At 40.3% G+C, this 119887-nt stretch overlaps 12 protein-coding genes and 1 pseudogene across 18 annotated transcripts in view; 8 read left to right on the top strand and 5 right to left on the bottom strand.

The window, feature by feature from the left end:
- Positions 1–5594, top strand: part of LOC115748027 (pentatricopeptide repeat-containing protein At1g77360, mitochondrial-like) — a 7470-nt gene extending 1876 nt beyond the window's left edge. For 2 of the 3 annotated variants that reach the window (XM_030684392.2, XM_048276078.1), the window contains 2 exons: positions 1–207; positions 5081–5594. The exon at positions 1–207 is cut by the window's left edge. In XM_030684392.2, coding sequence (XP_030540252.1) covers positions 1–88 — 88 coding nt within the window. In that variant the 3' untranslated portion in view covers positions 89–207; positions 5081–5594. Of the gene's footprint in view, positions 208–3982; positions 3993–4277; positions 4430–5080 lie in introns of all 3 variants that reach the window. The other variant, XM_048276077.1, reaches the window with a different exon arrangement.
- Positions 5595–6592: 998 nt separating this feature from the next.
- On the top strand, positions 6593–7787 carry LOC115748028. Of its 2 annotated transcripts, none has more exons than XM_048276079.1 (2): positions 6593–7498; positions 7538–7787. In XM_048276079.1, exon 1 carries the CDS (start codon positions 6878–6880, stop codon positions 7481–7483), a length of 606 nt encoding a protein of 201 aa, XP_048132036.1. In that variant the 5' UTR covers positions 6593–6877; the 3' UTR covers positions 7484–7498; positions 7538–7787. The 2 variants fall into 2 exon arrangements, with proteins under 2 accessions (XP_048132036.1, XP_030540254.1); XM_030684394.2 differs by having other exon boundaries at positions 6594–7504; positions 7546–7787.
- A 23155-nt stretch (positions 7788–30942) lies between these two features.
- On the top strand, positions 30943–34236 carry LOC115748002 (annotated as a pseudogene).
- Positions 34237–41757: 7521 nt separating this feature from the next.
- On the top strand, positions 41758–49750 carry LOC115748033 (rop guanine nucleotide exchange factor 14). The gene is made up of 9 exons (XM_030684401.2): positions 41758–42193; positions 43392–43464; positions 43510–43617; positions 46661–47050; positions 47354–47508; positions 47591–47665; positions 47752–48021; positions 48425–48772; positions 49169–49750. Exons 3-9 carry the CDS (start codon positions 43542–43544, stop codon positions 49553–49555), a joined length of 1701 nt encoding a protein of 566 aa, XP_030540261.1. The 5' UTR covers positions 41758–42193; positions 43392–43464; positions 43510–43541; the 3' UTR covers positions 49556–49750.
- A 56-nt stretch (positions 49751–49806) lies between these two features.
- Positions 49807–50607, bottom strand: LOC115748034 (egg cell-secreted protein 1.4-like). Its single transcript, XM_030684403.2, has one exon. The coding sequence runs from the start codon at positions 50567–50569 to the stop codon at positions 50156–50158; it is 414 nt and encodes a 137-aa protein (XP_030540263.1). The 5' UTR covers positions 50570–50607; the 3' UTR covers positions 49807–50155.
- A 2180-nt stretch (positions 50608–52787) lies between these two features.
- On the top strand, positions 52788–56808 carry LOC115748005 (alkylated DNA repair protein ALKBH8 homolog). The gene is made up of 7 exons (XM_030684357.2): positions 52788–53161; positions 53617–53718; positions 53853–53939; positions 54670–54795; positions 55021–55308; positions 55962–56027; positions 56309–56808. The coding sequence occupies exons 1-7, from the start codon at positions 52856–52858 to the stop codon at positions 56372–56374; spliced, it is 1041 nt and encodes a 346-aa protein (XP_030540217.1). The 5' UTR covers positions 52788–52855; the 3' UTR covers positions 56375–56808.
- Positions 55734–61003, bottom strand: LOC115748003 (pectin acetylesterase 8-like). Of its 3 annotated transcripts, XM_048276972.1 has the most exons (15): positions 60709–61003; positions 59987–60129; positions 59795–59877; positions 59426–59555; positions 59260–59339; positions 59065–59151; positions 58838–58962; positions 58669–58729; positions 58476–58529; positions 58307–58384; positions 57922–58027; positions 57684–57829; positions 57463–57585; positions 56512–56670; positions 55734–56152 (listed from the first exon to the last, which is right to left on the bottom strand). In XM_048276972.1, the coding sequence occupies exons 2-14, from the start codon at positions 60105–60107 to the stop codon at positions 56533–56535; spliced, it is 1332 nt and encodes a 443-aa protein (XP_048132929.1). In that variant the 5' UTR covers positions 60108–60129; positions 60709–61003; the 3' UTR covers positions 55734–56152; positions 56512–56532. The 3 variants fall into 3 exon arrangements, with proteins under 3 accessions (XP_048132929.1, XP_030540213.2, XP_030540212.2); XM_030684353.2 differs by lacking the exons at positions 55734–56152; positions 56512–56670 and having other exon boundaries at positions 57242–57585; positions 60680–60992; XM_030684352.2 differs by lacking the exons at positions 55734–56152; positions 56512–56670 and having other exon boundaries at positions 57242–57585; positions 60709–60991.
- Positions 61004–71821: 10818 nt separating this feature from the next.
- Positions 71822–74623, top strand: LOC115732204 (coniferyl alcohol acyltransferase). The gene is made up of 2 exons (XM_030662863.2): positions 71822–72334; positions 73548–74623. The coding sequence occupies exons 1-2, from the start codon at positions 71897–71899 to the stop codon at positions 74472–74474; spliced, it is 1365 nt and encodes a 454-aa protein (XP_030518723.2). The 5' UTR covers positions 71822–71896; the 3' UTR covers positions 74475–74623.
- A 26-nt stretch (positions 74624–74649) lies between these two features.
- Positions 74650–76631, bottom strand: LOC115732203 (phosphatidylinositol N-acetylglucosaminyltransferase subunit A). The gene is given in 3 exon segments (XM_030662862.2): positions 74650–75315; positions 75317–75493; positions 75670–76631. Coding segments are annotated over 3 exon segments (1713 nt in total). The 5' UTR covers positions 76627–76631; the 3' UTR covers positions 74650–74736.
- Positions 76632–78568: 1937 nt separating this feature from the next.
- LOC115733730 (probable serine/threonine-protein kinase PBL15) lies at positions 78569–81176 on the bottom strand. Its single transcript, XM_048276970.1, has 5 exons — positions 80593–81176; positions 79961–80096; positions 79665–79801; positions 79454–79577; positions 78569–79343 (listed from the first exon to the last, which is right to left on the bottom strand). Exons 1-5 carry the CDS (start codon positions 81019–81021, stop codon positions 78895–78897), a joined length of 1275 nt encoding a protein of 424 aa, XP_048132927.1. The 5' UTR covers positions 81022–81176; the 3' UTR covers positions 78569–78894.
- Positions 81177–88534: 7358 nt separating this feature from the next.
- LOC115728992 lies at positions 88535–115692 on the top strand. Of its 2 annotated transcripts, XM_048276973.1 has the most exons (4): positions 88536–89564; positions 100038–100046; positions 105584–105593; positions 115682–115692. In XM_048276973.1, the coding sequence occupies exon 1, from the start codon at positions 88745–88747 to the stop codon at positions 89534–89536; it is 792 nt and encodes a 263-aa protein (XP_048132930.1). In that variant the 5' UTR covers positions 88536–88744; the 3' UTR covers positions 89537–89564; positions 100038–100046; positions 105584–105593; positions 115682–115692. The 2 variants fall into 2 exon arrangements, with proteins under 2 accessions (XP_030515263.2, XP_048132930.1); XM_030659403.2 differs by lacking the exons at positions 100038–100046; positions 105584–105593; positions 115682–115692 and adding exons at positions 98496–98502; positions 114117–114133 and having other exon boundaries at positions 88535–89555.
- LOC115728993 lies at positions 90710–91311 on the bottom strand. Its single transcript, XM_030659404.2, has one exon. It carries the CDS (start codon positions 91148–91150, stop codon positions 90836–90838), a length of 315 nt encoding a protein of 104 aa, XP_030515264.2. The 5' UTR covers positions 91151–91311; the 3' UTR covers positions 90710–90835.
- LOC115728989 (aspartic proteinase CDR1) lies at positions 95259–96888 on the top strand. Its single transcript, XM_030659394.2, has one exon. It carries the CDS (start codon positions 95470–95472, stop codon positions 96802–96804), a length of 1335 nt encoding a protein of 444 aa, XP_030515254.2. The 5' UTR covers positions 95259–95469; the 3' UTR covers positions 96805–96888.
- Positions 115693–119887: the final 4195 nt, after the last annotated feature.

Below are 119887 nucleotides of genomic sequence, written 5' to 3' on the forward strand. Positions count from 1 at the left end.
GGAAAAGTTGAAGGAGGCCTTGTATAGCGCGGGAAGGAGAAGTGCAAGGGACACATATGATTTTCTTTCAAGGAGATGGAGAGCTTGAAGATATCCCATGCTAGCTTCTCTTTCAGAACCTTCTCATGTTTCTATCTATTTTTTCTCTCTATTTTGGGGAATCTCCCAAAGAACTGGATTAGTTGCAGTCAATAAAAATTTCTTGATGTGAGCATCTCGCTCTCTCTCTCTCTCTCTCTGGCATTTTGTTGTTCACTTTTGCATTTTTTGGTCTGAGCTTCTGATACTCTTTGTGCAAATCTTGTTTTCATCCTTTACCTTGTGAAGGAAGCTTCGATGTTCCTATTTTCGAATATTTGGTTTATAGGAAATATTGTTACAGGGGAGTGCTGTCGTGCAAAAGAGCCATGGAGATGGCAGATCCTCTCCTGCTTCACTGGTAAGTTGTTTGGGACTTCTTGTTCCATTTCTCTTCAAATAGTCTTGCGCGGCTTATGCAGCGAAATCAATGGCTTTTTTGGGTTCCTAGAATGTGCGGAAGTTCATACAATTATAAGGAAATTTCAAACATGTCACAACTACACATCTTTTTTATCATTTGGTTGGAAAGGGATGCACAAGCTTGACCACAAAAGTAATTCTCTGATGTCAAGCCGAAGTGTATTCTGGCTTCTACCGGTCACTTGTCCCAGCTTTGATGTTTCCCCTTTGCCTGCAGTCCCTCCCCCTCTTACCATTGTCTCATTGTTCTTTTCCTCTCCTTTTCTTTGCCTTTTCTTCTCTCCATCTCATTTCAAAGTACATTGTGTACAAAATTCTGCTTAAATAGAAAGTCTCATAATTGTTTAATGCATTCTCCCCAACACCATGCTCTTTAGAGCCCTTCTTCATTAGATATAATTCTGGTCCTTTCCATCTTTTATGGACTTTTGGGTCTCTTGGGAACAAACATTTGGTTTTGTTTCTTGTTTCCTACATTTCTTTTCTGCGTACTCCTGGAGTCTAGACATTTCTTTTAAAGAAATTGACATTATTGCCTTGCTTGACCGCGCATGCGCCTTTTTTGGGACTCGAGATTGAATATATAACTACCATTTTCCTGGTTATTGTGTTTACTGCTTGGGTGAATGGCCAATGAAGTTATGGACTCTAAAGCTTGAACTGTTGATTGAGGGTTGCTCCTGAGAATCATTTTGCTAAAGTCCAGTTATGCTTTTCCATCTTCTCAGGCCATTGTGTTGGAAGTCATTTGTTATGTAGAGCTATGATCTGTAAACTACTGGTTGCTCTCATGATTAAGTTTCGTGTGTACAAAGTCAAGGGGGTGAAAGCCTGAACTGCTATCTAATGTCTTGCCCCTGCCTTTTGATGTTGGTAATTAACAGGGCCATAAAGAGATTCATTCATGTGTCCTATCACGGTAATTGGATGGCCATCCACCCTAACTTTAGCAACCTATTTGGTGGTGTGGCTGTGAGGGATATAACCAATAATTTCTTTGTGAACAACCAAAAATAATAAACTTTTAAGACTAAGTCCTTGCCACCGGGCATGGGTGTCTAATGATATGATCCAATATTTTATGTCTGATGTGACCATTTGGAACCCGCTTGTGGTAGTAGCCTGCTCTCCTTATGTGTGATGGGAGGTGAGGCTGTTCAAGGCAATGATAATTAGCCGGGCAGTCAAGCTTTCGTGGAGATGGCTTGGGAGAGGTTGATATTCTATTCTTTGCGATCATACCAGGGAAGTTGTTACGAAAGGAGGTTGAGCTTTCGAGGTCCTCATCCATATAAAGGCCAGGCAAACTGGCTTGTAGCTTGATAAAGGGTAGATGGAAGGATGGCTGGGAATCCCATATGTCTTATAAGGAAAAAGCCTTTCTCAGTATCTAACTGGCTTGTAGCTTGATAAAGGGTAGATGGAAGGATGGCTGGGAATCCCATATGTCTTATAAGGAAAAAGCCTTTCTCAGTATCTAACGAACCGAACGCTTTCTAACTTTGGTGAATGGATTCCGGTCGGTGAGCTTTGTCGAGGTGCGCGCCTACTTTGGACTGATGGTGACACATGGTGCTTAGACAATTATACTTCCATCTTAAATTCGAACTTATCCTGGTGGTTATGTGACTCTACAACACAAATAGGGAGTAGCTATGTAGGTTGCCCCTCCTCGCCCTCTCAGTTTCATTGAAAAAAAAGGGGTTTCTTAAGGTAGTTCCTTTTTGTAACAGTGTTCCAAATTTAGGACAGTTCAAGATTGTAGAAGTATTTCCTTTTTATATTTACTCCGTGTTATGGAAGGGTTTACCCAGGATCTCAGTAGTTCTGTCTGCATCCCATGCTCTAGACAATCTATATAACTCCAATAAAGTGTGAAACCTTGATACTGCCACTCCCTCCAATCATACGTGAGAAATGACTCCAATGAAATAGGGATGTGGTAGTTCCAGGTGAGCAGGATATCCGTCAGACTCCATTAAACATCAATTTTGAATTTTTAGGGCCTATTTGATAACGTTTTTGTTCCTCTGTTTATGATCTCCAGAACAAAAAAGAATCAGAAACATGTTTGGTAACGCAAATGATTCCGATTCCGATTCCGATTCTACTTCCGGGAACACTTTTGGACAAAAAATAAGAAACAAAAAATTATTATTTCTTCAAAAAAAGAACACTTTTGAGAATAAAAAAGGCAACGATAGTCTTCTTTCACTTTTGTTGGGTGCCCGCGAGGCGTGGGCCGGGTCAACCCGACCTAGTCCGGCTGGTTTTTTAAATAAAAATTTCGCAAATTAATCAAAAATTAAAAATAGAAAATAATTAAAAATTCATAAAAAAAATCTAAAAAAATTGGAAGAAATAAAAAAAAATTCCTAAAAAATATAAAAAATTAGGAGATGGGTCATTTCAACTGGCCAATTCTATCTTTGATGATTTTCCCTTTCGATTTTTCCTAAATGACGATTTTTCCTCTATGGGCAAATCGTTCCAAAAAAATCCCGAAAATTCCAAAAAACTCAAAAAATAGGAAATTGGTCCATTCAATTTGCCAATCTTGTTTTTGGTGATTTTGCTTTTCGATTTTTCCTAAGCGTTGCCTGATTTGTTGTCGGAGTACCATGTTGCATCCGTGACCATCCGCACGGTAGCCAAGAGTAAAAGTAAGCCACCTATGTGGCGGAAATGGATTTTATTCATTCTGAGCAGTAAAAGATAATCAAAGTCATGTCTTTCATTGTTGGCATATGCATAGCCTTAAGAGAACATGGAAAAACAATAATTTTAGTGTATTATCCTTCCAAGGAACAAATCTGAAGCATCCCTATTTTGGCAAAAAGATGTCATGATGCAAGAGGATCGCACTTGTGGAGTCTGAGGAAAGTCATCAAATGTGATTATATAATTATTTGCTTTAAATGACAAATTGGGAAGAGAAATTATTTCCCAGAACAGAAATTTTTGTGCGGTGACCAAACGCGTTTCTATTCCGAGAATAGAAATTTATTGCGATTACTAAATGCATTCTGATTCTCTAAAACTCATCTAGTGAACGGAATCAAAAAAATTGATTCTAATCAAAATCACTTCTTTGGAACAGAAACATTATCAAACAGGCCCTTATTTGTAGCCTATGCAAAACCTCTTGTAAGTTGGAACCATCCTGAAACAGTGGACAGCGGTTCAATGGGTTGTGGGAATCTTGCACTGTCTCAAACCTCTTTGGCAAGTATGAACCAAATGATGTCGTACTGCGCAATTTTGATGCATGCTTGATCTGCAATTGCTTTAAGGGATTGAAGGTGAATACAAATAGTACACAATAAAGCATCAAACATATGTGTCAAAAATGAAGAAATGTTCAACATCAATAATAATGTCAAGAGCATATTGACTACCTTGCATAGGTTGTAGCGATGTAGGGTACAAGATGTACCTGTTTGTTGTGATCCATACCTCGGAATCTATCCTATATTTTTAGGTTCTCAATTGTTTCGAAAGTGCAACTTATCCTATTACCTGGGAAACTATCCAATCATGTCAATTCTGTAGGATCACCCAGTTTCTCCTTCACGAATTGTTGTGCAGCCAGGAGCCTGACCAAAATAGCTGATTTCTTGCCCCTCCCCTGGCCAGAATCTGTCAATTGAGCAACTGAAAATTCATACAGATAGTAAAAGTTGTCATATTTCTGCCAGAAAGTTCTTAACTTGATCAATTTTGTTGTGATGAATTGTTATTAGCAAACTCAAGGGTAGTACTTAGTACTTAAGCAGGACACTCCCCCAAAAATGGAAAAAGAGACAATGATTGAAGAAAATGTGCACTATTTTCTTCTGGCTGAGTCTTTGGAATGTATTGTAACAGTGTATAGCCTTGAGGATACCCGGTAAATTGAATATTGTGCAGCAGAAAGCCATGTCGTCAGGTGATTTTGCATTGTGGCGTTAGTCTTAGTACGATTGACTGCACATCTGTTATCACTACTATCCTAGTCTCTTTTCAATGCGTCCATGGCGATCCCTCAGTTTTGTCTTCCAGATGTGATTTCTTAGGTTTTACTTACCGTAGGCACGATAGTAGGTAATATTCCTGTAACTCATATAATCATGCTTGAGCCAGTGCTTCTCATTAACTCTCTCCTGTTTCATTTCAGCAGACCATGGTTGCTCTAAATCCTCATCAGAATCCTTTCCTTGCTCTATGATTTGTTTCCGTTTCCGACGTTTCTGTCAGCTGCGTTCAGTTCTGAACTTGGATATATTTGGTCATGTTATGTGCTGATTTCCTGGTTCTGGACCTCGTCTATGTTAAAGTTGCTCGTGTCCGCCATCTGCCTTTTGTTTAAATACTGGAAACCCACAAAGCTGCTCCAGTTGAAATTATATTTATTTGTACTTGTCTATTGACGCTATCTTGTTCCATTGGTTCTTTTCATTGATTGAGCTTGATACTCCCTTAACATGTGGGCACAAACTAATCACCTGGTTCTATACGTTGCGTCCCTTTGTTTTCGATAATTCCCTCAGTATTATGGTCTTTGCATCTTTACTAACGCGGTAATCCACTTGTTGAAAAGGCCAAGCTCATGCCCCAAAGTCTCATTTGGAAGTAAACCAGAGTTGCCGAGATGGGTGTAATGGAGCTGAGTTGAGATTGACCCTCTTATTACTCGAGCTTGATTTGATTTGAGATTCAATGTTTTTCATTCGTTTAGAGCTTGAGCAAGCTCGACTTTTCAAGCACAAGTTCAATAGGAAATAAATGGGAATTCAACTACTTGACTGCGCTATCGGGCGCTTGAATTAAGTATTGCAACGGTCCAGCCAGAGGAGGTTTGATACTTGAGTTACCCGAGCTTGACAAGATTGAGTCATGTTAGAGTTGTTAGCAGTTGAGCTCAAGTAGATTGAAAGCTCGTTAAGATTGCATGGAGATGGCGGCAGATTGTGGTCATTCAGAGTAACAATAATGGTGGCGATATGTTGTGATGTGATCTCTAATTGATCGAAGTGTTGATTAATAGCTTCACGAGCTAAGAATACCCTGGCCATGATTAGTTTCCATCAGAAGAGCTTGGAAAGCCTTTTGTAGGTGTAACGTGGTGCTCGACACCAATGGTTTCAGGTGTGATTGTGCTCTCTTTTTTTGGGCTGATTCCGCAACAATAGCAGCAGGAATTCCTCGGGTGGAAATGTCTCCATCCATGTCTGTTAAGGCAACCGAGGAGATCACATGGGGAAAATCTGTCGTTCGTGCAGAAAACATGTCAAGGCTTGCTGTACATTTCATTCTGCTAAGTTCAATATGGATCTCAATATTTCTTGAAATTTCATTGGTTGGGTGCACAACAGAACGGGCATTGACGCTCATTTTCGCCGAATATCACCGAAGCAGCATGGGCAAGAATGCTCTGAAGGATCCTGTCTTGATGTAGCTCCAGTTCCTCCGGAAGAAGGTAAAGAACAGATCTCTACCTCAAGAATAAGGGGTGATGTTGGAGACAAAACTAAAGCATCATATATGCCCGGAATATTTGAGGAACTTAGGCCCTGTCCTTTGATTCTAACATTCTTGTATTGCCCAGTGATGATTATTAATTAAATATCTACCAGTATCAGAGATACCTTGAAGGCCAATCCACGGATGTTTGTTCGCCCATTCCTTAAAAAATACATTTTCAAGGATCCGTGTGTCCTAGAAAAAGGTATCTCTCGCCAGGGAAACCAAAGGCAACAACATGTCGGAAGCCTTTTCTTGTCCAAAACGTCTTTGCCAATGTTGGTGACTCCTCAATGAGCAGTTCGATGTCCGATCGGCGATCGGGTTTTTTTAATTTCGGCGACGACCCTCCTGGACCGTCACCTCGCAAAGACGAGGAGCTTGTTTAACTGAGCGTATTGATGTGGTTCTTTTTGCAAAAGACTGTCACTAGATGTTAATAGAATGGTAAGAAACAGAGTGAGTGTCTCTGTCTCTCTCTCATACTAGGTCTTTTTCAATAGGGAAAAGTAGGATTTTTGCCTCCAGATGCAACCCCCGAAGAAATGAATTTCCTTCCTTGTTAAGCACAAAGTGGGAAAGAAGCCACTGAATTGGGGATTAAGTAGTGGATGCAAGTTTGGTATTTTCCCTTCCCTTGTCCCCTCATAAAGCTTCCTACTCCTAGGAAGATTCCTAGATGCAGCAAAAACTTCTCATCCCACATCACAGAAAGATACCAACTTGAACTTCCCTCTTCCTTTCCCATCACCCTTCAAACACTTAGAAATTATCTTGGAAAAAAGAAGGGAAAAACACCCTCTTTGTGCTCGGCCCTCATGTTGTCTCTCTCGAGGCAAAAATCCAATCCACTCATCCTGTTATTCCCTCTAACATGAAGGGGCAAAAGAACTGGGTCCGAGAGAAGCATACCCACCCGCTCATCTGGTGCGCGGCCATCATCTGCGCCATCCTCTCGGTGGCCGTGATCATCGCAGGCATCGCCGTGTTCGTCGGCTACGTCATCGTCCACCCCCGGGTGCCCTTCATCAGCGTCGTCGGCGGGAACCTCGATGTCTTCCAGGTCGACCCGGCCGGGGTCCTGGTGTCCCAGGTGACCATCGACATCAAGGCCGAGAACGACAACGCCAGGGCCCATGCGAGCTTCCAGAATTTGGACTTGGTGCTCAGCTTCGGCGGGCAGGACGTGGCGGAGCTCCGCGCCGACCCGTTCGACGTGAGGAAGAACACCTCCACGATATTCCACTACGTCGTGCAGTCGTCCCCGATCCCGCTCGACCCGGGGCAGACAGATGCCGTCAGCGAGTCGCTGAGGCGGAACGAGGTCACGTTCAATCTGAAGGGCAGTGCCAGGGCTCGGTGGAGGGTGGGGTTCCTGGGCTCGCTCAAGTATTGGTGTCACCTAGACTGTCACCTCCAGTTCCACCCTCTAAACCAGACTTTGACAAACGCCAAACGTTGCAGTTCAAGAGGCAAATGAGAGGGAAAACATTCAGGCTCATCGGCTCCGTCCCACCGTGAGTCAGGTCAATTGCAATCACCGGCCGACAAGTCTCATGCGAACTTTAAATAACGTGATCAAGCGGCTCATCCGATGCCGATATTTACGAACCCGACCCATGCAAGTATGTCTCCATTTTCTGGACTTGTTACCCATGATATCTCTTGACTGATATACGCTCCACGCCTTTAATTCTAGGCTTAAGAGTGACAAAGCTGTAATTTTTCATTCCAGAGTAATAAAGCTGCTAGAGCTATAGGACCACTTCGTCTCTCTTTCTTAATAATAAAACCTTCTGAAGCAACTTCTGACGCTCTTTGCTTTTCCTTTGTAACAAAGGAAACGCCTTTGCTTCTCTACCTCTTTGAACAGCCCGCGAACAAATTAGACAAGTGGCAAAGCGAAACCGACTTTTGCTTCACGCTTTTCAAATTCTTGAGATTCAACTCGCTCTCGGTGCTTCTTTTACGTTCTAGCTCGTATCGTTTTGGCCAAAAAAGAAAAAAAAATGTTATTGAATCGGACCTGGACCGTGTAAGCCGGGAGCTCACGTCTGCCGTCGGATCAGATGGATCCACGAGGAATTCACCCGATCCAACGGTAGAATGAGGTGAAGCCGAGAGCTCACGTCCGCCGTCGGATGAGATGGGTCCACGAGGAATTCACCTGATCCGACGGTGCCCGTGAGTTCAACTCATTCAATCATTCGACATGAATGCTCGATCACACTTTATGATGACATAAGCTGCTGCACTGCAATTTCTTTTTTGGCTAGGGATGAACTTTTGGAACAATCAATCGAGTACTCCATCTCACCTCTTCTCTGTAAGAGTTGAAAATTTCATTTTTTTTGTCTCCCGTTTGAATGATAGAATCATTGAGAAGAACTTTTGGTGACAAACTAATTAGAGCGGAAGAACTGAGTTTCGCGATATCCGGAGCATATTAAAGTATAAAGGAGAAAAATTGCCAAAAAAGTCATAAACATATTATAATTATGACAATATAGTCCTAAACTTTTTTTTTAACCAATTCAATCCTAAATATTTTGCATTTGTGTCAATCAGTCCACTCGGCCAGCTGGTTTTAACGTGGCACCGCCGGCGCCGACGTGAATTTTTTAATTAATAATTTAATAGATTCCTAATTTTTTTATGATCTTTTTTTATTTTTTTCTTTTGATTTCTTTAGATTTCTTTTTCCTCTAACACTAGGGCCGGCAAGGGTTGCCTACCATAGGAGAGGGCGCACGGCCCCTCACCGGATGGCCGAGCAAGGGCGCCGAGGCCCTTGCCAAGGGCCAGCGAGGGTGTCACGGCTCTCGCCCAGCCCAGACGAGGGCCGCAACACCTACCCGATTTGGGTGAGCAAGGCCATCACGGCTGTTGCCTAGCCCAAGTGTCGACAACCCTAAGGATTTGAGAAGAAAAAAATTATAAATAGTCTCAAAAAAATATTAAATAGTATTTAAAAAAATTTACGTTATCGCCGGTAGTGTCACGTTAGCGTTGACCAGCCAAGTAGACCGAATTGTCATAAATGCAAAATGTTTAGGATTGAATTGGCAAAAAAAAAAAAGAGGTTTATAACTGGATTGATATGATTGCAATAGGTTTAAGACTTTTTTGATAATTCTTCCAGGTATAAAGTATAGCTAGGATCGGAGGAAAATATAGCCTAGGCAGAAAATAGCAAGCTTTATGCCCGAGACGGGTCTAATCAAAGGGAAATCCGGCCCCTTCAACTCAGGGGAAGTTCAATTTTTTTCTTTCCGCCTTAGCTATTCAATCCGCTACCGAATTTGCCTTCCTTGGACAATGGGTTAGCCTCGCGAAAACGAGCTGGGCCAGCCTTGCATTGCACTCGTCCTTCGTCGGTCGATTTATTTGGGAAACCAACTCACAATCCATCCATCCATCACTCTTTCTTTCATTTGAAAGCTGTCAAAATGGTATTGGTGTCTGTTGTCTGTAATATTATTGTTTTTTTTTACCTAGCCAAGATCGTATAAACTTGATGTAATACAAAGAAGATTTTCATTTTTTTATATTTTTTTCCAAATTTCGTCTCTCTCGAGTTATTAACGTTGGTAGCGTCATAATCTAAGTTTGGCTATTTTCTTGTTTCAATATGGTGCCGGTCGTAACTCTTGTTCAAAATCGCGATGACTAGAATTATCACGGTAGAGAAATTGAAAAAAAAAATGAAGGGAAAAGAAAATAAAGGAAGTGGAAGGGAAAAAAAAATTGGAATAGAAGGCTTCATTTGTTTCCCAAATAATGTGGCATTTTCGGAACGTTATTTTCTAGAAAAATGACAATATTTTTTAATGTTTGGCTGAAATAAAAACCATTAGACTAGGAAGGAAACTCTTTTTCTTTGCACTAGAGATGCAATTAGGCTCTTTACACTACCGTGGGAAATCAATTTCTTCCTAAAAGAGGCTCCATTATCCATTAGTCTATATGATCCGATCAAAAGAGAGGGAAAGCGTCTCTAAGGCGGAAGGAAATTCCGCATTCAAAGATGAAAAGAAACACCACTTCCCGCCCGACTTGCATGTCTTAAGTATGAGAAAGACTCGGAAAAATATTTTTCGATGTTTGGTATGAAAAACCGGATGTGATTTGCCTCTCTGTGCACTCTTTTGAATAGTTTTTTGTTTTTCCTTTTTAATTTTAATTTTAAAAAAACAAAATTATTAATTAGTTATCTTTTATTTTTTATATTTTATTTTTTTTCTCTTTTCCTTCCGGTTTCGGCTGGTCGACGGCCTTTGATGAGGTCAAGGCTTGGCCAGTCCCCGCGATCTCGGGCTTGCTCATGGTCGGCGAGTTCCTTCGTAATGGCCGATTGTTGGACCGCCAGTCGTCGCCAAGGTCCGCGGTTGGCGGAGGAAGAAGGAGAAAGTGGCCACGGGCAGAGGAAGGAGGAAGGAGGAAGAAAGAGGAAAAAAAAAGAAAAGAAAAAAGAAAAGAAGAAAGAAAAATTAAAAAATAGTATAAAGGAAAAATGAATGTAAAGGAATTGAGGTAGTAAAGATGAGCGAAAATAGTTTCTTCTTCTAAAAAAAAAAAAGGAAATATTTTTCTCATTTTTGAAGGAAAGTTTCAATGTGTGGAAAATGTTTTCCCGCACTAACTTATTTTCCGTGAATCAAATGCCTAGAAATCCGAAAAACGTTTTTTTGAAAATTATTTTTCGTGAAATAAACAGAGCTGAAATTTTTAGTTACCTTATATTGTTTGGAAGTGCACTTAAGGGAAATTATGTGGTGGGAAAAAAGTGCGTGAATTTACCTTAAATATTATTTATCTTGTCAATGAGGGGCAATAATAGAAAAAAAACAAAAAAAAAATGTTCATTTCCATTCGATTCTTTTCGACTTTGTTGTACAATGAAAGCGCAGATCCCGTTGAAGATACTTACCTCTAATATAAACCTAATCCCTTAACTTTTCTCGAACCACATGCAACTTAAAAAATCTCATACTCGCTACAAAATGGTCGATTTGAGCCATACAGACTCAACTAATTCATAAGTTTCGACAACGAGCCAATCACTGCAACTCCATCAGCATGCCAAATATCGAACTACTTGATATTGTGTCTGGCTCTTTAACCTGAAATTTGTGATCTCATGAAGGCCGGTGTGACCATTTACCGCAGGAACATGTTTGTTCTCGTTTGCCCCCACTCGGACAATGTTTTGACCGTACTTAACTATTTCACTACTGTCTTTTCCCTCCCGGCAAAAAGAAACTCTCTTTTTTCGATATTAGGCACGCTCATAACCCGATTACCCGGAAACAAAAACCGATTATGCACCCGTAACCTATTCGAAGGGTGCTCGAGATGCTCTAATCCGATTCTTGAGATCGACTTCGTGATTTCAATCGGTCCCTTCTTGTTCCAACATATAGCGAACCCACCCCAAAAATCGCTTTCTAGTGTAGATTAATAAGGCTCGGAGACTGGTGACGGATCACTGTAAAGTCTAAGTTCGATCAATCAAGTTAACGAAAAAGAATTCAATGAAGTGCAATTCGAGGCAATCTATTTAATTATCAAGACGACATTGCTTAGTTCAATTGAATTTGAAAAAAAAAAAAAAAACCGGAAGGGGACAAGATTGGGCCTCCTCCATTTGAAAGGGAATTGAAAGGTGCCCTCGGATGGATAAAAGAAATACAGTATTGAAATTCCACAAATGATGTACGACTATATATAATCCAAGAATAAAAAAGGATTATTTATCTATTGCGTGTAGGGTTGGTGGAGCCGTGGAGGAGTCTCTTGCAAAAAGAACGACGGGTCATGATGATGAAAGATGATACAAAATTAGGGCAATGGACAAAGCTTCCAAATTGAGCTCCATGTTCTGTAATGACCCACTTAAATTAGCTGCCTTCAATAGTTGTCGTGTTCTTTTCTAATCACAGCCGCTGATCTTCTTTGCATTCTAATCCTAACACGAATTTATGTGACTTCATCGTAAATAAAGGGGGGAGGGGTAAATGCAATTATAGAATTGCTAAATACTAGAGTACCCACTGATCTTTTTCCATACTATAGATTTCTGAAAATTGAGTGCCTGCAGACTGTTAGTGGCAAAGTTACCCATCATTTGATTTCCCGGTAATCGGGTGTAATTTATCAACACTTTTGTAAAATTTCCAACTTTTTTTTAACAATTGACAAATTATCGGTTCTATTTAATTTCTACTAACTTGTTAGTTTTCAATCCTACCGACGTTCTAGTTTTACCAACTTTTTATATAATTTCTAATCTCTATTTGAGTTGTTAAAATAACGTAATGTATTGGGAGAAATATATGTAACACTGTTTGTTGTAACAAAAAATAATAACACTGAGAAATTGATAACAACTTTAATAGTGACTAAGTCAAGAGTAAAAGAGAATGCTATTGCAAACCAAGTTTGAACTTGTACAATAATGCTATTGCAAATCAAATTTGAACTTGTACAATTTCTAGAAATTGTTATACAATTGCACATGAGATGAGGTACGGCTAATCGAATCTTCTCAAGGTGATTAATTCCTGCCACCGGTATTAAGTAGTTTCACGGACTATGCCTCCCAACATACAACACCTTGAACCCGTTTGAATAACCACTATGTAAACATGACTCTATCAGACACTTTTCGAAATCAGCACACTTTAAAAATATTTTAAATGAAAAAGATGAGATGTATTTCTTCTTCAAATCATGTTTGAATCTTCTTAAATGAAGAATAGATCAAATCAATTTATAAAATTTGAAAGTTCACGTACTTAAAAGATTCATGAATTCAAGAGATACATGAATTAAAGGGACATACTTCGTTTTGCTCACTTTCATTGATTCATTAACGCATTAATTACAACAATCCCCCACATTAATGGATCTTCCAAACATATTGACTTGAGGAATTCTAAATTTGCCTATGGAAGTACATTGCATCAAGATAAGTAGCTTTCGCTTTAAACTTTCTTTAGTGAAAGCCTATTAGACATACTTAACCAGTCGATGGACTAAGCCTTGAATCATCATTTGTTGGTGTAAACCCAAACAATGGACCTCACACACAATCACAGTATCTCCCAATCAAGATTGTTTCTCGGTTGTCTTCATTCTTTCGACCATGAACCTCTCGAGATTCATGTGTGCTTTGGAAAATCAAGCCTTTAAAGATTTTCATAAAGTTGATCAACTCTAAGCATATAGGTGCATTCCTATGAAGGTCTCCTACCATACGTCACCCGGACATTGAAATCCAAGTCATCAGAATCATAAAACACATAGCACACCCTTAAAATGTGGTAGGAAGTACTGTTGTCTTATAGGAGTGGGAGATAGTATGCACACTAGAGTTTTCAAAATGTCCGATTGAACTTAGTCCATAGGATCTCCAATTGCTAGGTTAGGTTTCCTCCTTGGAGCCTCTTTGTTGAGTTAAGGTTTTTAACCACATTCCACTCGATGCATAGTTTACTTGCTCTCTTGAAAAACTTTTATCAGCGGATTTGCAATGTTTTCCTTTAACTTCACAAAGTATAAAGTAATTATTCCATTTTAAAGTAACTTCGCCACGGTGTTGCGTCAACAAGGAATATGTTTAGACTTACCCTTGTAAATCACATTATGTGTCCTTGCAACCGCTGCTTGATTGTCACAGTGAATTCAAATTGCAGACATAGGTTTTGGCCACAACGAAACACCCTCTAAAAATTGTCGAAGAAACTCTGCTTCTTCAAAAGCTTTATTCAAAACAATAAACTCAAATTCTATAGTGGAGCGTGCTATTAAAGTTTGCTTTGAGGATTTTCACAATATTTTGGCACCCCCTACATGAACACATATTTGTTAGTCGATTTCGATTCATCAAAATTTGAAATCCAATTAGCATCATTATAGCCTTTGAAAATAGCTGGATATTTACCATATTATATAACATAGTATTTGGTACTTTTCATATAACCTAATACTCTCAACAAAGCATTTTAATGCTCGTGACTAGGATGACTTGTATATTTGCTTAGTTTTCATGCTGAGTATGCAATATCTGGTTTGGTGCAGTTCATGATGTACATGATATTGTTGATTACTTGAGAGTACTCCAGCTGCCCCATACTGTTTTCAAGATTCTTTCTTAAAGTTAAGTGTGGCAGAAAATGATTATTCGCATCTTTAATGCTGAACCTTTAAACTTTTCAATTACCAATGGGATTGCGTTAAACCTAGACTATCAAAATTTATTGGAATTTTGGTGCAGAATATAAGATCAATCCCTCGGGTAACTACTAATTTCTGCTGCCTCTTGATTTCCAATTATTGTCGAGGAAAACTAAGTAGTTTTTAAGCCCATAAAAAAAAGTAATCTGCCACGTACTTAAGACATTTGGCAATTTGAAAGAGAGATATACGGTGACGGTTGGAAAAACTGTTATATAGAATAGTCATATCACGTGATAATGATACTATGGTGGAAAAGAGGTGATGTTTTTAAAAAATTCCAACACAAACTTCGATTGAGATGTATGCCTTGCGAGTTGTGTGAATTGGCTTAACACTATTTAATCAAGCAGAATAGATGAATTTAGTCCATTTAAAAACTTACAGTGGAATTAAAAGTCGAAAATGAAAATGAAAAATCTATGTATTATGTTGAGTATGACTTACTTATTGCTTATGTAGTTTAAGCAATTTTGAGAAACAGAAAAAAAAAAAAAAAAAACTAATGGAAGTTAAGTAAGAGAAATTTAGTGAATTCGAAATAATAGTAAAACGAAAAGATCGAACAAAGCATTCACTTTGCCTAATTTATTTTGGGGATATAAGTTTGCTCAACTGAGTGGTGGGAGTGTTAAGGGCATTTGGTAACATTTCTGATTTTCTGTTTTTTTATTTCTAAAACAGAAAAAGAACAGAAATCCATTTAAAAAATGTAAATTGATTGCTTGTTCTACGAATAGAAACAAGAAAAGAAACAAGTAGCCTTTTTGTTCACTGAAACAAAAAGAGAAACAATAAAATTTTGTAAAACAAGCTCATTGTAACCTGCTTGTCTTTACAACCACGAGTTCGCCACCGCCGCAGCCTATAGGTCTCGGTCACCACCACCGCCGCCAGCCGCCGGTTCCCACCGCTGCTAGTCGCCGGTTCCCACCGCATTTATTGATATTTTTATAATTAAATAAAAAATAAAAAATAGAAATTTTTAGGGTCATACCAAACACATTTCTATTTTTATCTATTTCAAGAATAGTAATTTTATGTAGTTACCAAATGCATTATTCTTCTCCGAAACTGTTTCTCGGGAACAAAATTAGAAAAAATCATTTCTTCTCAGCAATTGTTGTTGAGAATAGAAACGTTGCCAAATGCACCCTAAATGAGCAAAAAAAAAAAAAAAAATTCCTAGGATCACTTGATAGAAGCATATGGATGACGTAACCTTTAATAACAATTCCAAAGATAAAAAAAAAATGGAAAAAGCCACCAAAAACCCTAAACTATGCCCACTTTAACACATTCACTCTAAACTTTTTTTTGTAAAATAAAAAAACTCCAAACTTATACTCATGTGACACATTTATCTAAAAAATTTTCTTGTGATATCAAAAACTCCCAAACTTATACCGATGTGACAAATGTGCCCTAATTTTTATTTTTTTGCAACACTAAAAATCACAAACTTGTAGGCATGTGACTCATTTACTTCAAATTTTGGGGTAAATATGCCACACAAATATAAGTGTAAGATTTTTGGTGTCACAAATTTTTTTTTTTTGGCAAATATGTCACACAGGTATAAATTTGGAGTAGAAGTGTCACATGCATATAAGTTTGAGGTTTTTGATGTCACAAAAAAAGTTTGAGGCAAATGTGTCACATTGGGTATAGTTTAGGTTTTTGATGGCTGTAATCTAAAATAAAAACATTATGAATTCCCCACATTTGTTTTGCATTGATAATATATATTCTTTCTAACCGCCAACTCTTATTGATTAATTCAAGATTATCCGCTCTCTTTTCTGGTTCATCACAAACTCTCATCCGTATTTAAGATTGTTCGAGCAAATTACCATTCTGATACTTATGTGACATCTTGAATTCTTGCCTAATTAATGAAAGGAAATAAATATATTAGAGCCAAATTACTTGACTTAGAATTGACTAATGTCATGCAATTATTAAAGGCTAGTAATACGAGCTTGATTTCTCGGGTGAAAAATAATAAGTAACCATCATACAAAGGAGAAACCCTGGAATGTTGCTTAGCTAATCAAGTACGACCATGGTATAAATTAGATGTTAATTGTTACTAAATCAATTATATTAAGAAGTCAATTAGAGGACTGTAGTGTAAGTTTAACTTCTAAAGTAAAATTGTCAAATGTATAGTATATGATATTAGAACTAATTTGGTATTCTAATAATTAGAGCACGTCACGCGATTAATTATATGATAATGAAGTTAATATTATATAGTGACCAAAAACGCTAAGTAATCATAGAGAAAATCATAGTCTAATTTAAGGTTTAATGTGCATAATGTACATAGTTAGGATAGCGAGGGCAAAATAGACATTTCGCCCCAACATGTATGGCCGGCCACCTATACGGACTTTTGCCCAAAATTTTAAAGTAAACTCATGATTTCACCCATATTGAAACGTCATTCATGCCATCCATTTAGGCCAATGGGATTTTATGAAAAAGAAGAAGCTTTCACTCAACAATTAATCCTCTTCCTCTTTATTTTCCCCCCTTGGCCGAAAATTGAAGCCTCTCACACTCTCTTGATCTCAAATTTTCATCTCACTCAAAGTTCTATTAAGAAGTTGCAAGAGATTGAAGTTGTTCTTGAGAATTAAGACAAGTACAACATCTTTTCATTACACTCATATGGTTTAATGTTGCCAGACCGTGAATTTTGTGGGGCATGCTATGGCAATGGTTCTACATGTGGTAGATTTGGTGACAATGTGGAAGAAAAATAGCTACGTGAGTAGGTTGTAGAAGCTGTCCCGATCTAAGTGTTTTTCGACCTTCGATTTTTACTATTTTCATACCATATTTTGTAAGCTTCAAATGACTGAGATCAAAACATGAAAGATGATTATAATATCCCAAGCTACAACATATATTAATTTGAGAAATTTTTGAAGTTCATTTGTGATAAATCTAAGATTATGCTAACCTTCAATTTTTACTATTTTCATACATCTTTTGTGAGCTTCAGGATACTGAGATCAAAACATTAAAGTCAATTTCAACATCCTAAACTACAACATATATTAAGTTGGGAATTTTCGGACCACATATGTTCAGCCTTTTTAATTTTACACTTTCACGGGCCCACATGTGTCAATTTGAGTCGGATCTGACCCTTGATATTATTTATTTTTGTATCTCTTTCTGTGGACTCCAACCACTTAAGCACAAAACATAAAGGTTGACGCTGACATCTAAAATTATAACATATATTAATTTAATTATTTTTGAAATATTTTAAGTTGGGGTTTCGACCATCCTCTTAGCCAACTTTGTTTTGTTTCTGAGGCTGAAATTTGGTATTATTCCCATGAATTACTATGGTTTATGCAAAAGGAACTAAACTTTGTACTTGCTACAAAGTTGTAGAGCAAGGTCTTACCTATAACATACTAAATTTTTTTAATTTTTAAATTAATTTACTTGGGTAAAAGTGAAAGCTTCGGTTAGTGTGCAAATCTGTCTCTAAGTAAGTCACGAAATTTGAATAAAACCCCCCGATCTGTGGGACTAATGCTCAAAAGTTTCAAACGAAAGTTGATCATCACTCTTTGGACTACCATTTTGTGAGATTCTGAAATTTTATGAATTTAATTGGTAATTTAACCAAGGTTTACAATCGAGTCTAAATCTGCCCCGATGTTAGTTTTGGGTTGAGTTAAACCTTTGTACGACATAATGTCTTATGTTCACATGTGAAATGTCTCTTTGATTGCCGGATAGTGATAACCTGATTAAATTGTATATAGCATGATCACGTGATATATCATATAATATCATGTGTGCATGAGAATGGATTTAAAAGACTTGAAAATTTGCCATCGGCTAGAGTGCCAATGGAGCCCCAAGTGTTTGGAACACCCCTTCGTGGATAAGGGAAGCCCTTGCTGTGTGATTGGAGAAGCCCTAGGAGTTGAGATGCCCAAGTGTGAAAATCTTGGTAGTGCCATTGTGTGGATGTCAGGAGGAGTCCGTGGGTACTGTGAAATATGAACTAAAATAAGGCTTAAAGATGAATTATCTACATATTCGTGAGTGCACACCATACTTCATGTGGTGTGAATTTCAATTCTGCGAATGCTTTCTTGGTATGTTGTAATCCTTCTGAATGGTAATTAAAAGAAAATGAAACTACGTGTCGGGTTAAATAAATAAAAAGAAAGAATGTTATTTGACACCGTCAATGCCTTGACGTGGTGGTGATATGGGAAATGAAAATGTTTGTAAACAACCAGGGTTTGAACCCCGAAAGTTGTTGTTGTAATATTAATAACAAAAACTTTGAACATTTTTTTAGTTATTAGTTGTGCCTCATTTGACACGACCCATTAGAAAAGCATGTCTTTCAATAAATTGGCATCGGGTAGCATTTGAATGATATGTTGTAATATCTAGATATTTTATTTGCTGGGCTATGGCTCATTCTTGTTGCTGGTCCAAGGGAGGTGGTTGAGGCCTAGAGAGTATAATTATATGTATGTATGTGTGTATGATTGGGAGTATGGTGTTCATATGTGTGGGACAAATTTTTTGAAGACCATTCTCTGTGTACCTCGAATAGTAGCTCATGTTACGGATATGGCTGAAGTATGAACTCGTTGTGCTTTGAAATCTTTTATTATTACGAAATTCTTTCGCTTGTGCTACTAAACCAAAGCCATATTATCATGGAGGTGTGATTTAGTACGATCAAACCGCCACAACTTACCTCTCATATAGCTATGTGAGCCTAATAATTGCGCGGTCGCACAACCGCGCATGAGTCTATTGGGTCTAGCTTACTTAATCCATTTCTTCATTTGAAAGGCTAGAACAACGTTTCACTCGTAAGGCGTCTAATACTTTCCTATCTTTTCTATGTGAGATAAGGAAAATGCACATATTGAGAAATAGTCCATTGCACGTGAAAAACCTCGATTATATAAAAAAAAAAACATCAATAGGCCCCGTCAGGATGCCGGATCTCATGATACGAATCCTCATCCACCATGACGAGCGAGCGCGCACAAGAGAGGGAGAGAGATATCTTGAGCACGACAAGGGGTGGCGCGTCCTCTCTTTGTACAAGAATTAAAGGAATGAAAGAAGGGGATATATATATATATATATATATATATATATATATATATATATTCAATGGAATTAACGACAATTTTAATTACTCCACCGACGGATAGAAATTTTCACCAGATTCTTTTTTGTTTTCTTTTGCAAAGAAAATTATCTGAATTACGATTGTAAAATAGTTGATCACTTAGAATTTAATGGGCTCATTTACCTGGACTTCTCTAAAATGTTGAAAAATAACTTTTTCTACCTTTCCGCTTTTCCGCCAATATTCAAAATATTGTCAAAACTCAACAAAATACGAGAAAATTATATGTAGGGATTTTGAGTATTTACATAAAAAAAAATGATCCATGAACTTTGGTTCAATTTACGACGTCTTTTCTAATTTTTAATTTATTTAATGTTTTCCTGGGCTTTTGATAAATATGCAATTTAGTCTTTAAACTATAGGTAAAAACCAAAACTTATTACCTTTCCATTAGATTCAAGTTAACGGAATTTGCTGATTTGGCTTCTCATCATATAAGCTTGAATGATGGACAAAAGAATAATGTTACACGTCTCAAATCAGTATATAACAATCCACTTCATCAAATGAATTGGATAATTATTTTTCTAAATTGAACGAATAAACAAGTTGAAAGAAAAATTGATCACTTTCAGTGAAGATTAGTACTTAAAGACTGGTCACAAGTCATTATAAGGCCTCCATTTGGAAGAAACTAAGCATTCCCATTTCTTGCCGTCTCCCAACTTTGCTGTCTACAGGCAAAAAGAAACTATTTTTTTTTTTTGCGGTGGTAGGTGCATAATCACTCGTATCACCTATAAAAATAAACGAATGAAAGTATTTTCATCGTCCACGAAATGTTTAGACATAAATTATTGGGAGTAATAAAAAAAAATTTTATTGATTAATTATTTTGAAAGATACAAGGAATCATTTTTAGGATTTTTTTAAAATCATCTATTTTTCGCGAAACAAACGGGGGTTAATATGATTTTTTTTGAAATGTTGTGAATTCAACGTAGTATTATGTGAACATTCGTATGTTCTAATTAAAATAAACCCAATAATCATCACACATCAAGCAGAAAAAAATGTAACTAAATAAATTGGAAAAAGTAGAATACTCGCTAATTTTTTTGGATCTGGACTAACCATATATATGACATAAACAAAAGGATCAAGGTTGACAACGCATAAGCTGGAACTCTAATAACTCATCTCAAGTATAAGACACTATTATATGACCCTACTCGACAGTAGCTAATTTAATATAACTTGGGATCTACCTTCCCTACTACCACCCTCCTTGTTGTCAAACACATCTTTTTCTTTTCTGTTGGTGGGAAATATCCTCTAATTGTTTTATGTCCAAGAGATCTCAAGATCCGGAAAAGGTCTTAGACGAAACAATTTTAGGTCCCGGACTAACCATATATGAGTTAAACAAAAGGGTTCGATATATTGCAATAAATGATCCATAAAATATTCGCCTCCTCACGTGACGTGCACGCTACATTACGGACACAATTATTTTCCCTCGTTTGAAGATGTCGATGCAAACGTGGTCTGAGCCCACGGAATTGAAACTTTTTCTTTGCCCCCGTTTCTAGCGACTACGCCGAAACCCTATCGCAATTCGGAGACGAGACAAGCATGACGAGACAAGCATGACATGGGGGTCCTGCGATCTTTTTGGCAGGATAATAATGTAAGTAGTAATTTTGTTCTAATATGCAATGTCGTTTTCGATCTTTTCAATAGTCTAATATGATCTCGGAACTCTAACTTGATGCACAACGCTGTCCCTAGCCTTTAATTATATCCAATATGGTCCCTATGAACTGTCGGTAAATGTTTAATATAATCCTTTCATTCGCGTCATTTACATAGTCTTGGAGACTAAATTGAACATCTACCAATACCTCGGGGACCAACTTGAATAATTAAGAATCCAGGGACAACGCTACAGATTGAGTCAAAGTTCAGGCACCATATTGAACAAATTAATAGTTCGGAGACAACTATTGCACATTGAATCAAAATTAATGGACTGTTCATGTCGCTTTTCCCTTCTTTTATTAGGTCCTCTTCTCTCATTTTCTTATATCATTTTTCGTTTTCATTTTCTTAAATGTGTTTGGAATGAGGTTTTGTTGAACTTTCAATTACGCCCCCTTTTTTCCAAGATAGATGAATATCATATAAGTAAGGAAAAATTTCAAAAAAAGGCCCCATGTCCCTTCATCTTATCAAATAAGGGCATGAAATTAACCTTGTTTCAAATAAGAGTCTAAACAAGGACTTGAAGCCCTTATTTGAAATTTAGCCTATAAGTAATTATAGTTCACTTTGACTGCGCAGGACGCTTTAAACAGGTGCTTAAGCAGCTTAATTATAGTCTCCTTAAATTATGACACATCATCCTAGAACAGATCAAATCTTGCATCCCACTCATGTCGCTTCTTATTGGAGTTCGCTATTATCATCAAGAACCATGCACGCCTAACTCGTGAAGGAAAAAGAAATGATATTGTAAAAAGGCCTCCTGCCGTTGGAGCCGATGCCAATACTACCCAAATCTAAATTGGTCGGTAATTACTGACGTGAATCTTGAGTCGTACAGCATTGGACGATATAGCACTCACGTGGAAGATTTTTTGCAGTTTTCTTAAAAAATTTCGAATTTCTTCTTCTTTTTTTTTTTCCCTTTTCCCTCTGCCATGACGAACCGGAGGCAATGAAAGATAGGTTAACCTTTAGATACCAATTGTAACTGCATCACAATGATATCATACGATTCCTAGCCTTTGAATCGAATCGATAGTTGCATCCATGTAGAGAAGGAAGAAAACAAAAAAAAAAGATAACCCCTACCATGAAGCTAACCTTGCAGTTTTCTTAAAAAATTTCGAATTTCTTCTTCTTTTTTTTTCCCTTTTCCCTCTGCCATGACGAACCGGAGGCAATGAAAGATAGGTTAACCTTTAGATACCAATTGTAACTGCATCACAATGATATCATACGATTCCTAGCCTTTGAATCGAATCGATAGTTGCATCCATGTAGAGAAGGAAGAAAAAAAAAAAAAAGATAACCCCTACCATGAAGCTAACCTTGCAGTTTTCTTAAAAAATTTCGAATTTCTTCTTTCTTTTTTTCCCTTTTCCCTCTGCCATGACGAACCGGGAGGCAATGAAAGATAGGTTAACCTTTAGATACCAATTGTAACTGCATCACAATGATATCATACGATTCCTAGCCTTTGAATCGAATCGATAGTTGCATCCATGTAGAGAAGGAAGAAAACAAAAAAAAAAAAAGATAACCCCTACCATGAAGCTAACCTTGCAGTTTTCTTAAAAAATTCCGAATTTCTTCTTTCTTTTTTTTCCCTTTTCCCTCTGCCATGACGAACCGGAGGCAATGAAAGATAGGTTAACCTTTAGATACCAATTGTAACTGCATCACAATGATATCATACGATCCCTAGCCTTTGAATTGAATCGATAGTTGCATCCATGTAGAGAAGGAAGAAAACAAAAAAAAAAATAACCCCTACCATGAAGCTAACCTTGCAGTTTTCTTAAAAAATTTCGAATTTCTTCTTTCTTTTTTTCCCCTTTTCCCTCTGCCATGACGAACCGGAGGCAATGAAAGATAGGTTAACCTTTAGATACCAATTGTAATTGCATCACAATGATATCATACGATTCCTAGACTTTGAATCGAATTGATAGTTGCATCCATGTAGAGAAGGAAGAAAAAAAAGAAAAAAGATAACCCCAACCATGAAGCTAACCTTGCCAATAATGCTAATGGCATCTTGACTTTGCTTTGTTTCCTTTTTCTTTTGGTCATGTTTTCGTGATTGCGAAGTGAAAGACAAGGACTTGGGCATGAGCCATGGTCAAAATGGCAAAATTTTTCAAGGACTGTCACCATTCATGAACAAAAAGTGCGCAGTTTTTTCCTTACCACAGCCATAATTGCATTGACACTTCAGCCATGCTCTTGACTCGACGTATCTTCCAATCGATTGATATGGGTGAAAAAGGAGATACGGATATTTCAAAGCTTAGCATGCACTGATTCCGACATGACGTGATAAATATTTCGGATTTTGGTAACTTAAATGAGAGTTAATATTCAGATACCAAGTGATAATTTAATTGGAAAGGAAACTGGCGAGTGTGCGCTAATCAGATTGATAATCTCTAGAAAGAATCGGCATATATAAATGGTTGCTAACCGAGATAAATAAAGTTCAACAACTTCATACAAAATTTTGTAAATTATAAAAAAAAAATCGAAGATTGGTAAACAACCCTAATGAGAGTTGGTAATCTAAATTTAGTAGGTAATTTATTCTTTAAAAAGTTGGTAAAAATCACTATAGTTTAAGTTAGTATATGTAACAATCAGTAAATTCGAAGCGTGGTAAGTTAACACAAAAACTGTTAATTTCTATACTATCAAAAGAAGATGATAATCTCATTGAAAAAAAAAAAAAAAACAAGATGCTGCTTCGGAAAAAATCGCCCATCGTTTTTTTTTCGAACAAAAATTTTCATACTTACCAATACTCATTAACATTTACGAACATAGAAAAAGAATCTGTATTTCTAGACACATAACAATAGTGTTAGGGCTGGTGTGCCCTGGTTTTTACCGGAACTAAAGGAATTTTTTTTTTTTTGGGTCGACGGAACCGGACGATTAAAAAGTGAAACTTTTGGACGAATAAACATGGAGTATGCTTGTTTTGTTTTGAAGTTATTTGGGATTTATCTTGATTTACAATTGAACTAGAATATTTCTCTCTTGTATTTCGATGGGCGAACGAAATTTTATTTTCTGACCACAAAAAAAAAAAAAATGGCAGTATGCTTAAATTTCGCCACCACCCTTTCCGAGCCAGCCGGGCGTTTTCGTAAATTCGCACCAAATCCGCGACCGATTTCCATGCGATACATTAGCCGATCGGTCCTTTAACCTTTTGAGCGGTAAACTTCCAGCCACTTGCCTCTCTCTCTCTCTATAACCGAGAGTCGACACCGCCACGTGTCACGATCGCGTTCGTCTGTTCTCCCTATAAAATAACTGCCGCTTCCGTTCAGCAAAAGCCCTCCTCAATAAGGTTCTGTTACTCTGCGACGCCCGCTTGCCACATCCCCCCCCTTCTTTTTTCTCCTGTCGCTCGTTCTGTCGCTTCGAATGGGGGAGAGAAGCACCGTACTCGCCGTCGTCCAAGCTGAGTGCTTTCAGTTACCGGCGGTCTCTAATTCGCTTGGTGCAGGTCGGGAACCGGTTCTCCGGGGGGCAGGAATCCCTCCCGCACGCGGGCCGACTGGCCGGCGGATTCGATTCCCGCTTTGCATCAACTGAATCGGAGACCGCGGTGAAGTTTGCAATTCGGATCTACCAGCTGAGCTGGGTGCTCCCTCTCCACGTACAGATCTGGAGCTCTCTCTCTCTCTCTCTCTCTCTCTCTCTCGCCCCTTCGTCTCTGGTACTTTCGCTCTCGCTCTAGCTCTTCGTGTTCGCACCATTGAAGACCGTATCGAACGATTCGCATGTGCGTCGTTCGAACCATGTGCGCTTTTCTGGCGACCGCGAGCTTGAGCAATCTTTTGATTTTGATCTTGATCAGAGAAACTCCCACCCACCTCTGTCTAAGTTTTTTCCATGACGCGAGGTCGTTGCTAGATGAATCTAGTAGTAGACACGGACACGTGATGTGGTCTGTTGATAACAAGGTGATTTTGCGGTATTGAAATCTCGTGTTGCTGATGTGATTAATGCATTGGATTTTGGGAGTTCATTCATTCTTGTCCTAATTACGTGAATCAGCTCGGATTTAGTACAGGGAGTCGAGTCGAGACATCCATCCGACAAAATTCTTACCACAACTGGAAAAGAAGTCTGCACGGGGAATCTACTGAAGTACGGAGGTATCTACTGCCTATACATACATCACTGATTTGTTATTGCTTATATTGCAGTAGACTCTGTGTCTATGCTTGTGATTATGTTATGGTGCCAGTGACGTGAAAGCTCAGCTTCTGTACTTCATTAGACAGGCACGCCTAAAAATCATAGATTGCACGTTTAGAGAGGTCCCAGTAGTTTCAACCACCATGGTTATTGTTGCCACACTGGAAGCTCAAGATTGAGAATCAAACCTTTATGTGATAGACTCAATGCCCTATGTTCTCCATTTACCTGTATAATATTGCAAAATCTGCTTCCACTCACCCATGTTAGGACAGACATCTTGTTTGGATTGGCAAGAAAAAAATTATATTTTTTCAAAAAAATTTCTGAAAAAATTTTGAAAAGCGGAAAGAGATGAATCCTAACGAATTGCCTAGGAATTTACTTGTTAACATTTGAAAACAGTCTTCACTCTCAAATTTTGTTGCGTGTGCGTGTTGGTGGGGCAGGTATTTTTTATCTTTGGGTCCTAGACTTCTAGTTTGCAGAATTTTGATGGCTGATAAGCAGGAGTTGCGAAGTAGCACAATCAGATTAGCCGATAATGGGCAGGATTTGTGTATGGTTCTGTGAAGAAGGTTTCCCCAGCCATTGCCGGTTCCTTTTAACATGATAACTGTGCCCTGCCAATTTAGTGTCGCATTTGCAAGAGGGAAGGAAGGCCTTTGGGCTGTCCAGGTGTTCTCGGCGAAAAGATGCTTCTCATTTCTTTTCGTTCTTTCTTTTTTTGTCTGAGCGGCATATGCGAAGCATCACATATGTGTGCAAGGATGTGCTTTAACCACAACGCTTGATTCTGTTCATAAGCTTCCCATCTCTGAAGTTATGTTCTCCTGCGGGTCTTTTCTTCTTCTTCTTGCGTGCGGAAGAACAACAAAGTAGACCGGCAAGAATGGGTGATGCTCGATAAAAACCCGAACTCAGTAGAAACTTGCATAAGTATGAATTTTATTCGAATTTTGGTTTTTAATGACAGCAATTTATTCTCCTGCCAAGAATCGTTTCGTCCGAGTACATGTACAAACTGTGTCCGATCTCAATGTTGGATCTACTTTGGAATGCTAGCAGCAGAGTCTGCTTTCCGTTTGGAGCTGCGAGTGCTGTCTGTCTCTCCTTACATGAATGCTTTTCTTTTCTCTGTGTCTGTGTCTGTCTCTGCCTCTTGCAAATGATGCTCGGAGCATCTTCTCTGGCAAAGTAGGCACCCACCATGGTTTCTCTGGTTAGATGCTCAAATGGGTTCGCAGTGATATAGCCATCATACTTCGTTATCTCTATCGTCATCTTCATAGTTGTCCTGTATATGATATCCAGATCCGTTGTTGACTAGTCCTGTTGAATAATTGAAGCTGCAGCTGGGGTCTCCAGCTCTGTTTTGGTTCTACTCGATCCGAAATGCTTGGATGTAAATAAATTCTTGTTGGTTCTGTGTACGGCTCACACGTTGAGATACCCAAAACATATATAGGATTCGAGCGATCAACCAATTTGTAAATCGATCTTGTGATTCAGTTCTTATGGGATGACATACTGAAATCGCTCTTCTGAATGACTGGTTTTTGCTCCATCATTGTTAGTTTGGCTATTCCCGAGAAGTTGAAGCCTAGTATTTGCTTTAGGAAAGCTTACTTTCCTCGTCTGACAATCCCAGCGAATTATTCTAAGTCAGTGTTTCTATCAACAAGGAACATCCCCCTAAACGTCAACGGTTAAAACCTCTTTTCCCCTCAAAACTCGCCTCGTCGGTGGCTCCAATGTCCACACGATTCTTCATGCTTTCGCCTTCTCGTCAAAAGTTGATTGAGACAGAAAGGTGGTCCCAGGTGGAGCCACCTCTTTGAAAATCGCTACGTACGAAAGTTTACCGTTTCCTCAATCTAGCTTCTTCTCGAGAAGCTGTCCAGTCATTTTTCTCCTTCAGTCTATGTGCCGTTGACGAGATAATTCAAAAACACGAGAAGCGTCGACTGCGCTAGTACTTGTGGTGGGTCTCATGATGGAAGGGCTCGCTGCGTGCATCTCGTGCTCGGAGTCATCTTTCCAGATTCCCGCTCGCGTCGACAAACCCGGGCCTACATTGATTGGGCCGGTGTATTTCATAACCTGCCGACCACGTTATGAAATGCCGTTGCTTGTCGCTCTTGTTGTATGACAACCTTTTAACTTAGCGTCGGCGTGGGGTAACCGTGACTATATTTTGACATGAAGCTTATTATGTGATGTGATCAATTTTATCGTTTCGAGTTATGCTAGGGGGTACATGACAATCATTCCACTTCTCTGTTTCTATTTCAAACATATTTTTGGAACGGGGTTTGGAACAGAAATTCGTTTGGTAACGTAATATATTTTTCTATTTTTGAAACCAAAATTTGTTCCAAAAATAGATTTGGAAGGGAAATTAGAAATAAAAAAATTTTTTACTTCTCGGAGAAACAGTAATGAGAAATAATAACTCATCACCTTTTCTCAAGTACCCACCGCCGCTGACCACTACCAATCGCCGCTCGCCGTTGCCCCTCGCCACACCTCCACTCGCCGCCACCCACCGCTAGCCGCCACCGACCACCTCCCGCCGCCAACCACCTCTCATCGCTACCCTCCGCCAACCGCCCGAACCATCGCCTACCGCCATCGTCCTTCACCGGCGGTCGAGAACCATCGCCGACTTCGACATCGCCAACCAATGCCCTCGGTCTACCATCGGCGGCCGCCGCCAACCTCCACCGGCCATCACCACCAACCACCATCGACCTTTGCCTCCGCCAACCACTGTCCTCGGTCGCTTGCCACCGCCGACCACCACCCGCCGTTGCCCGCCGTCACCCCTTGCCTCATCTCCGGCCGTCACCCCTTGCCTCATCGCCGGCCGTCACCCCTTGCCTCATCGGCGGCCGCCACCACCCGCCGACCACCCTATCGCTACCCTCGCCTAGTCACCGCAACCATCGCCGGCCGCCGCCTACCACCGCCAACCTCCACGGCAAGCCTCCGCCCACCACCGCCGGTCGCCGCAACCATCGGAGTAAAAAATAAATAATATTTTTTTTTATTTTTAAATAGTAAATCATGATTTTAAAAGGAGAAATTTTCAACTGTTGTCAAATGAACTTCTGTTCCGGGATTAGAAATTTTATGTGGTTATCAAACGCGTTTTTTGGCTCAAAAACTCATCCGTAAATAGAAATAAAAAAATCTATTTCTAGAACATAATGGTTGTCATGCACCCCCTAATTTTGTCATACCTTCTAAGCATATAAAAGACTTCTCTGGCTTCAACCTTTAATTTCAAAAGATGTACAAATTTGGAGCTGGCAAAACCCTCGTAGACACTCCCATAGTCCAGGAAATTTTGACTTTTCACCGGTTGTTCTCATGACTGCATAACTTTTCCTACCTCCCGCATATAACAGCTGGTTTGATCCTTCCTCCATATGTATTCTCATGTATGTACGTCTAAATTGGCATAAGATTGTTGGCAATTACTATTTTGTAAGTTGCTTGCGGTGCTTGTGTGGATTCCAGGCCCACGTCACTGGGAAAAACGTGACTGAGATGAATCCATGCACGTCCCCGTCCCTGAAAACCCTACTGTCAACAAGATTGGAAGTCAGAACATTGGATATCTTTCTTTCTTTCTTTCTCTTTTTGATCCAAAGGCACCCGCGTGAAGATCCAGCTACCCGAAGGCCAATAAAAACAGCCTGCAAAAGCCACGAGCCGGTTAAGTCCAGACCTTTGGCCTGTGCAGGTGGCCCTGGTCCAGAGGAGTTTGCATGCGAATTGTAGAATTCGAGTGGGTGACCTCTGGTTTTTGAGTCAGAAAATTCACAGCGCCCTAAGCGACTGCGCCAATCCTGGGGTTTACATATGCGTACGAGGAGAAAGCATGTGATCGTACGCGTACGAGGAGCTAGCGCATGGCAGCAAATAGATTACTTCGTGTGCGTGAGAGCGAGATAAAGCAGGACAAATCAATTAGTTGGAATTAGTTAGTCGATTATACTTATGTATACGGGTTAGGTCTTCATCTCATTCAAACAAGACAACCTTGTGCTCGTGCTTTCAATTCCATGTAAGGTGCACTTTGATAGTAATACTGACATATAAAAAGTGGTGCAATTGATATGCAATCCGTGATGTTGAAGGTAGCTTTTTCGAAATCTACATTAATCGCGTTCCGACGAAGAACAAATAGAAGAGATTTGCGGTCTTATGGTGTCGATTTTTTCTATCATTATCGTAAATTTTCAGAAAAGTAGAATTACTTTTCTGATTATGCAAAAAAAGCGAGGATTCTCTCCTTTCCAGATAATAAATTATCTTGATATTTATCTTTTGGTATAGTCAGTTTTATATAAATACAACCAAACGGTCTCTAGGTTGCACCAAAACTTGTTTTTTTCCATCAAATTCAAAGATTGAAGAAGATTTTACAGAAAACTTGAGAAGCCCATCGCGCGCCACACGACATGATAGATCCAAACGGATGCCCTCGTTCGGATGTATAGATAGAAGAGAATACCAATTAAGTCAAAAACAAAAATGAAAATAATAATTCAGACACCATGCATGGCTTATCTAATCGTCTCGCATGCATATAGGCATGCACAACAGACGAAGGTTGTTGGGCCATGGATGGCACGAAGCCCCGATAAGAAAAAAGTTTTGCTTAGGAAGCAGTGTTTTTTTACCTTCAGTCTCTTGCAAACAACTTGTGATTTTTAGGGTTTGACATTCTCCAATGGACCTTTGAACGGGCTTGGGACGATGACTCGCCCATGCCAGGACCAGGGGAAGTTTCCAAAGTCTCAACACAACTCGAAAGAGCTCATTCTAACCATGAACTTCGTCGAGAGTTGTCTACAACTTCAGGGCAACGTCCTTGTCCGACTATGGTTGGAGAGAGAGAGTATTCGGGCCAAATATGTCTGCACTAAACTGGTTTGTGGGGCTTGCAAAGTGTTTCATGGGCCTCCAGATAGTCGGGTCTCGACATCCTTACCCCTATAAAGAATGGTATGGTATGCTAACTTAGGTATTGTAAATACAACTTTCGGAAAATTTATTTCTCCGTTGGGAAACCTATTAAGGGAGTAGTCCGATTTCCATAAAATATCACTGCGATCAGGGAAGCTCCATTACTTTCAAGAGAATGGTAGAGCCATCGAAGTCGTCGTCGCATTACTCCTATGGATGATATCGGAATCATAGTTACTATTTCAACTGAATACCTCCAATGTCGATAAACCACATTCTTGAATTGCGTACGTATTCGTATACATCACATGTACACGTAGATGTGCATGTATTACGATTCCCAACCATGCGATCTTTACTCTCGCGAATCGCGTACCTACCGAATGGCGCGCGAGAGCGAGAGGAAGCATAGTTTAATTTCAGAATGCCCAAAGGAGGATCCCACGAAGTAATTATTTGGAATTAATTAGTTGACTATACTTTATTTTGTTACCACGTGGACATGTCTTAAAACGAAGTCCCAACGTTTCACTTATGTTTCCCACCATATAAACCCTAAACATCCCTTGTACACTGCCGTCTCCAACCTGCCATCAACAAAAATGGGCTCATCCCCACCTTCTCCTCCTCCTTCTCCAGGACAACTGACCGTGAACCGCGGTGAGCCGGAGCTGATCTCCCCGGCAGGAGAGACGCCGCACGAGCTCAAGCCCCTCTCGGACCTGGACTGCCAGGAGTGGCTTCGTTTTATGCTTCCCTTCCTTCTCTTTTTCAACCCAAACTGCCCCTCCATGAAAGGCCGAGAAGACCCGGAGACGGTCGTCAAGGAAGGGCCCACGAAGGCGCTCGTGTACTATTACCCGTTGGCGGGGCGGATACGGGAAGGGCCGAACCGTAAGCTAGCAGTGGACTGCGCCGGCGAGGGGATTCTGTTCGTGGAGGCTGACGCCGGCAACAGCCTCGTGGAGCTCGGCGACTCCATGCGGCCGCCATGCAGCTTCGTAGACGAGGTGTTGTGTGATGTGGCCGGCTTAGGGGACACCATTGGGTGCCCTCTGTTGTTAGTCCAGGTAACTACTGCGTAAACTAGTCGACCTACTCGTTAGAACTGTAAATTCAAGTTCTTCGCTTGGACAATATGGAACTCAGCTCAAGCTTGATTCTCTCTGAGTTCAAGTAGATCGAGTACTAGTGATGAGATCTATCAGGGGAAATGACATTAATAGTCACTAAATTTTGATCTAATGTATCATATTATCTTTAAATTTTTAATTCAGTCTAATATATAATGTCATTGTTAAACTCTTAACTCATTTAGTGTAATCCTTAAACTGTTCGTAACGTTTAATGTAGCTATTCTGTTTAATCAAACAATTATTTAATGAAATAAAATAATTAATATTGAGTTGAACTTTTCAATCTTTTATATGTATAGGCTTTTTTATTTTTATTTTGCCCTTTGTTGTTAAAGCTTAACGGATTGAAGGGTGTGTCAACAAATTTGAGAAAAGTACAAAAATAAGTCATAACTTTATTTTTGGTTAAAAAAGTATAAATTTATTGTACTCGTGTCAATTTAGTTCGACACCTTTCAATTATAACAATCGACTCCTAAATTTTTTTATGAGTTATCAATGTAATTCATTCGGTCAATTTTGTTGAAATCGCTAATATGGACGTCAACCACCTTACATGGCATGATTGACACAGACGTGGACAAATTATATATTTTTTTAATATTTTATGTACTTATAATGATTTTTATTTTTATTTTTTTCCATTGTGGCTGATGAGAGCAGTCCTTGCCCAGCCGCGAGGGTCAAACCGTCACGAAATTTGGCAAAAGCTACCCTCATTGGATATGCTGGATCTGGTAAGGGCTCGACACCGGTGGTCGGGCAAGGGCCACTCTCACCGGATTTGGCGAGGCTTGGCAGCCTTTGCATACGGTTAGTGACGTCCTAGGCAAGGGTTGTGACCCTCGCTCGCCCTGATGAAAAAAGTAATGTAAAAAAAAATTATAGATAATTTAGGAAAATATTATTGTCTATGTCGGCACCGGTTATGCCACGTAGGATGTGGATGGCATCCATCTTAGCGATTTCCGACAAAAATTGATAGGATAGATTACATTGAAAAATCGTCAAAATATTTAAGACTCAATTAATACAGTTAAAAGGTTTAATAATTGAATTGGCATAAATACAATAAGTTTATGACTGTTTTTATAATTTTCCTCGACAAATTCTGTTAATTCCAACTAGTGAAAGTCAAACCATGGAACGATCATATGTAATCCGACTAACCAATGAAAAAAAGAAGAAGCAAAGTTTCGAGATTCAAACAATAAAAACTGATTGGGAGGGATGATGTAATGTAATAAAACAAAAACATGCACGGATCTTTAATTCCGTGTAATAGCAATAGGCCTTCGCCTCAGCACGCCTCATAGCGGGAAGATCATTGCTCGATCATAATGTAGTCGTGTTGCAACAAAAGCATAACACTATTAATAAATGGATAAATACATTAGAAGTCCTAAATCATAAAAGTGTAATTTAGCTGTAAATTTTTTAAAAAGTGCAATGAAGTGTTAAAACTTCTTACAAAAATGCAATTGAATTCTAAAAATTTGTCAAGAAAATGAAATCGAGTCTTAAAACTTTCAAAAACTGCAATAAACGGAGGACTCAATCAGACAAATTTAATAAGTTTTATGACTTGATTGAACTTTTTAAAAAATTTAGGATTAAATTGCACTTTCATAATAAATTTTAGGATTATCAATGTACTTATATTATTAATAAAGATATCGTGTCTAGAGTTTGTAAATTGGTAGAATTTCAAGAGATTATATATATGTACGTATGTATATAGAGACATGCCCTCTTACTTTGATTATTCAACTCGCACCTTTTTTGGATTTCTTACGAGTTCCTTCTTCATGGTAGGTGACCCGCTTGAAATGTGAGGGTTTCATAATCGGATCGTTGTCCAAAATCGATGACAGAATTAGCCATACCCTCGGATTGAAACAGTTCCTAGAGGCAGCCATGGAACTCGCACGAGGCGCACGCGCACCGTCTCAGCCGCCCGTTTGGAAGAGAGAGATCCTCAACACCCCGAGACCCCGTCGCGACCGACGTGCACGCACCCCGAGTTCGAGGACATCATCCACGCCGGGAGCATGGTCACGAAGTCGGACCCCAAGAACATGGCACGTAGGTCATTCTTTTTTGGCCCGCGCGAAGTGGCGTCGATCAAGAAACACCTCCCTCCCCACCTAGTCTCGAAATCCTCCACCTACGAGTTGCTCGCGGCGTGCCTGTTGAAGTGCCGCAAGACGGCGCTTGAGATCGAGCAGGACGATGCCGCCAGCCTCTCGTCCGGGGTCAACCGGTGAGGCCAGCGAGGCATTGTCGTGCCTCCCGATTATTACTGGAGAACGTCGGTGATGGCAAAGGTACTTTCGAAGGGGGGCCATCTGTGTACTGGTCTGCTAGGGTATGCCGTCGAGCTAGTGAAGAAGGCGAAGGAGATGGTGAGTGAAGAATACGTGAGGTCCTCGATCGATGCGTCGGTACTCAAGGGACGGCCGAAGTGCACTGCTGCTTGGAACTACATGGTCGGCGACACGATGAAAGTTGGGTTCGAGGAGGTTGATTTCGGGTGGGGGGAAGCCGGCGAACGGCAGCATCGCCGGCTCATTTCCTTTGATGAGCATCTATGCGAAGTACAAAACGAGGAAGGGAGAGGAGGGGACTGTGATGCCAATTATGTTGCCGGAGAGAGCAATGCAAAGGTTTCGAGAAGAGCTGGAGAAAATGACCGGCCGAGAGACGGTGGGCGATGGTCATTATGCTGTGGATTCAAGTACGATTGGCTCGAAACTCTAGATGGATCGTCCAAAGAATGGTTACGTCGGCATGGCGATGTCAGACGGCCGGGTTTCCAGATGAACATTAACCATAAACTATATCTCAATTGAAAATATTATAAATTGTACCAATACCGATTTAATCTTAAACATTTCGATTTGACTAATTTAATCATAAAATTTTTAACAATTTACCAATTTAGTTCTTCCAGCAAATTTTTGCCGAAAATCACTTACGTGAACGCCGGCCATCCTATGTGGCACGATCAATGCTAATATGCACAATTTTTGCAATTTTTTTAAAAGTTTGAATCTTTCAATTTTTTAATTTTTTTTTTTTGTGGCATTTTGGCCGGCGTGAGTCGCAACCCTCGTGGGAGAAATCTAGCAAGGGCTAGGGCAAGGCCATCGTGGCCTCGTCAGCCGCAAGCGAGGTAGCCCTTGCCGATTACAATGAAAAAACAAAGAAAAAATAAAAGAGAAAAGATTTAAAAATTCATATTTTTAAAGAGTTGCAAAACACTCGGGATCAACATCAGTGATTTACCTATCAAAATTGGGCGAAAAGACTACGTTAGTAAATTATCAAAAAATTTATGATTAAATTGATCAAATTAAAAGATTGATGTTGTTACACTAAATTTTCGACTTGTTTGGTGACTGTCCCGTTTCTCAATCACACGTGACAATGCTTGAATTTTGAATGAAGTCTTTTCCTTTGGAATTTGTGTTCTAGTTATGCACTTTATAGTAAAGCGAATAAAGAAAGGATACGTGCGTTGTCTTTAGTTTTGAGCGTAAGTGAAGGTGTGTCCTCCCATCACGTGACACGTTTCCCCCCCTAATAAATTTATCACAAGTGCATTAATTTGAAATTTTTGATAAGAAAAAAAATTAATTTTGGATAAATTTATCACAAATATACCGGTTTGAGATTTATCGTGATGAAAAAAATAATTTATCCCAAATTTGTCAGGGGTAGGGCATACCAATTTGGGATTTTTTTGGTAAAAAAAATAGTTTATGATAAATTTGTCGCAAATATACCTATTTAGGGTTTTTCACGACCCTAAACGTAATTACCTTTCAAATTACGAAAAACAAAAGGTTTCCACTTTTATGATAACATATTATATTGATTTTTGTTTTTGAAAATATCTGATTGTATTTATAACCATTTATTGGATTTGAGTAAAATCCTTAAACCGCTTCGTCTAAATTCTGGGACGTAAAATTCGAGAGTATTTCCTGGAATGAATGGAAGAAAAATATTTTCTCTCGACTTAGAGGAATGATGGTAGGAAAAATAAATTCCACGTCATCTTCAAATGGCTACCGCCGAGGAGGATTGTATAATAGTGTCTTGCGCCTAGAGCGAATCATCGGAGATTCGGCTCTTACGTCGTTGACCTATGCTTCGCACAATATTTTTGAACCGACTTGTCGGCGACGTACCCTGGTTCAAAGACACTGTCGAATGGTGTTTTCATGTGAAAAATAGTTTTTTTTCTTTCAAAAACAAGAGAAATACATATTTATATAAGCATAACCAAACGGTCTCCAGGTTGCATTAAAATTCAATTTTCGTTAATTCAAAGCTTGAAGAAGGTTTAAGACGTTTAAAAAGGTCCATTCTGCGCCATGTGACATCACAGATCCAAACACTTGCCTCGAGCAGAGCTGGCAATTTGAGCTTTCCTGTCATATTCATGTCAACAGGGAAATAAAAAACATCAATATGATTACAAAATATTCATCAACACGGATAAAAACGTGCCAATATAAGATGAAGGCGTGGTTTAATATATTTTAATTATTCTATTACTCCTCTTCACGCTTAGTCCGGTCTTTTTATCTAGTACTAAACGTGGACACACTTAATTGGGAAGACAAATGGGGCCTGAAATGATTTGCATGCTCCGATACCATGTGAGTTTAGGTTTGTCTCGGAGAATTCATGTCGTGGTTGAGCCTGGGTCGGGAACTGCCCGGCTCTCGAATTGACTTCCAAATCACATATTGTCCGTATATTCCATGGTACATAATGCGGGAGCCTTGCTCAGATCTAGAAGACGATACCAATCTATACGAAAGTCATTATGTACGCGCATGCCTATCTTCTTGCATACATTTGGGCCTGTTCATACCTTCCCAGACAAACTTGTTGGGACATGGATGCATAAAGTGGCGAGAAGATAATGTCGCATGACATTGTCAAGCAACGCTATGCCTTCAAGCTTCGTTTATTTCGTGAAAAATAAATGATTTGAAAAATATTTTCCTAAAAAGGATCATTTGTAAAAATGAATGAACCAAAGATATTTTCGCTGTTAACGAAAATGTCTAAACATAAATTATTGACTGATTATCTCAAGCAATACAAACAATCATTTTTGAGAAATTATTTTTCAAATTACTCATTTTTCGCGAAATAAACGGAGCCTCAGCGGACAAGCATGTGATTTTAGGTTTTTGACAATCTCAAATGGACCTTTGAATGGGCTTGGAATGATTGCTGCATATGCCAGGACCACGGGAACTTTCCCAGGCTCAGTTGATCTCAAAGGAGGTCAATTTAAGAAAACAGTCGCAGGGCTATTAAGTCTTTCTACGGCTATGGTTGGAGGAAGCTCCCTCCAGCTTCGTCACTCATGGGGTGATTAAAACAAAATCACGATCAAAGCCTACCACGAGCTTAGTCTAGCCATACCGATGCCGTCATTCGCCCCTTCCCGCTACGCCGTCCACTATCAATGACGCCTCTACTCTCGCCAATCTCTCACGAGACGCGATTTGCTATGAGCCACTCTTGTCTTTGGTTGCCTCAACGACTACCGGGGACATTGTTTCCCTCTAGTTAGATTCGCATTACTCATTTTTCTCATTATTAATCTCATATATGAGAGAGAGAGAGAGAGAGAGGAATTGATTGAACTAGAGGCGACAGTTGAACTAGTGTGAACATGGCATTAGGAGTAGAATCAAGATACCTGTCATTAGTGTTGGCTCAATTTTCAAGTTCATACTTATGCTATTAGGCACATGAACCTAATCCATTATGCGCAAACAAAAAGTGCATCATATTCGGACTCGTAAGCAGTTTTTAAGAACATGGTATAGCATGTGCAAGCTGCAGATGCTCCGAATCGGGACCTACACAAGCTAAAGGGGTCCAGACTTAACCGGTTTACGGGGTTTGCAGAGTGTTTCATGAACCTCTAAATAGTCAGATCCCCACATCCTTATCCCCTAATTATCTCGGAAAAAAGAAATTCATAAAGTAGGCCATGAAAAGTGAGAGCCCTCACCAAGCTCAAGATTCAATAAGCACAAATGGGTCTCCACGAGCTCTCTCGGAAAAGGGTAACGAGGAAGAGCGACATCCTCGTCCGTGGTTTTCCGACTTTCCATTCCTCAAAACCTCCATGCATACAGAGACCAACAAGCATGGAAAGTGAATGGCCATTGCATCGGGGAGTGTTGATGGAAATTGTACGATCATATTCCGATGCCCACCACCGCAACATCATCGGTAGTCGCTAATGGGGACAAGACATGGTGGTGAGCTTCCTTTTTTTCTTTTTGTTTTTCTTATACTAGTTTTGTTCATCGGAAGGTCTCGTGCGACGCGTACCGAAAGGGGTCAGCCTCCCATCTGTTTTAGGGTCTGCATGGTAACTATTATCATTCTCTGATTCTCATTCTAATCTAGAAAAATCTTATTTTGGTTCAAATGAATTTTTTGATTCTCATTCTGAATGAGTTTTAGAGAATCAGAACGTGTTTGATAACTGCACAAAATATATATTTAAAAAAAAATGATTCTTTCCCTATTTTTTTCATTTAAGTCAAATAACTATGCGGTTAATTTATAAAATTTCATCCTAAATTAAAGACTAATTTTCAATGCACACTCAAATAATTTAAAATACATTATTTTTTAGCATGTCATGAATGAAATATAAATTTTAATACATGATGTTTAAAGTTCTTTAAATGTTGCGTTTTCTAAATACATAGAAACATCTTGTGACGCACGGCTACTAGTATGCATGTTGGATGCCCTCATTCTCTGCAATATTCTTTGTAGGAGAGTGAAATCTATAAAATTTATAAAATTTAGGCCCAACTTTATGAAAATAAGGTCAAACTAGCATAATCTAAGCTTTTTCTATTTTTTAGGATTTTCTAAATTTTTTGTTATTTTTTTTTTAATATTTTTATTTTTATTTTTATTTTTATTTTTATTTTATTAGGTGGATGGGAAAAAATAACGAGAAAATTACAAGGAAAAAGTGAGAGATGTGAGACTTCATTCCGTTTGTTATTTTCAAAAGTCATTCTTTTTCCGTAAACAACTTTTTTTTGCTTCTGGATTTTACTCTAAAAGCGATTCTGATTTTTCAAAACTGATTCGGGGAACGTAATCAGAATCAGAATTATTTACGTTATCAAACAACATTATCATTTTTTACTGTGCTGGGATGAGAATAAGATAATAAGAATAGTTACCATGCAAGTCCTTAGATATTCGAAATCGGTTTTTTTGACATAACTTAATTGAGACGTCGGAGGTGTCCATACTCTGTAGAACATCTAAACGTATTAAAGGATCAATCCTCTCGAAAATGATTAGCCGATTCACGCACCAGAAGATCGATTCGTCTCGCCCGATGGAGCGAGGGTTCGATTCCACTGGAAAAGAAGCATGAGGGTCCAATCGCACCATGTGCAACAGCCAGGAGACAAAAATGCGTACTCAAAACGTTAAAATTGACCATGTGCAAGGCGCGCAGTTTTTGAATGGAGACAAAACGGACACACGAAGAGCCGAAGAGCCGAAGACAGAGAGCAGCGGCAATTTTGGCCTCGTTTTTCGAGTTTAGTTAAGATTATTCTCCAATCGCATCTCGTATCCTAACATATCTTTAGAGGCGACACAACACTTAAAATAACCGTTTTATACTTTAGGGGCACGGCCATAAAAGGTCTGGTCACTCATGCCCCATTGAATCCGTTAAATTCGGACAGTTGAAGTGTTCTCGCCTTCGAGGCAATCACGGCTCAAGATAATTCGAGCGCAACCGATGAGATTTGAACGGGTTATCTTCGAATGCTGAATAATTTGCGGTACGATCCTTTTCGTGGCACATGGGTTCCCCGATTCGCGATGCTTGAGATGGCAAATGTTTGGAAATGATTTGAAATTTGAAGACCAATCGAGATACTTTTTTTTTTTTTTTTTTTGGTTTTCCTTTTTCTTTTTGCAATGAAAATTGCGCCTTGATATTGACTTTTGGTCCGAGAAGAAGGGGTCCCATTCTATTATTGCAAGTTTTCAAATGTAGTGGATGGGCTTTCGCTGTGATGTCTCGTGGGGATTATCCTTTATCAGTCTTACTAAAATTAGGTAAATCTTTCAATGAAGTGGACAAGATGGTATGAAGCCGTTACAAAGCTCCATATTTTGAGTTTCACCTTTTATGGATAACTTTTTTTTTATTATAATTTCTCCTTTTAAAGATTTAATTTCGTGACCAATCAAATCGATTATTAACACGTAAAGTTAATATATATATAATTTTTCATAACTTTTGGAAATTTCAGATAATATGTGAAATTTCGAAGGGAAGATAAAACGAGTACCTTTATTTATTTATTTTTTACTTTTGATTTAATGCCGAACAAACATGCGCTAAGAAGTCTAGCATGTTGGAGAGTTTCTTAGGTGTTCTGAGAGTCCGAGAAATTACCATAAAAGTCATATAATTATTGTAATTATGTTAATTCGGTCATAAGCCTTTTTTTTTGTCAATTGAATCGTAAGTCTTTTGCATTTGTGGCAATTCAATCCATCCAATCCATTTTGGCCGGAAATCGCTAATATAGAAGCCGACGTTCTACATGGAAGGCCGGTACTAATGTGGACAATTATTTTTTAGAATTTTTTAAATTTCATTTTCCATTTATTTTTTCTTTTCCTTCCTTCTGTTCTTTTTTTTTTTTTTCCTTCCTTGACCCACTGTGGCCTATGGTTGGTCATGGTCGCCCGAGATTGCTAGCCACTAGGCGAGGGCCACGAAACCCTCATCGCTAGCCGACCGGGCTCGCCCAAATGTGGGTGAGGCCATCGCGCCCAAGGGTAGAGCAAATATTGTGACTATTTCGGTAATTTTCCCTTTGAGAGTCCTATCTTTGTAGGTCCATGCAAATGGCTCAAAATATTATTGTTATTTCAAAAGAAAATTTATAAAACCCGACGCACAATAATAAACTGGAGTAGATGGATACATCGTACTCAAGAGCATAATAAAATTTCATCTGAGAATATGCCACATGAAATGAATATGAGAAAGATCGGAGAAGTTCTAACCTAGTGATAAATGTGCCTGACGACTCCCATATTGTCTTTTGCATAAATAAAGTCCGACACAAGTGATGCATGTCGACGGACTCAGATACATGACAGATGATGATTGATGTTATAGATCATAGCTTAATCATGCTCGATCTTATTTCACTCCCTCTAATAATCAATCTACCCCAAGAATGCAGCCTAGCAGATATACATGTCTAAAACGAACGGGAAATGGGTAGCGTCGTTGTTAGGAGATCCAACCTGAAATATGATCCGAAGATATGCAACGTGGCTCAAAAAAGGAAAAAAAAAATGACACGAATTGTCATTAAAATTTGGCTCAATGCGCAATGTGATTCCTGAACTTATATCTTATTCAATGCAATTCATAAATTTTTTATACATGTTAAATTTAATCCATGGATTGTATGAAGATGTTCATTATTGTCTCTGATATTAAATTAATAGAAGGACTACATTAAACATTTTCATATAGTTTAGGGACTATATTGACATATACAAAAAATTCAGTGATTACATTGAACAAAATTAAAATAACATTAGGCTAAAGTTCATAGATCACATTGAATAAACTTAAAATTGAGGGACTACATTGCATATTGAGTCAAAATTCTACAACCATTTGTGTCATTACTCCTAAAAAAAAAAAAAGGGAAAGGATCCACTTGAAATAAAAATGGATTTTTTTAATAGAATTGCATAGATTGTGTTATATAGCTGTCAATGTGTCCCATGTCAAAGCATCACATTTCATATCATTAACGTGATCATGATGTGTATAGTTTAATTTGTGAAACTTAATAACTTTCGCTACTTAGGAATTGGAATTTGATCAAATTCTCCTGATAAGTTCATTGATCTCAGAGTCTCGTATCAACATTCAAAGATCCATTTTCAAGACACATGAACCCGATCCCGTTAACATTTCTAGCAAATCTTTCCTTTTTGATCTCATAAGGCGAAGGGAGAGAAAAAAGAGCTCATATTCGAATTTTTGGTTTTTTTAATCAACGGATGAATTTACATGATATCATATTCGAATTTTTGCTGGAGATTTTTAAATGCCCGCCTAATCACTATTCACGATTAGGCTTTGCACCATGATTAGGCAGCTCCCCCCAATAGCTCCATAAAAAAGAGCTCTAGGCGACGCCCGTCGAGGGCACCAAACGTGGGCCGTCGGATGGTTATTGCTACGGACGGTTCCGATCGCGTCCTGGAACGCGCCCGGACACTGGGGGAGAGGAGCCTGACACGCCTTCCATAAACCTCCTCCTCCATCAGCTCCTCCTTCAATGCCCCCCAAATTCCTCTCCACTCTCTCTCTCTCTCTCTCCTCCTCCTCCTCCTCTTCTTCTTCTACTGCTGATGGATCGCACGCAATCAACGCCTGTGCAGTACGGGCTCCATCTTTGACCCTGCTCAGCTCCGCCTTCATTCGACGGCGGAGTCTCTGTCGTTGATACTGTGGCCGCCGCGACTGACGACCGACGACCTCCTGGTCGCGTCCTCCGAACGCAGCGTTGTTCCTGAGCTTGGAACCGAAGCGGAGAGGCGACCGAGTCGCCCGAGGCTCGCGGTTTCGGCTCCGAGTGAGGTACTGCTCTCTCTCTCTCTCTCTCTCTCTCGTGGTCCGAGTTCGACGCGGCGAATCTGCTTTGCGAAGCACCTCCGGCCTACTGTTTGGTGGTTTTTCTTTTTTAGCTTTTATCTGTTTCTGGTTTAAGTTCCCAAGCTTCCGTTGCTGTGGAACCATGATTTTAGCTCGTCGACTGTCTAGGGAAGAGAAGCTGTGTTGTGCGAAGAGAGACAATGGAAATGCGTCGCGCCAAAAGCGCTGATATATGATTTTTGCCATATTAAAGGCAATTATCGGAGAGATTTTGAGCTCCAGATGGTGTCTATGTCCATCTGGAGTTCCGAATCGAGGTTGCGATTTTAACTTTGCTGACGCCAATTGGAAAATGGTCGATTCTCTTCTCCCTTACCTAAATCTACGCTTTCAGGAGTAGGGACTGTGCTTTCTTTCCCCTTACTGTTCTTGCCTTCCCTGACCCCTCGCGGTTGACGACGAATGGCAGATATGTGTTTTCTTTCCATAAAGTTCGTCTGACAGAATCCAAAAAGTTCGCATCTCACTTTTCTCTTTTTTTGTCTAAATTGTTTGTTTCACTTTTAACTCGGCTCCCTCTTTTCGGGGCTAAAACAAAACCGTTTCTTTTGTTCTCTTCTTGAAAATGAACCCGGCGGAAGGCAAAGCGATGATGTAGCGCTTTCTCTGCGGAAATGTTCATATGCTTTGGCCTCAGGAGCTCGGTGGATGACACCCAACTCACGAGTCAAGAGAGTCACTCATTTCTCGTACTCGTACTCGCACTCTAGCTTTTCATCGCGGGTCTCACCTAATTTTGTGTTTAACTCCTTAAGTAATGCCTCCTTTAGTGTACTTTTTGTAAATTACATTTTACTTAGATGGGGTTTGGGACTTCATTGTCCACATTTACAAGTCTCTTTTTGATTTAAGAATGCGAGGCATGGAATTTAAGAATCAGCTGGTCCACTCACCGAAAAAGTTCTCCACTCGCTTTGTGTCTAGTACCCTCGTATCTTGATCCGCGGCTTATAAAGCAATGTCAGGCGACTCAGGCCTTTTCTCCACCAAAATGTTCATATTACCTTAAATCGCTTCATATATTTTTGTTATCACTGTTGTCCGTCTCACAGTTTATACCTTCCCTTCTGTTCAAATTAGTTTCACTTCAACAACGCCGGTTTTGACAAAATCAGTGTTGTAGGAGGTGGTCCTGCGCGTATCGTATTGATGGTCTGCTCAATCAGAAGCTGAGTTCTTGCTGTCGAATCCGATTGTTGTTTCGACCAAAGGAAGCAAACTGAAGAGTGCCAAGCTACTTAAAGGTCGAACCAAGGGGAAGGACAGAGTAAATATGATACTGATGAGGAGACGACTGGCTTGCTGCTCTCGAGACAGAGAAGTTAGCCTCGACTTCGATGAACAAGAGAGTAAGCTTCTAATTTTTTTTTTTAAAATAGTGCTACATCTGTTAATATGTCAATTTTGTGGATCAATTTTAGTGCTGGTGCATTTATATAAATCCTTCCTGATTATTTGCCGCGATTGTAGCGCAACAGTTACTTGCTCCTTTGTTTTTATTGCAAACCTACCACATGGGTGTGCTTGCGTGAAGAAATTGTAAGAGGTCAAGGATTATCAGACAAAAATGTAAATGATGGCCATTTTGTCAGGGCCTAATTCCTTAAAAAAAAATCCAACATTAAGGCTAGTCTCAATTCTGTCCCGAATTTTTTTATCCCAGAAAAAATCTTAAACTTTAGGTACAATCTCAAATCTGCCCGAAGTTTGTTTTGTCTAAAAAAAAATTACAAACTTCAATCTATTCTCAAATCTACCCTTATGAATTAGTCCCAACTTGACGTGACATTTTAATGTTGATAATGAAACCATGTCAGCAAGGTGACATGAAAAATTATCTCTAAAATGAATCTATTCTAGGATATGAAAATTAGAGATGATTAACAATAATTTTTGGATAGAGGTCTAGTGGAGGCATAGTTAGGACTAAAGTAAAATTGCTGATTTTTCTTTTAAGGCAAAGAAAAATTTGGGACAAATTTAGACTAAACGTAAAATTGAGATTTTTTAGGAAACTGAGCCACTTTATCTCCCCGGTTTTGTTAGGCAAAGATCTCCCCGGTTAACATTTCGTTTGTATTTTGCGGCCCATAACGTGGAAAAAGGATGAGAGAGAAATTCGGTGGGTCCAGGAAGGCTTTCCTGTTGTTATCGCGTGTAGGCTTATAGATTGCCATGCATTTACGGGACCTGCCAGGAAATTAATAGCGTAGTCAAGTCTTGCCCGTCCTCGCGGACAATCAGAGACCCAAAGCTTTTCTATAGTTTTAAAGTCCGCTGCCCCAAATGAATACAAGAGCTAGTCTCTGCCTTCGTGGTGGCCAATAGAAAATAGAGAAGTTTCCTCTTTCTTTTATTTGTCACACCAATGTGGAAACCCAAGAATCAAGCGCCAGTTTACATAAAGGTTATCTTATTTCTGCTGACTCGTTGAATTGAGGATTGCCTCTGCGGTGGTGGGAAGCTGTCAATTCATCAATGTGCCAACCATTATAGTCTTACCTCTGGCCAAGGAAAAAAAAAAAAAAACTATAATGGTCAACACAGTTCGGCAAACTTCTTGAGAAGAATTTCTTTTGGGGTTCATTCGCAATCGAGGTGATAATGTTATTTCCCGGTCTATCATGGATTTTCAGACCGTCCTTTTTGACTTCTTGCCTGAACGCGAACTGCTGGCAATTTCCTTTTTGTTCCAAAACCTCGGATTTTGAGTTTGTGACTGTAAAGTTCCTGTTGCCTCCTTCCCCCAACCGTCTGAATTTGAAGCGGCGATAGTCTTTTTCCTTCTGTTTTGTCCCGACTCCCCCTGTAAAAACGAGAGAAGACGACGTTACACGAGTCTCATGGGGCTTTTTTTATTTTTATTTTTTTGGCCCTCTTTTTAGCTTCTTTCAAGTATTTCTCTCGTAGTAAGCGACTTTTCTTTCTCGGACGCGGGAGAAATGTCGTGTTGCGGAATATCTCCGCTCCGTTCAAAACAAGGAGATAATAAAGTAATGATGGTGACTTGAGAGAACGACCCTTGCCGCAGAGCTCCCCGAAGTTGCATGATTACTTTGATTGAATAGTTGTGGTCCCTTCGGACAGTGAAGTAACTACGGGGTGGGGACACAGGCTTCATTGTCTTTAATGGGCTCTTCTTGGTTCTGGAAAGCACACTACACATTTCTCCATTTGTTGGATGGTGTCATTTGCTTTGTGCTGCCTTCTTTTTGGTTCCTTTTATTGTCGCATTCCACGGTCCCATTTCCCATAGCAAGCTATTGTTTGGAAGCAAGTACTGGCACACTATTTGAGTCCTTTTAAGTAGCTCATCTTTGTTGAAGAAACTTCATGTGCGATACATAGTCATTATTCAGTGGTCCTGAAGTGGGGGTTGGTGGGTTGTCTGCACTTTTAGGAAGTTTCCCTCCCGTGGCTTGAAAATTGTTTATTCCTTGACGAAACTGACAGATTTGATATTTTCCCTGATCTCGCAACATGTTTCATTTGCGCGTAAGAGCCATCTAGAAGGACCTTGTAAATAATACTAACTATGACGGGCATTGGGCACCGCTTATTGTCTGGTATGCTTGTTTATCCTAGAATTTTCTGTGGAAGAAAGGTTATAAAGCTCTATGATGGGCTCCCTGTATAAATTTTCCCTGGTTGACATGAAGATAATAGGACGTCAAAGTTTTTTCAAATTTCAGGTCTTGGGTCAAATTCATTTATGCGATGGTACCTTTTTTTTTTCGGTCGAATGTGATGGTACCTTTGGTGGCATCTTTTTTACGTACATCATCCGTTGGGAACTAGTGAAACTCCATTGCTTCCTTGATAACCGTACTCTACAATTATATACATGTCAAAAGTCGAAGAAGACATGGGAACATGTGAAAATACTGTCTTAATTTACATGCTGCTGATACATATCTAGGTCCCCATTGTTCCAATTGTAAAGTAATTATGCCTTCTCATGTGCATTTAAAATTTCAATCTTCTCCATAAGAACTGCTTTAGCACTGGGTGATTGTTTATTGGACTTGAGCCTTAACGACTAAACTCTAGAACAGAGTATGTATCTTTGTAGTGGAGAAAATCGTTATTCTTGGCTCGGACAACTCATGTTGGTGGATTTTACCAGTTGCCATCCATCACATAAAGGGGTCCTCCAATATTTACCCAAAATGTGAAGTAGAGCGGCCTTTTGGATAGATTTCAGCGTTAACTTATCTGGTTGAATTGCTTCTTGAACAGACTTGAGCATCAAATTCTCTCATGTTTTCGAGTCCACATCCGTGAACTTAACGCCCAACTTATGAAGCACTTTCATTGCTTCCTCCATTTTATGATGCTCCGAGACTTCTTGTGAAAACAACCAGAGAATAAATTATACTTGGCTAATTTCAGAGATAATGACCTACAATGGCCTCGAGAGTTGCATACTCAACAGTCACTCCTGTGAAAGCGAGAGCCGAACAAGCAGGGGAGATGGATGTCCAACTGACTCTTTGGATGAAGATGATTCAAGTTTTTCTTCCAGTAAAGATGGTTTTGGATCGTTCTCCTCAAAATGGTTATCAATGAAAAGGGACGATCAAGAAGTGGATGAATGGGCAGTCCCTGACCGTCCCCAGCACTTTCGTGTGAAGGAAAAGCCAGCTTATGCTATCCAGTTTTCCGATGTGGAGACAATGAAGGAAAAGTTTGCAAAGCTGTTACTGGGAGAAGATGTTACTGGAGGTCGCAATGGCCATAGCACAGCTCTTGCCTTGTCCAATGCAATCACAAATCTGGCAGGTGTGAAAGATTCCGCTCCTTGACCTTACCTTGTTTCCTCTTTGCGCATGAGGTTTTACTTCTATAGAGCTACTCCTGGAAGGAACCCAGTTTACCAAACAATAGAATTTTACTGAACCACAAGTTTATTTCCTGAAAAGCATTGCAAATTTGCAATTGGTCAAGGAACTTATGGAAGTAAGAATCAAAAGAAAACTTTCCAATCGTATAGTAAATTAAATGAATGAGTTAACTTATGAATTTTTGCATCATTTTATAAAATATTTTTCAGCATCATATATGTAACAGAAATTAAACTTGCAGCATCGATTTTTGGGGAGCTGTGGAAGCTGGAACCACTGTTGGAAGAAAGGAAGAGCAAATGGCGGAGAGAAATGGATTGGTTGGTGTCCCCTACTAACTATATGGTTGAGTTGGTCCCAGCCAAGCAAAATGGTGCCAATGGCCACACTTTGGAGGTACTTCTGCACTCCTCTTGGTTTAAGAGTGCAATACATGTTATGCAGTAATCTGAGGTCAAGTTTCCTCATAATGGAGCAGATAATGACCCCCAAAGCCCGTGCAGACATCCATGTCAATCTTCCAGCACTTCAAAAGTTGGACTCTATGCTTATTGTAGGTGATTTCATTGCTCACATCACAATTTGCTGAGCTTTTGTTCGTGACATCTCCTTCTGACTTATTAAATCTCATTTCTTCAGGAAACACTTGATTCCATGGTAAATACTGAGTTCTGGTATGTAGAAGGAGGTAGTCGAGCAGAAGGAAGGAACAAAAGTGAAAGGCAAAGCAAGAGATGGTGGCTTCCATCACCCCAGGTTCCAAGTACTGGTATTTCTGATAATGGAAGGAAGAAACTGATTTGTCAGGGGAGACTGGTGCATCAAGTGCTCAAGGCTGCAAAAGCCATCAACGAGAATGTTCTGTTTGAGATGCCAGTGTCGACCATCATCAGGGATGCACTTCCTAAGGTAAAACAAGTCATCTGTACATCAAATTTTCTCAATTATGTATAACTTTGCGGATCTTTTCCAACGAACTTACATGTTCATTTATGTGTTTCTAGTTAACGTCATATTAATAGCAAAGGGACCTATCTCATGGAACATTATCAGGATCCATGATACGGTTTACTAGCTTAAATTTATGAACTTATGGGGCCGAAAGAGTGACTTAAACTACAATATCTAGGGCGTGCGGAAGGGGCGATAGACAATTCATCTTTGGGCTTTGATATGTGGGGATAATTGGCCATATAAACAGACTCAATCTTGTGTTTATCCATAATTACCTGCATCGCAATTGAATTAAGTCCAGTTCAGTTTTCTACTTTGCTTTGAATTTTTAATTTCTATACTTGCAATCCTTCAACAGTCTGGAAAGGCTAGCCTGGGGGATGATCTATACAAGGTGTTATCAGCGGAGACAACCTCAACTGAGGACATCTTTAGATCCCTGAGTTTGAAATCAGAGCATGATGCTCTTGAGTGCATTAATAGATTGGAAGCTGCTGCACTCGCATGGAAAGAGAAGATTGCGGAACAAGTGAATGGCAAATCACCAACCAGAACATCATGGTCATTCATCAAGGACCCAATATCCGAGCTGGATAAGATCGAGTGGTCATTGGATCGGGCGGAGTCTTTGATTCAGGTTCTCAAGACTAAATATCCAAACCTTCCCAACACATTCCTGGAAGTCACCAAAATTCAATATGGCAAGGTGAGTTTGAACTTTTGGCATTTGAACTTTCCTTATTCGACCATTCGTGTGCCGGCGTGCTTGTATACATACATGGAGACACACTTCCATTTCATCAACTGGGATATTCACCAAGCCAGAAAAAAGTTTGTTTCTGGTGCGTGTTGCCTCCTGTAGCTGTACTGGGGAAATGGGAATCATTGCCTTGCTATATTCATCTATTTTTTGCCGTACTCCTGCCAGTATAATAGACCTTGAATGACTGAGCATATCTAACCAACATAGTTTACTTCTAACATATGTCAAATGCACTTGATAATATGCATACTTGAGGGAATCAATTGTTAGATGAGACCTCAGGATGTTGCACCATAGGGGGAAAGAAGCTGATACCTGCTTTATTTTTCGAACATTTAGGATGTCGGGCACTCGATATTGGAAGCATATTCTCGCGCTCTGAGAAACGTAGCTTTCAGCATTCTGTCCAGAATACAAGACATACTGCAAGAGGATTCCCTGAGCAACCCCAACTCGCCGGCCGTCTCTCCCTGCTTCTCGGGGCTGAACTTTGCTGGCGTTCCCGACAGTCCAGTAATCAGCCATCGGGTGAGGCACTCGCTGATCAATCAGATGAATACGGCTGAGGCACGACACAGCGACTCGTCCGCGGTCGGCACCTCCGACTTGGAGGCTTCGTTCAGTGAACGCAAGACGAGCTCCTTCACGGGGACGCCCGGTAGGAACCGTGTATGGTGCATCAGGAGAGAGGCTTGTAGCACCGTATCTCCAATGAGCTCCCCTTGACTGGCAACTGGCGGTTGGTTTTGTAAATCATAGTAATGTAAGATTTGTGGGAAATCGATTAATTTTGTTCTGCCCCTATCAATTGTCGAATTGGTCCTAATGGTGAAATTGCAGATGGTCACGCTCATTAGGGAGTTGTCGAGTCAGTAACGTATCAGCCAATTATACTAAATGGGAAGTCTCTGAGAGGATGCTCCAAACACTTGAGTTTTCGCTAGTTAGAGCTTCTTCAAGCCCGCGGCCATGGCCACTCGAGGTTTTGCATTGATGTTTGGATTTGCCATGTCGACTGTCACCGAACCGACTAGGGATGAACTATGACGCTTTTCAAAAAGTACAGGGACGATTTTGATGGAAAAGAAGAAGAAAGTAGATCAATAATTGTAATTTTTGGACTAAAGTATATACAGAGACCACTCGAGGTTTTGCGTTGTTGTGTATGACTGTTTCGGTCTCCTTGCGTACAATTCAACTGCATTTGTTGGGCATGTTTTGAATTGCTCCCTACAGATTATAACAAGACTCCAAAGTCCAACTTTATTTATCAACAGGCAGAATCATACTTTCTCCCTCTCTTAACATTATCAACCTCGTCCTAGTCTAAGCCACGCCCATGACAAAAGATGGAGTTGGCGAGGCAGCCGGAGCTCCCCCTGCCGCCGCGTCGCAATACCCGCGCAGTATATTCCCTTCCTCGGCCGTAAAGCCGAGCGAAGTGAGCATCGCGGGCCAGCAGTTGCGGGTGATGACGTCGATGGCCCCACAGCACCCCGGCCCCAAGCTGGTCTCCCCGTTGAGGAAGAAGAGGATGATCTCGTTGGTGCACGACTTGAGCTCCACCAGGGCGCTCCAGCACTCGACCAGCCCACCACTGGCTTCGACGGCCTCAAGCCGCGCCGCCAAGTCGAGGCCCGGCTCGTAGCGGCCGACGGGCGCTTTCACTTCGCCAGCTGCGGCTCTGTCGGCCGCTGTGTTGGCGAGGGCGAGCAAGAGGAGCAAGCATTTCAAGGCCATGATTGAAGCTAGGATAGGGTCTTACAAACTAAGGAAGGCTTAAGGCCACGAAAGAGGATGGAGAACTAGTGAAATCACGGCTTCATTTATAAGGATGATGGGAGGGGAACGAAAGGACTAGCATCGATTGCATGAATAAATATGATTTAATGTTGTAATAATAAGTCGATTTAGAAGAATTTAATGATTGTAATAATAAGTCGATCCAATGTCATGTCTGCTGTCGCTGGACTAACTAGGGACGAACTACGACGCTTTTTGAAAAAGTACGAGAACGATTTTTGTTTTTTAAAAAAAAAAGAAAAGAAAAGAAAAGAAGGCAGACCCACAATTTTAATTTTCTTACTGAAGAATAGAGACGCGGTGGCATTTCTCCACAATAAACACAAAAAATTCAGCCGCCGATTTTATCAAAGGTATATTGGTCATGCATTTTTCATGCCAGCTCAAATTTTTAGTATTTGTTATTAGACACGAGTTCGATTAAATGCAAATTTTCGGCTCGAGTTTGATTGATAATAATACCGAGACTTTGATCGCGAATCGCTTTAGTCATAGATGAACTTTGTCTGGAGTTTAGGCTTCTCTTTAATATTTTTGCTTTTATTTATTTTTATGCGATTTCAGCGATATCTCCATTAATTCTTTCTTAAATGAGTTAAATCGTAAGAGTTCGACCTAGATGAACTTTTTCTTGAGTTTAGACTTATTTTGAATGCTCTCTCTTGCAGCAAATTTCTGAGGGGCTCTCTCCCTCACCGCTCATCTTCTTCCTTTTCCTTTTGTTTTCTTTTTTTCTCGTATCCTCGACTTCCTCTTGCAATTTTTGTTAGCTGATTTCAGACAATCCCATCGACTTCTTTCTCGTGAAGAGTTCCATCCGATGAGCTCGGAAGGTACCAGCATGAGCGTTTTGGAAGTATCAATTATTCCATATCTGTTTGCTCGCTTTAGCTTTGGTGTTTGCTCTATATAGTCGAGTGTAGCTCCTCTTTACTAGAGGTGCGCAAATCGGACCGACCGGACCGGGACCGCCTGGACTGCACCGAGACCGGTGGTCCGGTTCTCGGTTCTAAGGAGGGGCGGTCTGGTTCTCGGTTTCTAAAATTGGAACCGGTGGCCGGGCGGTCCTGTTCCCGGTTCCAGGGACATAGGACCGGACCGGACCGGTCAAATTTTTTTTTTAAAAAAGTAACTCTAATCATTTGCAAGAGGAATGTGCAGTCTTGAGCCTTCCTCGGAAAATTAATGAGTTGTTGAGCTGCTTTACCAGATGTAACAGCAGCCACCTTTGCAGGACCAGCAAAGAGGAGATAACTACGATCGGCATCCTCTTTCTAATGATCCTACAGAAGTAACCTGTGCAACATCAATGCAGGACCACCGTACTTGAACAAATAAGGAGAAATTTGTGAAGTCTAAAATTCGCAGAAATTTGTCATGTCTGGTCCTTAGAACCGCTCGGGAACCGGACCGGACCGATGGTTCGGTCCGGTTCCCGGTCCCCGGGGTGGCTGGTCCGGTCCCCGGTTCCAAAAAATGGGAATCGGGACCACCGGTCGGGTTCCCGGTTCTTGAGGGGAACCGGGCCGGATCGGGAACCGATCACTCCTACTCTTTACTACTTCTACAGTCGATTTATCCGAAAGTAATTTTGTGATTAGCAAGTATTTTTTTTTTGCGGGTCCTTTTTTTCGATCTAGAGTTAGATTTAGATTTGAGTGCTCTTCTCTTTCGATTTAGAAATAGATTTGAAATTTACAAGGCGTTTTTTGTACTCTTTTAACCTGTTTGTGTTGTTATTATCTCTATTCGGTGATGATGTTGGGGACGCTAGACTTAGGTGCCTACAGCCTTTTGACAAATTTGTAAATGGAGAAGGTTTATCTTTAAACAATATACCTCTTTCGAGTGAAATGAAAATATTGCTTCGGACAATAAAAAAAAAAGACTTATTTTGAATATTTTTTCTTTTACTTATTTTTATGCAATTTCAGATTAAATGTTTCTAAAATCATAAGAGTTCTGACTAGGCTTGGAATCCTGCTCGGTTCAGTATTGAACGGTTCGATTTCGGCAATCAAACCGGATAAAATGATTAAGAAGTAAGAAGTAAGAACTAGAAGTCTAGAAGCCGGTGTTGACCGGCTTGGTTTTCGGTTTAATATGATGAACCGGTTTTTGCTTATTTTCATTTTAATTAGTAGAACGTTATGTCGCAGATCATTCACAGCTTCCTCCCCCTCCAAAAAAAAAAAAGAAGAAGAAGAAGAAGAAGAAGCTGACATGGGTTTGCCGAGATTTGGGCGTCCGAAGGGCGGCGGCGGCGGCCAACCGAGCCCTAATCTCTACGTCGCCAACTGTGGACCGGCCGTCGGGATTTCGTACGACGAAATCAGGTCGGTTTTCGGCGGGTTCGGACAGGTGAAAGGAGTGTACGCCGCCGACGAGAGCGGAGCCCGCGTCGTCGTTTGTTTCGACGGCGAGGTTTCCGCTCGAGCCGCTTTGGAAGCGCTGAATGGCCGGCCTTGTTCGGACCTCGGAGGCCGCTCTCTGCACGTTCGTTATTCCGTCGAGCGACCGGTTTGCCAGGTTTGTCTCTTGCAATCCCGTCGATCCAGGCGTAGTGCAAGCCCGACTCTTCTGACGTCTTAAAGTAATTTCACCTATGCATGGTCAAAGAGATTGGTTAGCTTATTGTGTTCGACTTTTTCGGTCAATTTATGTACAATTCGGTTTAGCTTGTTGTGTCCGACTGTTTCGGTCAGCTTGCGTACAATTCAACTGCATTTGCTGGGCATGTTTTGAATTGCTTAAGCATTTCTAGAGAGAATTGATTGGCCTTACGGTATGATGCTGAGAGCTTATCTTGGTGTGAGAACCTGTGCTTTAACTATGCTTATGTAGTTTGAGATTTGGTTCAAGCATCTGCGAATTTATGGTTATTGAACCCGAATTCAGTAGCATGGAACAATTTTGTTTTTAGGGTGATATGCTTTTGCAAGTTATTTGTCTTCTATGTTATTGACGCATGGCCTGCTATTTAGGCCAAAATGAATGATTCCCTTCCGGTGCATACATATGCTTCAGAGCTGAAAATTCCTGGCCTTTACTTGTTGCATGACTTTATCAGTCTGGGAGAAGAGAAGGTTAGTTGAGTTTCTATTATGGCAATATATAATCATGCTCTTTCTGTTCCTCAATTTTCAGGCTTTTGGCATCTTGCTGGCTTATTTATTGCATACACGCTTCAATGTAACCAAATTACTGGTGACTTTCCTAGGAATTACTTGGGGCAGTCGATGACAGGCCTTGGAACAGTCTTGTAAAAAGAAGAGTTCAGCATTATGGCTATGAATTTCGATATGACGTAAGTATGCTTTGCACTATCTAATGTACTCATATATTTCTCTTAATTTGTAAGACGACTATGTTGCTCATTTCTTGAACTCCCAAGTCTTTTGTAGTGAAACATATTTAGTACTTGTTGAATGCAAACAGAGGGCATCCATCTTATCCATGTAGTAAAAGTTGTTTTGTAGTCAAGTTGCAGGATTCTGTATTGAAGATGTTCCTTTCAGAATTGTGAGGAATTTGCATCTCGGAAATTGGGATTGTATGCATATCCATGGCTATTTAATCTCAGGTTGTCTTCACTGCAATGGGTACGATTTGTCCATTTGGCTGTGCAAGGGATTGACCGCCAAAATCAGCAATACGTGTTTTTTTTTTTGGGGGGGGAGGGGGAGGGTTGGGGATCATTTGTAGCGACTTTTTGACATTCTGTGGTTTTGTGATTAGTATTTTGGTTTTTCTTGAGCTTCCTTAGTGAGGTCACTATGATAAATGCATGATATGGAGTCCAACAAGGTACCCTCTATGTGACCCAAAAATGATGAAAACTGAAAAGCAAAAGCTATTATTGCGGGATAAATGTGAAAGGGACTATATTTTCTATTGCTATGTGCATAGACATGGTGTCTAGTCCTTGCCAATGATGGATGATTGCATCGATAATTTAATTGCTTTTATTTTTTTTTCAGATAATGATGGTATTCAGTTATACAGCTTGTTTATGATTTCTTCTCTAATTTGTGCAGACGAGAAATGTCGATGCAAATAGGCATTTGGGTGAACTTCCCTCATTTGTTTCTTTTATACTTGAAAGGATCTCATCCTTTCCAGGCCTTCCATGTGCTACAAATGCAAGTTTGGATCAACTGACGGTAATGATTTTCAATACTCTGTAGTACGCAATCATTATCTTTTATCGGATGGCAAAGATTATCCCTCATTTTTTTTTTTTTTTGAGTTAGATAAAATTTTAATTTTCAGCTGCATTCAAATGGGATCGCCTCTATGCTTTCTTGTTCCTACTTTTCTTCCTTTTTCTCCGAATGAAGGTTGTTTACCAGAATATGTGAAACTGGAGGTTGATTGTCGTGACACAGGTCAATGAGTACCCAGTTGGAGTGGGATTGTCCCCACACATAGACACCCATTCAGCATTTGAGGATCTTATTTTCAGCCTTTCATTAGCAGGTCCTTGCATTATGGAGTTCAGGAGATACTTAGAGGGTGGCTGGCTTCACAAAGATGTCTCTGGCTCAGATGGGAATGTGGATAGTCTGGAGAACACAAAATTCTTAAGGAAAGCCATTTGTCTTCCCCCTCGGTCAATGCTATTATTGTCTGCAGAGGCACGTTATGCTTGGCATCATTACATTCCGCACCATAAGGTATATGATTTGATGTTTACCTTTTTATTGAGGTTACACTTGAAAGTTAGATTTCCAAGGTTCAAGTTTATCGTATTAATCTAAGAATACAGCGATAACATGTAGAAGTTGATTAGCTCACATAAATTCAGAGCTGACCAGCTGAAAAATTAGCTGGTAATTCCTAGTTTCTTTCTATAGCACCGGAGCTTCTCTTATATAGAGTAGTTATCTACTGGAATTAAATACCGAGCAAACACCAATGCGTTGCGATATTCAGCAACCCAGCTCGTTGCCTTTAAGACTTGAAATTTAATAGTATGATCCAAACTGGCTTAAACATATTCCGTGCCTTAAGTTTAGTCACCATTGGGCCATCTCCATTTTCTTTATGGTATGTCTTCCAGTTTGTGGGTCCAGAAAAATGCTGAATGAATTTTGGAAACTTGCGAATTTTCTTTCCGTGGGACATTGATCTTTCACTATTATACATTTGGAGATTTCAATGGTAATAGAAGAGAGCGACGTTTAGAAACAACAATAAAGTTTAGAGTATCTGCAATTTCTATATATGGCGTGGGCATTTATAGACAAGGTGAATAGAGTATCCGTATGTCCCAGTAATGCATGAGAGCATGTCCGTGCTAATAGATATTGATCTTGTGGTTTTGCAGATTGACATAGTAATGGACAAGGTTATCAAAAGAAGTTCAAGAAGGGTGTCTTTCACATTTCGTAAGGTGTGTAATCTTGCTATTGATTGGGCTCTGCTGACCTTTAGAAGTCAATCTGAATTCTTTTTCGCTCCTCATGCACTTGAATTGTAGATCAGTGGGCTTGCTGTGTGACCCCTGGAACTTCTTCCCTGCCAGGCAGTTTCTGTTTGTTACTACTATGTTCTTGAGCTAAAACTACTTTGAGATTTGACTATAGTAACACATCATCATTCAATAGCATAATTCATTAAATTGTAATGTCATCAATGCTTGATTCATTGACAAGCAGTATTGACATCTTGCAGGTTAGAACAGGTCCTTGTAGATGTGAATTTCCCTCATATTGTGATTCTCAAAGTAAACATGCTTAATGGAAATATTGTGATCTAAGTCACGGTTGATGGACAATGGGTTGCTCTAATGTGTCATTGAGCCTAAGGACAAGTCCTGTGGGAGATGTTTAATGGGGAAGAAGCATGTCTCCAGTTTGAAGAAAGTCTTGACTTACCATTTTCAGATTGCGATAATTCTAGAGCAGTCTATTCATTCCGGAGTAGATGTTGAAAATTAAGAAAGTAACCGACCGAATCAGAAGTCGCATTTTTGGGCTTTTGTATGCTGGATTCGGGCTGCTGAGACTGGGTTCATGTGATTGAGGAGCAATGTTCTGGAGAGAGGAACAGAGAATTAGCTGAGAAAACACACTGGAATTGATTCTCAATGTTCCAATCCCATGCCAAAGCTGTAATTTGGTTAATGTGGTAAGTTGAAAGGTTATATTCAGTTGTCTATATTTGACATGCAACCCTTGTCTTAGATTTTTGTCGACTGTGGATCATGTCATGTTTGCTTTGGCCCTTGAAATGGAAAATTTTTTAGGTCACATGCCAAGTATTCAGGTGATGAGATAAAAGATTCGCTCATTTATTGGCAGATCTTAAAAAGTAAATAGTTGTCCTTTAATTGTCTTGCCAAATCGCTCCCACATTGAGAGGTCAAAATATGACATTTTTGGATGTCCAGATTTGACCCAAAATAGATCATGCAACATGTGCAAAAGCTACTTACCAGTGTGAGGTTTATGTTGGACATTGACATGCTGATATCTTTTAGCTGTACTAACTTGCTGAACAAATTCTACCTTATCCAAAACTCACTTTCACCTCACAATCTCTATTCTTTGTACCTCCCAAATTCAATCTCTTTGCACATTGTGTATCTAAACCCTTCCAACTCTGCCATACCCTTCAAAGTCTGCCTTTATTCATTACTATCAATACTCTGAATACATTAAGGAATTACACGGAATGACCAGCACCCTGTTTTGGTACCGTCACCACTGTGCTAATGCAATACTGAAATAGAATCATGCATCCCCTTCACTGTTCAAGCTCATTTGCCAATACCAATTGAAACTTTAAGAATAGATAAGAGGACTTTTAACAGAGGAAAGCTATACTTCAGGGTGTCCATTGGGATCGAAAATCCGGTTGTGGCAAGTGGGGTTGCAGGGATAAGCGCAATCGATCTTTTGGAACGGACTACGGTCGTAATACCAGTCTCCAACTGCCTTTGCGATCGACTACAAAATAAAAAATGAAAGAGAAGTGAGCAAACTTCAATACATGTTAATTTTTCAGCGACGATATCATGAAAAATAGCTGAAGAAGCGGTCATTACTGTCTTCGCCAGTGCTGGAGAGTCGTTCCTCAGCCATGTCTCTTGCATCTCGGATTGGCAGTGAGCATAGCAAGAATCAATGAACATTCCTCTCGATGGAGATTTTCCAACACCGTTCAGTGCGCTTAAGAACTGCAGCCTGAAATCTGAATACAAAAATACCAACCAAGTAAATTTTCCAGCTTGAAGCTTCCACATGATTGTTTCGTCATGGCTAAAAGCTCAACAATTTCTTCACCTTGCATGATTTCGAGTTGATTCGGCGAGCACTTATTGATATCGAGCTTGCAGCTATGCCAGGTTCCATGAGGATCGGCCACTCCAGGCGCCAAAATATTCTTAATCTGAAAGCAGCAATAATGCACGAGAGATCAGTGCCTTAATACAACAACACTCATGCCTAATACGATTTTGGGAAACAGAGGAGCTGAAACAGAGTTAAGTCAGAAGCCAAAACTAAAGAGCGAGTAATCATAGTCTGTTCTGACTGATCTGAAGCTTATTTTGTACATCTTCAAAAAAGTTCAAGAAACAATCTCGAAATTGCTTCGAAAGTGACAAACAACTCAAATTGTTTTATCGGCGAGGCATTATTTTCAATGTCGAGTTCGTCAAGTACTGACCTGCCACGAATCATAGGCGGCATTAATAAGGAAGAACGGGGTCTGAATTTGCTGAGCCACATTTTGAGGGAAGAAGCACTGCAATAATGTTTAGCAACATTGGTTTGCCATTTGGACACAATTAGAAGCAAAAGATGCAGAAATTAACGGCAGGATTAATGTCACCAACCAATCCCGGTCTCAGTTTGGATGTACAGGAAGTTGGTAGATTCTTGGCTGATCCCTGAACCATGTGACAGAGATTAACAAAGACATGCGTATTTCTGACACTTACATACACATAAAAATATATGGCGAGAGAGCAAGGGAGCAGCGGATGCACGCTAGAGAGAGAGAGAGAGAGAGAGAGAGAGAGAGAGTACATGTGTTGCAACCACTTCACTGTAGAAAGTTTCAATGTGTGGAGTCCCAGCAACATCCTTCCTGAATTAGATCCAGAAAAGAGTGCAATGTCATCCGAAGTTCTGGTAATAATCGCAACCCATGAGTCATCCTAGGCACAAATCCAAAAGGAGGGAATAACAAGCTTACGCGTTGATAAAATAGCCAGCATCTGCAAGGCATTTGACTTTGGCACTTGCAGGGACGAGAGCTCGGAATCTATCACAATGCAGTATTGAAGTCAATCCACCAGCTGAGCATCCAGAAAGAATAGCCTACATGAACAAATTTTCAATTTGCTTCCGATTATTAAGGCAAGAGAGGGAAAAAGGATAAAGGTATAAAAGGATTGGAGATCTCATCGAGTTGATTCATACATTTTGCGCCTTACTCATCCCTTTCGAAAGTAAATCCTCAATAATCGCTACAAAAGCCCTCGCTCCTCTAAAGTGAAGGTTAGTGGCCTGGTCCAAATGTGAAAATGATCAAGGAAAACAGTACAGAATGCTTGCAACAGATTCAGCTTTGCACAGCAATAAAAAGTATAGGGCTCGAGGCTTAAACAAACATACGGGGTCTACTGCTTCCACATCCCCAGTAAATGAAGCTCCATCGCAGTATCTGACCTTGATTCTGTTCCAGTTATAGAAGTCTAAACCACCACAAAAAGGAAGAAAGGAAGTTGAGACCTGATATTTTCTAAGAAGAGACCAAATTTAAAGAACCATAGAGCCGCACCTGGATTAAATTTTTGTTTGTTATGGAGTAAACCGGAGAAAACAACTTCCTTGACCATATGCTTTGATGAACCTAACCGCGTATCCCTTCGATCGAGGCAAGTGGTGACGTTGTTGCACCATCCTCCTCCCTGAGAGCACGAGATAGAGCTGTTCAATCACAGTGTCGAGCCAAATTATAGCTCATGATGTTCTAGAGAATGAACTTCCATCTGTGCTTACTGCACAAAAATCAGATTAGATGGATAATGTGAACCTCAGAAAACTTCTATTTCTCTGCAAAATTAGTCACCGTTCCTTTCTTTAACTTGTAGGTAATCAGATATAATCTCAAATTCCTCAATCTACGATAAACTACAGAAGTACAAACCTCAAAGTGAACGAGCCAATTGTTAGCGCCAGCTCCAAATCCCTTATCGAAGTGGTAAGCCGGAGGGCTACCATCCAAACAAACTGCGGAGCACGTCGAACGTCAACTGAGTCAACACTGATAAAACTCGAATGAAAGGGTAAAAATTGCAGGACATTTTGCAGTAAGCAATCAAATTCATCTCGGACTCACCACCTCCTTTCGCCACAGCATTTTGGACATACGTAATCCCAACATTAAAGGCATCAGACTTGAGCAAGATCTGTATGCTCAGTATAACACACAGCCATGTCCTAAATCTTGCATCAGCCATTTTGCTGCGCGATTAGCCCCCACCGGGAAAGCAATTTCAACCAAAATTGATATGCAGGTAAGCAGAGAAACAAGGCAAGGGAAGAATCAGAATATGGAAACAGATGAGTGACACGTTAATTAGTACCCTTTTGGAACAGAACATAGAAAAGCGCACAAACGAAGCAAACCCACTAGTAAAAGTGAGTATAGCAGATGCGAAAGTGTGACGAGTAAAAAAGAGACTTTTTTGCGAATCATAGAACGAGCGAGTCCATTTTCACATCAGGATGGATACCTTTTCCCAACATGGACAACCTCAAAACCTTTCTTGTTCTACTTACTCTTAGTCGTTAAGGAAAGAATTAGCAATAGCTACAGACAGGAGCCAAACGCATCTGAACCACAAAAATTCCCTTATGACACAGCATAAACAAAATCCAAGAACTAATATAGAACATAAAAACAAGGAGGGTCACTAAGGATTGAGTGAAAGAGATCCAAGTAAAGAAGGCTTAAAACTGAACTTGCACATTCATTTCATGATCACGTTCTAAGGAACGGGTGATGGCCAGAAAATCTAAGACAAATTACCCAGCAAGGAAAAGAACACGATGAAGCACCTGAGGGATGAGGAAATTGAAGAATGTAGCTGACACCCAAATCCAGAAAGGAGCTCAAATCTTCCAACAAGTTCTCTTCTTTCTCATCAAACGTACTTATCACTGCAGATTGACGGAACAGTGGATGGAGACGAGACCTTTGGACTTGGAGCTAAAGAGCCAAGGTGCCTTCTTGTTCATGGCCCTCTGTTTTATACGTGGGCGAAACAGCTCAGCTCACTTTCCACGTTTGAAGTAGTAGTCCACCGTGCCAAGCAAGGCAAAGCAAAGCCGAGACTAAAAGAACCGACACTCATTCGCTCCGGGAACAAAACCGAAAAATATTTTCAAATGGTAAAAGAAAGAACTTTGATTTTTTTTTTTTTTGGTCGGAACTTTGATTCTTGAAAAGTTTACTTTTTTCTATCTTTTTTTGTCTGTTACGCCGGCCGGAATGCTCAGGGTCTCGGGTAATATCCGACCCGAAACGGTGGGTGACAGGGACAGCCTGCGAATCATATCGCTTAACGCGCTCCGACATTAATGCGTGTCTTGACAGAGAGAGAGAGAGGCAGACAAACGTTCATTGGGAGGATGAGTCTATATTTTTCACTGAGGGCTATATATTATATGAATCAATTATTCGAGTGATAAATTATCTAATAAATATTTATTTTAAAAATAATTTTTTATATTATTTAAAATAACTAGTCAATAATAAATATTTTTGTGATAGATAATAATCTATTTCTAAATATTTTCGTGGATAGTGAAAATAGTTCTCGCTCATTCATTTTTTTAAGTGATTAAAGCAATTATTTTTTTTTGAATTTTTTTAGACAAAAGAGCCAGGCTCCGTTTGTTTAGCGAAAAAATTAATAATACTTTTTTAATAATGATCTTTTATATCGTTTGAAATAATTAGTCAACGAAAACTATTTTTATTGTAAATAATGATTTATACTCAAATTTTTTTGGTGAACGATGAAATTATTTTTATTTTATTTATTTTTATAAGTAATTATTTTTTATCATTTATCTTGCGTGAAGTAAATGGAGCGTGAGTAGAGTAATTTTATTTTTAGAAAGGGTATTGAAGAATTTACTGTAACTTTCAATGAAACGAAATCATTTCTTGCCTATTCAGTGCTTTACTTGATTAGGTAATTCGGGTCGTTAAAAAGTCAAATTTGGCGGGTCTTTGACTAGAGTTTTGCTTATTGACCATCTAATGAAAGGAAATTCAGCGGGCACAAATTTGAAGCAGTAGGGCCCACTACGAAGGTGGTGACCCAAAACTGGAGCGGGACCATGTGATTGACGGTGATCCGGCTAATGTGGGGCCCGCATCACGCGGTGGAAGGAGGACCCGTTCCGAATCACGTTGGTCATTCGGGGACCATGCTGTCGACCTTGACCATAAACGAGTCTTCCTGCAATGGATTTCGAGCTATGCTATCGTGATAAATTTACCCTAAACTTTTGGTAATTCGCGTGTGCCATGACACTTTGTATAGGAGTTGTAACGAGCTGCACGCCATTTGGATGATGGGTTGTGATCAAGCGAACGGTGTCCCGTCGGACCACGGAAGCTCCCCTTGCTTTTCAAATGTATGTCATGCATATCCCGTGTTGGGGTTGTCGATTGCGCAGCGCATCTGGTCGCTTCCATTCCGAGCTCGGGTCTCGAGTTCGATTACTCCGGCAAGTGTCTTATCGGCTTGTTTGAGATTATCAACGATGGCATGTGTGCATACATTTTGAGATTGAAAATGCCCTTGTTAAGAGGGCGATCGGGGGTTTTCGAAATAAACCCTTCTTTGAAAAATAAATTTTGAAGGGATTTTTTTTTTTTTAAGTTCTATTCAATTGAATATGTAAAAAATCTTTCTAGGGCGTAGTTATTAACTAGTTTCAGACTCAGCAACCGACGAAGAGTTGTGGCTTCGAGAGCTCATGTTTTTCTATCCTCTCAACACCTCTGGTGCGTCACTGAGTTCATTCCAAACAAAGTGACCCCTTCTTAGATGGAACGAAGATGCTAGTGACGAAGTTCACGTTGGTATCAATCGATCAATTCAATCTTCGGATCTGCCCGGAAAGTAATTGAAGCGATAATGACACATGAACGACGAGACGATATGATACGAGATGAGATTAGTTGACCACATTGGGCACTTAACTCTTTCTCGAGCAAATGGATGCATTCGATCGTTGATAATGCTCTAGCCGAAAGAGCAATGCGATGGCAACATTAGAATTATTTCGGACACTTAAATGACCCGAAAATCGACGTCGTAACGACCTTATAGTCCACAAAAATAACGACAACTGAGGTCGAATTATTATTTCAGGAAAGCCCTAGCGAATGGCCCCCATTTGCCTAATGAAATAATGCAATCTATTATTGGGACTCCACCTTTTCAAGATAAGGCGAATCTGTGGATCCTTTCGTTTTATTTGTCAACTGAATACAGCTTCTCCAATCGTGTCTAACATTCTTCGACACTTCAACACTCTCCGACATGTGACCGACTTGTAGTTAGCACTCTAGACATGTCAATGACACACGAGTCCAGCATTCCGATAAGCCATTTTGACATGCATGATTAGTTTCGAGCATTTTAAATAAATTAGTATATATATATATATATATATAGAGAGAGAGAGAGAGAGAGAGAGAGAGAGAGAGACAAAATTAATATACTTGGCCAGCAAAAAAAAAAAAATAATCATGATATAACAGAAGAAGAAGAAGAAGAAGAAGAAACTCGCCGCCGATATAATTTATCATGTATATATAAAAATATACGTTCAATATATAACGTATTCCAATGTATTGAAATTCTCTTTATTTTGAGAATGATGTATCGACGTGTTGTATCGTGTTGTGTCGCGCATGCCGCATGTCGGTATCGGTGCTATTTAGGTTGAGATACACGTGTGACTTGTGTGAGAGAAGTGCCGCATCAAAAAATTGATGTAGTATTGAGTAGTTAATATATTCAAGTTGGTCCATAACTCATTGGCTTAAGTTTTTGAGTGAAGGTGAGTCTAATTAGATATGTTGACGGGCTTTTACTTTGACTTTCCCTTAATAATCTCTTCGGGTGAAAGTATCGGACTTTAAACCGCGATTCTCTAAGTCCGATGATTCACTCGGCTTGTCGCGACCATCATTGGGTTGAGTGGCCTTAGCTCCCGATTAATTTTGCATATGGGAAGCCAACCTTGCCTTTAAAGATATTTTAAGGTGATAATTATTGGGGTATGGTTCATATTCTCAATCGACAAAATAGCACGAGGAGTCTCGCTCTTCGATAAGTGATAGGGGGTTTTGGGGAGCCACCTCCGCGGGGGTTTCAAGAGGGCAGCGTCTCCTTAGATATCATATGGCTTTTTATAGTTTAAGCTCATATTTTTTCATTGATAGTGTGGTCTTTGGCCCATGAATAGCTATTGCTATACAAATACATCTTTTTGCTTGTAATTGAGTTATGTAACAAGATCTGTGATGTGCTAATTATAATGGAACCTTATGCTAGACGTAGCCCTAGTTTAAGGGTAATCAGGATAAAATATTTTGTCTTGCTTTTTCTTTCTTGCTTTTACGCTTTACTTTGTTGTTACAGTGCGCTGAATCCTAACAATAATCATCATATCTCGGAATTCATAACATACTTAGACGCCACTCCCACGAACCGGTTCTACTAATCCTTCTGTGTCTCTCACACTTTACCCCGATGCTACAAAGCACCACTTTTCAGTCCACATGGATATGGGATAGATTGGAACACGAGAAAAGACCGATGCTATCAATCACGTAAAATATTTGCTATCAAGAACATTATTAGGGATGTTGACACCCCAAATTGACCCACGCCGACGCTATAGAATATGATGTGACAACGATGGGTAATTGGCAGAAAATAAAGGCGTTCTCTATCGGTTGGAAGAATATAACTGGGAGATGTTGAACATGGTATGTTTAGTTAAATTCTACTATCAATTTTTGATAATGTGAGACCCGTCGGGAACGTAGTGTTGCCTCCCCCAGGGGTAGTGACCCCCAATGAATTTACTGAATATCGGCCACCGAATCAAGGATACGTGCCTTACCGTGTGCATATACCGATGGATAACTTACCGAGGCCGCAATTCCCACCTAGGGGACAAGCTGGTAAAGTCTTCCTTGTGCAAGAGCTCCGGCGGAACCAGCGTATCGTAGAGAAAACAACAAGATTGCTAATGCAATAGGTAGATCTAGAAGGGGAAACTCCTAGGCCCATATATCGCACAACTTTCCCCGATTGGCTAGATATGATCCGATATTCAAGAGGCCTTGGAATCCTCGAATTTGCCATTTTTGCTAGCGAAGATGAACAATCAACTATTGAACATATTTGTCAATTTATAAACCAATGCGGAGAAGCAAAGACAAACAAGATTTTAAGACTTAAGTTGTTTCCTTTGTCTTTGTCGAAAACTTCTTTTACATGGTATGCCGACTTACCACCTAATTCGGTGTGTAATTGGGTAGAGATGGAGAAACAATTCCATTCTCAATTTTATCGAACAAAAACGAGTCCGCCAATCAATTGTGGCACGATTCAAAAAGGCTAAAAATAAATGCCTTACTTCATTCTAAGAGATAGAATCCATGAATTTGGCTTTCAATGGATTGAAATTCAATCTAAAATAAAAATTTGAAGGCCAAAACTTTGCCAATATATTTGAAATGACAGCGAGAGTCTCCAATTACAAGAAACTGCTTAAAAACGGAGATACAGAGCCACATGAATATTTTTCACAAAACGTGGCTTTCGTGAAAAAAATGTGCGAGGTAATGAATCTGCCAAACATAATATTCGGTAAAAGAAAAAGAAAATTGACTTTGCCGATGACAAGAGGATACATGTTGACATCCGGTTATCTAGTTAAAAGAATCAAATGATCCATAAATCATTCAATTCTTTTAAAGGAGGGCATATGTTGGCACCCAAAATTGACCCACACCAAAGCTATAGAATACGGCATGACGACGACGACGATGGGTAGTTGACAGAAAATAAAGGCGTTCTCTGTCGTCGGTCGGAAGAACGTAAATGGGAGATGCCGAACAGGGCTATCGGGGTGCAAATCAGGATTGGCGTTGGCAACATCAATCACTTACGGATAAGATAATTCGGCTATTCAACGTGGAGAAAACCTAGAAAAATAGGGGCCATGGCCATGTTTACACATAGGATAATGCGCTTACTCGAAAGTGGACAAAGACATAACCGCTTGTGATGGTTCATTTGTTGTATACCTACAAAAGGCATGAGCCACAACGTTGTAAAGGATCGGCAAATCATCAACCGTCATTCCTCTACTTTATTGTCGTTCTTTTTAGCATTCTATTTGCCTGCGGTTTATCTTTTCCGCTATTTTACATTCCCGCATCTTTCAATTCTCGTACTGTGGTTGTGGTTTCGAATACTCCGTCGTCGATTAAATTCCGACGTTGTATCTATCTTTCTATCATCTTACTTTCTTGTCGACTAAATTTCAGCAAAGTGTTTTGTGCCTCGTCGTCGATTAAATCCCGACGAAGCATATCCGTTCCTTGTGATCCATTAATGTCGGGTTCCTAGTCTCTAGTCAAGTGGGTGGGATCCCTTGAATACATCTCCAATGGATGAGTTGATCGGGTATTAATGCACACGATGGAGCTGCTTAAAATGGAGGTTTCAACTACTCATTGTGACACTGCTTTTCTTTTCAGTGAAGACGCTTCATTGCTCATAATTAGAGGTAGGTGCAACAATTTATTTATGCTATTGAGCTCATTCATTTTTGGTGTGTTTGTTTCGCGAAAAATTTAATCGTCATTTCACAAAAATATTTTTCTAAAATTATGGTAACATTTAGGGGTGAGCATGGGCCGAGTGGGTAGGGTCCGGACCTAGACCCCGAAATCGACTTTGTATAACTGGTTTTCAATTTTTGGAATCGAAAATTGACCTTATTTATCCTAGAACCTATTTTGGAACCCATTCTATTTTTCGATCCGGCTCCAGGGTCTACCCGAGAACCTGTTTTCTTTTTTTTTTTTTTTTTTTTTTTCAGATTTCATTTTTTTCCATCAAAATAATATGAGTATCGATGAAATGATTCAAATTAAAAGGTAAATAATAAAACTCATTATTCGCCAAAAGCAAAAATCCCCGATATGAGCAATAAAAATGACAATCCATTAAAAGCAACAATCCAAAATATAATAATAAAAGTTATAATCCACCAAAAGCAGTAATAATCCTACAAAACGCTAAATTAACAAGTGCAATTCTTCCTACGCACTAACACCAAAATTTGCTAATAATATCTCACTTTTGGTCTTGCAAGTCAAAAGGCACAAAGCCCACTTTGAAACTTGCAAGGTTAGCAAGGTTGGCAAAAGAAGCGAGATAGGATTTTTTTTTTTTTAAAATAGTAACTAAAACCGGTCTGGGTGGGTCTTCACCTAGAACGCGGGATCGGACCTGTTTCCACTGGTTCCCAAAAATTGGAACTGGTTCCCGGACCGGTTTGAGTAGGAACCGATTCCTGACCTTGTTTTTCGGGTCATCCGATCCGGGTTCTGTATAATCCCGGTCCGGTTGCACACCCCTAGTAACATTTGCAACTTCTAGTTTGATCTATCGAACTATGTTTCAGAGAGTTTGCTATTTGTCCTTGACCCACTTAAGCTCCCGAGCCCAATATGTAAGTGGGCTTTAAGTTAGATTCTTGGGCTCTCTCTCTCTCTGTGTTCCCACAGAGCATTACCCAAAATTGCACTTCTCCTTTTTCCCAATAATAGACCGTGGGCTGCATCTGGTCTCACTTTCATATAGTGGGTGGAAGCCTGAACTTAGAGCAAGAACATCATGATTTATATAGCACCAAGTAAATTCTCTATCTCCACACACAGAATTGCTCCCTTATTCTAATTTGACTATGAGCCTGAAGGTGTAACTCGGTTCACTGAACTCGTCCATCGGAATAGGGGACCATGTCGGATGGGCAAGCTTGATATATTCCTCGGACGAACACGGAGGCTGAGATCGTCTAGGGTTTCGCCAATGACATTGGACGAGGGCGAAGTTCCGTGATGTTACATACCATTACAGCTACAACTAGTAAAGTGGACCTCCATGAGTGGTGTGTACCTCCAATGTTTGGTTGGAAAGTTGAAGACAAGAAGAAGAAAGGTGCTTTACTTTATTGTGGACCTCCATGAAAATATCACCCTCAAAGGTTCTCGTCCTTGTGATCTTTCTTTGGACGGACCCAATGCCTCCAATTATTATCTGTTGGTACTGCAAAAATGTTACACAAGTCTGTATTTTTCGACCAAAAGAACCTGTCCTTTGGCCCAAAAAGACATAACACAAGGCAAAGAAGCTGTCCTGTGGGAGCCAACAACAAAGAAAGAAGCTGTGGGTGCTGATAAAGGTTTTGTTCAAATTTAAAGTACTAGACCCAAAACCCAATACGTAGTCCCAAGGAAAACAATCAAACTTATCCATGGCTTTTAATCAATCTCCTTGAACCTATCAGTGATGATGGTGCTTATTAGTTGTTAAGACAGATCCAAACCATTCAATCAAAATCGAATTCAACCATCTGTGCACGGTTTGATTCGGTTTAATCCAACTGACCTGTCTCAAACAACCCCCCCCAAAAAAAAAAAAAAAAAGGAATACTTCACAAATTAGAGAAATTACGTTTGCTTCCACCCATCTAACTGCACTAGAAATGGCATCAATGTCGGGTTCCTGTCTCTAGTCATTGCAAAAATGGAGATGGCTTTTGTCTTTTCTTTCTTGCTTGCAAACCTAAGCAAATACTATCTTACAGTGACGCCCACTAGCATGAAGAACAGACAGCCAATGTGCTAACCCATGGTGCCTCCACACCGACTACCACTTTGTTTTTCGACCGTCAAATTCTTAGTCCCGCTTTTGCAAAGGACCTTATCACAAGGGTCATGATTAGTGCATTCCATACAAAGGCAACTAAGACCTAAAGTTCAATCTCCATCTTCATCATGCAATAATCACCTTTTTTTCTTTGAAGTCTCTCCACCACGTTCAGCGGTGGGATCTTCACTAGGCGAAGATCAATTCTCAGCGCAGCCAGCGTTTATACATATAGATGTAGAGACGTCTGTTTTGGGAAGTGAGAGTAAGGATCTAGGGTTAGCGCCAATTAATAAGTTGGCTGCGTGAAAGTAAGATGCTCTATATTCTGGGATTCAATAAAAAGCGAGCTAGAAGGAACGGTTATTCGCATCCTCCAGGGGAGAAAAACAATCATCTAACCATGTAGCGACTTGATTTATGTTGACACGATCAAACGAGCCAATAGTAAGCAGATGAGAGTGTAGTACGACGTGGATAACTGTCCAAAAAATCCTAAACCTATCTTACAACGACCAATTTAGTTATAAACCTATTAATTGTACCAATGCAATTCTAAATCTTTTGATAATTTACCAATTTAGTCTTAAACTTTTCGATTGCGCCGATTTAGTCCTAAATATTTTGACCATTTGCCTATTTAGTCCTAAACCTTTTGATAATTTATCAATATAATCCTTTCGCCAATAAAGGTTCGAGACTAAATTATCAAATCGTCAAAATATGCAGGATTAAATTGGTACAATTAAAAAGTTCATGACTAAATTCCACCATATAATAGGTTTTGGACATTCTAAACAACTTTCCCCGATACGATATATGCCCTCTTTCTCTTTGTAAAAGCTGTTCCATGATCTGTAAAATGTAACACCGTCAAAGTAATAGAGTATACGAAGATGCAGATGCAGGTTCCTGACAAATGGAAAAGAAAAGAAATGGCAATTGCCACACTCTAGGGTTTCTTTCTAGCCAAAAGGAGGGAGGAAAAGAGCAGGATCACTTAGAAAGAGCGTCCATTCCCAACCGTGATTCCAAGATTCCAGAGCTTTTTTCGCATGCCATCACCTTCCAAACAAATGGCCATCGCTTTCACTTCGCACTCACCATGCCAAGCCAAACTTCGATTCTTGCGTAACTTCTTGAAAGGTTGGTCGAGGAATTAAGCGTTGGACTCGGACGTAACATATTTCACTTACTTAATCGCGTGCCATTTTTTTTTAACTATAACTTTGAGGATCGAGGCTACTATTGTATTGATAGGGATAATTGTTTTCAAAGTCCTACATCTGTTGTATAGAGACCGACTTAATCGTGAACATTTTAATTGTGTCAATTTAGTCCTAAACCTTTTGATGATTTGTCAATTTAGTCATAAACCTTTTAATTGTGTCAATTTAGTTCTAACCCTCTTTAAGATTTTTCAATTTAGTCTTTAACCTATTATTTGGATATTTGGCCGGAAGGACTATATTAGCAAATTGTCAAAAGGTTTAGGGCAAAATTGATAAATCATCAAAAGAATTAGGATTAAATTGGCATATTCGAAAGGTTTAGGACTAAATAAGTATAATAAATTTAAGACTTTTTTGGACAATTTTCGCATTGTGTATATTTAGAATTTTATGTGGTTTATATGGACCAAGTTACGTGCATCCATGTAGGTTAATTACGTCAAAAATTAAGATGCCTTGTTTCATCTACTAAAGGAACTTGCGCGCGCCTAAGGTATTTGAACTCCATCAATCGAAACACTTACATTTAGTAAGTTTTAAGATGGATGTTTAACAAGGCTCTTAAGACGAAGATTTTGCTAAGTAGTTAAGTATATTTGGAAGATCAAATCACAATATTGGATCAATAATGAGAAGGCCTAATGACACAAATGGTACCTAAATTTTGGCCTATGTGCAATACGGTCCCTTAATTTTGAATTGGTTCAATGTGGTCAATGTTATCCTTGAGCTTTTAATTCGTTCCATGTAATCCTTGGACTTTTGGTACATATTCTATTCGGTCTCTGGCCCGTACGAAGATGTTCAATGTAGTCCTTCCATTAACTCAAGTTTAGGACAACGTTGAAAAATTTCATATAGTCCATGGACTAAATCAAATATGTACCACAAGTCCAGGGGCTATATTAAACAAATTAAAAGTTTAGGGACGACATATTAGGTTAAAGTTTAGAGATCACATTAAATAAATTTAAAATTCAGGGACCACATTGCTCATTAGGCCAAATAAGGACCATTCCTGTCATTTACCCATGATAAAAAAAACGTCATGAAAATTTTAAATTATAGAACTACATATCCGTGTTAACTTAGCTAATTATATTTTTTGTAAAACCAAAACCTCAAAAGGAACACTTTGTTCTCGCTATACCAAAATCTGGAAATCTCATATACTTTTGTTGAATAGAAGAATATGTATATACAATTCTCAAGTCTAGTCTATAAATATATGAGATCACTAGGATTATAACAAACATGTGATTCTATCAACAAATTGAATGACAACGCTTTGGAGATCATCATAACAAGTTATGTTCCTACTTAAAATTCGAACTGTTTTCTCGTGTTTGAATCATGACTCGTGAATCTTACATTCCATATTGACATTTTAACCACAATAATAAAATGGACTCATATGCATCGAGCGCATTCACCAACTTAGCCATGCAATTGATTTCTTTTCCTTTTGCGAAATGACCTAAATCTAGATCAAATATATCTCACATATATTTCCCCACCAAATTCTCACAAACGTTCCGAACAAAGCCAATGTTATGTACGCCTGAGCGAAAATAAATGAACACGAACATAAAACGGACAAAATAAATAAAGTCACATCTCATAAATTCTTTGTAAATTCCGTATTTAAATGCATCCTCATATGATGTGCCCGTTTATAGTGTTAAAAAAGAAGTTTTTTTTTTTCTCAAAAACATTATTCTAATTTTTGTATGGTATTATCAATTTAATTCGTTGATGGCCAACCCCAACTAATTTGGGATAAATGTGATGTTGATGTTGATTATCAATTTAATGCATGGATGAGTGTGTTGTGATTTAAGACTGTGCACGAGATGTTTTCCACATAGGGTAATTTTAGTGAAAAAAATGTAACTTTAGCACAAGTGAGGCCACATCAAATCACATCAACGTGCCACACTACAAAAGCACATCTAATGCATGTAATAGAGGAAAAACCTGAATCTCTGTAATTCCGCCAAAATCGCTCAAAGGAAGGCCTCATCTCAATCCATGGACGTTGAAGCTTCAGTCCAAGGAGGTCTCATGGTGAACATATCCAAGAAAAGTATCGTGAAATCCATCGCTCCATCGGAAGATCCTCCTCAGGTCCTCACTCTCTCCAACCTCGACCTTCTCTCCGGGCGGTTTCCGGTGAGCTACTTCTACTTTTACCGGAAACCGGCGAGTGATGACGGTGACTTCGCCTTCATTGTGGAAGCCCTCAAGAGCTCTTTAGCAGCTACTCTAGCTCACTTCTACCCGTTCGCTGGTCGGATTGTCCCGAACCCGAACACTGGCGAACCAGAAATCGTCTGTGATAACACAGGAGCATTGGTTCTTGAAGCTGATGCGAGCAGAGATTTGAATCGGTTGGATTTCCACAATCTCAATCAGTTCATGCAAGGGAAGCTCGTTGACATTCAACCCGACTTCCCGGTTCAAGTTCAGGTACTTTCTTTAATGTGTTGAGAGCAACCATGGCTTTGACTTTCACTTCTTTGAATATCTGAAATCTTGACTCTACTTCATGATAGTAAATTAAGACTTCCAATGGTAAAAAAATCTCTCTCTCTCTCTCTCTCTCTCTGATGTGCATATTGAGTTGGGGTAACTTTATGCTCATATAAGAAGTGCAGGTTCTTATATAAGTTCGATATACGTATTCTGAATCCCTTTGAATCGTCAAATTTGACTAATACCATGCTAATATGGAATTCACCGTATCTATTTGTCTAACCACTAAGTGTCACTCAAAATAGAGAAGGCACTAAACCAAAGGAACCACCAGTCTTGTTGAAACCTTAGCAGCCAAACCATGCAAGTATCTCGTTACAAAGTCAAATTTACTTCTTAAATTGTCAGCATTTAGCATATATATGTAATCAAGATTTCAAATAGGAGATCCATTTTAAGGATTCCTTTTGATGGAACAATCTGGCGGGAAATTTACCAAAAAACAAGTCTTAAATCTACTGCACTTGTGCCAATTTAATCATAAACTTTTTTTTGAGCTAATTGAGTCATAAACCTTCTATATTTGCGCCAATTCGGTCTATCCGGCAATTTTGGTCGGAAATCGATGGCATAGACGTCAGTCATCCTATATAGCATATCCAAGGCTGACGTTGACATATTCTAATAAATTTTAATAATTTTGGTATTTTTTTTTGTTTTTTCTTTTCTTTCTCTTTACATTTTTTTTCGGGAAAGGGCCGGTGATCATGCCGGTTCTCACTGTGGGAGGCAAGGGTTGGCGAGCCACCCTGGTCGGTCCTTAGCCCAAAAAATGATTTTTTTTCCATTTACTCATGGGCTATATTTTTCCCAATGAAATTCGCTAACCCGATAGTACTATCATTATTTCTGACTCCACGATATTCCAATTAATGAGTACTTTATGCAAAACACGCGATCATGGTATATGGATCTATGGTAATAAATAACTAATAAGATCGTCAGACCGTCAAGGAAGTATTCCGCTTTCCCAATCCTTACTTGGCGGAAACTTCCTACAGTTGTGTTTTTAATTTGTGTGAAAATGACGGGAATCAACTCAAATGTCCAATTAAGTGGACACCTTTGAATCAAGAACGTCATCCCCTTCTACACTCTTTATCTTTCTCAATTCTTTTCGACTGATTCGGGTTTGAAAACATGGCAGGTAACGAAGTACAGCTGCGGAAGCATTTCGTTGACGTTCAGCTTCGACCACGCCCTCGGCGACGCGAGCGCATTCGGCAAGTTTCTTCTCTCGTGGTCCGAAATTTCGAGGAACATACCGATTTCATGCAGACCGAATCATAGTCGCAACCTCCGCCCACGTATCCCTCCGACATACCACTCGTCACTAGACCAAGCTTTTCTGAAGTGCACCTTGGAAGACATACTAAACATCCCGACGCCCAATACTTTGCTCAAGCGGCTTTATCACGTGGAGTACGAAAGCATTAGTAACTTGCAGAAGCTCGCCTCGTCGGATGGTCGGAGCCGGACGAAGATCGAGGCCTTCTCGGCTTATCTATGGAAGATGATGGTCCGCGCAATCAATGTCGAGTTACATGCGAATTGCAAGATGGGTTGGTTAGTCGATGGAAGAGGAAGGATGGGCGACGGAGATTCTGACCCGTCGCCGGATTACATAGGAAATGTGTTGTCTTTGGCTGTCGGAGAGGCAAGTATTGAAGACTTGAAGAACGGGACTATAGCAGATGTTTCAAGCAAGGTTCACGAGGCAATTTCTGAGGTCACAACTCGAAGTCATTTCTTGGATTTGATAGATTGGATCGAATGCCATAGGCCCGGGCTGATGCTGTCTAGGGTTGTCCTTGGTCAAGGAGGGCCCACGCTCGTCGTCTCTTCCGGTCGGAGATTCCCGGTGGCGGAATTGGATTTTGGGTTCGGAAACCCTGTGCTAGGGACGGTTTGTTCCACCATAGAAAAGATCGGCCTCAGCTACGTGAATCAGAGATCGAGTGCTAGAGGCGACGGCTCGTGGACCGTGTCGGCTATCCTGAGGCCGGAGCTGGCGGCCGCATTCGAATCGGATCCCATTCTTCAACCCATGTCTACTAGACATCTTCAACTGTAGTGTTCGTGTATATTGTGATTTACATTAGCCTGAGCTACTGTACCTACTATTGGTTAGGAAAAGCCTTTCATGTGCCAACGTGTATAATTACTATAGAATTGATATTTAGAAATTGTGGTAGGATATCAAAAATGGAAAAATCATCTTGAATTTCGTCTTGTATTATAATGTTGAAATTGTATTGTATTTGATCTCCCTAAAGAAGGGAAAGAAATTCCGAAAATTTGAATTGTGTATTGTATACGGAAACGCGCCATGAAAGCTAAGGATACTTACAAAATGTCTCGTTCTTTATACATAAAAATAATCTCTCGTACGCCAAAGCCATCTTCCTCGCCGTGAACATTGACATTGCGTATTGTCTACAAGCCCTACCTCTCTCGGCCAGCCTCTTCGGACCTTCCGTGATCACCGTCTCCATCGCCTCCACAAGCGACTCCACGTTCGGCGAGAACAAAAACCCTAACTCATCGTCCACGACGATCGTCCCTTTGATGCTTGGGAACCTTGACGCCATCACCGGCTTCCCGCTCATCATCGCCTCCATCAGCGTCAGGTCCAGCCCTTGCGGCCTTAGCGTCGGATTCAGGAAGACGTCGATCGAATTGTAGAAACGGCCCAACTGAGACGGGCTCATCGAGCCCTGGACCAAGACCCTAGGGCCCAATTCCTTGTAGCGACCGGCCCATGGGCCGGAGCCCGCGATGACTAGGTACACGTTCGGGTGCCGTTTGGTGATTATGGAGAATGCTCGATGGAGGAGGGGGTGGCCTTTGTCCTTGACGAGCCTGCCGGCGACACCCAGCACGACGGTCGCGTTCCCAGGGACGCCCATTTGGGAACCGGAATTCACGGCCCGACTCAGGATTCTGCCCGAAGTCGGCCTCGTCGACTCCATTGAGGATGACGTGGACTCTCTTGGTCGGGATTTGGTACACGTCGCGCAACATCTCACCGCAGCTATCGCTGATCGCCACGTGGTGGGCATATTTGTGGAAGAACCTGATTTCGTTAAGCACCTGATTCAAAAGCACATCTATGTAAGAATCCCCTGCCCATGTTGAGATCAGAAAATAACTTTTTCACTAGGATATGACTAATTAATTGATTGATTAGATTGAATTGCTCTAGCAAATTATAGATACTAGATTAAGGAAGGCGAGAAAAGAGAGGCTTAACGACTTCTGTAACGTACCTTCGGAATCACGCCTTGCATGTTCTTGTTAACGTCCGGCGGGATGGGCTCGCCATCCGGCCTCAGCGCCAGGTCCTGGTAAATGTCCGACTGCAGGCTCTCGAGCGCGATCCCATGCCACGACACGGCGAGGTTTGGCACGTCTCGGGCCACCCAGTGAGGGAGCGCCACGCTCTCCGAGTGCACGACGTCGAACGCCTCCCGCCCGTTCTCCTCCACAAACATCTCCCACGCCTTGTTGTACCTCCACCTCCCTGGCTCGCCCTCGTGGAAATGCAACCGTGGCGGAGGAGTCGGCACACCCCCCGTGTTGTCCTTGATGTCGGCGGCGCCCTCGATGGGGGACGTGAACACGTGGACTTGGTGGCCACGGGCTGCGAGGGCGGTGTGGAGGGTGTAGGCGTGGCGCTCCATGCCGCCTGGGGTCGTGCCGACCGGCCACTTCCGGGAGAACACAGCAATCCGGAGCACCGGCAGCGGGCGTCGGGCATCCCTCGGGCCGTCGAAGGAGAGGCGGTTCCACGCGAAGCGGGCGTCGCGGAGATCGCCGAGGAAGGGCTTCGGGCCGTGGGCAGCGGCCTTGGCTGCGGCATTGGGGAAGAGGGCGGCGCAGGCGGAGGAGGTGGTGGTGGTGGTGGCGCGGAGGAGGAAGAGGGCGGGGATGGTGAAGAGGACGATGAAGAAGAGGGTGATACACAGGTTGGATTGGGACGGAGTCACCACTTTCTTGGGCTTGTTGGCGGCGGCGGCCGCGGCAGCGAAGGCCATGTTGGGATGAATGCCAAACGAACAAACGGAGGTGAAGGAAGGGATCGGTTCTATGGCTTTGGAGCGTGAATGGGATGGATTGCTTTGGAGGGATCTGGGGAGGTAGGCACGCAGTAGAGCAAGGGCTGTTCTTGGAGTGGTGCGTTTCTCACGCCTTTGGTTGAAAAAGAGGGAAAGAGGAACCTTCATTTGGATGCTTGTGACTTCCCTTCATCTCTTCCTCTTTACACTTATTTGACCTTTTTGAATCGTCATTCCATCTTTTGAAAGCAATAACATAACCAAGACTCATGAAAAAGATGAGTTTAGTCGTAACTTGCTCCCCGTAAAGTTAGTTTGGAACCCTTCTCGTTTCGCCCCCCATTTCTAGCACCAATGCAAAACGATATTTGCCATCGTCTAGTATATCAATAGATGCTATCGAAATCTTTGACACGACCCTTTAAAGATTCTGAAAAACAAAGGTGGATTGATGGGGTGATTAGAGGTCGATTTTGGCAGTCAATAATCGTGGGTTTAACACAATGACATCAATGGTAATTTTCCCGAGAAGCAATCGATTTGGGGTACAATTGAGCACAAGATCTCAAACTTCAACGCCTAATCCTTTGCAACAGTTCCTTCCCCGGCGAGATTCAACGAAAGTAATGTCTTCGATTCCAATGGACTGTGGAACGTCCCACTCGGCCAAAGTTAGGCAAATCGAATCAACGGATTTGAAACTTGGACGGTCGAAAAAAAAGGTCAACCCCAAGTTTGGGTTGTTTGGAATGGAAGGCAGTTTGCATGTTAGGACTTGGCCAAATTCAAAGCCGCCTCAGCGCCACGAGGCAGGTTTTTGGGTTTTTTGCGATTGAAGAGTTTGATTTCCGCATACACGGACTTTGGTGGTACTCGTCCATAAGCATAAAATAAAGTAAATTGAAGTCAACAAAACCGAGCTCGCTTCGTCAACCATGTGATTTGGGCATTGGAAGTGCTCCCACTTTGCTTGGTGGGAAAGCACTATTGGCTCTCTGTCTACTTTGCTTCGGTCTTGAGCATGTTTAATCCAGCTGCTAACACTTGGTGAGCTCACATGGAGGGGGGGCCTTCTTCACCAAGCAATGGGGAGGTTGTGAAATTGGCGTTGCTTTGCTTGGGTTTTGATCCATCTCTTTCCAAATCTCAAGCCTATGAACGTGGTAAGCTACGAAGTAGACTTAAAGTTTTTGGGGGGTTGAGCTAGTTCTAGGAAAGCCCTTTGAATCTGAAGATGTTCATCACTGGCACTTCCATTGATGCATTGCTTGCCCCTTCAACAATGGTTGATTGTTTGCTAGTCAACTAGCACGGGGCGCAGGTGGTGCTTTTTCAAGTACGATCGGTCTTGAAACCGGAACCTGAGACAGACCTTGTTGGTCTCGATTTCATGAAATTGGAACCGGGAAGCTAGGTTGCTTTGGAAGCGGCCTACAATCGAGTCTACCAATGCCCGGTTCTATCCAAAAATCGGTTTGGAAAAATAGAAATATTTTTAGGATAACCGAGACGGAACATAATAAGTGACGTACATCTTAAGAATAGGGGACCGAACCAACTGAAGATTGGTTCTTATTTTTTGAAATGCAGAACCAAATCGACTCTTCCTTGAACCAGCTGGATTGGTTTGGTTCCAATAGGTTCCTAAGCTGAGCTAGACATAGCGCAAATCCCTATTTTCTTATTATGGTTCAAGCCTTCTTAGGTAATTAAACCCACATGAAAAATTCCTTAGCATGAACTATATCACACGTGAACTAAACCCAAGTGGATGGTTCGGATATAAGATTATTTGCACTTAATGATGTGAAATCGGTCTTATGTTGAACAATTGATCCAGGCATATATATTTCACTAATTTTTTTTTCATGACGAAAAAGCCCTTACATATCAATCTTATTAAGTAAGTGAACCTCAATTCTGTGATAAATTTTCACTAACCTCACGAACTAAGTAAAAAATGAGCACCAATAAGCATAGGGCCCTGCTGATAAAGGGGTTGGAGAGAGTGGAGACACTAGTATCATAGGGATGCAGGGTTCGACTCCCGTGTTTTGCAAAGAGACATAACAAAAGTCGGAAATTCTTAAAAAACGAGCCAAAAGTGCCCCTCGCTTTGTGAGGGATCGAACCGACAAGAAATAAGGGTATACTCGATAGTCCAACATAAATGCCATATGTGCCATCACCATTCCCTAAGTACATCCTTATTATATTTTAGAAGATTCCAATGACTACACTCCCTTCATTTTTTCTTCTTGTTGCCCATCTATTATCCTTATGTGTGATACATATACATATATATACACCGGCGACTAAATCGCTGTATATCATTTTACAAGGTATTATAAGAACTCCTGAGAGGAGAACCTTCACACATTCTACTTTACACTTAGACAAAAGAAACCTCCCACCTTCCCATCCTTTTGTTTCCCCTCATGTTTTCCTAACAGGAGTGACAGGATAAGACTTTCTGTAATTCCCATTCTTGGCTTCCACATTCCTTCCCTTGGCATGAACTCCATTTCTTGCATTGGTCTTGCTGGACGGCCACTGACCAGAATTCACAGCCATGTCCTTCAAGTTCTGGAGGCATTCAAGGGCCTCAATGATGGCAGGCATTCTCGGCCTGTCCTTGGGCTGCAAGCTGATGCATTGCAGAGCTAAGAGGGCCATCTCTTTGGCCCCTTTTACTGAGTACTGCCCCCCGAGCCTTGGGTCCATGATGCACCTCAGCTTCCTGCTGCTTGTCAGATAGGGCTTGGTCCAATCCACCAGGTTCTGCTCGGTCTTCGGCCGGAGCTTGTCGACGGCCCGCCTCCCAGTGAGCAGCTCCAGGAGGACCACCCCAAAGCTGTACACATCGCTCTTCGTCGTCAGGTGCCCTGAAAGCAAATCATTATTAGTTGATTGGGTATATATATTTCCAGTCAATTGTTACTTGTTGGTAATTGATCAGTCGATGTTGTTTTTCGGTTCGGGTATAAGGCATTACCGGTTGAGACGTACTCTGGTGCAGCGTAACCGTATGTACCCATCACTCGAGTCGTAACATGGGATTTCGATCCTTCCGGCCCCATTTTGGCGAGTCCAAAGTCGGATAATTTGGCGGTGAAATCCTGGAATTACTCGAAAAAATGGAACTTATATTGTAATTTTCCAGTAATGTTTTGTGCTCAGTATACTGTAGTGTCCAAGAAACTCACAGAATCAAGCAAGATATTGGAAGTTTTGAAGTCCCTGTAGATCACCGGCTTCTCAGCACCATGCAAGAAGGCAAGGCCTTTGGCTGCTCCTATTGCAATTTTGAGCCTTGTGGCCCATGGCAATGATATTGATATCCCTGAAAATCGGCAAATTACTAGTAGTTAATTTTTAAACCATTCTTAATGACAATTATATTTATCAGACATCTTCATGATGCGAAATTTAGTTATTCCTTAGTGAAAATGCCAATCCGACTTAGACGAAAAAAATTAAATTAAATGGGTAGTGAACTTACTCTTGAATAAGTGGTTCTCTAAGCTACCTCGAGGCATAAACTCGTATACGAGGAGTCGTTCTTCGTCCTCACAACAGTAGCCGATCAATCGAACCAAGTTCGGGTGCCTAAGTTGCCCCAGAAATATCACTTCCGCCTGAAACATCAGGAGCAAAAAAAAACTTTCAAATTCAAATTCGACTAATTAATGTTATTATGATCACTTGTTTTTTTAATTATTTCTTTACCTAATCCTAAGCAAAGAAAATTCACATAATAAGCATGCAGATGTGACTAAGAACATGATGTTACATATAATCAAGATTATTAGTCTTTTATTTTTAAAGAAATTTTGGGCACCTTAGGGTCCTAGAATAATTAATTGACTGTATCTTGACGCATCAGAACCCAATCTATTTCTCAAACTTTTAGCCGGTCCCGGTTTTCAACCTTGGTTCCTGGCCTGTAGCAATAATTGATGGATGTACGTCACAGTATGAAGTCAACTGACAGCCGTGGTTGGCTGTTGTTTTTGACTTTTCTTTGACAATAAAGTTTAATTTAATGTCGATTAGACTTATGAACTGTTCTATTGAAGGGGAAGTCCCTTTGATCTTCCGTATGCAGATGGTGCTAAAAGCTTATGTACTCACCAGCCATTCACGGTGTCCTTGAAGGCCTTCAATGTCCAGGAGCTTCACGGCGACGGCCTGCGCCTTCAAGCCCTGCCTCATGCTGTCGTCTAGGTATCCCTTGTGGACCGTCCCGAACCCACCCTCGCCGAGCAAGAAGTGGCTCGAGAAGTTCTGCGTGATTGCCTTCAGCTCGACCAGCTGGAAGTCGTACAGGTCGGGCCCGAAGGACTGCGCGAGGTCCTCGTTGATGCGCATCGAGGACGACCGGCTGAGGTCGGAGAAGGAGAGCCTCCGGAATGACGGCATCGGCGCAAGGTTCTTGGAGTACTCCGACCGCGAGGGGCGGCACCGGCTGAAGTTGCTGAAGACGGTCTGGTCCTCGGCCGAGCAGCAGTTGGCGGTCAAGGCCGGCCTCCATGGCTTCGAATTCGACTCCTTTTCCTTCATGTCGTTCTTGTTAATGCTCGATGGAAGAAGAGGAAGAAGAAGAGGAGGAGATATTCTTGGTGCCAACAAATCATGGCTTTAACTCTCATGAGAATCGAGGGGGTATAAAGAGAGGGAGAGAGACAGGAAACAGGAAGACATTCTTTCTTCAACTGCCCTAACCACTCTACTAAAATTGGGGAGAGTGTATTTGTTTTTCTCATTAAACTAACATCTTGTCTTTTATGACATTATCTTAAATTTTTATTGTCGCGTGTTTTGTCACATACTATGGTGTCTTCATGCAGAAATTGCCCGTGCATCACAAATTATTTTTAGGAAGGATTTTGGATATGGATCATATACTTTTACTTTTGGGGAGATTTTGGGTGGGAATTGCTAATATCAGCCAATTGCCAGAGTTCAACAACTCCTATGTTACTAGCCAATCGTGTCTATGTCTTCACCTCACCAACTCGTCGAGCTTAGTCGGCAGGAATAATGCAAACGGTATGATATATACTACATATAGCTTCTGACAAATATAAAAAAATAGGACAGCGAAAGAATTAGAAAGGTCATTGTATGTGTTAAAATACGACAAAAAGATATTAAAAGTGCCAAAACTTGTACATGACATTTACTTTAGAGTCAAAACTTTTCGCCGACTTACTTACGTGCTAAATCGGAGAAAAAACAATCACTTAAAAAATAAAACTGAGAAATTCCAGTCAAATTGGTTATATAATATTCATAATTAAAATTTTAATATGATGCGGCTTATTTTTTTTACAAAAATAAAATCAATCACGTAGAGTTATTAAAGATAAAGACAAACTCAAGATATTAAAAAGCTTAAAATCAAAAGAAAATCAAGCAAAAAAAAAAAAAAAAGAACAACCCCTCACTTGGCCTAGCCATCGCTCATGACTACTGTCACAATCGTCGGGAAAGGATGTTGGAGTTCGCTTGGGCCTTCTTGAAGCCCGACGACCTTCGCTAGCCCCGGCCGAGGGCTTGCTCGCCCAAACCGGAGCCGGGTGCAACCCTCGCCTAGGGTTGCTCAATGTGGTGAGACCCCGTGCGAGAGCCATCGACCCTCACTCGGATCATGGGCGAGCAAGCCCTCACCGGGGGCCGTCAAGGCCTTGCCCCGGGCTAGCGAGGGTCACCGGGTTTCGAGAAGGCCCCGACGACCTCCACCGGCCCTTCACAGCGGTTGTGGTGGCAGACACTTGCGAGGGCTTGTCCATAGTCAGCCGTGAGTGTTTTTTTTTTTTTTGAAAATTTTGGCTTTTTTGTTTTTTTTAAATATTTTCATTTTTAACTTACGTTGCTGATAAGACCTTCGGTGAGCCACGTCAACTTGCTCTAGGGTGTCACTAGCCAAAAACGCGTAAATTTATCTAGCACTTCATTATTTCCTTTCAAATGTTACTTGCTCCAACCGAATGATGATGTAGTTCTCAATGAGAAAGCAAACGATGCAAATGGACTTATGTGCAGAATTCAATTTCTTGACCTAGGGTTTTTAGCTAAACTTTTTTGTTCCTTTCTTAGCAAAAATCAAAATACCTGAACTTGTAAGTAACGTGACCCAATTGGATCTAGATATATACTTTTTGGCAAAGGTATGGAGGCACGATATGTATGGGCAGAGGAGTGATGAGAGCAGCAAATTTGGGTGCGCATTAGAAGATATCCGGAGGAGCAGTTGAAAGTGATGCCATACGTGAGGCTCATAATGATAATTATCTACCAAAACATAAACTTCTTTTTCCTGCTCCACTCGCATATAAACCAATTTGAATTTCAGAACTTTAGTGAAAAAGTAATCTTATTTCAGTATGAGCTTTAGTGGAACCCTAAGCTCCCAAATGCGTGATGAGAATAATGGCATTCAAGAGCATACAATACTGCTTGGGGTATGATTGGGAACACATTCCCAAAGTCCTTTGAGACTCTAACTTAGGACAAATGCTAAACTGCTTGATAAATAATTTGGGGAGTGCACCGGAAAAGTGCAATGCATTTCCAAAGGCCTTTAGTTCGAGGCCACTACTCATAAGGATTGGGGTATTTTCAGAATGTTGGAGCTCATGATTAATGACATTTTCAACTCCAATTTTGCCGTCTTCATCAATTTTTCGTATTCTTCTTTCACCCTTGAAATTGGCATTATTCACCTCTTTCCTCTGCTTGTCGTGTCTCTCTGAACGAGGGCTGTATGAATCGAGGGATGGTCGTCGAGGGACAGTTGCCGTGGAATGATCTTTGAGGGTCGAGTATTGTCGAGGGTCGAAGGTTGTGGGTCGTTAAGGCCAAATCTATAGGGTCGGTACGAGATCTGATGAGTGGAGGGTCATGAGGCTTGCGTGATGCCGGCTGAGGGGTCGCACCATGTTTGTGTTCAATTTTGAGCCCTAATCGACGAAGTCAAGGGTCGCCAATTGAGTGTGGCCGAATTCAAGATTCGAGACTCGTCGTATTCGTCAAATGTGGCTTGTCTGAGGTCATGTGACCTTGCAGCCCTCATTAGGTATGCGCGAAGCTCGTAGGCCCAGATTTGGGTCACCTAAGGTTGCGCAACCTCGGCGTTACATTGCCTAGGGTTGCACAGGATGATCACCTAAGGTTGCGTGCCTTCAGTGACGCCTAAATTGGGGTTGCGCAACCTCATCAACCGTTGTGGTGGGACTGCCAATTGATTTGGAGTTGAGATTTATTGCAATTTTTTTCCCCTTCTTTTACCAAAGCCCTTTATGCAAATAGTATCAACCAAACACTATTTGCTTTTTGTGAAAGGCCTTTAGCCTAAAAGCAAAGTGTTTATTTACATTTCAACAAAAACCCCTTTAATCCAAATTCCTTTGCATTTATGCAAATGCATTTCTAAAAACTCTCCCAAATGCACCACTCGACAAAGTTGAACTATTAAGAAACAAATTTATTTGTAACATTAAACAAATGAACTAGGAAGTGTCTCGAGACACACTAGTTTTGGCACAATTCATAAGATGAAGATTTGTTGTCCCCTATTCTAAATCTTGTTCGGTGTTTTCACTATGAAGTTGCGATATATGTCAACTAACTCAGTTAAACCTTTTGTTCCCACCAGACCTTGTACGAATGCGCAGCGTCCTAACACCCTCCTCCTCCTCCTCCTCCCCTTCCCTCCATGTCTCCTTAGAAACCGGCATCTCCCCCTTGCCAAGGAGTTCCACGGCCATGTAGGAGTTCCCGCCCCCCAGATTTGAAGACCGCCGCCTCATTGGCCGATAGGAAGGTCAAATTGGTGTTATACTCCATCACAAGCAGCAAGTTCTAAATTGGCATCGAACACAGAGAGAGAGAGAGAGAGAGAGAGAGAGAGCGATTTGAGTACTTAGGATTCTTATAGATTGAATGAGCCTTGGTTAGGAGATTTTCAAAGCACGAAAAGACTTTTTTTTTTTCACGAAAAGACATTTCAATATATAGAAAATTATCAAAAAAGTCATAGACCTATTATAATTATACAAATTCAGTCTTAGTTTTTTTTTTTTTTCAATCGAATTCTAAACATTTTGCATTTGTGTCAATTTGGATCCATCCGGCTAGGCCGGCAAGCATTGATGTGCAATTTTAAATTAATATTTTAATATATATTTTTTTAAATTTTCATTTATTTTTATCTTTTCTTTCTTTCTTTTTTCTCCTTCTTCCTCTCGTCGGTCGCTAATCTAGCAATCGGCCGGAGGTGAGGGTTGGGCCGAGGTTAGCCAATGACGATGAGGTTGATCCTCACCATGGCTAGGGGGAGGTCGGGGCTCGTCGTCGCTTTGGCAACCGACTAAAGGAAGAAGGAGAAGAGAAAAGAGAGGAAAAATATAAAAAAAAAAAACAAAAATTTGAAAAAATATATAAAAATTTATTAAAAATTACCACGTCGTTGTTGGCCAACCTCTATGTTAGCTTTGGTTGGCCAAAGTTGGCCGGATGGATTGAATTGATACAAATGCAAAAGATTATGACTCAATGGGCAAAAAAAAAAAAAAAATCGAACTGAATTTGAACAATTGCAATAGGTTTAAGACATTTTTGGTAATTTTTCCTTTCAACAAGTGTTTACTTTCCCAGTTGCAATTTTCTACTCTGAGCATCTAATCTACACGAATGGTCCTTAATACTAGCATACAAAATTTGTTAAGAAGTACATTTTGCCCCTCATTTAAGGTGAAAAGCGTACCAGCCATTATATGTTATGTTTTGGTTTTCTTTTAAACTCGTTGTCTCATATCAGAACCATGCAAATTATTTAGACTACTAACCTTGTATGAAACTATAGACCATGTGTCCTCTATTAAATTTTGCCACCTACATAAACTTGATGCAACATGATTCTGGCCGACCTATCCTCACTAAAATTCATCCCAAGAGGAAAAGGGGGATAGGTTTCATTTGGAGAGAGTTCTTTTTCCACTTTAGCATCGAATCCAGATGGTTTGGACCTATTACTTAATCTAATTAAATCTCTAAGAGTTAGGAAAAGGACTATTATATCCTTGCATTTTGATTGGCACGAACCTAGTACGTGGATTGATTATAATTGATGATTGTAGGGATATTTTTATTCAAATGGAAATAGTCCTCCAACATTTGTCTTTCTTTCTTTCTTCTGCTTTTTGAAAGGGCTTCACCATGATGGCCATTAGACATGACCAAATGGAACCGGGGCGGTGGAATAAGCCATGAAAGTGGAACCAGCCGAACCGGGTAAGAAAGCTCCCAATGTTGACCTTAAAGTTTGGTTTTTAGGGGGTTCCTGACTAATAAATTGATGCAACAACATGATTCGGGCAGACCTATCCTCACTTTCGTCTGGGAAAAGTAGTTTCATTTGGAGGAGTTCTTTTGCACAGCGAACAGATGTCGGAACTATTACTTAATCTAATTAAATCTCTAAGAGTTAGAGACCTTCTAATTTGATTTTGAGGCAAACCTAGTACTTTTTATTATATTGTTAATTTTATAAAATCTCGTTTTTTGGGTTCACGGGTCATGTAAATGACTTGGTAATGATGGTACAATAGTCGATTTCCTTTCGCACTTTCTCTCTCCCCTTTATACCCTTCACAGCTTGCAACCTTTGATGTTATTAAAAAAAAAAAACTTGCACCCTTTGAAATCCCTATAGAAAACCCCCTCTTCATGCACGTATCGGTTTATTTCATTATCCATGATATGTATAATCAAGAGCAACCTTTCACTTTTTACTTGTTGATCCAGCGATCTTCATTTCCATGGGAAAAATGCCAAAAAAGTCATAATCCTCACATTGATATCAATTCAATCATAACTTTTTAATTGGACCACTCTATTTCTAAACTTCTTCATATTAGTACCAATTTAGTTTATCCAGCTAATTTAGATAGGAAATCGCTGGCTTGGATACCGGCCGTCCTACATGGCACCGTCAGCAAGATCTGACGTAGACATTATTTAATAATATTTAAATAATTGTTCGAATTTTTTTCTTTTTTCCTTTCTTTCTCTTGCATGGCTGGCACAAGCCATGGCTGATGAGGGCTGGCTTTGCTTGGGCGAGGGTGGCCCTTGTCACCACAAGCGAGGCCGGGCTCGCCAAATTTGGCAAGGGTAGCCTTGCGGCACTTGCCCACACCCGTGAGAGGGTGATCCTCACCGAGGCGAGGCCAACCCTTGCCAGCCATGGCATGTGTTGGGCGGCACAGGCCTTGAGCGACACATGCCATGGAAGAGAAAGAAAGGAAAAATAAAAAATAATTTATTAATAGAAAAATATTAATAAATTATGAAAAATTATTCACGTCTACGTCGATCGTACAACGTAAGATGGCCGGCACCTAAGTCAATAATTTTCGGCTATTGACTGAGGACTTGTTTTGTGCTTTTCTTTGTTTCCCTAACTACTAACTATTGACATTTTCTGACAATGGAAAATTAATCAGGCTGTAATTTTCAATTTTGTCTCTCGAGGGAGCAAAAATGAGTCTTTGGGGGCTTTTATTTCACTGAAACTTCACGATAAATGAAGATATTTTTCATGAAAACCATTTTCAAAGAAAATGATTTTAGATTTAATTTATTCGGTGGCTTAGGCAAAGTAATTTCAATGTTTTTTTACTAGAAGAGTAAGTTGTTTTTCCTCAACTTAAACTTGTTATTTTCAGTCTAGGGAAATCGTTTTCCATAGATTGATTAGTTCTTGGTCTCCCAAACACCGGAAAGTCGAAAAATAATTTTTTCTTTAAACAAATGGATCCTTCGTTGGGAAACTATCATTGATTATAGACTCTAATTAATAGGGTTTGTCCATGATCATGATGAAACTTGACGGAAACAAATGAGAATCTGAATCATGTGATGTTAAGAATCGCGAACGAGTTATCTTTTAAAGGAAAAAATAGGTCTAGGCAATCGACACAAGTCTCTTATTACTTCCATGTTGAAGCCACCCTTGCATACATAACCCTGACATTATTTCAATCGCATTGTTTGGCAACACTTCATGTTGCCAAACAAATGCGTGAACTAAGGAAAAGGTTCTTCACGTAGTGGTTATAAAAAAAGAGGCAAGAACAACTCCATGGGCTTTGCGGCCCTATTTGGTTTAGATTCTAAAGGAGCTTTGGGGCCCAAAGTCCCATTGGCCGAAATGCAATTACATGTCCAAAGAAAGTGTTTTTGAATACAAATTTGGACCAAAAAAATAAATAAATACGATTACACTTTTTTTAAAAAATTTTACCCTCATTATACTTTCATAATTACAGAAAAGTCCTCGAAAGCCCTAACCTTTCCGGTGAAGGCCTCAACCACCAGCGAGCCATCGCGAGCCTTGCGTGAGGTCGCTCACTTGAGTTAGTGCGATCGGCTTAGCGTCGGCCGTGGTCACCTTAAATGCACGACCCAAGCCTCACTCGAGGTTGTGCGACCTCGGGCCACCTTGCTTGAGATCGGGCAACCTTAGGCGAGGCCGCGACAACACATTTGGCTTTTCGATAGCCAGATTTGGTCTCGCCGGACGCCCTCGAGCCACTTATCCTCAATTGGTTTTCAGATTTTTTTTAATTTAAAAATAAAATAAAATAAAAGGCCTTTGTAAAGTATACTTTTTCCAAAAATCATTTAAATCAAAGTTGCATCGCAATGTGTTTTTAAAGTATAATTTACAAAATACCATTTGCATTTAAGAAAATCCTTTAAACTCAAAAACCTGTACATCTTTCTATAAGACATTCCGTCAAAGTTAGAACCAAACGGGTCCTTCGGCCTTTTGAAAGCTGACTTTCACCTAACGATGTTTTTGAAATTTTTTTCCAAACACCTAGTTTATCTATTCAAAGGACCAAAGCCGGAAGGATGAAGCCCAAGCCTCCTCCATGGTTGGCTAGGCTTTGAGTTTGCAAAGGGGAGAAGAGGACGGCTCGCTTTGGACTGTTTTTATCATAGCCTTCACTCGCCATCGCTGACCATGGAGGTCGAACTGGGCCCCTTCGACCTGTTGACATAGAAGTAGCCGTTGCGTAGAGAAGAGCATCCCCGAAGCAGAGCACGCTCCGTCTGAACAGAGCAAAAACAGGGTCAGTGGTGAGTAGAAACTGTGCAAAGAAACCCCGACAAAATCATCACAACCAGAGTGGCAAATTCAGAAATCACGAGGAAGACATCACATACCCAGAAGAAGAAGACGAAGGAGGAGGAGGAGGAGGAGGAGGAAGGCATGGCCGATTTCTCCTGCCTTTCCGACACCGACGACTCCGCCGTGGAAGACCTCATTTCTCAGACCAAGGACCTGTGCGTGCTCGAGCAGATCGCCGCCATCAACTGCTCCTCCTTCTCTGCCAACGACTCCCTCTTGCCCTCCGACCTCGAGTCCCGCTTCCGCAAGCTCAAATCCTTCCCTCTCTCCAAACCCCAAACCACGCTCCAGAGCTCGAGCAATCGCAAGACGGAGCTGACGCTCGATGGACAGACTCGGCCGAAACCGGACGCGAAGCCGGAGGATCTGCTGGGAAATGGGCGCGATTCTTTGGGTTCCGATTCGGGGAATTCGACCGCGGAGGACGCAATTTTCTCGCCGCTGAAGGGGAACCCTGAAGAGAAATCGCCTCGGGAGTCCACAACGAAGCACGATCCAGTCTACTCACCGACATATCATTACGATCGGTGGAAGAAGTCGAAGTCGAAGTCGAAGTCACCATCGCCATCGCCCCCGAGAAAGGTCGGCTGCTTCTGGTGCTCGCCAAAGAAGCCCACGCCCAGGAAGAGGGACGAATCTAGGGCTATCGAGAAGGGGATGAGCAGGAGCTTTAAATGGATGGAGGAGGACGAGGTATTGTCGGATTTGGGGGTTTTCTCCACGAAAGAGCAGAAGAAATTGTTGAAGAAGGCAATGAAGGAGGAGGAGAGGATAAGCCGCGAGGCAGAGAAAATCGCAAGGATGGCGAGGCAAGCCTCGGCGAGGATGATGAACGCTTCAAGAACCGGCGGCAATTCGAGCGACGACGATTGAATGGAAATCTTGTGTGGTTATGGGCGATGTGTGTAATACACTGCTGCGCCAGACAGTGTTTTCCATTCTTTGCTTGTAAATTCTGCTTGATTTCTGCTTGTGAAAGTGCTAATGCAATACAAAGATAAGTTTTTTGTTTGTTAAAAACTTGTGAAGAATCCTCTTTTCTCATTACAGACTCCCACAAATTTCCTCTGAAATTTTTGTGTTGCTTGTTGCAACTTAAATGCCATCTCTTGGGAAGAGCTTGAGATGTTGTTGGATTGGTGAAAATGTGGGCATTTTGATCACCAGCAGACCAAGCACAAAGAGATTGCTGAGTTGGATGGAATGATGAAGAGGAGAGGCCATCTTCATTGTGATTCTTCACTTGGCTAATGATCTTGTCTTGATAATTTTGTGGGTAATTCAATCTCTGCTGGGTTTCAGGGGAGATGGTGAATTCTATTTTCTGCCTTGGTGCATTCTAATGTGCTTCTGCTCTCGGGCTTTTGGTAAAGCATTACCGGGAAGTCTGGACTGCACTTCTTTGGTCTTTGCTCGCAATATGCGCATGGACTGAATTACAGTCGATGCAACACATGTTGAATTACAGTCGATGCGGCACATCTATTGTGGTATGCCGAGCGAAGTTCCTTCCTTCTGGAAACAGATCATTGCACAATTTGAAATGTCACTATGGATACAGAGAACAGCCCCGATTCTTGAGGAACACATCGTTTTCTCCTGCCTTTAATGTCGTCTCAGAACCAGAAAATAGGAATGCTAACAGGTATATCAAGGAAGTCGTGGTTCGCCATTCACAGTAGCTTCTGATAGCTGAATCTGCAACAATGCGCGTCTATTGCAGGTATGGGATTCATTAGAGAATATCAAATGCTGATATGGATGTGATTCTTAAGAACAAGTGCATGTTTGTTTGTCATACGAAGGATATCCACACGAAGAACAAATCAGAATCAGCTTAGCTTCGCTCTTTCCAAAAGACAGCACTTCTCAATTAACTCAGTCAAAACAAACCACCAAGATTCTTAAATGCAGAGTAGGCATCTGAGCTGAAAATGATATTGATTAAATAGTACTAGTGCCTGTGCTCTGCTTAAGGCACCCGGCTTCAACCTATGACTTTGCATTCCTTTTGATGATTTTTGTCTTGTAAGTTAAGATCCATTGATTTCCTCAAACAAAGCACAATATAATTCAAGAACCCGATAGAATTGATACGCAAAAATGAAATAATTTGTTTGAATATATGAACAGATTGATGTATGATTAGCTAGCTACATAACCATAAGACCATTAATCCTCGGCATCATTTTCGTCCCGGATCGAAACCTTCATCCGCGCTGACTCCTGCCTCACCCACATATCCACCTTGTTGGCCTCCCTCCTCGCTCTCTCCTCCTCTTCCCGCGCGATCTTCAGCCTCCTCTCCTGTTCCTTCACTGAGAACGTGCTCATATCCGACAGCATGTCCTCGTCCTTTCCCCAGTTCGGGTCTTCCATGTCAGACCTCGAAAACCCTTTCCCGGCTTTCTTCCTTCGGCCGTCCTTCGCCGGCGCGAATGAGAAGCAGCAAATCAGCCTCGGCGGCGGCGGCGACGCCGGCTCCATAAGATGAGAGTCAAGAACAGAGGTAAAGCACTAAACCAGGCTCACAATTTACGGTCTTGCATCAAGTTCGGTCAATGAATTGCCTTGTTCAATTGGAGAAAGTTAAGCAGATCATGGAATATTTGCAATCTGAAGGGGACAATTTATTCCTCTGAAGAAGACGTTATGGAATTGTGCTCCTACATGATTGCTTGCTTGACGACACTGATGATGAGCTCAAGGGGCCCCACTGAGCACTAAGTCAATGTGATCCATCCATCGTCTTCTACAAAGTCTGATGAGGATTTGGCCAATGAAATTGGCATTATGAGGGTTGGTTGGTGACCAGCTCACATCCGTCTCTCATTAACAATTTAATCTTGCTCAGAAACAAATTAACAAATGTATATAAAAAAAAATTTTTTTTGACAACTCATGTGCGAAATAGGATTCATTACCAGCATACAATTTATCCTAGTCTATATAGATATATCGTTGCAAATTCTCCACAATAGTTAGAGATACATTCTCCTCATTGCAAGAATTGTTTTTGTTGGAAGTAGGCCGCCACCTAGGCGCCACCTTGGCAATTAGAAAAATTTCGAGTGTTTTCAATCAAAAGGAGAATTAATTCCGTAACTCATACCCCTTTTGAATTATTTCACTCAATGGTGAGTGACGCCGGTATCACAGATGCGATTTGGAAAAGTAATGAGATTGGGGAGGAAGAGACGCTAGTATAGCAAGTACAGGGTTTGACTCTTGCACTCTGTAAAGAGGAAGAATAAAAGTAAAAAAAAAAAGGAGAGTTAGATATACGACGTACAAAAAAAAAAACAAGTTTATCTAAAACATCTGAGTTAGCATTCAGGCAAGAAATTTTCTGGCAAATTATTTCCTCAGATTGGATCATCTTGTGTATTCAATTCGGATTATCTCCTGCTATCTTTAATTCGGCAGCTTCACCATTGTACCCTTTTTCTTAACATGTGCAGTTTTTCTTAACTATGAGGCGAGGAATCTTTATATGCAGTTTTTAGTGGTACATTCATGATTGGGTAAGGACTAAAGACTTCTTAAGTGAATTTATTGCTACCCTTAATCCAGAGTTAATTATGGGGATTTTCATTTTAAATTTTAATTCTACTCTCCGGTATTTGTCACTCACTTTAAGATTTAATTTACAATATCTAAGATTTGGTTTTGGTTTGGTTATGTGATTTAGCAAATCACAAAACGAAGTAATTGAATTTCAATGTGATGCTAATAGATACTTTGATACGATAAATATATCATTTTGTCTAAAGTCCAAAGATAGTCCTTCATATTATAGCATCTTTCATTCAATTTTTCTTAATGCAATCAAGTCCTTTCAAAAAATAACTAAAAAAGTTTTAAACCCATTGCATTTGTGCCAATTCAATCCTAAACTTGTTTTTTTTTTTTTTTGCCTATTCAAACCTAAAATTTTTTGCGGTTGTGCCAATTCAAATCATCTAACGAATTTTGGCCGGCCGGCGCTAACGTGGATGTGAGCCGGCTGGCAACATGATATATTTTTTATTTTTCCCCCTCTCTCTTCTTCCTCCGGCCGGTCCTAATGATCGGCCAAAGGCAATGGTTGGTGAGGCGGAGCCTCGCTCGCCGCCTCGCCGTCACTAGGCGAGGCAAGAACGGCAAGGTGAGGCCGTTGACGGCAAGGGCAAGCCTCGCCATAGTTGGGCGAGACTTGACCTCGTCGGCCGATGCCTCTAGTCGATCACCGAGGTTCTATGACCGGCTATTGGAAGAAAAGGAAGGGGAAAGAAAAATTTTTTTTTTTAAAAAATTAAGAAAAAAAATTAAAAAACAAAAGATATTAAAATGTTATGTCACCAGTGGGCTGGTGTCCACATTAGCTTTGGCCGATCAAAATTTGTCGGATAGATTGATTTGGCATAATTACAACATGTTTAAGACTGAATCGATAAAAAAAATTTAGGACTTAATTGATACAATTGCAAGAGGTTTAGGATTTTTTTTGGTAATTTTTCCAAAGAAAAACTAAGGAAATCAATGGAAGTTGAACATGTGAATGTATATACTAATCTTTAAATTTGCAGCATGATAAGAGGTTCATGTCCTACCACACAATGTCGGAAGGGTGTGATTTTTCCTTCTTTTTTTTATTGGTGAATATTCTACATTGACTTGCTCGTATAGATAGCTACATTGCTAGAACTCATCCTGAAATTCTCCACTAAATAATAGTAATTAGTAAGAGAACGAAAGTGGCAAAATTGAGTGTCTCCAAAAGTTTAGATTGCTAGAGAACAATAGCTCTTGCATGTTTTGTGTACCTTAAACTCCCGGCCATGCAAGGGCTGGCACAATATAGCTTGGAGCACGCCAATTTTGTGCGTTGGTGGTAAATATAGTAGACAAAATGTAATGACTCAATCCGATGTGGGCATGAGTGATCGACGGGATGAGAGGTCCAAATTAAGAGAGGCTTTCGGCAAGCTTCTAGGACAACGAAGGAGGCAAAAATGCGCTAAACAGAAAGAGACCATTTGTGAACTATGCATATGAAATTGAAATTAACTCACAAGCGGCTATTGACGTTACGCAACTTTTAGCATTGAAACTCCGGTGTTAATGTGCTCAGGGCGAGAGCACTACTAGAATAAGCGGTCTATTGAGAAATTGCCTACTTGTGTGCTAAAAGACAAAATACGGGTCATGTCGAAGCCGATGATGGCTCCAATTAATCAATGCATGTGTGGCGAAAAATATGGGAGAAACTTTGACCAGTCTTTCACCTTTAAATAGGAGCAAAGAAAGGCAGTTCACCATCTTTACCGGGAATCTACGATATACAGTTTCGCTTGGACCCCATTGACTGCATATGTGCGTCATACATATTGACTGTATATCTTCAAATCCTACCAATCAACACCTCAGCAATTAATGACATATTAAGACCGTCCAACCAAAAAAAAATATTAATGACATATTAATAGAGTTGACCTAGTCAGCTCTCTTAATATGTCCTTTGGAAAAATTTTCAAAAAGGATCCGAAGTGCCTTCATTTTCTTCAAATAAAAGTCCGAAGTTGACATTGTTTTAAATAAAGGCTTGAAATGCCCTCATTGTCTCAAATGAGTACATGAAGTGAATATTATCTCAAATAAGCGCCTCAAGTGACTTTATTAGTCTTAAAAAAGAACCCAATTCATCGGTTAGTAGGGACATTTTAGTCATTTAATAACTTTTATGATATTTTATTATTTTTTTTTCCTTTTTGAGTTTTCAAATTTTTTTAAAAAAACTAAAATTGAAAAATAAAAAAGAAGGATGAAAACACAAGCGGGAGGGGGCTACCCTCCCGCTCGTGGTCGCGACCCCAACGCCGTTGGGGCTGCGACTCTCACCAGGTAGTTGGCACCTCGGCGAGGGCCAATAGGCGCTCACCCGGAGTAGGGAGAGGGCCCTAACCCCTTCCAACATCCGGGCAAGGGTCGCTAGCCCTCGCCCGGGTTCCGCGGACGGTCACGGCCCTCGGTTGGTCCAAGGCGACGGTGGCCGACCCTCCGTCGATAGTCACCTTAGGCCGCCAGAGGGTCACGGGCCGGATTTGGGCGACGGATGGCGACCCTCGCGCAGATTTGGGAGAGGGTTAGGGCTGCCCTCTCCCTACCGAGGCAAGGGCTTGGCCCTCATCGAGGCGCCGTGCGGCCCCGTCGGTCAGAGTCGTTGCCCCAACGCCATCAAGGGGTAAGGTTTTTATTTGAAATGGTCACGGCCATTTTAGGCTCTTATTTGAGACAACGATGATACTTTAGGATCTTATTTGAAAAAAAAAACCACTTCAAACCCTTATTTGAGAAAACAAGAATACTTGGAGCCCTTTTTTGGAATTTTCCCACATACTTTTTAATCCATGGCACACTCATTGTTGCATACATTCATCGGTTTCTGACCACCTATGCACATGAAAAAAAACCCCATTTTGTGCTTACACATTTTGGATTTATTACCTAAACTAATTGCAACCTCGCTTATATACACACCAAAAGAACAAATAAGAGGTGAATTTATACGTATATGTGTATGTGTTTAGCGAGAGAAAAAGAGGCTAATGTTACTTGAATTTCATGCAGAAACCCATATTCTTTTCCAGGAAGAGAACTTATGGACTTCCTTGAGAAATCAATGGCTCCCAGACAATTTTTCTCATCAATCTTCTTCAACGATTGACCTTCCATGTCTCTCTCCCTCGCTCTGATGAACCATTCTTCTTATAGAAACCCCTCTTTGTCGCACGCCATCTAAATTAACTTCGTAGTGATCGTTAATCATGGCCGCGCCTGACAAGCCATCACACCCTCTTCACGGCCTCGCCCTCCTAGTCCTCCTCTGCCTCGTGGAATTCACCGTCGGCGGAGGCGGCTTCACTGCTGACCTGATACACCGCGATTTGCCGCCCTCGCCCTTCCACGACCCCTTTGCGACGTGGTCCGACCGCATGCACAGCGCGGCTCGGCGCTCGGTCTCGCGGGCCTGTCGACTCTCGGCCGGACATTGTCCGATGATCCGATCCGAGCTGGCCTACAGCGGTGGTGAATACTACATGAAGGTGTCGGTTGGGTCGCCTCCCATGGAGACGCTCGCGATCGCTGACACTGGGAGCGACCTCTCGTGGACACAGTGCGAGCCTTGCGTGAAATGCTACCGCCAGAAGCTGCCGATCTTCAACCCACGGAACTCCTCCACGTACAAAACTGTCCAGTGCCCCACGAGGTTGTGCAAGTCCCTTGACGGGGCAAGGTGCGGCGGCGGTGGCAACACTGGACGTGCGTGCAAGTACAATTACACGTACGGTGACGGGTCCTTCACCAGTGGTGACGTGGCCATGGAGACCTTTGGGATTGGAACACTCCCCGGCGGCACGATCACCGTCCCAAGGATTGCGTTCGGGTGTGGCCACAACAATGGTGGGATCTTCCCCAATGCTGGCTCAGGCATTATCGGTCTCGGCGGTGGCCCCTTCTCGATGATCTCCCAAATGGAGCGCTTCATCAGTGGCCAATTCGGCTACTGCCTCATCCCGGAGTTCAGAAACGGCACGAGCAAAATCAGCTTCGGCAAGGAAGCCGCGGTCTCTGGTCCGGGTGCCGTCTCGACGCCTCTTGTCTCAAAAACCCCCAACACCTACTATTATGTAAACCTAGAAGGCTTGAGCGTCGGAAAAGAGAGGCTCTCATGCGGCAACAACTCCGCCGACTCAGAAGCCGAGGAGTCCATCAAAGCCGTGAACATGATGGTCGACTCCGGGACGACCCTAACGTTTGTGCCGTCTCAATTCTTCCACAACCTGAAGCGTGCGGTAGCCGATGCCATCCACTTGCCGAGAGTCCCCGACCCCCATGGCATGCTCGACCTGTGCTATTGGAGCCCGGGCGGCGAGATCGATGTGCCAGTAGTCACGCTGCACTTTGCCGGCAATGCCGATATGGCACTGAAGGAGGCGAACACGTTTGCCCAATTCGCAGAGGATCTGGTGTGCTTCACGATAATGCCTACGGACAGCGTGCCGATACTCGGGAGCCTGGCGCAGATGGAGTTCAAGGTCGGTTTCGACGTGCGGAAGAGGACGGTGTCGTTCCTGGCAACGGATTGCACGGCGCAGTGACATGGTCTGAGGAGGAGTTGCATTTGGAAAAAAATAATTGCTTGTTTTTATATTTCTTTGTTTATGGTCGACCTTTTCAGTCGAGAACTGTAAAGATTAAGAAGGTTGATTCAGATGTGTTTTGCCCATGTAAACTAATCATTTCGCTTAGCATAGCATTAGAGCCTTCCTGAGATCAATGGCCGAACGAAACTCGTCAAGTCTTCCTTCGGTGCAGAGAAGGAAGAAAGTAGGACTTCTTTCTCAGCACCCAGATGAGCCGCAAGGTTGGGTAGTAACTGTGCAACTTAAGTTTTATTAAGGTGTCATAACAAAGGCAAGGTCTCACCTCGGTTGTGTATGGCAAAAGAAACGACATGATTTTCTAGGAGTAACAGTTGGAAAGATAGAATAATGAACAACAAAATGACGTCTTCATATAATATCATACGAAGAACGCAAGTTCTCACGAAGCAAACATACATCAGAAGCTTAGACATTTATAGCTACTTTTAATACAAATTAGACACACGACAATTACATTAGTAACAAGTGTCATATGAGTATCTGACTGTATGCACGGATCCTTATTTTTCGGTGCCTTCCTGTTCTTTTCCATCTTTTGGCCATTCTCTTGGAGCAGTGCAGGAACCGCCTACTCTTCTCGTCAATGATCAAGTTTCCTAGCACAATGACGATCAAAATGCCAACTCCAGTGCCAATTAGCACAACTTTCCAATCCAAGCTGAACGGGGAGTCGTTGCCGTTGTCTTCCTTCAACAATGATGGTGGTGATGGTAAGTTATCCCCACCCTTCGTGCAATTATTTGGTAAAGGACTTCCACACAACCCCTTATTTATGGCAAATGAACTGGTTCCAAATGTGTCGAATTGACTCCCTTGTGGTATTAGTCTCGATAATTGATTGTGAGAGACATCCAAAGATGAAAGAAACGTAAGTTGGGAAAGTTGTTGGGGTATTTCTCCTGAGAGCTTGTTTCAAGAAAGATCTAGAGATTCCAACCTTGTCAGATTTTCTAAGGAATGCTGGATAGAACATGTAAGAATGTTGTTCGAAAGGTTAAGCATGGGAAGTGACTTCAAATCTCCAATGAGATTGGGTATGCATCCTTCGAATTTGTTATTGGAGAGGTCAATTTCCATAAGGGCATACGGAACCTTGGAGTATTCCCTTTCTGGGCCTTTGTTTATCAATCTCATTCCATAAGTCACAAGCTTGGTGTTCAGAACCCATGGCCAAACATTCATATATTCCAACCGGTCTTGACCAACAATCAGTTTCATGGCATGGAAACTCTGCAACAACTTGGAAGGAATTTCACCGTTGAAACTATTATCGGAAAGGTCCATTATATGCAAATTAGTGAAATTAAATTGGCTTCGATATGTTTCTATTGGACCATGAAACTTATTGGATTTCAAGATAATGGCTTTCAGCTCGGTCAATTCTGATATTCCTGAAGGGAACCCATCGAGAATTTGATTGTAACCAAGGTTCAAATACTCCAGCATCGTACAATTCACCAAAGATCTACCCACCATAATTCAGTTAGGAAACCTAAAAACTTTGGGAACTCATGTAAGTTGCATGAACTTAAACTTACGATGGAAAGTTCTGGAGGAGCGGCATTGATCTTGGTCTTGCTGACAAATGATACGTTGTTGGAGTCCAAAAGTAACACATTCAAGTCCTCGAGTTTGCGCAAATCTGCGGTGCCGCTCAAATTATTCTCACTGAGATTCAAATATATATTCAAGACCCTTGAATTCCCATATTGATTTTGGAATTTCACCTTGCAAATTGTTGTATGAAAGGTCAAGGGTAACCAACCACGTTAGGTTTTCAAATGAAGATCGAATTGGACCACTTATCTGAACATCTGCCAAGTGTAAATGGACCAGACTTGTTAGATTGGCTACTAATTGAATCTCAATAGGGTACAAAAAACCTCGTAATTTGCATACCACCCGAAAGATCCAAATAGGCGAGTTTTGTCAAGTTGGCAAGCCAATTCGAAATATCTGCTGTAAATATATTGGAACGGAGATCTAGATATGATAGATTGGTAAGGTTACTGAAGGAAGTGGGTATTTTACCCTGAAATTTATTGAATGCTATATTAAGATGACCAAGCTGAGAAAGATTACCCAATGAAGTGGGAAGTGAACCTGAGAAATGACAATCCCCCATTGATAATTCATTCAAGAAAACAAGGTTCTCGAACGAAACAGGTATTTCCCCAGAAAAGTTTGTGCCCCAAACGGACAATGATTTCATAGAATTACCCCACCGTTGTTCACGAATAAAACCAGAAAGGTTATCATTGTAACTAGTGTCGAGGACTTCTAGGTTTGGTAACTGAAAGATGCTTGTCGGATATTCTCCAAGCAATCCACAATTTTGGAGTTTAAGTGACTTCAAAGAAGAGAAGTTTGCAAGCACACGCAGAAATGGCGATGGCATGCTTATAGAAGAAAGAGCAAGTTCTCTAAGCATAGTCTGACTTTGGCAAGTTCTCTAAGCATAGTCTAAGTTTTGAACAAAGTTGTCCACGTTGTGCATCTCAACGTCACCCCAATAAGTAGACAAATTAAGAGAAATTAATCTGGAGAGCCGTGAGATATCTAAGAGGACTTTTCCAAAAAAAGGACGAATCAGACAGATTAAAGTACTGTAACCCGGAAAGATTACTGAAGCTGTATGGAATTGAGGAAGAGTTGAATTCATTCCGAGCGAGATTGAGCGATTCCAAAGGAAGCAAGCAAAAGAGGCTGGTGTTGGAAGTTATGGTACCAAAGAGATAGCTATCACTAAGGTCGAGGCCGGTCACATGGCTGGTGGCCTCATCGCACTCGACACCATCCCACAAGCAGCAATCTCCGTTTCCATCTTGTGACCATGATTCAACCTTTGAATAAACACAGCCAAATTCTTCTATGTTGGTTCGAAAACTTAGCTTGAATTCCATCAAGGCAGAGCTCGCCTCTGGAGGGCACAGTGGCTTTGCAAGTGAAGTATGAATCATCGGGAGAAGGACGATCCAAGCAAGAGGCGCATAGAGTAAGGATGCCATGTTACTGGAGTTGGTTAATATGCTCTAGATAGAGTGCAATTGAGAAGCTTTTGTAGACAGTAAAAACCAGTTGCATTCAACGAAAGCTCGTGCTACTTGCATCGCATGCAAGTTGATGGATTAAAGAATCTACTTAACGTTCCATCTCGACGCGTATAGTATGGGTTAGTCTGCTAGTTTCTAATCGTATCTGCATTGTCCGCAAAGACGGCATATTACATCTACGCTAACATTTAAAAAACAGGTTAAATATGTGGAGACAAAGAACTTACTTTAATACAGTAGAAATGATAGATGCAATTTGATTTCATCATTAATTTCGTCCTTCAAAAATAGGGATGTGTTGTGGTGATATCAAATAAGCTCTGTGTAGCTTTGAGACCAATTATATTTATTTTACCTTAGTACTCATAATATTTTATGGGGCGAAGTATCCGTCGCCGGATAAGACTTTGGGGGCGTGGTTGGTCATTAGTGTCGCGACCTAAAAATTTAGAAAATTTTCAAGCTAATGGATTATTAGGTTCATTATTTAACTAACATAACTCGGACTCTCCCAAGTCCATACCAAATCGTAACTTGAGGTTCAATTGATTAACATGCAATGTATTTCAATTTTGGAGCCGCCACTAATCATTTATGGTAGGTCGATTAGAAACCTAAATAAAAAAGCGGGAGAACTATTTTATTCCTACGAACCAGAGATTAAGAGTTCGGGGACTTGATTACGCCGGATTACTTTAACGCCTTTTCGGTACCATTTTATTTCATGAAAAATCATTTAAGAAGGCAACATTAATTGATTTTAACCTAAGTCACTAACAAAGGTTATCATGCGGGTGCACAATCAATTAATGAACATCCAGAAGTCAATATAATCAAGGGAGCATGCGCCACACAAGATGGTTCTTTTTTTTCAATTTTCGATTTTTACATGAATGCATGAGAGACTACACTATATGCAATGGCATGAATTAAATGCAAGACTAAACTAGATTACATGCAAACCAAATGAATGCACAAGTAGGACCATGATTAAATTAAATACGTGACATGGGTATTAATTAAAATGAAGACATGCAATTCTAATATGCAATTTAAACTAAAATGCAACCTAGTATGACATGGCAATAAATAATGACATGGCAAAGATGACGTAGCATAGATAACATGACATGTATGACGTGGCAAGGATGACGTGACAAGGATGGCGTGGCATGGATGACGTGGCATGGATGGCGTGACAAGGATGAATGATTTTTTTTAATATTTTCGGATGAATTAATTTCCTAAAATAGAATTATGTCAAAACAATTTTATCTTGCATATTTTAGAGTTTATATTGACCTAAACCTAGTATATTGAAGATATATTATTTTAAACATAAGATTCTATTTAAACATGCAATTTCTATTCTAAGATGCAATCTAACCTAAATATTTACAAAAGGATTAGATATGCAATTATCTACATGATGTTATTGTTAAAAGATATGCAATTTTTAAATTTGGAAAATGGATGAATGCAAATCTTTTAAATTTTCGAGATTACATCATGCGACGGATATATTGTAAAAAGATACGACAACCGAGCAATTCAAATCAATTTGGGAAAGTGAATATGCCAATCAATTCAATCAAGAAAGTGGATATATCAATCAAGTTTTGGAATATTCGCGAATATTTGAGTCAATCTTTAATTCGTAATCTTACGATTAACGATTAAACCCAAATCCTTGCCTAATCGAGTATTCCATCAATAATCCTAAAGATAGGCGTTCTCGATCGTGTGACAAGTTGCGGATTAGGAAAGAAAATTTTCCTAATCAACCTGTATTTTGAAAAAAGATATCCACTTTGGTGCAATATACAAGATATGCTAATAAATCATAAAATAAGCAAGTGAATATATCAAAGTTCAAGATAGGAAATTTACCTTAAACAAATTGTTTTGCCAAGATTTGCTCTCCTAATTCGAACTACGAATCTTGACGACCAAGCTTGGATCGATCGCCTGGGCCGGGAGGCACACTCGGCTTGGGAATCCTCGGAACAGCCACGAGTTTGGGATTCTTTAGAACGACAACACTTCACGGCTAGGCTCGGGAATGCTCTTGCGTTCGTCCTTCAATTCAGCAACCACGAACTTGCAGATTCGTGAATAGTGGACGGCTTCGAACAATCAAATCCACGAGCTGGCAAATTCCAGCAGCGCGTGATCCAAAAGAAATGTCCAGGAATGTGCCTTTTCGAGCTTATTTTGTTGCCGAACCTCACCCGGATGAACTAGCACAAGTAAGGGAAGGGTTAGACCACAAAATCACGGTGAAACAAAAGCTGGATCACCTCTATCAGGGGCTGATCAGTAGCATTTTCCGAACTAGGCAGCAACTCAGTGCAAACGGTGTTGGCTCCGGTGGTGATGGGCGGTTTGGTTGCTGAATATGGGCGAGACACCAGGCTGCAGCGGCTGAAAGGTGATCGATCAGTGAACCAGAGCGGCTGCGGAGATGGTGAAACGGCGATGGACAGCAGAGGAAAAGGGCGGTTCAGCTCGTGATCGTCCAAGGGGAGGTCTCGGTCAAAGATGTGATGTTGCCGAGATCTCTTAGCTCTCTCTTCTTGATGCGCTGGAATAGTGAAAGCCCCCTTCCACAAAGCATTGTGAACGATCTTTTATAGGCTCAGGAACCTGAGCCACTTGAGGAAAAGAAATCCCTCGCAGAATATTTTCTTCAAAATATACTTTCCCTTGAACAATCCCCTCTCTGACCCCGTCAGTCATATGTCACGATTTTTCCTTTTTTGCAGCGTAGCTTAAGGAAAAGAGCCAATTTTATCCACTTGTGGGACATATTTTTATTCTTTTCCTTATTTTCCTTTTCCTGTTCAAACTTTTCCCTGCTGTGGACGTGTAAGAAGAATCTCCTATATTGTTTTGTACTTCCTTCTTTGACTTTTCTGCATGAAGATCCTCCACGAATAAAAGCTAGATTTATTTTCTTGTCCAACCGTGAGTTCAAGCATGTGTCTCATGAGCCGTGAACATGCAATTTTTGGTCCTGTGACTTAATCCAATTGGTTCGATTAAGCTTAATGCCCTTTCAATTAATTCCACTTACCGTCCGTGAAGTTTGAATGCAAAATGTGATGTGATAAATGCTAAACACTAAAACGCGGAATATATATAAAAACGATTTAATTAATTTTTGGTAATGAGCGGGAATCGATGGGGATATGTTAATGAAAAGGCGAGCAGACAAGCAATAACTACCAATGTTTGTGACCCTAAGTATTGTTGTTTCAAGGAGACTTTGACTCCCTAGCATTTACAATTAAGTCAACCGCTGTCCTAGAGCCATTGTGCCCGAGCAAAAGACATGGAATTCTATCAGACCCTATGTCTCGATCTCCAATTGGTGTGGTGTGGCTGTTTCTCGCTGCATACCACCGACACAATACGCCGATACGTGATTTCTTAAAAAAAAAAAATTCGACACGTTAGAACACGTTTTATATTAAATGTATATTTTTATATCTAAATAACAAGTTATCATGTATATATAAAAATATCGGCAATAAATTTCTTCTTTTTTTTTTTGTTAGGGATTCATGATTAGATTTTTTTTCTTTTGTCTGGCTGGGTATATTAATTTTCAGGAGGCTCTATATATATATATATATATATATATATATATATATAATGGATTCACATTTTGACCTCAAATTTAATGAAAATGCTTAAAATTGACCATGTGCACGTCTAAATGGTGTGTTCAGAAGTTGGACTTGCATGTCGCTGGCGTGTCTAGAGTGTTGACCACGTGTCGGTCATATGTCGAAGAGTGTCGAGAGAGTGTAAGGAGTGTTGAACACGACATAGAGGCCCTTGGAGAGTGTCGGTGCTATAGTGGTTTCCATTAGGCGTTGCGGTGTAGCAACGCTGGTCCAATAGTAAACTTCATTAATTGATTAGAGGGAGCAAACCTAACATTAGAGCTTACACATGAGGGTAAGATTATTAAGATGTACATGCTAATTGTGTTAGAGAAGATTATTAAGATGTACATGCTAATTGTGTTAGAGAAGTCCCACATCAGATATGGGGGTAAGATTATTGAGACGTATGTTCGAGTTGAGTTATAGAAGTCCCACATCGAAAAATTGATGTGGTGTTGCGGTCTTCGGGCAAGTGGGCGTTGTAGTGTAACAATGCGAGAATGATGATAGACTTCATGTTTTGATCTGGGGGAGCAAACCTAACACTTGAGCTCATACATCAGAGAAAGATTATTGAGATGCATGGTGAGTTGTGTTAAAACAATCACACATTGGAGAATTGGTGTGGTATGGAACAGTAAATATATCTATCATACTTGGCTCATAATTCATTGGTTTAAATTTTTGAGTGAAGACGAATTCAACTAGATATGTTGGCGAGCTCTTTTGGCGTGGATATTAGACTTCTGCTACGCGGTCCCAATAATTCGTTACGATCCCCTTTTATTACACTTCTTTTCAATTTCTCTTCTTCACCTTTTTGCTTTCCTTAACTTGCAATTTTTCTCCTCACATCTCTCTCTCTCTCTCTCTCTCTCTCTCTAGTGGTATTGACGGATAAATTTTCGACTACAAGTACCAAAAAAGTCTTAAACCTATTATATTGGTGTCAACTCAGTTTGAAATATTTTAATTGAACCTATTTACTTATAAACCGTTTGCATCTATAGAAATTCAATCCATCTGATCAATTTTGACCGAAAATTACCGACTTAGATGCTGGCCGTACTATGAAGGACGGCTAAATCTTTTGTTGAAGGAATTTAAACAGAATAGAGTTCTATAGTTATTAGTTCACAATAGAGATTTGTTTGACATAGACATGAGGCATGTGGTTTGATTCTATTTTTCGATAAGTACCATCCAATTCATAAAAACATGATTTTATTGGATCTTCCATTCTTTATGAACGAATCCAGATATATCCCCAAGCGGTGGCAAAGAATCACATTCATCGAAATTATTTATTGAAAAGAAGATTCAAAATGGTTTTAGAGTCCAAGTAAATCAGTAGAATATCCGATGAACCCATAATTTGCGCCTAACTTAAGCCAGCCCATTGCCGCGACCCTCCGATCTCGTCGGCGGGGGCTAATGGGTCGCCCTTCCGGCCCGATTGCGTGTGGACCTTCGGACGCGGGCTCTCCCAAGGCCCATTACCCAAATCGCGGCAGAGGATAACGTCGAGTCGACCTTTTAGTGCGGTCTAGTGACATGTGCTACGTGTGCATGCCAAGGAGTCGCCACCAATCGTTTCGTGGAAGGTACGATTGGAAACCCTATCGAATAGTCGGGAGTTTCTATTCGATTCTGCGAGAACCGGAGAAGTGGGTTCGGGGACTTAGTTACGTCAATTATCTTAATTGACGCCCTTTCGGTACCTAAGTTGAATGAATTTTTCTAATCTTGGATTTCATGCGGACGAGTGGGGTACGGATCCTAATCTAGGAGTTCATGCGGATGGGAGTGACTATCCTAGCAATCACAATCAATCAAAATAAATGCACAAATCAAGGAATCCATAACGTGCGGATAAATCGCATCAAATCAACGTGGCATTCCTAGTATAGCCTTATTGGCTTAGAGAAAGGGTATTCAAAGCAGAAGAGAATGTCAGGAGTGATTTGGAAGCGATTCGCCCATGAGGGGCAAAATCGTAATTTTGAGAAAATTTGGGGACGATTTGCCAAGAAGGGCAAAATCGTCATTTCTGAAATAATCTGGAGTGAGAAATGTCAAAAATAGGATTGGTCATTTAAACAGACCCATTTCCTAATTTTCGACATTTTTTAGAGGTTCACGAGGATTTTTAGGAGACAAATTACCCCTAAAGGGCAAAATTGTCATTTTTTGGAAAGATTGGGTGAAGAAATCTCAAAAATAGGATTGGCCAGTTGATTGTGACCATTCCTCAATTTTTGAGAATTTTTGGAATTTTTGGGAATTTTCTACAATTTTTCCTAATTTTTTCGATTTTTTAATGATTTTTTGATTTTGATTTTTTTATTTTTTATTATTATTAATCGGACCGGGTCAACACGGTCAACGGACCTGTCAACCCGGTCCACGGATCGCTCTGTCCGGTCCGGACTCGCGCCCGGACCGGCGTTCTCCAAAACGGCGCCGTTTGCAATTCGGCGCCCAAAATATTTGAAAATTCCCGCTCAAAAAAAAAAAAAAATTCGACACTCGAGATTTCGCCACGTGGCGCGAGGACAGCAGTCAGATTCGTTGACTGGAATCGACGGCTCAGATTGAATGGAGGCTTAATCTCCATCGCATGATCTACGTACCGAGATCAACGGTTCAGATCAAATGGTGGGATTAAATCTCCACCGTTCGCTCTAATCATTTTTTTTATTTTTCTGAAAATGATTTTATTTTTCTGAAAATGATGGGCTTAATCTCCATCGCAGGACCTAATTGCACTTTTATTCTTTTCAATTTAATCCCTCAATTCCATTCTAAGTACAATTAGTCTTTTTTATGTGATCTTCATTCAAATCTAAACCACTACTCGTAGGTTTTTAGATATCCTAAACATGATGGTGGGGTTGGTTTAGTCTAATTTTGACATTTTGAACCTCAATTGCACGATTTGGATAATCGGGTCAAACCCAAAATTTGGGGGTTTTGCAAAAAATTAAATCAATTTGATTTGAAATTTTCATTCTTAGATGAAGCACAGGTCAGAATTTAATTTTGGCTTTAATTTTGTGGAATTTGGACAAGAAACGGGTCAATTGAACGTTTTTTGGGCATCCGGGTCAACCAGATAAAAAAAATCTAACCCAGTCAATCCTTTAACTCTGCTGACCAATGTGACCTTGGTTTGCACCTTCTCCTTCCTATGCCGTTTCACTTGCAGGTACAACCATGGAGGACTGAAAGTCAAGCTCGAAATTGACCATCAATTCATTGACAATTGGTCATGCCTTAGGGTGGCCTTTGATGGCCACATTTTTTCACTTCCGGTAAGCCAATTTACATGCTTCGAAACTGTCGGAGCTAGGAGGACCAATTCATTCTTCACCTCGGCCACGCACGAGAAAGAGCTAGAAGAAAAAATTCCATTTGGATGACTATTTCATGCACAACCAAAGCCGAAAATAGTCCAACTCACTTGCCTTTGATCTCCAATGCGAAATATACATTTGCCACGCCTTAGTCACTTGCAGTTGAATAGAAGAAACCCCTCCAATGTGCTTGAATTTTTCTAGGTTCGGGTATAACAAACCCGGGGTGGTTTTAGAAACAGCAAAGAGGGAGACGCCAATTCGGCTATACATGAAAATAGATTCAGTGAGAGACTTAGAGAGAAGGAGGAGAGAAGAGAGAGCTCTTGGAAAATCGATATCGTCCGCCATTGTTGCAGGAAGACCCGAGAGCTTCGAGCTCGATTTTCGGCCAATCCAGATGCCACTAAGCGCCGCCAACGGTCTCAAAAGCTTCATCTTGGTTCAAGGAATATAGAGAACCCCACCGTCTTCACCAATAGTCCCAAAAGAGGTAAGCACAGACTTCCTTCGTTTAAGCTCTCATTAATGGCATCTGTCAATCCAGTTCATCGTTCCTTGCGATTTTCAGTTCATTTTGTTCGCAAGCTCTTACTGATCCTGAATATGTGTTTTTTTTTGCATTTTCTTTGCATAAAAATACCTGAGTCTACCCTGAACCACCGAAACCCCCTCGAGCTTGTACGCTTGTTTCACACAAAACCGAAGCTCTTGATCAGTCAGGTAAGTATTCTTGACTTCTTGTGATGCTGGTTGATGTTTTAGTTTGTAGGTTTCGCACTAGAATTGACTAGGACGAAACTTCGCAGGAGGCTGGCTTCGGATGGGGTAGGGTGGATAGCTTTAGGTTTGTTTTTGCCATGAAGTTGACGTATATTGATGAGGGGATCTTGAGGAGTAGTTTGGGATCGAAATCACGAAGAAATGACAAGGTTTTGTCGGTTTGAGCTCGCCAACGATCCTCTGGCGACTTTGGCTGGAGTTGCAGGGTCTCTGGTTGTCTTCTCCAGCTAGGATTGACCGCCATGGGAATCCACGTCAGCTTAGTCGGTTATAACGGCTTTTAAAAATAAACTAAAAATAAAATTCGATCGAACGGCCACGATTTGGCCACGTGGTGCGATCATGGATTTTGAAAATAAAAAGTCATTTTTCAAAATTAAATCTGATTTTTTGAAAATAAAAAAAATATTTTGTGATCGTGTAGCCCGGGTTTGGCCACACGTCTTGATCTTAACCGTTCGTTACTTTTTTTGAAAATTAAAAATTCAATATTTGGTCGAACGGTCAAGATCTCGCCACAGGGAACTTTCCGGGGCGTCAGATTAAAATGGGCAGGAAAATTAAAAAAACAACAAAAAATTGAAAATTTTAGAAAATTCAATTAAAAAGCATAAATTCATGTCGTTTTCATCTTAAACCGATCCGGGACCCGTACGATCCGGGCCGAGCGCTAGTGAGGTGTAGGTCGAGTCAACTCGACCTGGTCCGGATGATTCATTTTTTAATAAAAAATCCTAAAATAATAATAAAAATCATACAATGATTAAAAATCCAAACAAATTAGAAAATTCATAGAAATTTCTAAACAAAATCGGAAAAAATAAAAAATATGCCAAAAATTCTGAAAAATCTCAAAAATTAGCAAATAGGTCATTTCAACTGGCCAATCCTATTTTTGACGATTTTGGCTTCTCTTTCTTTTTAAAATGACAATTTTACCCCTTATGGGCAAATTGTCTCGAAAAATTCCAAAAATTCTGAAAAATCTCAAAAATTAGGAAATTGATCATTTTGACTGACTAATCCTATTTTTGATAATTTTTCCTTTTGATTCTTTTTAAAATAATGATTTTTCCCCTCATGGGCAAATCGTTCCAAGAAATTCAGAAAAATCGCAAAAAATCTCATAAATTAGGAAACGGGCACATTCAACTGGTTAATCCTCTCTCTGATGATTCTGATTTCAAATCTTTTTCAAAATAATAATTTTGCCCCTCATGGGCAAATTGTCTCTAAATATTTCCAAACTTCTTCCAAACTCCAAATACCCTTTTCTAAGCTATTAGGGCTTTACTAGGGACGCCATGTATTGCTTTCATGTGTTTAATCCGCATGATTTGGATCCTTGATTCTACACTTATTTTCACTATTTGTGATTTTTAGGCTAGATACTCCTATCTGCGAACTCAAGGTTCTGGACCTTTCTTCATCCCAAATCATATGCATCAAATCTATGGTTAGGAAAATTATTCAATTTAGGTACCGAAAGGCCGTTAATGGTAACATTGACGTAGCTAATTCGCCATTCCCAAATCTTTGGCTCTGTATGAGTCGTGCGACTTTTTCTACCACCCAATGAGGTTTCCAATCTATCTTTCCCAAAGATTGGTGGCGACTTTGAAGCATGTACACTTACGCACATGTCACCTAACCGTGCACCAAAGGTCAAAATCGCTCTAAATACCTCCATCGCCAAGCCCATCGCAACCCTCATCCAAATTTTGGGGATGGATGTAGAGTTTAGGGGTGATTACCAATTCCCAAGGATTTGTGGTGATCCGTAAGTCGGGTTGGACTCTCCCAAATCCACCATCGGATTGAGTTTCTATTATATAATATTTTATTTCAACAAATTTTTTTTTGTTTCATCAAAAATAGGATTCCCCACTCAAAATGACTCATTTTTCAATTTTTGAGATTTTTCATAATTTTTGGGATTCTTCGAGACAATTTGCTCGAAAGGAGCAAAATCGCCATTTTCGAAAGAACGAGAAGGCAAAATCATCAAAAATAGGATTGGCCACTTGAAATGTCTCATTTGACAATTTTTGAGAATTTTCAAAATCTTGGAATTTTGTTTTTTTCCAATTTTTTTTAGAATTTTCTATGAATTTTATATTTTTTTATTTTTAATCATTCTCTGATTTTTTTACTTTCTGATTTTTTATTGAATAAAATTAATTATCTAGATTAGGTCGGGTTGACCCAACCCATGCCTTGCGGGCGCTCAACCTAGACCATACGGGTTCCATGTCAATCTAAGATCAAAATAATGTGATTTTTGTGCTTTTTATTTGAAAATTTTCAATTTTTATTCTTTTTTATTTTCTTGCCTATTTTAATTTGATGCTCCATAAAGTGCCACGTGGCAGATCTTGACTATCCGATCGAATATTGAATTTTTAATTTTTAGAACAGGTAATGGACTGTTAAGATTGTGACGCGTGGCCAAACCCGGGCCACACGATCACAAAATATTTTTTTATTTTCAGAAAGTCAGATTTAATTTAGAAAATTAATTTTTTATTCTTGAAAATCCACGATTGCGCCATGTGGCCAAATCGTGGCCTTTCAATTGGGCTTTATTTTTAGTTTATTTTTAAAAGTTGTTCTAACCGGGCGGGCCGACGTGGCACAAGTCAAGATTAACTGGGTCAACAGATGTTGACCTAGTCAACCCTAGCCGGAGAAGACGACCGGATACCTTGCAACTCTGGCCAAAGTTACCGGAGGCTCGCCGACAAGCTCAAATCGACGTCAAAATCTTGCCGTTTCTTCTCGATTTTGATGCCAAACTACTCCTCAGGATCCCCTCATCACTATACGTCAACTTCATGGCAAGAACAGACCTAAAACTATCCACCCTAGCTTCGGCCGAAGCTAGCCTCCGGCGAAGTTTCTTTCTAGCCAATTGTAGCGCGAAACCTATAAACTAAAGCGTCAAATAGCATCAAAAGAAGTTAGGGATACTTACCCGATTGATCGAGAGCTTCGATTTTGCGTGAAACAAGTATATGAGCTCGAGGGGAGTTCGGTGGTTCGGGGTAGACTCGGGTATTTTTATGCAATGAAAATGCAAAAAAAAAAAACATATATCAAGGATTAGTAAGAACTTGCGAACAAAATGAACTAAAAATCGTGAAGAAGGACAGGCTGGGTCAAGGGTGTTGACACCTAAATTTTGATTTTTAGAAAATCATTCATAAAAATGAGAGTTATTCATAATTCTCACAAAAAATAAATTTTCATGCATTGCATATTTAATTTTCGTCATGTCAGGTAGGTCCAAAGATGAGTCAATTGAGCATGATTCCAATGGACGACCGAGTTAAAATCGACCCGAAAGTTATTAGGAAGGGTGCGGAATTTTTTTACTATGATTTTGGACTCAAAACAGCCCGTTTGAGATCTTAAAATTGCAAAAATGCCTTAATTAATTACCCATTTTATTAGTTAAGGTCTAGGTGAGTCCGGAATCACAAAACGAGCCCATAAAACATGGAAAAATAGCCCATTTCTCCCTCCTCATTCATTTGGCCGAAAATTGTAAGAGTCTAAGTCCAATAGGACTCCTCAAGCTCAGAACTTTCGATCTAACGATCGACATCTAATTGGAGCTTGCAATCTAACGGTTTAAATAAACCCTGCAACTCAAAGCCCTACTCTTCTATATAAATACATCTTGATGCCTAGGGTTAAGGGGGTCGGCAATTTTTCTGCTCAGAAAAAGCATTCACGTGAGAAAAGAGAGAGGGAGGGAGCTCGGTAGCTCATCGTTTGCGCCACCCCATTGCTGCGCTATCTGTTCTTCATTCAACCGAAGTGTCGTCCATCATCCTTGCCACATCTTGGTGCCACGAAGAGCTGCTGTTTCCTCGTCTTTGAAGGATTTGCGAGCTGCTGCAAATAATCAAGACAAGAATCCCGTCTTTTGCACCATTGTTCCAGCCTCAAATTGAGGTCGATCAATCCCTCTTTCACCAATTTTTGAAGGTCTAACTTGGTTCCTACTTGTGTTAGGCTATTTCGAGTATTTGGCCGCGAATCAAGGCAAGAAGAGACTATCTTAAGGTGAAATTCCAGCTTTGACAGTTGCAGGATTTTGAGAGCAAAACGAGGTAATTTCAATACACTTTTTAGGTTAAATTGATGTTGAAAAAACATGCTGTTTTGATGCTGTTTATATGCTATTGGTGTGCTGTTTTATCCGAATCAAGGCCCCTTTTTCATGTTTTATGAGATCTAACCATGCAGAATTTTGCGAAGGCATTAGGGTAAGTTATTACTGCGTTTTTTAATGCTGTTTCGCATGGATTCGTGCTGTTTTGCTTGCTGATTTTGGGCGTGAATCATTGTTTTTTCTGAAAATTCGTGCTTGCATTAAAACCCTATTCTGTCATGATTTTCGAAATTTTGGATTATCTTGCATATTCTAAAATTGATTAGATAAAAGCGAATTTTGGCAAGATAAGTTAGTGATATTCAATTGAGATTTGGTGGGTCATTCATGGATAATGATTGATCTTTGCATATCGAATTTGAATTTTTCCGCATATCTTTTGGCTTGTGGATGTTTATGCATATCTTGAGCATATTTTCGGATTCTTTAGGGAAAAAATAATTGGTGTATCTTATGGATAATCTTCGAATGGTTTGATCAGAATTTTTTCGAAAATCTGAATATTTTGGATAAGATCGCATCCCGATTGAAAATTTCAAACATATCTTTAAAATCTGGGAAATTATCTAAAAAATTCCTCTCAAATCTCAAGAGATAATCTTTCCTATTTTAAAAGATATGAAATCCTTTGTGGATAGGAGGTTATCTCCTTGAAAATTTCAGAATCCCTTAAGGGTTTTAAAAATTCAATAAATATTTGCACATCTTTAAACAAAACCGCCTATAACGTATGCTCCCCGGTGCCTAGTCCCCGAAAAATTAAATCACACGCCTTAGCCACGATCTCGTGGAATGGGATGGTGATTTAAATATAGAAATTCGTATTCTGCCCTTTGGCGAGAAGGGATGTTGTATTTCTATATATTATCCGCATACTAGCTCGAATCTTCGAGGATGTAGCGGATAAAATCTCGCTCCGGCCCGGATCTTCGGGAATGAGAAGATTTATCGGAAAATCGGATTTAAAGGTATATTATGGGCATTTTTTTTTAATTGTGTTCAAATTCATCTGTTTCAATTCAAAAATTCAAAAAAATTAAAAAATGGAAAATCCAAAAAAATAAAAAAAAATGGAAAATCCGAAAATTAAAAAAGAAAGGAAATCAAAATCACAAATCATCAATCAGGAAAAGGCATTTTCATGAAATTTGGTACCGAAAGGGTGTTAATTAAGAATTAACATAATCAAATCCCCGAACCCTAAATCTCTGGTTAGCAGAAAATAAAGTATTCTCCCGTACTTTATTTAGGTATCTAATCTACCTACCAAAAAAGATTAGTGGCGGCTCCTAAATTAAAAATCAAACCTAAGTTGCGAATTGGTAGGGCTTGGGAGAGTCTGTATTAGGTTAGTTAATTCATCTAATTAACCTAATAATCCATTAACCTAAATTAATTTTTAGGTCGCGACAAAGGGATGCCATTAATGAAAACTTGAACGAACCGAGCCTGTGCTTACCTCTTTTGGGACTATTGACGAAGATGGTGGGGTTATACATGTTCCATGAACCAAGATAAAGCTTTTGAGACCGTTGGTAGCATTCGATGTCGTCTAGATTGGCCAAAAATCAAGCTCGAAACTCTTGGGTCTTCCTGCAACAATGGTGGACCATACCAGTTTCCCGAGAACTCTCTTCTCTCTAATCCTTCTCTCTAAATCTCTCACTGAATATGTTTTCGTGTGTAACCGAATGGGGATCTCCCTCTCTATATCTAAAACCGCCCTAGGTTTGTTATACCCGAATCTGGAAAAATTCGAGCACACCGGGGGGTTTTAGCTATTCAAACGCACGTAACCAATGCGTGCCCAATGGATATTTCATGTTAGAGATCAAAGGCAAGTCAACCGAACTCCTTTCGGCTTTGGTCGAGCTCGAAATAGTCATTCAAATGGGACTTTTTCTTCTAGCTCTTTCCCGAGTGTGGCCGAGGTGAAGATCGAATTGGTCGTCCCAGTTCTGGCGGTTTCGAAGCGTGTAAATTAGCTTAGCGGAAGTGGAAAAGTGTGGCCTTCAAAGCCCACCCTAAGGCATGACCAATTGTCAACAAATTAATGGTCAATTTCGAGCTTGACTTTCGGTCCTCCATGGTTGCACCTGCGCATGAAACAGCCAAAGGAAGGAGAAGGTACAAACTAGGGTCTTGTCAATCAGCAGAGTCAAAGGGTTGATTGGGTCATTTTTTTTAGCCTAGTTGACCCGAATGCCCAAAAAATGTTCAATTGACCCATCTCTTGTCCAAATTCCACAAAATTAAAGTCAAAAATTGAATTTTAATACCCCCAAAGTTTGGCTTTGACCCAATTATCCTAATCATGCAATTGAGGTTCAAAATGTCAAAATTAGACTAAACCAACCCCACCATCGTGTTCGGGATGTCTAGAAACCTAGGGTAGTGGTTTAGATTTGAATGAAGATCTCTTAAAAAAGACTAATTGCACTTAGAATGAAATTGATGGACTAAATTGAAAAAATAAAAGTGCGATTAGGTCCTTTTGGCCAAAATTGAGCAATTTCCCAAACAATTAGATGAAAATGCAATACGAGGCATTAGAGGCAAATGTCATGACTTGAGACGTGTAAAAAGAAAATAAAAAGACTCAAAAACGTAATTTTTTGGCTCAATTCGGGTTTATGCTTGTGAAGACTTGTCTAAACCTAAATTGAATTTTTCAAGTTTTAAATGGCCAAAATGAAAAGGGAATTAAAAGAAAAAATATTGGCTATTTTTCCACAATTTTTTCGGCCACAAATGCTTTTTTTTAAAAATAATTTTTGGGTATTTTCATAATATATGAAAAATATTAAAAAATGCGAAAAATTCCAAGAAATATTTTTTGTTCAAAATTGGTTCCTTAGGCTTGGCCAAAGCTTCCAAAGTCAATTTTCAATTTTATGAATTTTTATAAATTTTTATTGATTTTCTAAAGAAGAATTAATTAAAAATCAGGTGTTAACAAGAACCGATCATTCTTTATAATCCTAGTGAGCTAGTGAGCGATCAATCCCAAGGAAGGCTTGGCTTAGGCAACTCATCGATCCAAAAAAGCCTTAAGTCGCCACACGGTCTTGATTCCGAGCACCGGCTCACTACACTAACACCTAGTGATATTCTAAGGCACAAATACAATCCCACGACTTCGATTATGTTTTCCTTTTTGAAAATGATTCTCGCACTTTATTTTGCTGGAGGATATAGAATACCTATGAAGATCTTCTTTTAAGGTGCAAGAATTCTCCCACTTTAAAAGATGCTTCTAATTGCATCTTAAAAGAGTTAATTTCCAAACTAACAAGGTTTTAAGCAATATCTATAGCTTCTTCTGATGATGAGATTATAGATCTAAACACCTCAAACCATTATTTCCAACTCTAAAGATGATGAGTTCACGAAAATTATTGCCGACCTGATAGAAGGATTATGCCTAAAGAACCATTCGTGGTAAGAAAACATGCTTAGAGTGGTGAAACCAGACAAGCGTATAGGGATTTAGGAAGAGCATCGTCGAATTGTGCCCCTAAAGAATCCAAGAGAGCTCTTAAGGGAAAAGTATACTAGAAATGCCATAACTTTTATACGGCGTTCACTTAAGTGCCATAACTTTCAAAATGTTCACTTAAGTGCCATAACTTTCAAAAATCGTTCACTTGAGTGCCATGTTGACATGAACGCTGGAAAAGCTGACGTGAGACACCGGAAAGCTGATGTGGCTCGCCGAAAAGATGACGTGGCATGCGGGAAAGCTAACGTGGCACGCCGAAAAAGTTGATGTAGTACTCAAGTAAATGATTTTGCTCCGACGTAACATTTAAGTAAACAATTTTTGAAAGTTATGGCACCTAAGTGAACATTTTAAAAGTTATGGCACTCATGATGTACTTATCCCGAGCTCTTGATTTTGATGCAAGGGTGCTGACGCGAGTCGTGACGAGCATGCATGGACGAGTTTCACCTAAATGGCATCGAAGAGAGTCGAACACAGACTTTCCGCATGCGTCACCCATCCGTACTTTGTTCCTCAAGTTGTAGTCTAATCATTATCTGTTAGCCATTGAACCTATTGCTCCCTTGCCTCTCCAATGCCCACCAATCCATCGTTATTCCCCTCAGAAAAGGTGATTGGATGATGACTGATGGCAAGCCGTGCCGGAATTGGCATGATCAATGGATAATTGAGGTGAATTGTCCAGAGCAACGGTTATATCCAATATAGTTTGTATTGGAAACCAAAGTTCGGCAGTTGTAGTGTCGGGAAATATAGGAGCCAAGACCTTCCTACTTGCAGTTCGATTTACGTCGCATGAAGTCATCGATGGCGTCTTGACAGTCATACAGAAGCTTCCAAACTTGCGTCAGGGACGCTCTGAGCTTCTCATTGATGACCTCCTCTGACTTGGCTTCCTTGAGGAAGTGGCCACTTGCGTCAATCTAAGTCTTTGAGTAACTCTAAATCCGTTTTGGCATGACGCCATTGAAGGAGATGTTGCCAATGTCTCAAACATTATTTCATACAAAGAGAGAATGATTGGATGCAAATGCTTGCTCTTCATTTGTTGTATTATTATTTTCATTCCACGTCAAAATAATTTAGACAAATATGATCTTGTCGAGTTGACGCAGAATTATCACAACTGCATCTCAAATTATCCTTTTAATGGAAGGACTAACCGGAAAGAATACAAGTAATTTGGTTTACAAAAACAAATTGAGGAAACAGTTTGAACATGTTATAATAGTTCAAACTCCATATACCTATGATGCTTTATCCAATTAAAACATTATTCTTATTAATTTACCCAATTCACACACACACTCTGTCAAATTATCCATGTTAAATAATGAACCACAATCTTTAATTCTTGCAATGGTGGAAACCCCTAGCTCTAGTATGGTTCACATAAATCATGAAAGATGAGGCTTTCATAGGGAAGAAATATAAGTGGTTGGTGGGTGCATCACAACGCATACAACGATTTAAATGCGGCTAAAACCCTAAAAAAAAAATCCAAACTTTAAGGTCGGTTCTACAGTGAAATTTTTTTCTGGTCTGAAAAAACCCTAAGCAGGACTTGAATGTCGACCAGAGCCAAAACCCATTCAACAAAGACAATCAGAATGAACATAGAATGGCACAACGACCCTATCCATTGGGCGGACTGAGGCTCGCCAGCCTCGGTCCAACGAGCCAAGCAAATTAGACAGAGGCTCTCAGCGGAGGCTTACCTAGTCTCAGACAAGTCGCAGCAGATAATCATCGACCGTGGCTCATATGAGAAACGTCTAGAAGGTATCATAGACGAGAATCTTTCCCGCGAGGGGCGCTATTGCTAGGCTTTGGGATTTGAAGAAGTTGGAGCAGAGGCAAAAATGGAGTTGAAATGTCTTCCTGGGTCTAGAGAGCGAGCTCATCTTCTTTTTTCATGCTCTCACTCCCAAGTGGAAAAGAGCATGGTCCGAGGTGGTCCGATTCTATCAAGAACCGGAGACCGGAGGTCGCTAGAACCATAACGACAAAGGAACTAGTGAACATGGACGTGTGCCGGCAAAGATGACAAATGCCCATAGTCTGAGAATTTTTAGGTTACGTATGGTAACTCTTAAGAAAAAGTGTTTTTGTTCCCAAAGTGTTATCGGAACACTTTGGAAACAAAAAACATTATGGTTAAAAATAGTGTTTCTAAAGTATTTCGAAAACACTTTTGAGAAACAGAAACACTTTTGGAGCAAGTAAACAAGAAAAAAAAACTTGCTTTTGTGTTCCTAGAGCACTTTTTAGAAACACATTTAGAACATTTTTTTAAAAAAATTGGAAACAATTTTGTTTTTTAACACTCTCTTTTCTTTTGTTTTTGCATGATGTTGACACTTGATTTTTTATTATTTTATTTTAAAAAATTAATTAAAAATACCAAAAAAATTCATAAAATTACAAAATCAACCTTGGAAGCTTTGGCCTAGCCTTAGGAACCAATTTTGAACAAAAAATATTTTTCGTAATTTTTGACATTTTTCGGATTTATTTTAATTATAAAAATAGCCGAAAAATAAGGAAAAATAGTATTCAAGGTCAAAAAAAATGCACAAAAAATAGTCCATATTTTTATTTTAATTCCCTTTTCATTTTGGACTCTTAAATTTTTAAAAATTCAGTTTGGGACCACATGCCTCTTCATTGAACATAATCCTAAATTGACTAAAAAATTTCATTTTAAATCACTTTAGCCAAAAGATTTTTACTTTTAGAGTCATGACATGAGAATTTGATACCCTACATCTCATTTCAATCCTCATGTTTGGAAAAATTGCATAATTGGACTAAAATGACCTAAATGCACAAATATTTTTCATTTTAGTCCCCGGTTTCACTCGAAATGCAATTAATATTTTTCTAGGGGTCCCCGTTTAAAGGTAATCATATTTTTAACTACTTGGGAACATTTATGCGTGACTTATAATTGTAATTTTTCCTATCTATAGAAAACATATTTGATGTTCTTGTTGTCCAATTCTAATTCGTCTTCTCTTTTAGTTATTTTTTTATAGTTGATCTCATCCATATTGTAATTTGATAAATTTTGCATAAATTACTTATACTTATATTGGTCTAATTTGATTTAGTAAATTGAACAAATAAGATTTAATTTGATTTAGTAAATTAAAAAGATAAAGACATTTTAAATAGTCCCCTTAATTACATGGAAAAATTAGGAATAATTTTTTTGCGCTTACCAAATGCAATTCTTTTCCTTTTTTTTTTTGTTTCGGGAACAAAAACTTTATGCAGTTATCAAACGTGGTTTTGTTCTTTTTTTTTGTTCCAAGAACAAATTGTTTTTGCATTTACCAAACGCGTTTCTGTTCCCAAAAATCGTTGCAAGGAACAAAAATAGAAAAAAGTGTTTCTATTCTAAAAGTTGTTCCCGAAACGTAAACGTTACTAAACGCAGCCTTATTGTATTTGAGCTCCAACGCCAAGCTGAGTGTTCTCTAAGGACGTTTCAATCAGCTCAGTAGCAGCAAATGCTCATGTGATTCTCGGACAAGAAAATGTAGTTCCAAGATTAATTAGCACATTATTGAATAGGGTCTTTGTTTTTTCAACACATACTGTTCATAAGCTACTTTGGGGGGAAATTGTGGAATGAAAGCCCTATTGTTTCTTGAACTCATGAAGCTAACGAGAGAGAGAAAGAAAATCGGAACTTGTTGAGTCGAGCTTGAGCGGGTGAGAGGCTGAGAGCGAGGCGGGAGAGCTGAGAAGGGTCGAGCTGGAGTTGAGGTGTGACCGAGGCATGATAATTTGTTGCCGAAAGAGCCGGAGTTGAACATCAATTGCTGATTAGGGTATCGAAGTTGTGCGACGCTCAGCCTGAGATTGCGATTGAGAGAGAGTGTGTGAGACCCCGACGACATACGTGACGGCAAGAGGCCGGGAAAGACAACGTCTGAAGTGAGAGGGTGGAGAGTCGGAGATGAGACTGAGAGGGCAAGTTAGGATTCTAGGGCCTTTGGGGTTTGGATGATCGGGATTCTAATAAAGCATTGAAGGCTGAAGCAAGGGGCCCTTTGGTCTACATTTTGGACTTTAAAATATGCTCATTCTTTTTAAGATTTTTTTTTGCCGGAACTAGGTTTCGTATTTAAAAAATAAAAAAACTAATTGGTCCAATTCCCCTTAGAACTGGATAACCGGATAGTCCGGATACTTGTTCCACTTTTAGGAGCTAGGAACAAATCGATGCTCTCCGAAATCGGACCGGTTTGAGAGGTCCATAATACTCATCCCTAAGATAGTGTTCACGTGCTTTTTATCATGATTCACCTTAAATAGGGTTACGTCCAGTAGATAATTTCACTATAATAGCGGCCCCTACCTATCTTTACATCACTAAATTATAAGTAAAAATAGTATATTTAGTAATAGATATCCATGGGTACAAGCCCAAGTTACTAATGAACTATGAGCTCAAA

This window comes from Rhodamnia argentea, chromosome 3, assembly GCF_020921035.1.
Source record: "Rhodamnia argentea isolate NSW1041297 chromosome 3, ASM2092103v1, whole genome shotgun sequence".
Lineage (NCBI taxonomy): Eukaryota > Viridiplantae > Streptophyta > Magnoliopsida > Myrtales > Myrtaceae > Rhodamnia > Rhodamnia argentea.

Bases quoted from the DNA above. Each gene is read 5' to 3' on its own strand.
- LOC115748028 (XM_048276079.1), top strand. From the start codon at position 6,878: ATGAAGGGGCAAAAGAACTGGGTCCGAGAGAAGCATACCCACCCGCTC.
- LOC115748033 (XM_030684401.2), top strand. From the start codon at position 43,542: ATGATACTGATGAGGAGACGACTGGCTTGCTGCTCTCGAGACAGAGAA. The intron at 47,509-47,590 runs GTACTTCTGCAC...ATAATGGAGCAG, and splicing joins CCAATGGCCACACTTTGGAG to ATAATGACCCCCAAAGCCCG. The intron at 48,022-48,424 runs GTAAAACAAGTC...ATCCTTCAACAG, and splicing joins TCAGGGATGCACTTCCTAAG to TCTGGAAAGGCTAGCCTGGG.
- LOC115748034 (XM_030684403.2), bottom strand. From the start codon at position 50,569: ATGGCCTTGAAATGCTTGCTCCTCTTGCTCGCCCTCGCCAACACAGCG.
- LOC115748005 (XM_030684357.2), top strand. From the start codon at position 52,856: ATGGGTTTGCCGAGATTTGGGCGTCCGAAGGGCGGCGGCGGCGGCCAA. The intron at 53,162-53,616 runs GTTTGTCTCTTG...CCTGCTATTTAG, and splicing joins TCGAGCGACCGGTTTGCCAG to GCCAAAATGAATGATTCCCT. The intron at 56,028-56,308 runs GTGTGTAATCTT...GACATCTTGCAG, and splicing joins TGTCTTTCACATTTCGTAAG to GTTAGAACAGGTCCTTGTAG.
- LOC115748003 (XM_048276972.1), bottom strand. From the start codon at position 60,107: ATGGCTGATGCAAGATTTAGGACATGGCTGTGTGTTATACTGAGCATA. The intron at 59,340-59,425 runs GTGCGGCTCTAT...GTGGTGGTTTAG, and splicing joins CAAACAAAAATTTAATCCAG to ACTTCTATAACTGGAACAGA. The intron at 58,730-58,837 runs GTAAGCTTGTTA...GATCTAATTCAG, and splicing joins GCTGGCTATTTTATCAACGC to GAAGGATGTTGCTGGGACTC.
- LOC115732204 (XM_030662863.2), top strand. From the start codon at position 71,897: ATGGACGTTGAAGCTTCAGTCCAAGGAGGTCTCATGGTGAACATATCC. The intron at 72,335-73,547 runs GTACTTTCTTTA...AAAACATGGCAG, and splicing joins ACTTCCCGGTTCAAGTTCAG to GTAACGAAGTACAGCTGCGG.
- LOC115733730 (XM_048276970.1), bottom strand. From the start codon at position 81,021: ATGAAGGAAAAGGAGTCGAATTCGAAGCCATGGAGGCCGGCCTTGACC. The intron at 80,097-80,592 runs GTGAGTACATAA...CTGATGTTTCAG, and splicing joins AAGGACACCGTGAATGGCTG to GCGGAAGTGATATTTCTGGG. The intron at 79,578-79,664 runs GTGAGTTTCTTG...GAGTAATTCCAG, and splicing joins CCAATATCTTGCTTGATTCT to GATTTCACCGCCAAATTATC.
- LOC115728992 (XM_030659403.2), top strand. From the start codon at position 88,745: ATGGCCGATTTCTCCTGCCTTTCCGACACCGACGACTCCGCCGTGGAA.
- LOC115728993 (XM_030659404.2), bottom strand. From the start codon at position 91,150: ATGGAGCCGGCGTCGCCGCCGCCGCCGAGGCTGATTTGCTGCTTCTCA.
- LOC115728989 (XM_030659394.2), top strand. From the start codon at position 95,470: ATGGCCGCGCCTGACAAGCCATCACACCCTCTTCACGGCCTCGCCCTC.